Source organism: Melopsittacus undulatus, chromosome 1, assembly GCF_012275295.1.
Source record: "Melopsittacus undulatus isolate bMelUnd1 chromosome 1, bMelUnd1.mat.Z, whole genome shotgun sequence".
Classification (NCBI taxonomy): domain Eukaryota; kingdom Metazoa; phylum Chordata; class Aves; order Psittaciformes; family Psittaculidae; genus Melopsittacus; species Melopsittacus undulatus.
The window spans coordinates 33,764,628-33,908,806 of NC_047527.1; the positions used below are offsets into that span (position 1 = coordinate 33,764,628).

The 144,179-nt window shown below is 38.6% G+C and overlaps 1 protein-coding gene across 1 annotated transcript; it reads left to right on the forward strand.

Annotated features, from left to right (window-relative positions):
* Nucleotides 1-21,635: 21,635 nt before the first annotated feature.
* EYA1 (EYA transcriptional coactivator and phosphatase 1) lies at nt 21,636-103,988 on the forward strand. Its single transcript, XM_031050584.2, has 17 exons — nt 21,636-21,669; nt 23,055-23,182; nt 35,021-35,101; nt 37,018-37,087; nt 37,461-37,606; nt 41,798-41,935; nt 48,347-48,429; nt 48,839-49,025; nt 59,998-60,140; nt 61,203-61,286; nt 67,242-67,331; nt 91,915-91,973; nt 92,163-92,323; nt 92,528-92,642; nt 92,972-93,093; nt 95,070-95,170; nt 103,563-103,988. Exons 2-17 carry the CDS (start codon nt 23,059-23,061, stop codon nt 103,641-103,643), a joined length of 1,785 nt encoding a protein of 594 aa, XP_030906444.1. The 5' UTR covers nt 21,636-21,669; nt 23,055-23,058; the 3' UTR covers nt 103,644-103,988.
* The last annotated feature ends 40,191 nt before the right edge of the window (nt 103,989-144,179 follow it).

The window sequence follows — 144,179 nt, forward strand, 5'->3', positions numbered from 1 at the left end:
TGCTTACATGATAGCTATTCAATCAGGCCAGATGCACTGGTAGGTGTACAAAATTTTTACACCTACATTACATGAAGGTTTCAGGGCTTGCATATTGGCTGTGGTAGCAAGTCTCCATATACTTCTCTCTTATTTTTGCTTGTGATAATATCTTTTTTTCAAAGTGGTACAAGAAAGGTGAGCTTCAGATGCTGAAACATTAAACACTATCACCAGCTTATATTGTAGGGCAGGTTTTTGATACAGCTTTTCAATACTTTGGATAGAAATTTTGACAGTTTCACCTGGGCAAATACATGACCTATGAAGAAAATCAGAATGGCAGTGGTGAGTTCATCACTGGTGTCAAAACTCGTAGGCAGGCTTTTCATTTACAGCTTGCTGATAGCTTGTTAACTTTCATTAACATCCTTTTGCTTTCTAATTTAATAAAAACAACAATTAATAGGATACTGCATAGGTATGGGTATGTTAAAAAGCTACTAATTTCAGCTGTGTACCTTTTGAGCTTTATTTTTAATACAGATGGTGAAAACACGTGATGTGATCCAGTCTAACTTGTTATAATCTTTGGTCTCACATCTTTGTTAGTAAAGAACAGCATGAACTTTGTATGGTTCTGAATTAATAGGATTTAAGAATGTTTTCAAAGAAAAATATTGAGTTTAGTAATAATATTATAGAGAGGCATGGGGTTTCCACCTTTTTTGCATGTTTATTGCTTTCCCCTTCTAAAACTGCTTAACTAGAATCAGGTTTCTATAAAAGAACAAAAAATATCAGGGAAATCAAATTAGAAAGGAAAAACTTGTTAAAAAAGGAACTGAGGGAAGTGTGGGTTTTCAGAAAATTGTGGGATGCGGTAAAATTTTTAGGACACTTTAAATGCAAAGTTGTTTTTTTTCTTCTTACCGTTTTTAAAATATTTTCAGACAAGTGAGACTTCATTTAGTTTCAGTGAAAAGGCCTCTGATTTGAGATTGACTTGTTTCAGGAAAAGATTCCTTTTCAACAGAACATTGATAATTTTCTAAAAACAGATAACCAAAGCTGGAAATCATCAAGCTATCAGGTCATTAAGCCAGAGAGAAAGACTTGCTTCCCCTATCTCTAGTGCAAAGCTTTCTTCCCATCATGTGAGGCCCTCAGGTTGTAACACACTTCCCTTTTCCCTCAAAAGAAGCTGACATCCTAAGGTTTTCCAGCATGTTGTTGTAACAAAACCCTTTCAAGACCTACTTGATGTAAAATCAGGTTCACCATGAGCTCATACATGGTGTCCATTCTTGTGGCTATTACTTCTAGTGGTCTCATCCCTCACTACATTCCTATGCTGCCTTTGATTTTATTTTCTGTTATTCATCAAAGCAGACCAAACAAATGTGTGGAAAAGGAAAATCCTTTTCATTGATATCACTCTTACTCATGACCTGCTGCTGTGTGGTGAAGAAGATAAAGTCAAGCTGGCCTATGTATGAAGTGGGACAGTCCAGCTGTGTGCAGCACCAGGTCTGAGATGAAAAAAAGTTCAGGTGATCCATAATATGGAAGAAGTGACTTCTTGATCACAGCTGTAGCTGGGCTTTGATAGCAGGCAGTGCACAACCGAACTGGGGAAGGATTTTGTGTCTGTAGTATTGTTTTCTTTCCTTCAGCAGCTCTATAGGGTGAACTTGATTTCTTGAGGTACAGCTTTGCTTGTATAGGTAGGGACTGAAAGGATTTCCTGTGGCAACTGACAGATCTCACCCTCTGGGGAACTGTCTGTCTGTGTAAAATGAAGTTGCTTTGTCAGCAAAATAAAAAAGTTCATTAAAATAACTGCATGGAACTGTAAATGGAGTTTGGGCAGTTTCTTGTTATAACCTGGTTTCCTAAAGAAAAGAAGCTTTTCCAACCACACTCTTTGTACATATCTGTCTAGCTATATGTCTCCTAATAATAACTTTTCAATTTGTTGGGAAATCTCAATCCAGCCTGACAGAGCGCAGCCTCAAAAATACCACACTCCTTCAAGTTTTATCAAAACAGGCAATTGGATTGTGGGGAATGTGTGTAGATGTCCTTGGCTGCTGAAAGGCTACAGACAAATCTGTCTTTCAATAGGCAAATCTGTAAGGTAGGACTGCCAGGTACTGATGATGCCAAGGTTGGCGGGATGTGGGTCTTCAGTACAGGCTAGCTGCCTTTTGGCCCTAGGGGAGTTGCTGGTGGGCACAGATTGTTGTCCCTCTCCCCAGGCTGGGGTTTTGGTAAGAGGTGCAAGCTTGGTCTGTGCCACCCCTAAGCCTCACCCTCAGTGCTCCCAAGCCCAGAGACTGCATATTTAAGCAAATTGTAACCCAAAAGCCAGAACCTTTCCTCTTAGGAGCTACAACAATCTCATCAGCAAACCTCTTCTACCCTGTCTCCTGATTCCTTTCACTTAAGCCACACCATGATCTTCGTGTTTTCCAGCATGAAGCCTTTCAACCTATTATATCTGCTTCATCACTAGATTTTAGACTGTTTTAAGGTTCTGCTTTGAGGCAGTTGAGCTCCTACTGGCTACCCATGTTCACTGCCTCCACTTCCATGGCTGGCTGAATCTTTTGAGGTTATCTGTGTAGGGAAAAAAAGACTTCCCTTCCCCCACTCTTGGCTTCCAGGAGATGTAAAAAAAGCTGGTTAGCAGCAGCAACTGTGAAAAGTGAAGCCTATGAGCTATAAAACAGAGGGAATCTCTGGCAAGACAGTGTAAGTAATTCTAAGCCTGTAATTCTCTCTACTCACAGCCTTGCTCGAAAATACCCTGGCCGACCTTCTTGGCACACTGTGGGGAGAGTTCAAATCTAGTCAAATGACAAAAATCTTTCATTTATAACTTGCTGTCATTAGCTTCTGGGGGATGAATGTCAAAGCACAGTTTCTGGGGCTGTTTGATGGGTTACCAGGTTATGTCTTATTCTGGTTTTAGTGGTTCTTTTGATCCTATGTTTTTTGGTAATTGTGCTTTTAATTATGTCAGAGGTTCCCAGGATATTAATTTTCTGTGTATCTAAATAGGCATTTCAGCAAAGGAATTAATGGAAGCATCTTTAGCAATGAGGATTGGGAACAGCAAGAGGAGTTTAGTAACTCTGATTAGACTGGAGACTTTTTCCCTTGGGTATAAAATGCCACCGGAGCATCCTGAAGTATCTATGTGAAAAGACTGCATGTCCCTTGTGTATTTATAGATTGCAGAGTGGGAGATGCAGACAGTGCATACTTGGAATTAGTTATGTCAGATGGTGGAAAGCAGGAGGGAAATTTTCAAATTAGAGTGTGAGAACGTAACCATGTGACTCTTATTAAAATTAATAGCAACTGCATAGCGTGGTCTCTATGTACCACTTTGAAAATTTCCCTGGGTGTTTCTTTATGAATATTTATGCAATCAGAAATAATATGCAGACAATGAAGCAAAAGCCAGCATAAATACAAAGTGATCATGTAATTTACATGGTTTTAATTATTGACATAAACTCCACATTTGTCCGGTAATGAAAAATGCCTAGGAATGAAGAAAGTAGTTAAACACCAAAGAAAACAGTTTCAGCAATTATTTAGAAAGGAAATACTTCTCTGATATAGTTTCTAAAGAAGTCACTAAACCTGTTTTCACTTTTAACAAAGATATTTAACATCTATAGTCCAGAATATGTTTAGGTGCTTTTTAAAAAAAGACAGACAATTGCATCACTCAAGAGGAGAGGTTTAGTCAATCAGATCACCACCTATCAACCAACCTTCTAGTAGTGTACCAAGAGCCTTAATTTGATCTCACCATTGGGTTAAACTACTTCTTTTTATTCTGAAGACTGTACCTGCACTGAAGGATATGGGAAAGGTGTGGGAGGTAAAAGGAAAGGGGTATGCATTTGCTTAAGAACCCACCTATGTACAGTACCTTCTGATCAGTTACTACTGGCTTACTAAAAGACACATGGTGTTTATCTTTAATTTACTCAGGAATAGTGTAAATTTTACCATCCACTGATCTTTTAGTTAACAGCATAAATCCAACGCAAGGTTCATGGTTCCTGATCACCAGTTCAGGCAAAGAATGAAAGATGATGCAGTTAGGTCTGAGACAAATTATCATATGGTGCTTGCACCCCATCCAAAGCTCAAGACCCTCAGAACCAATTTCAGGTCTTAATGTTATTGTACTACTGTTGCTTTTCCAAGACAGTTGCAACAGATAAAAGAATAGCAATACCTGAAAGATAAGAATAATTCTGAATCAATAGAACCTTTAAAAAACCTGTCAGGAAAAGCAGATATTCTGCAGCTTTCTCTGTGCTTCACTGTCTGCCAAGGGATTTCTACATTTTGAAGTCTTGTCAAGCCAAGGAGCAATCTTCTGCCAAATAATTCCATCACCAATTAGTCTGTCATAGGCTTTGTCAGTTTCTCTTCACTTCTCTGCCCTATAGACTGAATACTGGATAGCAAACAAAGATCAAGGGAAAAGGCATGTTATACTTTGTGTCTGTATTAACACTGCCTTAATCCAAGCATCCTCCTCCCCTGAAGTTGTGAAGCAGTGAAATTCCAACCCAGGACCCCAGTCTGAAAAAGGAAACAGTCACATCTCTGGTAGGACTGAGCTGCTCCCAGTGAGACATAGTTCAGGAAGAGTTAAAGGGTAGAAATATATAATAAAATTATCTGTATCAAACAGAGTGATCCCTTATGTGTCACAAAAAAAAACCATAAGCACCCTCTCTATCCTATGGAACATCTAAGAGAAGATTCCCATGGGAAATACATGTGGTTCTTCCAGAAGAGGAGAGTTGAACTGGCTTGTGTAAAGAAAGACAAATTGTGTAAACCAAAGGGTAAATTAAGAGAAGGCTGGAAAATTCTAAGTGAATGTGGGCATCCTCAGTTGTTGACAGCAGCTCAAAAACAGCTGGATAGCAGAACCTGCTATGAAAAAATGCCAGCCAGCTTGTGTTGCCACAGGACTGTCTCTGCTGCCAATCTGATTCAGAATGTCTGCGATTTCTACATCAGCAGTTCAGATCAAGAGAGCTGATAGAGTGAACACAGAGATATAGTAAATACATGCACACCCTTCTCTCATCTTCAAAGTCAAGAAAAGGGAAATAAGTTTCTGACACACAGTAAGACAGTCATGCTTGTGTGGGAGAATGGACTCCTCAGAAAGTATTTATAATGTGGTTAGGGGTGAGACTGGCATGTTGGGCAATACAGTGGCTTCTCTGACAAACATTTTCTGAAAAGCAATTTCCAGAGCTAACAAGGAATTATGTAAATGGAGAAATAATCAGGTAAGGTGATAAAGACTGAAGAAATGAAGCATCTGTCAGGGTGCAGTCATGAAAAGATGATTGGGTTGCATTTAGGAGATTTCAGCTAATGAAGTCAAAGTTGTGATTGCAGGCAGGTGAGGAAGCTGAATGATTTGTAAATGGTAGATCAGTATTTATGTTTTCTAGACTTGCAGAAAGTTGGACTTTCATTTGTTTCAGCTCTAATGTTTGAAAAAAATTCAGAAATTTTGAAAATGCTCTTTTTAGGAATAGCTTTTTTTTTTTTTTTCCTGCGTGAAAGGGTTCCCTAGGAAAATAGTTTTATTTTCACCATCAAGCCAAGCTGTTCTGCTGTGCTGCAAGAGATGAGGTGTCTGGCCCTGGCAACTTGCATTTGCAGAGGGTGTGGGTGTTGTGATGTCTTCTGAATCTTGGCAGGCTTTAGGCAGCAGAAAATGGTAATCTTGGTGCAGTGCTCAGCTCTTCAAGGGCAGAAATGGCACTCAGTAGGACGATTTAAGCACCAGTTCTTATCTGACATCATTAATCACTTCATTTGTCTTAGATGATGTCCAGCACAGTATTTAGGTAGCACTGTAAGGTAGGTTGCAAGCTAAGGTCAGTTCATGGAGGTGGAAGGAGTCTGGAGATACTGGTGTTTTTTTTCTAGTAAACAGGTTAGTTTGGACATCATCCCAATGTGATGTTAGGCAGAGAAGGATGTTGTGGTTTATTAGTTCTAGGGTGCGATGAAAGAAACACATTTTGCATATGCTAAAGGAGATATTAAATGAGTTAGTCATTCTCTTGAACAAATGACCCCTATGTTCTTGTGGCATGTTGATATGTGGAAATCTTACAAAGTCTGGATGTCAATATTTTTATTATTTATTAGGTTATAACATCTCTAATAATGTCTGCACATGTACTTTCATGTCTGTTGACTGTTAAATGACAGCACTGCTTTCTGATTGCTAATAGTTCTCATCACCATTAGTTCTCAGATATTTGAAGGAAGATTTATTGGTATTATCCATGGTTCTTTCCAGCAAGAGAAAAGCTGTATCTTTGTTTAAACAGTGCTAACATTGGGAATTTGGCAAGTATCTTTAAGCTCTGCTGTGCAGTTTTACTAAAACAAAGATACTTATGTCTTGCAAAGTTACAAACTTAGGAGAGTGTGAAGATTTATCAAATCACTGTCTCAAACCAATCTCTTAAATCACTGTGATTTATTTTGTTTTATTTGTAGTCATGAATTTCTAAATCAAATGTAAACAGCACTCTTCAAATCTCTTATTCAGGGTCTCTAAAGTCCACTTTTCTCACTAGATTAATAGGAAGCATTTTTACTGCATATTAACTTCCAGCTGTTTTTCATTGCTATTCGCTTCAAGTCATTTTACGGTAAGCATTCAAATTTTGAGATTCTGGTTTCATGGCAGTCTTCAGTGCATCCAAACATGAAGTAATAACTGGATCTGGATTCTGCAACCTGGGCTGTGAGGGCTGGGCAGACTCCAGTATTGGTACCCAGCTCTTTTCAGGTCATAAGGACTATTGGTGTGTACCACAGTCCTCCTTTGGGCCAGACTGCAGGACGGTGGCCTGGGCTGAAGCAGACCTCAGCACTGCCTGACAGGAACATCATAACATAGGACCTGCTGAAATGTATTTCATCCTGCATGTTCATCATATGGCAAAAAGAATTTTATGCTGGCCTATATTAGTTTGATGTAAAAAATAGTTGACCTACCAGTTGTTACTTTATGATGCATACTGCATAATTGTTTACTATTATTTACTTACTGACCAGAAAAACAAGTGCCAAATTTGTGAACTAATAGAGAAAGATTTGTCTAAAGCTCCTGCTGTGCTTGGTATACCACATATGTCTGAGGCCAATTCCATAAAAAAAAAAAACTTAACATGAAGTTAATCTTATTTAGAGATGCATACACAATATTTTATAGTATTTTGGAGCTGAAAATACTAGTAGTATTTTCTTATCTAAAAAAAGGCTTAGAACTAAAAATAATGGAGATTTTATGAGAGGGTAGATGGAAAGGGAAGGGAAATGCACTATAGGGATATTATTGTGGCTTTCTGAGGTCTTACAAAGGCATAAAAGCTTTATAGTGCCCAAGCTGTACCCAACTGAGGGGCAGCCACTCTTCATGCCTTGGGTTTCCCCCTTCTCAACTGTAGGCACCATGCAGTTCCTAAGACTCTTTCTGAATCCAAACCCCTTTCTAGACATGAATTAAGGTTCAGGAGGGGAAGCCTTTATTCTGGATGCTTGTTTTCCTTTGCAGTGAGTGGAGAAGCAATTAATCAGTAACTGTAGGAGCTGGGGTTACTTTCCTGTATGGTCACAGCCTGTTGTGGCTTGGTGGAGCAGGCAGCAACACCACTGGTGTCCGCAGCCAGGGCAATGGAGCCCTTGTTTGTGTCTCAAACACCATGAGGCATCACCTGAAATATTCAGTCTCCAGCAGTACGATTTTGACTTTATTTCAATAAGTATTTGTCTGTGATGAAGTACATTGGTGGAGAATGTTTCAAGCTAAATCTACCAAGTTTTCCTAAGTGCCTCTAATTGTAGGTACTTCTAATTGCTGCTTTCTAGAAGACCTATTAAAAATCAACCTAGATACACAAAGGCACCAGATGCACCCAAGATAAATAAGCATTTCTTTACACATTCCTTATACTGATGGCTGCCAAATCACATTTTTAAAAAAATCAAATAATGAGCATTAAAAACTGTTGATGAATCTCTGCTCACCCACCTCTGTTTTGAGTTCTTCATATTGTTGTCTTCTCTTGTCTGAATTTTTCTGTCCTCTTCTCCTTATGTTACTGCATTCTCCCAGTATCACTGTGTGAAAAGCATTCTGCCTCTGCTCACTGTGCAGAACCTGTGATGTGTCTTTCAGCACATAATTTGGCAACCAGTGCAAGGTGTGTTTTCATTTGTCTGTGTCTAGTTTAACAGCGTTATTTAATGGAGGTTGTTTGGTATAGGGATTCCTGTATTATAAAAGGCAAGGCATCTTTAAAGACACATTTTCAGAACTTCATCGGGTGAATCACTCAGGTAGATATGAATGTTCCAGTCTTTCGTGCATGCAAATGTGGTACAAGACAGAAAGATAGAATTTAGGGTTTGGGTTTTTAGATACTGAAATAAAACTTTTCCTTGTTCCTAATTCTTGTGAGACCCTCTTGAAATCTTTATTTTAACCTGTTTCCCCCTAAATTAATGACAGGTTTGACTACCCTCTGGGATATTTTTTTTATCTTGAACCTAGGTTTTAAAGGAATCTGTCATCTTATGTTTGTGGGTTGAAAAGGTAGGTGTAATTATGAATAATTGGTTTAGGAATTAAATATTTCTTTGGGAAGGTAGATTGCTAAGCAGGAAATATATGTAGAAAATCTGTATAATGCACTTAATTAAAAAAAAAGTCTGTATTAGTAGCCTGGAAGTATCCAAGCAGTAAAAGGAGTTTAAGCTTTGTTTACATTTTGGCTGCAAGAGGTGCCTCTCTTTAAGTATTTAGATAAACAAACCAAAGCTGCTGCTTTCATTAGCATGTAACACAGAGCCCCGTTCCCTTACCTTGGAGAACATTAAACTAAAATTCAGTGGCAGAAAGCAATTTGATCTCTTGCAAATAAGAGTCCTGATAAAACCTTACAGTATATGAAAAAAAAAAGCCAAACAACCTTCAAATTTTGTACCTATTGACATTGCCTAATAAAAACATCTAGAGTGCTGGTGCTTCTGGGTGTGTTTCCAATAGCAATGTGATTGCAAGGCTCTGTGGATAAAGTTACCAATCCTTTGAATTCTGACCTTCAGTCTAAAACAGCTTTAGAGGTTACTCTTTTTCCGATTTGTGAGATTGCAGAGAAAAAGTTAATGCTGCTGGAAGGAAGCGGGGGAGGGAGCCGGGCTTGGAGATGAGAACTGGGACTTTGAAGCCATCTGAGAAGTCTTCCTCTGGCCTTGATTTGTAACAACAAATATCAGCAGTCTGACTCTGCGTAATTATGCGAAGTTTCCAAGGAGAGCATGTGGCAATTGACATTTCTGTGAATACAATTGCTATTGAGGCCTAATTGATTTTAAGGGAAATTATACTGTTGGGTTCAGCAAAGTCTGGATTTCTGGGGAAGCTATAGCCATCAAAAGCTGGGAGCTACCTTGAGCCCATTGTCTGTGTCTAGGTGGAGGGGAAACCTCAAAATCAAGACCCCTCTAGACACATTGACTGGAGGTCTCTCTCCCTCAACTGAAGATGAGGGTTGGGATGATCATCTTAAGCTAAATGCTTAATTTTGGATGGTTACAGTTAGGTAAGAATCTAACCTCTGCTGAACAAATGAGGACCATGGTATAATTACTGTAAGGTTCAAAAGAATTTATTGTAGTAAATTTTAAAAAAATGGTTTACAGGAAAAGTAAGTGATGCGAATATAAAATAAATTGCCCTTGTAATGATTATTTTAACTTAGACTTCCACTTTTTCCTTTTCATTACAAGGCCCAAAATGTGGAATGTTTATGAACTTCGCTTTTAGAAGATACTTCAACCTTCCTGATCGTCATAAGAAAAATAAGTATGACAATGTTTGAAGGTTAAGGACGTACATATTTACTGTATTCAACTAACGCAAGGTTTGTGATCTGAATGTGTGTTTATGAATCACATATATTAGTCATAAATGCAGGCTTGCGTTATTTGTCAAAATAATTCATAATTCTAAATGCTTTAACTAACAGTTACATATGTATTTTTCATTTGCCTGTGCAGTCCTACAAGTCAGCAGCTGAAAAATTGTGCTATAATTGACACAAATAACTAAAATACAGCAATGTTCCACTGCTCCATCTACTGTTGAACAGTAACATGAATAATGCTCCAGGAAAAAATGCAGAACACATTTAGGAAATAATAACAAAATGGAGTTTGCAATAAATAAACCTATTGTTTCTGTGGTTAGCAAACAAACATATTTTTCTTGCAGAATTAAGAATTCTGAGTACAATTTAATTCAGAACTGAAAAGCAAAGAGGAATTCCCTTTTCACCTTATTGGAAGTGCTGACAAAACTGGTTTTGTTCATGTTAATGGAAAATACTTAGAGAAAAGACAGTCTAGCATTACAGAGCTGACTCATGTTATACAGTGCGCTGTATTTATATCACTGGCAAAATGTAAGTTATTGCTGTGAAAAAAATTTGCAATGGTTTGTAAATTCTAAGTTTTTTCTAGTAGCACTAAATGAAAGATGAGGAAGGCTTAAGTAGTCATGGGAGGAGGAATTACAGAAAGATGGCATGTGTGTGAATTGCTGTGTTTTATAGTCTTTAAAGAACAACAGGACTTGATTATTTTGTCAGCTCCCTGGTAATTTCTCATTTGTACTGTGTTCTTTGTGCAACTTCATCTTCTAAGGAACTACCAAGTATAGCTTTTATCGCCTGTTAAGAGTGCTAGCAAGCTGCTCATCATCATCCATGGTGCCTTTGATTTGACTTTTTCATTTTTTGTAGGCAAATTATTATTCACACATCACAGTGAAGGATGATGATTTTCAGTTTTTAGGCAGTTATGTTTCCATGCTGAGCTGGAGTAAAAGCTTGAATGTAAATTAGAAAAATTAGCTCTTTCTCAAAGATGCTCACAGGTTGCAATTTACTCCTTTCATTTCACCCCCTATCTTGCAAACAGCTAATTCTCCAAATAACTTTGTTCAAAGATAATTACATTGCCTTCAGCAGGACTACTTTTATGAACAGTTACTAACATGTTTATGAATCTTCTGAGCTGAGGGTTTTATGGAAAAAAGAAGTGACATTCTTACTGGTTCTTAGGTACCATAGACAGTATTAAAAAAACCCTTGTAAAACTATTGAAAGTTATTAGAAAATGGAAAGTAATTTAAAGTAATTTTAATTTTAATAGTTAAGGCATTGCTTCAGTGAAAGCTACTGTAGTTAGAAAAGCTATAACACTACTCTTAAATCAAGACATCTCAGAGCTCTGTCCTCAGAGTGTCACAGACCTTGTGGCTCAGTCTTTAGGAAGTGGAATGCCATCACTTTTGGGTAGAGCATCTACTCCAGAAGGTCTGGACTCCAAAATATATCTGTGTTCTTATATGGTGATCATAAGCATAATTAACTTCATGAGATTTCTAGAAGAGAAAAGTGATGCAGGAAGTTTTCAGTTGGGTGTTACAAAGTACCAAAAGAGAGGTGACAGATTCATTTAAAACTCACCTTCATGTTGGAAATATTCCCTTCACCTTCACTTCACCCATTTTGGCCCCATAAGTGCCAAACTACGTATTTATTTTACAGTTTGAGTACTGAACATATTTATATTTCATACTGCGCCTATAAACATATATATATATGAAATATATTTTCCCCTGTTACATAATGCTTTTAAGATGCAATGAACATATTGAAAAAAACATGATTTGGTGAAAAACTGATAAACTCTAAGGTATTTGCTAACAAACTAGACTTTGATCGCTATATATATACATTCATTTACATCATAGTTGTCAAGGGCTGTTTCAGAACATATGAAGTTATGTGTTCTTTCAAAAAGCTAAAGCAGTATCTACTGAAGATTAATAAAGACTACTATTTTGAACTATACAAGATGATCTTGAGGTCCTTTCCAATCCTAACTATTATATGGTTCTATAATCATGTAGTTCATACTGAAGCTGCTGATTAAAATCAAGTGCAATTGCATGTAAACTGGCAAGGAAGTCATTGGGGCCAGCAGTTTATACACATTTTGACTAAGGATGATGGTTAACAGCATGCACCTTTTCTTATAAAATATTGGACATAGACCTTAATTCATTATTAATTTTACCCAGTGTATCTTGAAAGAGCAGGATGAAATTGGCCTTCTCAATCACACTAATAGTTTTTTAGCAAAGCAGTTAAAATGGTGGATTTCTGTCACTTTTTTTTTTGTTTGTATTCACCAAGGTTTTTCTACTTTTGCTCACGTGAGCGGCATGAGACAATAAGGGCTCCTGTCAAATGCTGCAAACTTCTGCTCCAGCCTGGGCCGTCTCTAGGCAACAGCTGCTATGTGTAAGATAAAACTTGTGTGGAGACATAGGAGGGATATTGCCAGCTTCAGAGGGTTCTGACGTTGCATTGCAGTTGTTACGGGAAGAGCCAGGGGGTGGCTTTCAGGAGCTATGGGGTGCATCTTCTGCTTTAGTGAAGTGTGGTCTAGGACCTATTTCTAATGTTGAATATTTCAATAGCATTTACTGCTTGGAGACAAATGTGCAAACAGCTCACTGTTCCATATTCATTTTATATCTATTTTTTCTTAATTATTAGCACAACTGATAATAGTTGCATCTAAGGAGCCAGCAAATACCGCGTTCAAGATAGACACACTTTTCTTGTGCTACAGCAAGTGTGTGACACTGCACATAGAGTTAAAAACATGTTGCATGAGTAATAGTTGTAAAAATATACCCAATAGCTTGCTGTGCATTTGATATTACATATTGGTCTTGTCCTTTTCTTCTTATGACTCTTGAGATGCCAGCAGCATCAGCAGGAATGCAGAATCAGGGCAGATTCAGGCATGATACTAACATATACAAATCCCACTGAAATCTCTTTTCCAAACCCAATGTTAGTGCAATTGTGGTTTAAAATTGATGTTGGGTGCCAGTGATCAGCAGTTCAGCCTTCACTGATTTGGTATGCAGTTTGTTGGAAGAATAAAACCAAAAAGCTAAGTAGACAAAGCTCTTTCAAACAGGTTTCAAATAGGTGCGGTGTTCAACTGGCATTATTAGATTAGCTATTGAAATAAAAAAACTGTACTCACTTAAACCAAATGAGGATCTGGTCCATGGTATCAGCTGTAGGGTAAGTTCATAGGTTAGACCATACCATGGGGTAATGATATACACTAATCTGAAGTCCAATCTTCAGACATCAGATAAAGACACTGTTTGATGGCTGTATAAACACAGAGGACCCCACTTTATCTTATATACCCTATCTGGATCATTTATATGGCTTCAGTTCCCATACTGCCTACATGCCATATTACAGAAGAGATTAAAAATTCAAAGCTGATTTTTTTCCTGCAATGCATCTTCAACACCCTTTTCCTGATCATCTTAGCCTCTGTGTAATTTATCCCATGTTTATCATCACATCATCAAGCTCTGTATGTGTGTGGGGGGATCTCTCTTAGTTTAATTAAATACAGACTTGGCACACTCCTGAAGTTATTACACGGACAAAACTGCCATTAGGGACTAAAACCTCTGACCAACAGTAAACCAGTTTCAGTAAGCTTTACATTTAAAACAAGAAAATTTATTCATCTATTTGTGCTGGTTTTGGGTTGCTTTTGTTTGGGTTGTTTTTTTTTTTTTCAAATATGGAATAAAATAGGTTCCTGAAGAAATGCACATGCATCACTGGAAGTTGCAGTCATATTATTTTAAAAGTCATTCTTTGATTTCCATAGCATCATTTAAGTGTCACTGTTTTTGAGAAAGTGTTTTGAGTTACATGTACAACAATATGATATTTTTCTATTTTTTTTCTGAAAAAAAAATAGAGCTTCTGCTTCCTGAAAGTATGTGCCTGATGATTTTCCTGTAATAGATGGGGCTCCTAAAGACAGTGAAGCAAGATATGTGTCTTTATCTAGGATTCAGTAGGGGCTTTAAAATGATCTTATTAACACTGGTAAAGACTTCAGTGGTAAGCATTTTCCAGAGGATCATGGCTGTTCCAAAAAGCAAGTCGCTCAGAATGATTGCATCACCTTTTATTTCAGGATTTCAGTGAATTTTACCTGACAAAACTGCATGTCTCTGTAATGAGTAATTTACATTTCGTTCACAGTTTAATGTAGAACATCATAAATAGTTCTCATGGCACGAGACGTGGTCTGTGACTACAGAGAAGCGAAGGGATTGTGTTTGTGCCGGCGATGAGGACGGGCCCAATGGAAAGCTGCTTATTTTGACCTGGTCTCCCATATATGGTGTGTGGCTGTCCCGAGCTCCCTTTTCTCCGCTAAACAAAATGAAATTCTAGGTGTCTTTTCAGCTCGAGGTTCATTTGTAGCTTTGCAAACCGATCTGCTTTCCTGAAGTATTCCCCATGTACCTGATACAAAATAATGTCTTGCTTACTGGGATGTAGTAGCCAGAAGACATTTCTCTTCTAGAAGTATTGCTTTCATTCACAGATTAGTTAATTGAAGGTAAGGATATACTAGTAGTGAATAACCATGGATTTTTTGTAAAGAAAAATGTACTGTTTCGATTTATTTATACAGTATAAAGTTATATTTTTTTCATTTAGTGCTGTAGACCTGGCATAGTATTAAGACTTCTTTTTTTTTTGGTACTGCAAACCATTATGCTGTTTTCCTCATCATATTTGGATTACGTGTGCTGAAAAAGTGTAGAAAAATCAGTGTTACATGAATTGAAAGATACTGCCTAGAGAGTGGAACTGCTCCAGAGAGCCCTGGTCAAATTTAGTTACTGTGTATGTTAGGATGTTTTGTAGCATAATGTATATATCTTTAAAAGAGTTCTTTTGAATTATGAGCAACTGAAAGTGCTGTAATAGAAATGTATCATAAACCCATTTCAGTTTAATGGTTTACTAATTAAATTACTTAATTACTTATTGATTCTTAAAAGCTAAGCTTTGAAGAGTTATTGTTACTTAATGCAACTGCTGCTCTCTTCTTTGGGAGTGTTTGTAAGGTCTGTGAAAAGGGCCTTTCCACAGTTAAAATTTTAAAACTTCAGTGGGTGAGTAGTAGTAATTTAAAATACAAATTTTACCATCTTTACAGTTGTTTTAGGGTCACAGACATTTAACGTATCTGCATGGTCTAAAAAGTTCCGGATACTTTATTTAATAAATACATTTAAATCGGAGAAGGCTGGCTTGAATAGTTTTAGCAGACCCTTTCTTTACGAAGTTGCAAGAATCTCAGATATTTGAGAACAAATCTGTTACATATCCAATCAAAACTGCATGTCAGGACGTGCATGCTGGTTGTATGTCTTAAGAATCTCTGTGAGTATCCTTATTTAGCTTCTCTCATTGATAGAATGTTGGTTTAATTCCAATTATTCTATTAGTACGGCTTTTGTTTAAACCCAGCTTACTAAAGGGGACGCATCTACGCACAATTAAGCTTTTTAAATGAGGGAGGACCCGAGGGATTCATTAATTGTTCTGGGATGAGGCTGAAGAAGGCGCAGAAAAACAGGGGGTTTGCCGTGCGGGCTGGGGGCAACCGGCGGCCAGGGGCGCTCAGATCCCGCGCTGGTTCGGAGCCGCCGGCGGAGCGCGGCAGCGTTTAGCCCAAGCAGGAAGGTTGACTTCAGACCGCGCAAGCCTCATTGCAGTTGTTGCTTTTAAGCCAATAAGGCTGGGACAAGAGAATAGCTGCGGTTTGCATTACAAAAACAAAAACAAAACCCAGAGAAGAAGGGGGGGAAGGAAAGGAGGAAAAAAACCCAGTTGAAGCAGGGGAGTGAGGAGCAGAGGCGCGGAGCGGCGGCGTGCCCCCAGGCGCTCCTGGGCAGACCCACGAGGCTGAGCAAACAGGCGGCGGGGTTGGGGGCAGCCTCCTCCGCCGCGGCTTTGTCTGCTCGCCCGCCCCGCTCCTCTCCGGCTCCGGCCCCGGCCCCAGTCCCGGCCCTCGCCCCGGGGCGCGCCTGCCCCGCCGCGCCATGGGAGGCGCCGCCGCCGCCGCCCTGTGAGCCCGCGAGCGCGGAGGCTGCGCGGCGCGGAGACGGCGCGCCCCGGCAACGTGAGTACAGGCAGGCGGCGCGGGGCAGAGGGAGAGGCGGACGGGAGGAAACGAGAAGGAAAAGCCCAGTGGCAGAACAGCGCCGAACGGGTTCCGCAGCGGCAGGGACTTTCTGCCGTCCCGGTATAAATCAGTGGGTGCAGGAGTTAATTTTGGCTGTGTTTCAGGCTGGGGTTTGCAGGCTTCCCATCAAGCAGATATTAGGCGTTTCTGCTTACTGTGATGAGCCAGGTTTGGGGATTCCTCTGGTTTGATTTCCTAGAGCGCTAATGGTTCGGCAGATAGGAACGACGTGACGGTGAGATGTTAAATGGGGAACTGGAGCGGGGGTGAATAGGCGCGTAGAGCCTGAAACCTTTCTGAAAGGGACAGGAGAGCGTGAGAAAAAGAAAAAATTGAGAGGAAGAATGCCCGACAGAGATTTTGACAGCGCTTTCTGAAGCAGGAAATCCTTTCGCTTAATATGTTTAAATTTCCCAAACACCAAGGAAAACACACAGATCCCCACAGGAGAACTCTTCAAGATGACAGAATAAACATCTATACAACTGAAATATTTGACGTTTATTGACATTTTAGGTGGCTTAGATAGAACGACGGTCTTAGAATGAGGAAGTTAAAGACCTTTTGAAGTCTCATTACATTTACCTCTTGCTTTTGAGCAACCGAACCCCACAGAACATCCCTACGTGTATATTTCTCTCGGTGTTTCTGAGAAACACCAGCAAGAGGGAGGACTGTACCTTGCACCGAAAGGTTTGTTCTGGAGAAGTAAAGGCGTTAGTGCATTTAAAAGCGTTTCTTAGAAGGTGGTTGGGATTGTTAGTTTGTTTTTAATAAACAATAACAAGGCAAGCAGAAGAAATAAGTTTTCGGGGGGGGGGGGGGGGGGGGGGAGGAAAGGATAGTATATTTCATGTAGTTTGTTTCAATTTAGAAATGACCACAGAAATTTGGGATAAGAAATGCTGTGCAGTGTACCACTGAAAGACTTTAATGTTGAATACCATGTATAAGCAATCTTTTCCATCCGATACTGAGATGGTTTGCAAAGCATCTGCTGGAACATAGACTGCTGGGTTGGGGTGTAGAAGAGATTCATGATGCATAGATATATCTGTAAATATGTATATGTGTGCTTATAGACATTATATGCTTTTGTGTATATAAACAGACATGCACACAGCATTTTACGTGTTGTTCATGCATCCAAAGCATGCAGTCTTTAGGCAAGCACCTCGCTGCCGTTTGAGTTTTCCCAAGGCCTGGTAGGATCTGGAAATGAGCAGCCATCCTCTCTCAGCAACTCCGTGCAGTGACAGGCAGCTGGAGTCATGCTTTGCCTTTGGAGAGCAGAGAGAAAAAAGAATGAGTAATCATTTTGTTTGAATTGCAATAAGTATTAAATATTTCTCGGGAGCCAAAAAAATCTTGGAAAAGCAGAAAGACATTCTTAAATGGCTGGTCATAATAGGAGCATTGTCACATTGTAGTACTTCTTTCTTAAAGGGAAGAAAGTGTTGGGGTTTCAGAATGTTTCATTCATAAGTGTATGAAATGAGCATGCAGGATAGCGCTTCTAAAAGGATTTAAACTAGTAATTAAAAATGAAATAACTGTAATTACCTGCTTCTGCTTTAATAAGTGCAATTTGTCTTTGATGTATTTAGTGAAAAAGCCCTACCTCTTCACTTAGAACCCAGCAGCAGGATTATTGGAAGAGTGAAAATACTACCAAGTTTTATGTGTTGCCAGCAAGGTGCCTTTTTGTAGCCAATTTGCATTTTAGTTTTGCAACATTTTGGATGTTGAAGCCATTATGTCTGCAGATACTGATGGTGTAGGGCTTTTAAGGAGGCGAAGAGTGCTGCTCTAGAAGAAAGTCCTCTTCTCTCCTTCCCTCCACCCCTTACTAAAATGACAGATATATATATATATGTATATGTATATTTATTTATCCTGAGGAGAAACACTCTGATTTGAAAACTGCCATTGTCTTTGAAATGTGTTCCTTTAAAGTAGAACCGTGCTTTAAGAAGAAGTGCGTGTGCTGGCTGTAGTTTTCTGGGTTATCTTCTTATTTCACTTAGAATTTTTTTTTTGAGCTGGAAAAATGTTTTAAATTATAGCCATTAAAAAATAAAATTGTTCATAGCAAGCAAAAATGCTGTGGAAAACCTGTAATTTAGACAAGTACCTACATTTTATTTGCTTTGTGCTGCTGAAATTTAGAATCCTTTCCCATTTACAGTTTACTTTTCACAGAACATTATTAACTTTTTGGCTTCATACATGATCTTCTGTCAGATGCTTTTGATTTGTAATTTAGCAAAGTATAATAAACAGTGCAAAAGTCATGAATTTTCTTCCGCATCCTGAGCTCTGTGGTAGGGAAAATGTGATAAAATGTGTACCTTCAGTCTTGTTTGATGATCTCTCAAAGCAAGTTTGCCTTCTGGAAATAATTTCTGGGGTTGAAGAGCATGGTATTAACAGATTTAATGTGGCTATTCAATGGATTGGTGGAGTACTATGTGAGGTTTAACAAAATGAGAGAGACAAATTGAACATCAACAAAACCTACATCTGTGAAGAATTATAAATTTAATTAGGAAAAAGGCAAACTTAAAAGACCTCATTAACTAATCAGAATTTGATGTTACTGATTTAAGATTCTTAACTGGATGAATTTTAAGTAGCTTTGCTATCATTGTCGTTTTTTTCTCGCCATGTACTATGTGGTGCCCGGATTTGCAATATGTAGTAAGGAGAATGATGGGAATGTTACTTACAGCAATCAAATTATCCACAGTAATGTTTTTGAGGTATCAAGGAGAATGTGTATGTCATTTGGCATATAAAGCATTTCTTAGTTTAAGCAGAGCGCAGAGTATGAAGGGTGAGTGACAGCTCCTTTTTTCTCCTCTTGATTTTATTTATTTATTTATTTAATGTGCCCCTTTGGCTGGCTGGGTAGGGCCATTTAATTTTATCTTTTTCTTTCACTTTTTGTTTGATATGTGAGTTATGTTGCAGTTATCCAGAAATCTGTTGGCAAAGTGGGAGAATATATGAGAGCAAGCACACACCACCCAGAAATGTTTTTATTCTATGAACTGGTTGTCATAAGTGTGGTTCCTTACTACGTTGTAATTTTGCACTACACATGAAAAACTGAAAGCATGTGAAGTGTAGCATTTTGTAAACTGTAACTAATTTCACTCACATCTGTGTCTAATTGTTGTCTGCATTCGCATTCTTGAGAGTAGATTTATTTTTCCTGGACCACTCTGTGGATTCAGCTGACCAGCCTAAGTGAGGATTAGTTGTTTTAAAGTTATTTTGATTAAAGAGTCATTTTTAAATATGGTAACGTGCAACACATGGTTTAAATAATCCTCGAGACACAAAGGAATATATCTGAAGTATGTCTAATGAAAATGAAGATTGTGGATATGAACTTTCACAAATCATGGAGTGTTAGAGGACATATAAGGTATATATTTAATTCACTTTGAATGAGCTGTATTATTTTTTTCCCTCTCCCATGAATCTGTAAATGAAATCTCTCTCATACATGCACATGCACGAGTGTGTAGTTATATATATTTGTAAGTGTACAGAAGTTATTATTGGTTTTAATTTGGGTAAATAAAATAGTGAGGATTAAATGTATTTTAGGAGTTAGTGAAGAATAAATAAAACTGTAGGGTAGTTTGGAAAATATCAATGAATTAAAGCATCTATTTGAAAAAGGAAGTTTTTTACTATCATAAAAGATATATTTTTAAGGATCCTGTGCAAAAGGGAGTGAAGATAGCTCTGTAAGCAAACTTAGTTCTCACCTATAATTTTTTCCAGGTGTTTAGAAGTAGCAGCAGAAACATATCCTAAGGCACTCTACTGCAGTTTCTGGGGTAAAGAACTGGGGAAAAAAAAATCTTTAAAACAAAATGCACAGTTTTGAATATATCTTCTCATCTAGTCTGATTTGGCATGCAATGATGTATTGAAAAGCGTGTTATGCAATACATTAAGTACCCAGTTATAAAAAGAGTGATGTTTTTCAGTGTTCACTATTGTAGGCTTCTTGACATCATTTGTAATGTTCTGCATTGCCTGGCTGCCCCTAGGAGTTGTTTACTCTTGCTAGTAGTAATTCTGTCTGTGATTAAAAATAACAAAAAAAAAAAAAAGCCCTACAGACACATAAGTAGGATTTGCTTGGATGATTTTTATGGCACTTAAAATGCCTCATCTCTCTTGTCTTTGCTCTGTGATCGTTTAAGAGATGTCAGTTCAGGTTGAATGGAAACGCACATGAAGGATTCTCAGTGCAGACATTAAGAGGTTATATACCTTGCTTGGAGAAGCTTTTGTGTACTTTTTAAGTTAACAGCGTTTAGCAGCGGACCTTTACCTGAATTTTATCATCTGCTGACAATTGTTACTGGGTACAGAGAAGAGTCTGTTAGCAAAGCAATGATGTTTTTCTAATAGGATATGAAAATCTATTACTCACCTGAGTTATAAAAGGAGTCACTTTATTAAACTGGAAAATTATTGCTGGGCTTCCCAGTGGAACCAGATTCCTTTCCTTGATGAGTGACCTCAGAGGTAAATGCTACAGCTTCCTTCTATTTATTTAGCCAGAAGTGTTCTTTCAAGTCATTTTATCAGAAATCTCATTAGCGACTGGAATTTTTACAAGTACGACTTTGTGCAATAATGTGTGGGGTTTTTATTTTAATTCACCCCAGCTGGAGATGGGCTCATTTTGATTATAATTGTGTAATACTGTTTGTCACAGATTGAAGATCCTTACCATAGGTAGATCTGCCCCTTGTTGTCCCCCCCAAAAAATTAATGTCAGCTGCTCTGGCTTTCTTCACCCCTCAGCTTTGGGGTGAGCTCACTTGTGGGTTCCCTGTTGCCCAGGTGCAGAGGAAGGATGGCAAAGAGCATAGGAAGAGGAAAGCCAATGTGATGATGGCAAGAAGCTGTCAAGAATTAAGGGGATGGGAGGGAAAGATAACTCAGCTAGCAGTAGCAAAAGGCAAGAGGGGTGGAGGATGGTGAGGGGCTCAGGTCTGGAGTGGTGTGGTGGGGTTACCTTTGTGGGGGTGCGTGGCAGAGCTGTTCCATGCCGTTCTGTGCCATGGGAGGAGTGAGCCCCTTTGCAGCTGTCACGGGCCCCTGATGAATCACTATCCCGTCACTTGGCCGCCGTCCCCCGGCACAGGGAGGAGGGAGAGAGACCTGCCGGGAAACAACAGTTGAGCCTTCAATTTAAAGACAATATGCCTTTCACGGGCACTGTGCCCTCCTCCTCTCCTTTTGGCTTTAAAGGACAGAGTTGTCATCCGCGGTAATATCCTTTCTTTAAATTAAGGCCTCATAGTAAAGTGGAGTAATAGAGGCTTCTGTTTTTTTCCCTGGTTTACAGGTGCAGAAGTCCCAAACCAGTTCAGATGTTGCTGTTTCATCAAGCTGCAGGTAAGCATTTGATTGAAATTTGCTATTTTTCTGCAAGCCTTTTATTATCTTTTTTAACTTTAGGTGATAAGTAAATATTTATCCATGTTTTCCACGTTAAGCAGATGAGTAAGTGGTCGAGCGTCGCTTTTAGGTGCATGCAACCAAGTCTGTAAACCAGGAGCGTGTCCACTTCTTTACTAAATTGTTTAACTTTATGTTAGATACTGGCTTTTCAAACTCATTGTGATATCATCCTTCTTATGTGTAGTTTGGTTTAGGCAATTAAATGTAAAATGAAGGATTTGTGTTTAGAGCTTGTGATAAATTCTCACTTAAAATGTGAAAGCTTCATAGCTGAAATGACACTTAGGCTTAAGGATATTTATACATTACGGTGGGAGGATTTTTTTTATACAATTTTATAGTCTTTAAAAGAGCCTAAGCATTTCTTTTAAAATGAAAAATTACTGATTCAAATGCCTTGGAGGCAGAGTAACCTGTGAAACTTCCGCAGGGAGCAATTACTTAGACTGAGTACATCAAATAACATTAGCAAAAGTTTTAGGTATAAAGAAATGAAAGGTTTGGGCACTTCAATCATAAGCTTTCCCAGCATATGTCATGGTGGCCATGGCTCTGGGCTTTTTTATATAAGGCTGTTAAAAACACAAATCGTAAATATTCAGCTGCTTGTGTGCTTTATAAATGTGTAATTTTTGCTTTGAATTGGAATTGCTCTCTTTGACTAAGCGACAGCTGTAGAGATACAGCAGAGTGCTAAGGGATACTAACGCCTATATGGATCCACTGTATGTTGGTCATATCCCTTTTCAATAGGGCACGCTTTATGTAATCCACAAAGCAAACAAGTGAGCAGACATAATAATGTTTTAATGCTGCATTTGTTTCAACGGAAACAGAGGAACAATTAAGTAGTTTGCCAGAGTAAACACATACATCAGGAATATCTCATTCCCTGTCAGTAGATGATAGGTTTCCACAATTGCTTCAAGTGTTTTATTTGGTTTGGAGGCCCATTATATTGCCACTGAGTGGTAAATCTTGAAAAAGCAGAGTGTTAATTTGTTTTTAAGAGAATGTACATCTTCATATATTGGTGGTTCTGTCTTTTTATGTATCTTAAAAATATAAGGTGACACAGCTGTTTAAAATACAGTACTTCATATCTAAGATTTATTCTGTTTGAAGCTGCAAAAATAATTATGGTAACTGGTCAGTCACATTTTGGAGGGCTACAAATGAGTTTTGCACTAGAAATGACCAAGTTAAGAGAAGCTGTTAATTTTTTTCTGTTTTCAGGATCTTGATTAATAGCAAGCTGCATCTCATATAGGTAATTCATATTGAATATGTCACTAAAACTAGCTGCATATTATTTTCAGGTCTATGGAAATGCAGGATCTAGCCAGCCCACATAGACGACTCAGTGGTAGTAGTGAATCCCCCAGTGGTCCAAAACTTGATAACTCCCATATAAATAATAATTCCATGACACCCAATGGCACAGAAGGTGAGCCACCATTATTTGTAGTCTTTCATAGTTTAGTTGTTCTTCTTGTTGCATTGATGTTCTTGCAGTAAGTAAGCTACAAAATGTTTTATTATTTTAGGTGTTCTGTGCTTATGTAATATTGTGTGGAAAGCTGATGATCAATGTTTATCAGTAGTTAACTCTTACAAAGTTTCAGCAATAGCTTTCATTCCAGGTTTATGCTCCTTTCATGGAGTTTGAACAGATGGAGCAGGTAGTATGTGCGGATCTTGAAAAAACCTCGAAAAAACCCTGAAAGGGTAGTTTAGTCATGAGAAAAAAGAACATTTACAGTTGTACTACAAAACTCAGTCTTTCAGTGTTTTTCTCTATATGGGTATTTCTTGATGTGCTCCCTTTTTTCAAGCTCCTAAGGCTATGAAAGTTTTCTCAAGTAGGCTAATAAAACTAAGTGTTAAAATTTCCTCGGGCTAGCTTGCTGCTCTGATGGAGTGGCCAAAATTCAAACAGGTGTAGTAATTCAATGGGGTAAACTGATACCTATTTTTCAAGAAGCAGTCAGGCAGTTTATAAGTTATGTTTGTTCTCAATAGAATACTAAGAGCAGAACAAACTAACAGCTTGGCCAGTAATACAATACATATATAATACATACAGTAATACATATAATGAGACACAGAAGGGTTTATATAATAAGCAGCAAAAAAATATTCTTTCCTGTAACATTTGTATGGTTATAATAGGAAAGATTGTACATGACATTTAGATAGCTATGTCAATAGAGATTTTAACGCATTACTAGAAAAGTCACACAGCTTCAATATTACTGTTCAGTATAAATGTACAGGTAAACAACTGTTGTAGCAAAGATGGGACTTTTTTTCCTAAGAACAGAGTCATATTAGTGCTGTCAGACTGTTTAGGATTATGGACATGCATTGCATTCTTCCAGGAAAGGCACATGTCAGTCAAACAGATGTCGTCCCCCCTCAATTCCCCAAACATCTCTGTTATTCATTCTAATTGGAGTCCTCTGTAGCAGGGAGGGTTTATGGGTTATCAGATTAACAGGCATTTGTGCCAGAGTTGTGTATAATTTACTTTTTGCTATTGCTGTAAAAGTATTTCTGCAAGCAAATTTTAAGTCATTTTGGAAAAAAAACCCCAAACAAAAACAACCCCCAAAGCTTGCTTTTTAAAGAATAAATAAAGTGCTTAATGTATTAAGTAGTTCAAGCAAAACAATATTTCATGTCCTTAGATGAGTCTTCTTCCTTTTAAATACCCAGGTATATTGTCACATTTTAATATTAAATTAACACATGTATACTAGTTGTGGTATAGGATAAAATTGCTTGACTCTTTTATTTAAAATTCCTCTAGATCACAAAAGCCTTTGCTGTAAACTTGACCAACTTTCATACCTTCTGTGTTACTTGAAGGTTCTTTATTAGCATAGAAATAAGGAGTGTTCCTTGAAACACTGAAAGACACTCATCATCTGTCTTGACTTTTTGTTCTAAGTAGTTGCTGTGTGCAAGCATACACCCTGAAAAATGGGGTGCTTAATATTACTTTGACAGGAAGCAATCTGTATGCTTTATCTAGTCATGCGCTGACCTCAGGTAGCAAGTAATTTTGGAAGTAATATCCCAACTTCTAGGTAGGTATCAGAGCCTATTGAAGAAAGTAAATTAAGCCACGGTAACTAATTTATCTGACACGAGAATCTTAAAGCTCATGTTTATTAATTTGGGGTGAATTCTATCCAGAAAGCTGTAACTTGCAATCTGTGTTTACCTTCTGAGTCGAAGCCAAACGGTTTTCTTTTGTTTGCAATTTTCCCTCAGGTGACATGACCCTCCTCAGCACTGCAGACTGGTTGCTAAGCCCTAGCACACAGAGCCCTGCAGGTTTGGGGGGCTGTGGTGGGCGCAGCAGGCGTGGGCATTCAGCATGCGGTTTCAGATGTTGTCCAGATAGCGTCCTGAGAAATAGCTTGTGCTTGGCGATTCTGGTCTAAACTTTCTAAATTGAAAATTCCTGTCTCTGATTGCTCTTAAGTGACAAATAAGGAAAAGTTTGCGAAAGAAACAGAATAATTTATTTCTGAATTAGATGTGTGCCAAGAGACAAAATTTGTGCGTGAAGCAGATGCCTAAGAATCTGAAGGTGGAATTTTTACTGTTAATCTGTTTTATCTTGAGAAAATGCTTGGTTTGGGTTCCTTGAGCTGCTAAACAGGCTTAATTAAAAATGGAGTGAATGAAGCAAGGGTTTCATATGTTTTTTTTAATGAAAGGTGAAGTAAAATAATTTTTTTCCGAGATTCTTGAAGCAGAATCCTGCTGAGGCACAAGTGACAGGTTGTAAGGATGCGGTTGTAAGGGCTTGCCAAACACCTTTCTTAAAATGCTGCAGTGTGGTTTGCTTGCTTTTTGCATGTGGAGTGGAGATGTGGGTTGCTGAACATTCACATGTTAAATATAGTATGTGAAACTGGCTTCTAGTCTAGTACGCACTCATGCTCGCTAACATGAAAGAGCTCTCTTTTTCTGGCATAAGGGACCTTCATGTGAACAAGAAACAGGGCCTCTAGGTATTTGCATGTTATAAATATCTTGTAAAGATATGTTAAATTTGATTTGACTATGAGTGTGATTTCGGCAGGTTTCCATACCCTGAAGTGCAGGATATGTTCACTAGATGAGGGGGAGAAAAAAAAACAAGGAATAAAAAAACCAAACCCCTGTCCCAAAGTGAAATGGCCCTGTTTCAAACAAATGTTCATTAATTCCTCTAAGGCACATTTTCAGACTTGTCTCTTATTGATGTTCTGCAAGAGGATGTGGTTGGAAGATAGCTCACTGTTATTAGCTAATATTTTTAGCTTCACACTTAGTGGTAAATTTTCAAAGCACTGAATAGGGATTTAGTTGTGTGATTGAGACTGAGTTTTTATCTCTGCATGCAGCTTTTATATAATAACTCTTTGTGTGCTTAACACTTTGGTAAGCAACATTCCTCTTCTCTGGGCCAAGCAGCATGGTCTTCAAACCAGTGATGGGGAAGTAACAAGGAAATTATAGACCTTGACCAGTCGGAAATTTCCCAGGATCAAATGCAGAGGAGTAACACTGAAATGTCTGGCTAAAGGCACTCAGAAAAATCAGTCCTGGCATGCCAAGGTGGTGCTGATGATACAAATACTGCAGTATTTGACTTTTCCATGTCCTTTTTAAATGTTTTTCCACAAAATCCCCTCCTTTGTAAGGAGCAGCAGACACTGGACACCTTTAAAATAATGGTCCTGTATGACTTGCTTGAGGAAATATGTTAAAGTGAAAAAAAAATACATATATATAGTTGAAAGAGACCAAAATGTTCTTAGTCATGCCTTATCTCTAATCTTCGTCATAGAATTTCTGTGATGGCTTGATACTGAAGGAGTTAAAGAAACAATAAAAACAAAAGCTAATAAAATTGTCATTCATTAAGTTTTATCAGACAGCTAGTGGCTATTCAAATAACAGTGCCCACTTTGGTAGATAACACTTCAGAGGTGAAAGGCTGAGAGTAATTAATAAATTTGAAAGGAGTAGCAAAGGTGTTTTCCATAGTGGACAACTGCATCCAGTTTCTGCCTACAGTGATCTTGCCTTTTATCTAAATAATGGAAATCAGTTCTGATGGATAACACAGAGTGAGAAACAGTTGCCTGTGACCCATCACGGTGATGTTTTATGCAGCTGGAATGGAAAAGAATAGATGAAGATGGGGAGAGAAGGAGCTGTGGTTTTCCAAGCAACTACTATTCATGTTAGGAGTATGGAGCTACTTCTGCCCTCATTTTTGAGTGTTCAGAAGGAAGAAGAGAAGGCATTTTCTTACCAAGCAGTAAGGGAAAATGGATAACAAATTGAAGATCAGATTTTCAAAGATACGTAGGAAGGGAAGCTTCAAAGGGAGTTGGACATCAAAATTCCTTTGTAAAAAAAAAAAGTTCTTGCTCTTTAAGTACCTGCTGCAACATGAGAGTGAGATCCCACACAAAGGCAGTCAGAACTCCCCACTACGTGACTATCTGATGGGTGGCCATTAGAAAGGCTGTTTAAAGTCTGGTGAACGTAAATCCATCTTCAGGGTTTCAAAAGGCAGTGCTGTGTAGTATGTTTGCTGTCAAGTTGCAATATTATAGAATGAAGAAAAAGTTGGTTTCACTATTTTCTGAAATAATGATGGGGTAAGATGTTGAAGCCCATAGAGAAGGGAAAAGCTGGTCATTGTTATAGCACATTATGCAGGTTTCTGTAAGTAAATTATATGTTAAGAATTCATTGTAATTCTAACAATACTTTGTAGCACTCCTTCAGTATTGCAATCAAGCCTGCACATGGGCAATGGATGAGTTTCAATTTTGTATAAGTTATTTGTATTTTTTAATAGTTATTCATAATTTTGTGTACTTTGAGGTACAAAGTTGCAGTAGGTGATGGCAATCAGAATGATTCTCCTTTGGGAGATGATTGGGTTCTGCTACTTTTAATTGTTCATTTCCGGAGTTCCTGCCTATTATGTATGCTGAAGTTTCTATACTTGTGTTTGTGATGAAGAGCTTGATGGTATGAATGTAACTGAGGCGGGGATGCCTCCATATGTAGACACCCTGAAATAATAGTGCAGTAAAGGTGAATCTAGTATTTGCATTTCAGAAGGGTGTATCAAGAACTATTGATGCTAACTTCTTTACTCAGGCCCAGAAGAGCACGAAAGGACAGTTGTGTGGCCAGGGGCAAAGACTGCACTTGTCCCAGGCCCCACACTGGTAAAAGCAACCTCGGGCTCCGTAGGGGCTAGTAATAATCTTCAACGTGCTGCCACTTCTGGAGGATAAAAATCATTTACACATCACTGCCCATTTACGTGAAGGCAGGGGGCTGACTTGGACTATTTTTTCTTCTCTGCTCCTTACCTTTTTCTTCTTGCTGTATTACATTGGCTTCCTTCCAAACTCTTTGTCTTATCTGTGCTTTTATTCTCCTGCTTCCCCAAGAGTCCTTCTGTCTGTTCTGAGCACATGTAGCATAATGCTCTATTTATTCCTCTTTCATAGGTTTCTGGCCACTGAAATAGCTACTTGTCTGCTCCTCTGTTGGCTCAGTCCAGCAACTCATGTTGCAAGGTCTTGAGGAGGAGACTGGCTAATAAACATTTCTGTATTTATGGTCTTTTCTCTGTGGTTGTGCATCTGTTTGTGAAAACTTCACCATTTTGTTTTCTCCCATAACATTTTCCTGAAAGGACAGACCTCATTAAAGGGAAAAGTTAATAGCAATACTAGTTCCCACAGACAGTCAAGGGAAACAAAATATTGTAAATGACAAATGACTTTAAAAAAAAGGAACAGCTTGGAAGCACCATTTATTTTAATATCAATTTAATATCAAAATTATTTTAATAACCCTTTTCACAGCACATGCTGTTCCAGACCCTGGATGGAGAGCATGGTGTTGTGAAAGCACTCTCCAAGTGTGTCTGAGGGTCCCAGAGCCCTGCTGGCACAGTGGCTTTGCACAGGCTGCAGGGTGTCAGGAACCTGTAAAGATATTCAGTACTTCACTGAAAACTGTAACTGCAACACTTCATGCTAGGTGCAGTGTCTCTCCAGTGTGACCAACCCATTATGCATGATCTGCATGTGTGCACTGCATAAGATAAAAATATCATGCACCTGGCCAGTAATATAAATGAAAAGGAAATCCAGCTCCTGCTGTCCATGTGCACCAGCAGAAACTCCAGGGAACAGGAGTAGAACATCTTGATCTAAGATCACACATAAATAGACAATAGGGTGGTATTTGAAGAGCCTTTGCATCTTCAGAGACTTGTGAGTTGATGTTTTAGCGGTTGCATTTGCATCTTGTAATCTTCAGAGCGGTTTTGCTTATCACAGGTAGATAAAAAAGTGTAAAACTTGGTTACACTTCAGGGTTAGCAGTGTCTCCCTGCTCATTGAAGGAAGTACCTGTGCCACCTGGTTTGGTGAGACAAGCTGAGGAGTTTGCTGCTGCTGGGTGGAGGGGAGTGCGAGCTGCTGCTGTCCCACTTTGTCCAGGTGAATTTGACTTTAAGTCTGACGGTCCTGGAGTTCAGACCCTGGCCAAAAGTAAAGGATATTATTTCCCACTTGTGGAAGGTCACACTCACTTTATCATTCTGCTTCTGTCTTCATGTCTTAGTCTTGTGTCTTGTACACCTTACTGACAGAGTGGGCTTAACTTCTCTATGATGCTCTCTGTTCACTTGAAGCCCTCCAGGTTCCCAGAAATTAGCTGAAGGCAACCTTTTTTGCTGTCAATGTCTGGGACTGTGACTCTGTGTGGACATTCTGTCTGGCTTTAGTTAAAGAGTACAGATATTTCACGCGGATGCCTTGCAAACTGTTGTATGTGTACTGGGGAGTTGCCATGGTCATATTCCCAATCAAGGGTTTAAGAAGACAAAAAAAAAAAAAAGAAAAAAAAATAAAAGAAATAGGCCATAACATCTTAAAAAGGAGTGTTTCTGTATTTATGCTGCCTCTTTTGTGACAGAAGAGATACAATCATCAGGTATAAATTGACCAGTGAGTTTGAAAGGGTAAGAATATTAGTTTGACTCAGATATTCTCACCTTCAACTGCAATGAATGAGACTATTTTAACCCATGACTGTACTTGTCAGATGAATATCCAGGTTAAATCTTGATTACCAGCTACAGATACAATCAAAGTTTGACTCCACCCAAGTGGTTTTGAATTTTCTTCCTGATTTTGCACTGTAGTGATGGTGCCATTTCTTTGTAAATTTAAGGTTTTTACTGCTGGATGCGCAAGTTCAAGAACGTTAAAAGCTTTTTCAGTTGTAATGCTTAACAGAGGAGGAGGATGAAGGTCGTGGGGTAATCATGCATTCAGTGAAAGCTAGGTGTTAGTCACAGCCCCCATACTCAGTTTTGAAGCCTCCTCACATCAGTGGAGGGGACAGCAGGAAACAGTCTGGGCTTGAACTAGAATGTGCTGCTTTAAGCAGGGACTTTCTTTCAAAACAAAACATATATTTAGGCTGGAAATTACCTTGTAGTAATTACCATTTGGTAATTTCCAGACACTGAGATTCAGAAAGTGTCCTCTGCTTTGAGAAGCAGGAGCAAGTAAGTTTGTCAGGCTTCATGCTCAGGAGCTAATGATTTAATAGTCTGATAAAAAAAAGAGAATGTCCTGAATAGAAATTAGTGTAATTGAGTAACCTGTTTTATAAGTAGCTTGTAACCTTTATTACGTGTTTATATTTGCAAGATTCTTCAGTACAGGGGAGATATGGAAAATATCATCAGCTTAGAGATTCAAGGTAGAATTTTTGCCCTGTTGCTAATGACAATTGTCTTTGAACTTTCAGGGTGAGCTCTGTGCTTCTAGTGGGCAGAGAAAGAGCAACAGTGTATGAATAGTAATGGGTACGTAATCAAGATATCTACCTGGTGTTTAGCTGCTAACATTATTTTAAGACATCACCTTGAGACAAACCAAAATAGGGCTAGAGATTTTATTTATGTATGTCTATAAACAAACTAACAGCCTTGCTTACTTTGTTCACTCTTTGTGCCCCATGGACACTGAGAGCTGTCAGCCACAAATTATTTCATTTTGCCCACTTAGTTATCTAATACAAAGAATATAATATTACAGTGTTATTCAGTCTTAAAACTGCAAAATTAAAAATTATGTTGTAAGTCAGACATGTTTACAATAATTTTATTCTGATTTAATGTCCATGGCATAGCTGTTAACAAAGACTGTTCAGGAGATCAAGTCTTACATCTATTTTAGATAATCAAAGTAATTTTAAAAATATACTTTAAATACTTTTCATGCTTGTAGTTGCAGTCTTTAAGAGCTTTTTGTGTGACTTTTGTGTTAACAATGGCCAAATGTTAGGTCTCTAAATCCGTATTTAAGATAACTAGATGATCTTAAGGTCCTTTCCAACCCTAACTGTTCTATGATTCTATGATTCTATAACCAGCATATCATTCCTCATAGCACTCTTTACTGCTATATACACCAATGACTGCATGACAAGCTGTGAACTCAGGAAGTTGTTATTTGGCCAATGAACCACATGAGCTTGTAGGTTCTGATCTGAAGTTGTTTCTCTCAGTGGAGTTCAGAAACTGCCATTTAAGTAATTTTTAACCATTTTTTGTTATATGGCTGACAAAACAGGGCACATTGCACTTGCAGTCTCTGGGTGTCTTAAGAAGAAATATCTTGACAATGTAACATTAGATCAGCAATGATGCTATCTTAGAACTTTGTGCCTTTTTTTCTCAGTGCTAGCATGTGTGTTATCTGATAATTAAGTTTTTTCTAATATTCTGTTGTGAGTTTTTTTCTTGCACAGTTTCTTTTTAAATCTTGTTTTTAGAATCTCATAAATGACTAGATACGAAAAAGAGGCAGGAAAAATGTCTTTCTGTAGACATAGCTTCTTAAGCTCCTAGGTATATAAACCAAATCTATATCAGTAATTCTAAATGTTGAATTTTTGCAGCACATTAGGAATATGTTAGATTTCTTCTTGAACTTCTTACTGGAAACCTGCTTTATTACATGAGTGATTTTGCTGGCACTAAAACTTAGCAGCATATTACTGAATCAGTCAGTCTCTATAATGTAAGCCTGATAATTCTGCACCTCATTAAAAGTCTGTTTTGATAAAGGTGCCACAGAAATGGGAACTCTCGTGTTTTACCTTCTGCAGTCTCTGCCACGACTGAGCATGCAGTTGGTAGTTACCGGCAAGCTTGCAACATGTTCTGTGTAGATGTGCCAATATTCCCAGTCATTGCCCAGTGTCATCCTGTGAAAGCTTAGGACATGTTGCGGAAATGTTAATTGTCATGGAAAATGTGGAGAGCTGAAATCCTGAGTATGCTGAAGGAGCACGTGGCAGGGTCAGATCCGTGACTGTCCAAAGCCTTGCTTCCTTGGACAGCTCCATATGCCTCTCATCATAGACATGGATTGCTGATGCGCTACTGTGATAGACTGGCAGACTTTTAACCTCAAGCAATCCCTTCACAGCTCTCTTTCCTGTGATTCTGGGGTGAAATATGCTCCACTGCGGGTCAGTTTTTGCCTTGGGAAAATTAAATACATTCCTTTGTGGTGAGAATACACGTGGTAAATATTTCCAGTGGGTAAAACCCTGGCTGTTCTCAGTTTATTTCTTTGTATAGCAAGCTTTCATCCTCTTGAAATATATTTAGGCTCAGATACAAGAAAATATACCGTCATTTTCTGCATTTTAACTCAAATGTGTGGGTAATGAATGGCTTTCAGTTCCTGTCCATCTTTAATACATTCCCAACTAACAGTGGTGCCAAGGTCCGTTAAAATCTTTAACTGTAGCAAATGATGCTGTAGGTCTTTATATTGTATGCGGTGGCTCAGCATTGTCCTTGAACTGCTGGTTTGCTATGATCCAAATAATGATATTTTCTTTCTTTTAAGGATTATAGATAAATTGTTTCTCTGGAGAAGTGGGGAAGTGTTTGGAGAAAGCATATACTGAAATCTTCCACCCTGTGCCCCAAGTTAGTTTGGTCTGTCTCATCTTCCTCTCTTTCCCTCCCCCACAGCTATCAGCTATAGAAAAAAGCATGTTTTCTTGGTCTTTCCAAAGGTATAATTGCATTAAGGAAATTAGGTTCAAAGACTTGCATATTTTTGGGAAAGCTGGAGTAATCTACGAGGGAAATATTAGTCTGACTGTAAAATACAGCTGTGATAAACATCTAAGAAAAAGGAGAAGATAACGTAGATGCTATAATTCTTTGTATCTAGATTAACAAACTAGAATTTGATGTAAAAATCTGGTCATTTCTGGAATTACTTGAGATAGATACTGCAACAACTATTTTGTATCTATGTGTTAGACATTCAGTATTTAGTTATAAAATAGATGTTGGATATGTTATATACTGTGATTCTAAGAAGTATATAGGTATTAGAGTTGAAGTTCAGATCATGAGTGCACTTTTGAAGTGAAATTCCTGGCCACCCTTTCTTGCCGCACATAAATTTGCCTTGAATATATTCACCTTGGAGTGGTTTCTCCACAATGGAGTCTCTTGGACTTCACTTCTTTCAGAAAAGGTGCTCTGCAGAAGTGCAGCTAATGTTCCCTGGCTGCTGATGGGTGCTCACTCCTTGGGAAAGTCTAAACCTAGCATGTGTAACTCCCCAGAAAATGCCTAAACTGTGGATAGTGGACCTTCTGCACCAACCATTTCTTTCCATGAAACTTCTTGCTGTGCTGCACTGCTGCTAATACAGATGTAGCAGAGTTTTGATTGGAGCTAGCATGGATCTGTGTGTGTCCAGACAGAACATCCTGCATGAGAATCAAAAGAAAATAGTGGGTGATTAGGAAAATCTTGAGAGATTGCACATAAATCCTGTGGATGACATTGTGTGAAGGAAATACTTAGGCATGCAGTAATAAGAATTTGGATTGACAAGGAACGGAAAGGTCCTTTGTCAAAAGGGAGAAGTGCCTCTCCCTTGCCCTTTCCAAACCAGAAGTGTTTCTGCTAGTGATGGTTGCAATTCTGAACACACAAGTATAGTCAAACATACATACATTTATGTACACCTATGTCAAGATGACACTAAGGCTTTACATGTCAAAGGAGGTACAGTTTATTTTAGTTATCTTCTCCTCATGTTCTGCAGTGTGGCTGAATTGCCTTGCTGAAAGGTCAGGTATGCACTAGTGCTGGTGCATGGGCAGTGGTGGCTGTGTGTGTCAACAGAAGCGAAAGCGGTGGGATGTTGCTAGTAAGATCAGCTCCATTGTTTTCTGAAACATCATCCTCCATTGCTTTTGGTGTGCTGTGACTCTGAAAGCTAGGGGTGTAAAAATGGATTTGAGAAATTGCTGTGCTGATCTGATAACTCCCTGGGAGTAGATATTGTGCCTGTTTGCATCAATGCCAGGTCAGCCCCATCCTTATGCCGTGGATTGGAATACTGATGTTATTGACATTGTGCTGGAGTAAGAAAGGGAAATCTGTTTATTTACTTCAGGCTTTATTAAAAGTCATTAATTAATAATAAACTATAAGCAGTATGAGCCAAGAGAGAATCTCTCATTCTTTTTTACTTTCTGATAGCCGTGTTGGGTTGCAGAGGAAATAAAATGTAAAAACATTATCTGATGGATCTGGTTTGGACTGTGTCCCCTTTGTTTATTCAGGGTTGCTGAGTATAAATTTGGTTTCCATTTTGAGAGGAGAAATTCACCACAGGGAAGGTGTTTTACTTAATCATAAATTCTCATTTTTCCTCTGAAAAATTATTTGGATGGAAAAAAATATTGAACAGTACTCAGAGAAACCCATTTGAAGATTATTTCCTTTTTTGTCTTACTCAAATTGCTGTCTTTCAAGCCTTTAAATGTCTGCATGACCTAATCTAAATGTGGACCCTTATTGTTGGGTCCGTAGGATTAAGAGGAATCAAGGACAGGTGCAGCAAGTTGCATGGGGACTTCTGGTTTGTTGCAGTGGCTCTTATTCCCCGGGGACAGAAATAACCCTCCTGATCATTTCATATGTATGTGTAAATCACAGCTGCCAGTACTTTGCATTGTTTGTATACAAAAATACATAAATGCAAAATGTTGATAGCCATGATTTAAAACATTTTTGGAAGACTTTTGTTTTATTGAATTTGTGGCTGTAGTGAGTGTGTGCATGTGTGTGCCAGAATATTAGGTGCATATAGAATATATTTTGTTTATATTTCTGTAGTTAAAACAGAACCAATGAACAGCAGTGAGATTGCTACTACTACCACCACAGACGGGTCTTTAGACAATTTCTCAGGATCAGGTAAGGAAAAAACAAACATTTAAAGCTCAACATTTTTTTCATTCGCTATTTTCTTATCCCATGTGGTGTAAACCTGTGCACAGCTGTTAAAAAGCCTTGTGCACTTTACAGTTTATGCCTCTTTCTCTTCATCTGATGCAGACAGTGTAAGTCAATAGGCGTTTTCCCCAAGTAGGGAGAATTACAGCATCAGGCTGATTAATGTCCATTGGTGTCTTCAGTGGGAGTTTCACTGGGGAGTATTCTGACCCAGAGTAATTACTGTTTTGTTTTCTTGAGTAAACATACCTGCCTCTGTGATTAGTGTTGCAATTGAGGGGTAGGTCTTCCTCATTTATTATAATTTATTATTATCAAGGTATGCGTTCTTTTGTCAGGCTTTTTTTTTTTTTCTTTCTGGAAGCCAAACACAGCTTTTAACATACAGGAGACAAACACTGTGAGAAAAATCCTAGTATGTCTGCATGGTTTTGCATACCTATGGGTTAACTGTGGTATTTCCAGCAGATCGTTTTTTATGGCACAAATCAAATAAAAAAGGATCTATGCCATGTCGTGGGATTATATTTTCAGAGTAGCAAAATTCCACGTCTTGCAACCAGTCAGGCTCCAAGTAGGTGACTTTTTTTCTGGTCTTGTCACATCCTCCATTTTCTGCACATGCTGTTGAGTATGAAAGTATCAAACTTGAATGCCAAAAAGTTTCTGGAATATTTTAGATCTCTGAAAGAAGAAAAGCTAGTGTGTTTAATAGTAGCTTCGTATGTCTGTGGTGGTCTGACTAAAGGTCAGACTGTAGTATTTGATATATCTGCAGCCTTATGGGCCACAGGAAAGAAAAATTTATCAGGTGTGGAAGGTATGGAAAGAGATTCCCGGCTTCCCTCCATGTTTCGCAAGTGCTCCTGGAGTGTAAAGATGATGGATTTTCCCTGTAGTTGGCCAGGAAAAGGGTAGCTGGCGAAGGGTAATTATCCGTGCCTTGTTTATTTCCAAGTACTTAGCAATAGGGCCTGTTGTTTCTCTGGCTGTCTGATTTTACAGTAGTCTCATAACCTGCCGCTGACCCCTTCCTGGCAGAGGCTTCAAAACCCACCTTGGGACGTAGAGAAGAAGTGGCACCCAAATGGTAACCAGAGAGGGAAGAGCTCCCGAACATAACCCCTAGAGCAGAGCATGCCAGCACATCTGCCACGCTCTCAGCAGCACCCAAAAATACCGAAAGAAATTGGTATGGATTGGCTTAAAGCTCTGTGTTAACAGTGGCTGGGCTGCAGGGGAGAAGCTCACTATTTAGCCTTCTAGGCTTCATTGTTTCACTAAGAACATTTGCACATTGGACGTCTTTATGCAATGCTGACTGTTTTGACAGTCTGAAAGCATTTTAGAAAGCAGATAAGATGGGGCAAAAGAGAAGGAAGTGTAATATGTTAATACATCATCTGTATTATGGATTATTAAAAAAAAAAGAAGCATGTGCTCTGAAGCTGGCCATATGTTTTCAATCGAGGCATGCATAAAGCTCCTTCATAAAATGTAGATCTTAAAAATTCTAAAAGTTAATAAAATGTTGCACTTGAGATATCAACAATCCTTTGAAAATATGAAGGGAAATGTTTCCATTCGGAAATAAGTTGTTTGCATTGAAAATGTTGTCTGTGTGTGAGCAAAGAATAGACTATTGCTCAGGAGTTGTACAAAGGGGTAATTTAGTATTTGAGATTTGTAATCAAGATTTTAATGTTAAGCATTCTTGCATAGTTCCTGATAAAATATTATTTTCTATCTAAGGTATCAGTGATACTTGAATTTAATTAAAATCTTGTTAATACTATGAAATTCTATTAGGAAAAATAATATTTATCTTTGGTGTGTGTATTTACACTTCTGTGTGCTTTCTTTTCTCCTTGGTGCAGCAATTGGAAGCAGTGGTTTCAGCCCAAGACAAACACACCAGTTCTCCCCACCACAGATTTACCCTTCCAAGTATGATATCTTTTAAAAATAATAATAGTCGTAATAATAATAATAACTGAAATTGGCAGATTTTAACCTCATTTAAAAAAATAATTGGGTCCATCTGTTAAGTCATAATTTAAACTGCAGCAGCTTCTGGGGAAAAAATATTATTTTTAAATGCTAAGAATGTATTTGAAAAATATTTGGAAAGTTCTTATTTTACTTATTCTTTTATTATTGATTTCTTATTGTTGTTTTGTCTTTGAGATGTTCTGTTGTTTAGCACAGGCTATAATTATGTGTTAATGAAGTAGCGGGATTATAATAAGGCTAAAAATAAGTACACAAATGCCTGTCTAATGCAGTGTCTGTCCTATTTTCTGTCATTTGTAATCAATAGCAGACCATACCCACATATTCTTCCTACCCCTTCTTCACAAACGATGGCTGCATATGGGCAGACACAGTTTACAACAGGGATGCAACAAGCTACAGCTTATGCCACTTACCCCCAGCCAGGCCAGCCCTATGGAATCCCTTCATATGGTAAGAAATCACATACGTGTTATTTTATTCTTGAGTTAAATGTTTTTTAGATCAAGATTATGTGATCCTTACATTACTGCTTAGTGGGACAGCTGTGCTCTCTAGTGTCTCTTGTGAAAGACTGGTAATTTCCCCATTGGAGAGAGTAATGCTTATTTTATATATTAAAGAGCTAAGAAGCTACTCAGGAAGATGACTCTGTTTTGGAATCAAGGGGAGAGATTCATTAGGATTTTAATGATGATGTGATGTTAAAAAAAAAGAAATGGGAAAAGAGGTTTAGGGACTTCCTTTACGCAGGCACAGTTCCTGGTGACTTGCTGAGGAGCTCTGCTGTCCAGCAATACAGTAGGGTACATTGGTACATAAAGCACTGAATATCAGCTGATCCAGGTTACTGAAACCCAGATGAACCAGTGAAGCTGTGCTGATTTTCATCAGGTGAAAAACTGATTTAAAAAGACCCCCTCAAAAGATAAAATAAATCTGACTTCCAGTTGTTTTGAAACTCCCTGGAGGTGAAAATTGAGGTAAATCACCACTAAAGCCCTGTCTGCTTGATGAAGGAGATAGCACTAAGTAGAAAGATTTCCAAAAAAATTTAATTTAAAAACAAGTGGCTGTGGGTGAGACCATTTTGCTGCCAGACTGTCTGCTGGCAGACCACAGAGCAGCTCAGCAGCAAGGATGCATTATTAGAAAATAGGTCTTATATTCCTCTGGTGGAACATATTAAAAATATACAATCCACATGCTTTTAGCAGTATATTTTGTAAAGCTACATTCAGGTAATGTAAGTTTTATACCAAAAGAACAGAACTTACAATACAAGCTGTACCCCTAAAAATCATTAAAACTTTCCAAGTGCAAAACTGGTGGATCATCATAAAATCTGCAGTGGAAACCAAGGGGTCTCAAGTATATCCTACAGCAGGCTATTGCGAACAGTAGGTACAAGAAATAGATTGTTATTCTCCCTTACTTTAAAAAAAGTGTTTCATTAGTATATCATGATAATTACAATCCAAGGAAACATTCTTTCTGTGGCTACAGCCTTGATTATTTACTGCCAAAAGTATGGTTAGAAACATGAATTGTGTGTTTCAGTTTCACTTCAAATCCACATATTTTAGATTCAGAAAATACTTTAAGGATATTCAAACTACATTTGCAAGGCTACAAAAAGTGGAGATTCTTGCCGACCCCCCCACCCACAAGTTCATGCTGCTGCTGAGAGCCTCTCTGCTCTTTCCCACTGGATCAGGGGGTGTGATAACAGGCAACTGCTTTCCCCACCACGGTTTTCTTGACCTCTTTCTCCTGTGGACACCTCATGCTCATACTTGTCTGGCTATGGTGGCTTGGGTAGCTCAAACAGTGAATTTTTGGTTTTTGCTTGGTTCCTCTGGATGAAATCCTGACCTCACTGAAGTCAACTACAAAATTCCCACTGACTTCAGCAAGGCCTTGATTTCAAGATTTCAGTACTTGAGTTCAGCTGTCTTGCTGTCATCTGAGCTATAATTGAGAGTTGCTTTACTTGGCAACTGCTCACCAGGGGTTAACATGCCTGCCTCCTCTTTGGTTTTGTTTTGCTTTCTTGCCCAGTCCATTCCTGTGCCTAGGACCTCAGGTAATTTTTGCCTAACTTTTTACATTGCAGAGCTGATTTTGCCCACTGAAACCCCTAGCTCCTAAGCTAAGTGGATTTTAACATGTTTTGTTGTTTTCAGACTGTGCTTCATGACTGGGTCTAGGGTGCTCCCTGCTGATGTACTTTATATGAGTAATATTTAAAAGTAAATAGCTATTAAAAAGTTTTGGGACCTAACACCATATATATTTTTGTATAGTTAAGGTACATCATACAATCCATGCTCCCAAAATAAATTACATGGGGAACACTGGAATGCTCATTTGCCACAGTCAAGCCTGTTTAGAGCCAAAATTCTTGTCTCTGGTCTGAATCTTAGACCCCATGTTCCATCTGCCTCTCCTTTCTCTCATCTAGGGAGAAAGCTTCCAGCAGGTATAAAGAGAGGAGGCTTATGACATATGTGAAAGGAAAAACTGAGTTGGAGCGGGGAACTTCTTTCTTTTTCTTTCTTTACTCTGGAACTCACTGGAAGAGAAAATATTCATGAATTCCCCTATCAACCTTCCTCAAGTTTTCTCTCTAGGGCAGAGTTTGGAAAGATGCTGTCTCGAATGCTCCTCTAGCCTTTTCATTTTTCCACTCCCCCAGCTCCACTGTGGTGCAGCCATGCAGGCAGGAAGGGGGGTGGAGGGGAATGCCACTGACAGCTGCCTCCCAGGGGCTCCTGGCTCTGGTTCATCTGCAAAGCCCCTGAGGAGGCTGGAGAATTTCCTGAAGCTCCTTCTTCCTGCCTGCTCCGGTACCAGCATCTAGCAAAAGCTTCACTTACCAACTTTTTTCTTCTCAGATTTTGGCAGTCCCCTTATGTTTTCTCACTGTCCCTTTCCACATCCTTGCATAAATTAGACTTGGGAGAAGAAGAAGGGGGCATCAGGGTATGATGAGTGAAGGCCTTCTGGATGAGAGCAGGTGGGAAGAGTAAGTCCCAGGAGATAAAAGGCTCTTCATAGCATGGAGGTTTGCAGAAGGGCATGTTGATGCCAAGTTTTCTTCACTCAGTGGCATTGCCTTTGATTGTCTCCTCCCGCTTTGTCTGAGATGGAGAGTTGAATCAGGCTGTTAAAACTGGACTAGAAGTTTAATGCTTGATTTAGTTAAACTTTCTCTAAGTAATATTTAATCAGCATTTCAGAAGTCCTTAAGCAGAGAACAAATAGAGTTCATTGATACCAAAACATCCATAGCAGGAGTTTCCCCTTGGAAACAAGGTGTCAGATTCGTCACTGGGATTGTTTAATTGTAACATGAAACAGAAGAAGCAAGCAAACAGGGTCAGTCTGGCAGTTAGCAGGTCTGGCAGAAGGAATTAAGGGTAATTAATGACAGCAGTTGAAAAATAATGATTTAAATGGCAGAAGAAAACATGCTGCCAATTGTACATAGGGAGATATTGAAGCTCTGCAAACACAGCGACTTCTCAGACCTCTACCTTCAAGCACTGAATATTGTTTAAAAAAAAAAAAAGAAAAAAAAATCCAACCAGGAAATGGACATAGGTTAACAGTAATTTTCAAAGGAATGTTACTAATTCACACTTAGTTAATTCAGTTCAAATAACGGTGGTTTCTGAACAATGAGGTATCACTGAATGCCACAGTGAAACCTAAGAGTATTGTATTACTTTTCCATTGCTTTGGCTATAATTATTTTTAAATGGTAGTTCATGTTGGGACAACCTTATAATTAAAACTAAGAGACAGAGGCTGAATTGTGTGTGTTTCCTCAGTGTTTCACTTGCTGATATTTACTTGCTTGTTGCCTTACAAATTAGGGGAAGAATCACTGAAGTTGGGAGGCAAGTGGTTCATTTAATCGGACTTTGGATTCTTTTATTGCAAAATTTGGAAATGAGAGGGTAGTGTGATGTGTAATGGATTTCCCTGTCAGTGCAGATTAATGACTCTCTGCTATGTTTTTCCCAGTTTGGGAGATTGCTTCAGGAATAGTTCCTCTCTATTAGGTGTTTATTTGTTAAAAGACTGAATGCCTCCTATAGTGTTTAATTAGCTTTGAAAATCATTGTTATACTTAATACTGCTAGTTCTCTTTATCCACTTCCAGTTCCTTAGAAGGCCTTTGCACTCACAGCCACGTAATTTTCATGAAGGAATATTACACAATGCAAATCTCAGTTATGTCAGTAATGGGTAGATGGCAGGAGGCCTTGGCTATGCTATGCTTCATTAAAATCTTATAAAGTTGCTGATCTACCTCTGTGAAATATCATGAATATATGGAAAAGTTAGCCTCTGGCAGGAAAGGAAAAAAGGAATAATGCAACTTCCTGTTCATGTATAAATTTCTTTTGCAGTTATTGGAAACACGGTTTTGAATTTAACCTCTCCCTGGTGAACTTCAGTTTTATGTGTGCTTTTAGACTGCCGTTACCCTGTTCATTTGTGTATGTTCTTGATATTTGTTCTCTCATGCATGCAATAATACTTATATGTTAATAATGCTATTAATCAAGTGATTTTATTTTCCATCCCTGTTTGAATATGAACAAATAGATTTGCTGTCACTAACTGATTTAGGTGCATTGTGGGCAGGCATCAAGACAGAAGGTGGATTGGCACAGTCACAGTCACCTGGACAGACAGGATTTCTAAGCTACGGTGCCAGTTTTAGCACACCTCAACCTGGACAGGCTCCCTATAGCTACCAAATGCAAGGTCTGTATAAAAAGATATTACCATTAAGTATATGTAGTTAATATGATGCTTGGGGTTTTTTTCCCTTGTTTCTTTACATTCCTAGGATAAAAGTGAATGTTTGCTTGAGCACTTCGGATGTTATTGCAGTTGGAGTTGCAATGATGGTTGCCTTTACTGAGAGCAGCGACAGGCCAGCTCTCAGTAATTTCAAAGATCACTCACTTCATTAATTTTGAAATAGTGAAGTGTTGTAGTGTTATTACAGTAAAAATGGATCTCCGAATAGTAATAGTTCAACAAATGAATGTGACAAAGCAAGTCCTGGAAAACGTGTCAGGATTATGAATTTAGGAAGTGCCAAATATAATTTGACACCTGAGTGTGTTTGGGGAGGGAGAGGAAGATAAAAATACTTACTGCAGCTGTGGAGGTAGCTAAGTAATGATTGAAGTCTGTCTCTTTGAAGTCTATTTAAAAGCTGTAAGCCTCTGTATGTGCAGGCTATTATTATCAATTATATTTTGTAGCCTTACTTGCCTGTTTAGTTTACTTAATATCTTTTCACCTTGTTCTCCCAATTCCTTTTTCCCCTTCTGTATCGGGAAGTTACTGGGTGTGCCTGTTTCTGGATTTCCACCATTTTAAGGGATATTTAAAAAAAATCTTTGTTTACTACAAATAGCTAATTTTGGGTGTCCTGCTGCAGGACTTTTCACCCCTGCATTTGGCAGTTGAAATCAGGTGTATTTCAGATTTTAGGACTGTTGAAATACATGATCGCTCACAGAATCAGACCGCATTTTTTTAAAAGTTTGGTGCTTCTCTTTATTATTATCATGTTCCATTTAGACTATGCACCATCACGTAAATGCTGCATGATATGTCTTGAGGCAGAAATGCTTTCAGAAACCAAATGAATGAGGTTTTGCTTTTGCTACATGGCTTTAGAGGTATATTGATTCAGTTCTGTGCTCATATAGAAGGGAGATATTTTTTGCTTGGGTTTATTTGGGGTTTTTTTAATCCCTTTTTGAACTACATGTTGAGTAGTTCTGTAGGGCAGAAGCTACCATCTGACATCTGAAGTATTGCCTACTTGTACTGTGTTCTGTCAAGTGAGAGGAAGATAGTATGAGTAGTATGCAAACTTTCATCTACATGCTGAGTAGTGGTGATCTACCTATCAGTGTACATATAACCATAATCAGGTTATTGGTTTTGCTTTCTGCAGATAGCCGCACTCAAAAAACTAAACACATATATCCCCCTGTAAAACACTACCTGTCTGTAGGACAGAGCTAAGAATGCTTGCCAGGAGCAGCAGCTATGAGGAGCTCCTGAATCAACATTCCAGCTTTTAAGGAACTGGTAATTCATGGTTGTGAGAAAATAGAGTTATTGAAAAAATCATGTCTATGTTGCCTATAATTTCTACTGCAGTAGTGCCTTCATGCCATAGTCATGTATCAGGATCTTGTGCCAATTTATACAGCCAAATTAAAATATAGTTCCCACAGAAGTTGGAGGCTAAAATAAAACACATGGGCTAAGAAAGTCTAATGTAACAATAAAGCTGACACTGGTTAGGCATAATACACAGTCGTCACCCCATACTGGTTATCTAGCAGCTCCAAAGGGGGGGGGGTGGGGGGTGGGGGGTGTAAGATACAGAGCAGAGGGATGTCAATAAGAAGTGATTTTAGGAAGGACAATGAAGTAGTTTTGCATATGTGTGTGGGAAACTCATTTGATGGAGGGAGGAAAGGGCAAGCAGCATGGGATAATGTGAAAGTGTGCTTGTTAGAAAATTTAAGTGAATTCTGGTATTAGTAGAGCAAAACTAGGGCTTGGTCAATGGACTACATAGAGGTCTGTCATAAAGGTTGTTGCTTTGTTTTCCACAATATGCAAAACGTGTATACGACTGGAATTGTCAAGGTCATGAAAGGGTGGCAGTTGTCAAGAAATGGAACAATAAGATCTTGGAAAGCATTTCAGCAAAGATCTAAAAATATTCTGCAAAAGAAATGTGTTAAAGATGACCCAGTTGTGAAGCTCTAATGAGAGAAGGGTCAGAGGCATTGATTTCACAACAGTCTTGTCTACAGGGTTGTGAGAGGAGGGGGTCTGAGCCTGAGTTCTGCTCCAGCTGTGCTGTGCTTAGGCTGAGAACTCCCCTCCCATGAAAGGCAGCAGAACTGTGCTTGGCTAGAAGAGACACAGTCTCAGAGTCTCTGTGGTGGCTGTGTCATTTTTGTTGTGCTCAGAAACAGCATGTCTTGTGCATGAGGGAAGGATTGGTCTCCTATGGAAATCTTAGAGGCCATAGGTGTGGAAATAAGGAGAATATTTCAAATTAAAAACTTGGCAGAGTTGTTAGAAGCTAAGTAGAAAGTAATCACATTGCTGAACTTCTTGCAGTTGAATGTTGACAGTATATATCTATACTGTACATGAGAATATATATCCTTTTAATGTTTTAATTGGGCTAAATTTTGAATTTGAAACAACTTTAAATTAACTTAATTCTTCCATTGGATTGAACAGATGTTAAAAGTAAACAGGAACATTTGTTTCCCTTTCCTCATTCAGTTTTGGAAGGAGAACCTCTTCATAGTTTCAACTATTATTTAAGGACAAAATTGATTCTCTTGACAGAAGACGGGGGTAGTGCTGCTGCTGTTCGCTGTTCAGTTGTTTGTGCAGAAACCTCCAGAGGGAAATGAGTTTATTCTCCCTTTCCCCTCTAGCACTAGATGGGCAGGCTGCAGCCTCAGCCTTGTCACAGCCTGCAATAGCTGTTCTTCATCTCCCGCATGCGGCTGCTGAGCTGCTAAATGGGGATAATGGATCCCACAACCTCCTTCACAACCAAGCCTTACATGACAGTGCGCCTGCGGCCCTGCTGGCGTTCCTGCCTGCAGTAAAGGGGATTTCCTAGCAGCCTTGCAGTTGCCATGGCTGTGCTTCCTGAGTGGGGTTACCTTGTGCTCCAAAGCCTAAGAGTTCTTCAGGTTCCTCTCCCTGGGGTGGATGTCTCCCTGCAATGTAAAGACGCTTCCTCGCAGTGCGTGTGCAGCCAATTAAACCCAGTGCTTTTTCTGACCCTGCTAAAATTACATTGTGATTAGTCACGAAACAATAGCGGAGGGAAAGACTGCCAACTTCTGAAAATGATGAGGAAAATTGCTGCCTGTGACTCCTTGCTAAGGTTATTCTGGTAATTGGATTTTTGTTTGTTACAAATTTGTAATTCCTATAAAAGGGGGTGTGGAGGGGAGAGGGTGGGAAGAGGACCTAGGTGGTTCTGCCACCCCATCTTCACACTCCCTCCCCCTTACTTTAGTATGTTCCTTAAGCTGTTTTTCATATAAGTTGCCTCATAGATGTTGAAAGACCACTTACATGACTAATGGCTGTGGGAATGGGCCGTTGTTCCTATATTGGCAGAGTTGTAAGGATTGCTCAGGGAGGATAAATGAAGTGGGGAAGGGCTTGGGAAAATGCCAATAGATGATCTTCAGTTGCAACTCTCTTCTTGGGTATCCTTTGATTGTGATAGAAGTGTGGCTTTTACCCTGCACCCACCACTGGAAAGGTACTAGACCTCTGATGAGCACCAGTGTTGTTTTAGTTACCACGACTGTGATGTTTGAGAATATACTAACCAATTGGTTTGGGAATTCTACCATAAAAAAGTAAACGTTAAGGTATTCAGTTATTATTATACAGTATAAAAATATTGTGCTGGATGGCTAAGCAGTTACTAGGACAACAAGGGGGAGTTTGCCAAGGATTTTTAAACACTGTAAGTAAATGGAAGAAACCTTGAGCTTAAATAGCCCATCTGGCCATCTTAGGCTTTCCCAGGAGAGCTGCACTAAACTTCTGCTGCATACATTGTACCCTGATGATAGACATACCCCATGGCAAGGAGTCTGAGCTAGAAAAGCAAATGGACTCTTGTGGCAAATACCCAAGGGAGAACCGCATCCCGCGCCTCGCAGAAGCAAGGGGGCAAGCCCTGCGCCCTGGTCCCAGCAGGGTCCAGCCATCTTCCGACACTGACTAGGATTCCCAGCTTTAATGTGAGTCTGCACTCTTTGCAAAATAGACCTTTGACCTGCAATTTACAGCTTTTATCACATTTTAAAGCTATGTAGCTGGCCAACATGGGGCAATAAATCTTGTGCGTTTTGTAGAGGTTCTTATTTTTGTGTTTGTTCAGCTAAGGCAGGACAGCAGCCCTATGCTGTGCTGTGGCTGAGTATTTAAAAAACAAATGGCAAAATTGGAGTATTTTAAAAACAGCTTTAGGCCAGTAGTTCTGGGTGGCCCACAGAGCTGTTTCTGAGAAACGTGCTTCTTGTTTGTTACGGTCTAGGAGACCCCTACCCCTCCTCCATAGGAGCCAGTGCTGACCATGAGATGAAAGAGAGATCTGCATGTTAGTATGTGTGTGTCTTTGTGTGAGAGGGAGAGATGCTGGCTGGCATGTAATTACTTTTCTCATTTGCTCTTGCAAATTATTTGCCAAACTTTCTGTGGAAAGATAACGTATTCCTCAAAAAAAGTTGGGATTTTTTGTTAGTTTTTTATTTCTTCTTACAAGAGGCCTTTTATATCTTTCTAGAATGGCTCAAACCGTGCACCTATAATACCTGTGTTTGAATGCATTAGTGCGTCACTCAGAAATAACTACAGAAATAGACACAGTGACTTACATTCTTCCAGCCAAAGCACTATTAGAAATAAAATAGTATTTCAAAGTTTTGCAATTTAAAATATTTTTCAGCTGTATTTTGGCTCTGGGGTTTGTTATAATAAAAAATAACATCTGTTTTCCAATTTTAAATTAAACTTAAAACATGTTTTTCTCATTAGTACTGTTTATCTGTACTATCTGCTAAACTTGGATGTCAACTCTTCTGCTGAAGTAATCTTATTTTAGTTCACAGGATTAGTGGCATCTATCAACAATCACAGAGCTTTTGCACTAAGAGCAAATACAAGGGAAATGTTTACAGTCATTATCACATGTTAAGTTTAAGCTTCATCTTTTGCTCCCACTGCTGTTGGACTTCACATCTCCTACTTTTAGGCTTAACTTCTATGTGGTTTTAGTATCTTTTGCAATCAAAGCATTTAAATATTTTTCCTTTTGACTTCTTATGTCTAGAATAACTATTGGTTTGGGGTTTTTTGTTTAAAAATGTAAATAGCTCACAAATACCCTTGAGGGGTTGTACAAAGCATGCAGCCCTGCCTGCATTCCTAACTGTTTGGAGCTGCAAGAAAAGTCACTTTTTTCCAGTGAGTAGCCACTGTATAGGATTTGGTTGTTAATTGGGTCATGTTGGGGATATCAGAGGATCAGTGCATCTGCACCTAGCTCCCTGTTGATTTCCATCCCTTCTTGCCTCCTCTGCTCACCTGCAAGCTTTTGCTCCCAAGGTCTGAGTATATCTTTGCACCGAGGCAGGTTTCAGTGGTGAGGGAGGCTGTACACAACCTGTGCGCTGGTGCTCTCCCGCTGGACGAGTTCAGTAGGTTGCCTCATTACAGACTTTCTGGTAGCTTATGTAGCTTCACCCTGTGCATCCATATGTCTCAGCTGGTGGTTGTGTCACTCCCAGGTTATAACCAGCAAGGGAAAAACAGCTGAAAGGGGGTTGCTGCCCTTTTAGTGGAACAGCTTCTCAGGTTAGGTATTAAACAAGAGCCCCATCTGTCTATTTTTGGTGGCTCATGAAGGGGCAGGGGAGGGGGAGGGAGGTGAAGGTGGTAATTCAGTCCCTGGGCTAAATTCAATCTATCTTGGGTCTCCCTTCTCAGAGAGGTACTTTTTTCCCTTGTGTCATGCCCAGTAGACTCTATCAAAAAAGGAAAAGGTTTGCAGCCAAAGGCTGTCTATGATCGATTAGTGAGTCCTAATGGCTTGGCAGTCTTGCTGAGCTCAGGAGCAGGGAGCTGTGGCTTTTGCTGTTCTTGTGAGGAGCAAAGGACACAATTCTCATAGGTGGTAGGAGAAGTCGACCCAGTGGGCTTCAGTGAGGGGAGATGGCATTCTCAAGACAAGGCTCACAGTTACTGTTCAACAGAAGCAGAAAGTAAAGAAACCCTCATTACTTCCAGTGATGGGTATTATTTTGAGGGTTGGGATAGCCTAATAATCAGATCTGAGATGGCTCCAAATTCCTGTCTAAATTTCAAGTTTCTCTTTATGTTGCAGTAATGAAGCACAGGGTATAGCAGCGATGAATTATCACTTTCCATATATTAACATGTTACAGAGATGTTGACAACCAAATCGGTCAACATATGGGAAAAATTACAAATATGCCATATCCTTATGATATAATCACATGATGGAAGTTATTTTCTGATACAGTGTTTTAGTAATTCACATAATTTTTCATTTCATTTCAGGCAGCAGTTTTACAACATCATCAGGAATATATGCAGGAAATAATTCACTCACAAATTCTACTGGATTTAATAGTTCACAGCAGGTAAATTTGTAAATATGAGTTGAGGAAACTTAAAATTCTCAAACACTGAAAAAATGAAGCCCTTAAAAAGCTTTTTGAAAGAAATTAACATCCTTCCAAGTTAAACCAATGTTTATAAATGTTTTTCTTCAATTTGTCATCTTCCAGTAGGAGAACTAATTGTCTGGGGTTGATGTTCTTACATATGTACCTTCCACAATGTATCTAATAAACTCTTTGCATGAGAAAATTGCATGTAATTTAGATTTCATTTTTATGCCTCACAGTTTTGTGACCTACAGCATCTAGTCCAGGAAGCATACGTGCTGAAAGTCTGACATGTGTTTGTAGTTATATTTTGGAATTTGTACTAAAAAGTAGCAAACCTTTGATGGACTATTCAGTTGCTTTTTTTTTCCCATTCTTGCAGGAATATCCCTCTTATCCCAGTTTTGGCCAGGGCCAATATGCACAGTATTATAATAGCTCACCATATCCTTCACATTACATGACAAACAGTAACACCAGCCCAACAACACCCTCCACAAATGCAACATACCAGCTTCAAGAACCACCATCTGGCATCACCAGTCAAGCGGTTACAGATCCTGCAGCAGGTAATTACATAGATTTTATGGTCCCTATGAGGCACGTTTTTGTAAGTTAAAAGGGGATTGAATTGGATTTTTTTTTTGGTCGTTGATTTTTTTTTTATTATTATTTCTTAATCCTGAGCCTGTGGCACATCTTGCACAAATTCTAACAGAAAATAGACTAAAGAAAAACCAGGATCAGTACCAGTTTTAAAGCTTGTGTGAAATACAAATTGGTTGTATGTTTTTGTATAATACTTGTGTTAAAAATTGCAAGATATGGGAAAGTCTTTACACTAAACTGAAACGCGGTGCTTTTAAGCTCTATTGTTATTAAGATAAACTCCTTTGATTTTTCCTAAGTAAGACTGAAATCAGGCAGCCTTCAGACCAGAGCTCAACTGTCCACTTGAAAGAGAACTTTTGTGCTTTTCACTTTCAGGGGATATAATAATGCTTGTAATAGGGAGTTGAAATGGCACAAGTGTTTCCATTTTGAGGAAAGATTTTCAGTGGTTTGTCCTTTTTCCCAGTCATTTTACCTTTCTTGCTGGAATTTGGCAGTCCTTTACAAGTTGAGATATTTTTTGAACATTTATGCCAAACTGCTCCAGCTGGTTTTGGAAATGAGGGATGAAAAATACTTTTCCCATTATTGAAAAAACCCATTTTTTAATGGTTCAAGCATGTCAGTAGTTAGTAGATGGCAGAAGTTTGAAATCTGTCAGAGAGAAAATCCAATGTTGCAGATATGTTTTTCAGTAATGCGGTAAAAAACAGCTATGATTTGGCAAGTTATCAGGAGGTTTTGAAGCTTTGTTGGGGAAGGTTGTTTTCAGTTTTCTTAATGTACTTGATGGGACCAGTCTTGCATGTGCAATGTGAGTTTAAATTGCGACTCTTGTTTTTTTGCATGTTTATGCCTAAAGAAAATGTATACAGTGTTCTCTTTTGACACATGTGCTGAAAGTAAGTAGGGAAAGAAAATACAGTTGGTGCATGTGTTTATATGCAGAAGATCACATGCGTGTGCAATGTATTTGAGAAATGAATATTTCTAAATATATAAATGAATATTGATGTGCAGCTTTTAGAATATGTGGATGCATATGGGTGTCTACATAATTACTCTGCTTTTCACTTTGTTGTTAACTTCTTCTTTTGTTTGTTTTCTTGTGGGTTTGTTTGCTTTTCAAGTTGGAAGCACTAAGTTCCTCTTACCCTCAAAACCAAATGGGATCAAGTTTTAGCTTTTATGAAGATACTGAAGTTGAATTGTTGTATCATCTGGGTCTTGATCTTTTGCAAAATCTCCATGTATATTTTTTAAAAGTAGTTGATACTTGCTAAAAGCAACAGTAAACACACATACAAATAAGAGAAGGTGCATTTTTCCCAAGCTCAAACTGAATGGCTTAAAGGCTGCTTTCCAGTTTAGTTTTCTGTGCTCTGTAAGCCTGGACAAAACTTTTCTATCAGTTCCTTTTAAATAAATTTATTTTTTCCTTCAAATCTTCCACACTCTTACTAACAAAGTTTTGTCTAAACATTTGAAAGAGCTAGGTAGGCACCTAAGAATTTGTCTTGCACTAAGCCCTCTTCTAGTTTATGCTTTCATGTATTGAAAGCTGTACATCCATGGTTCTCTTCCTTAGCCATTGCTTCGACATGTCCTCCTCTGGCACTGCTGGGACAGTTGGCTCTTTCCCTGAGATATTTATGTCAATGGTTTAACAGCTCTGAAAAAGTTAATTCAAATAGTTTGAAAATAAGAATTCAATGTGGCTATGGGGTTATCTTGAGCTGGCTGCTTGTACTGCAGGCAGGGACTCTTTTGGGAAAGTACCTGCTGTGGGCCACTCTTTATTAGAAGGAAGCCATCTCTCTGTTCCCCTTCACCAGCGAGGTTGCAGTTGGCAGAAGGTATAGGGCTACACCTAGATTTCTCCATTTATGTGTTTGTCTTTATGCATTGAAGTTAGGATCATGCCCATTTAGACTCTTCCTGTATTGAGTACAGAAGGATGAGTACCTCTATTTAGTGTTCAGTTTAACTACAGCCTTAATTCTGCCTGCTGTTTCCCCTTGGACAGTGTAAATTTTTTTACTTTCTTCTTGCTGAGGGGTATTGCAAAGCCTCAGTTGGGCTCATACACAGTATGCTTGGAAGACAAAGCAAGGTTGGGGTCAAAGCAAAGAGAGGAAGGGAATTATGGTGGAGTGGGGACAAATGAAAGGCATATTAGAGAGAAGGAAATTCATAGTTGTGTCAAAAACATGGGGCAAAGGTGCAAATTAACCAAATTTTAATTACAAGTAGTCAAATTTCTGTAGGGTGTTTTGCCACATCTGGGCAAATTACGCTGCTGATTCTCTGCCACAAGAGGAACTTTGCATGAGGGATGATCAGGAGCAGTGCAGAGCCATCGTATTAGGCTACTGTACCCATCAGGATTGGCTCCAGCTGCTGAATTGCAGCTGTTCTTACTTGGATGTTCATATCCCTGCATATCTTCTATATTTAAAAACCTCTTGTAATCCATGTTGTTCTGAACTATGCCAGGACAAGCACAGAAGAACCTTCAGAGTTTACAGAGGCACCAGAAAAATTTGACAGATATAGGTGGTTCCTATGAATTTGAGCCAGTAAGTGAAGCAGAAGAGTCTGGTAAGAAACATTTGAAAAGAAAAAATTAGGTGCTCTTGTAACATTTTTAGTAGTTTTGCAGACTTAAAAAGTTCAAATAATGCCACTTTAAAAATGTTTAATTCTTGTCTAAATATAAAATAATCCTCTTATGGTTTCCCACAGTTCCAGCTACATAGGCAAGTTTTTGTCATGCAATCCAGGACATCCAGGGATTCTTGCAGAAGAAGCTAAGATTTTCCATGCTCAGTGTTTCTTCTTTCTCTTCCCTTTGTGGATCTGAAAAATTTATTGTAACTTAGTCTGACAAAACTTTTTGATTGGGCAGAGGTTGATAGTCTCAGTTTCCATAAAACAGACATACAAATTAATGTTATTTTTCTCATTAATAGAAGGCTGCACTTTTCCTAGTGACATAATGAGAAAATTATTAAACAGAAAAAAAGTCAGTATGATATTTTAATTTTTTAATGTGCTTTGCTTCAGATTTCATCGGAAATTTTGTTTCAATTCAAAAATAAGAATTTTTGAAGTTTGGTTTTGGTTTGTTTTCCACTTGTAGGATTCTATCATTTACTTTAGAGAAGACAATGTTTTTCATCAGAATAATAGTGGAATCTTAGGTTCCTTCTTTGATGAGCTTTCAGTCCATACATGAATAGATATTCCAGGTATGAACAGTAAGTTGCCAATTTTTGTGAGCTATATTATGTAAAAGAAGAAATAATAATTAAAATTATAAAAAATAAGAAAGTAGACTAGTGAGCAAAAATTCATTCTCACTTCCAATATTTCAATTCACTGAAGCAGGTTCAGAGTGAACAAAAGGAAATATTTCTTTATGTTGCCTCTAGGTAAGCCGTGCAGCTCCTTGCTGCAGGATGTTGTGGATGCAAAAAGTTTATGCCAGTTCAAGCACTGCCTAGACAATCTCAAAGGCTGGATTTACATAGATACCAGTGCCAACTCAATAAATTCCTGACATTAAAAAATCACTGGAGACAGTGGATGATTTAGCACTCTGCATAGGTGTCCTTTTTATGCTCTCTCAACTAGTCACCTGCTGTTGGCCAGTACTGAAATTTATCCTGGACAGAAGGAGTTTTGCGCCCAGTCCATTCTGCCGACCCTGATGTTCTAAAAGAATCAGAGGAACGTTCATAATTTCTTAGCGTTAAAATAGAAAAGGACTACTTTTTCAAAAACTTTATTAATTTTCTCTTGAAGTATGTCAATTCCATCATGACAGCTGGAAAAAAAATCTTGATTTGTGCAGATTTTTGTTTAGAAATTCAGTCAGCAGACTTGAATTTATCCTTTTGTTTCATAAGATGCTGTATTTATAATTTATTAAGCAGTGTTTCTCACAAGAGAGACTTGCATTGTTCTTGAGATTTGATCTCTTTTAATTTTCTTGGTTTCTGCAATAAGTATGTTTAAAATATTACTGGAAGAGAATTTTTTATATTACTCATATACTTCACAATGCAGATTAAAAACCCCACAAGGACCATGCTAGCCAAAAAAAATTGTTCTCAGCCATGGGTCACCATTTTGCTCTTAAAGACTAAACTTCTTTTTCCTTGAACACTATATCACATGTAATATTGCAAAAGGCAAAGCCACTTTTACAGTTACTCCTTATCATATTTCATAACAATAAATTAGACCTAACATTGAAAGGTGGAGAAAAAAAAATCAACCACTGCAGGGCTTATTAATATAGTTTTTGCCATACATAACTAAGGTATACTGTTATATGTTAGATATACTGTTAGTATGATATTTTGTCATTATTTTGAGTATACAGTCCTGAATCAAAAAGTCACCTAAGCCTTGAAATAAATAGGTATTTTTGCCAATATTTTTAACAGACTGTTGGGAGTTTCTGCTTATAATAATATGCTTGTGGTCCTGTATAGACAGACACTGAATTCGTTTTTCCTGCGAAGATTTTGACATTTTGTCAAAACAGCACTAAAGACATCCATCTATGATCCTGTCAGCAGGCATTGTTGTGCTTCTTGAAATATTTACTTAGCACTTTTACTTACTACTAATGGTGTAGTCATACTATTTTTATGGGAATGTAAAGAAAAAATAAATCTTAAAATACCTAAGTTATTCTGCTGCATTGCTTAATCATGGGCCAGGTTTATGTAAGCACTAAAGGAATAAGTTTGCATAGTGCTCATGGAATTTTGTGTTTAGCTTTATTTATGTAAAAGTAAACTTTATGCAAAAGTAAGAAAATCACAGCATGACACTGACATATTCAAACTACTTGTATCTTATATTTTTATTTTGGCATACCGGAGTTGAAATAACACTGGCCTGAGTACCTAAGGTCTTTATTCAAACTTAAGTATAAGACTTGAGGGGAAACCATTGCTCTTGGCACAATCTAAATAGAAAATATTTCTACATATCTACTTGAACAGACATTTGACTATACTGGTCATGTTCAGCCCATCTCATCCATATGATTTACATTGTTACATGAGATATGATTAATTTGCTAATATGTGTTTACTCTGTTTTGCATACTCCTTCAGCATAATATGGAAAAAGTCTGTTGAAATTTGCAATGCCTTTGTCATCAGCAAGAGCTCTACCCGCCACTCACCAGTTGGATTTACCTAGAAACAGACTTGATCTGGGGATTTCTGGGGTAGCTAGTTTTCCCCAGATTTGTCATTTGATACTGCTGCTGTATAGTACATTGAAATCTATAGTAAGAAAATTCAGTAATTACTTAGGGGGGAATTCCATAACATATGAAAAGGAATTACAGAATATAGTGTTGCAAACGGTATATCTGTAGCTTTGTTGTCTATTCATAAGTAATCAAAGTATTTTTGAGATGATTAAAAATTGCCCACTGTGACAAAAGCGTTGAAACTGCCTGTGATAATGTAACAGGGAATCATATGCTTACAAAATATGTCAAGTTGCAATAATACAGTGCCTTGTAGCACAAGGGGAAGTCTGCTACAGTATAGTTTGTGTATTTTAGGTAAACCAGATTGTAAACATGTTTTAATCCTCGCAGTTATGTGTAGTTTTTGTCTGTCTTGGTGTTACCGTACACTACAGGGATACCACCAGGGGTCAGGAGCAAGAGGTACCAGTCACACCTGGCAAAGGAGGCATAAAATTATAGAATCTGGACTCAAAATGTTTTTCTGATGATTGGGTCTGTTATGTTTGGTCAAGGTTTGAGGAAGTTGCTCAGAGTGTGTGAAGCAGAAACAAGCGGTGCTATTTATTGTTTGCCTGGGGCAGAGTGCAGAAAGGTGTCATAGCAGAGAGATAAAAAATTCTGTGGTTTTTAATGAATATTGAAAAATAACTGTTGCTACATTAATTTTGTGAAGGCATAGGCAACACACAGAAATGGCTGTAGTGGTCCTGACTGATGGATCTACATGCCCTGTACGCTATCAGCAGACAGCTCAGGAGCAGGCTAAGTTTGGATAAGACTTGCCCTAAGCACTTTTCCAGTTTCCAGATATTTTCATCTCACGTGATTTCCAAAGCTGATGTTTATATGTTTGTATGTTGCATTAGCATTTTAATTTGGAGCAGGAGTCTTGATGCAAAGCTTTGGCTCAGCAGAGTGGTCCAGGAGCACCTGGCTGGAGTCCTTCCAATCAAAACTGGCCTCTAAGACAGCTCCTAATTGTTCCAGTCCCTATTAGGGATGATCAGGAGACTAGATAAGGCTGGACCTCCACTGAAATGGCTTCCCAGAAACAGGCAGTGAAGTCTGGGGTTGTTGCCACCATTTGTTCGGTCCTACAGAACCAACTTGCCAGTGTGGCAGGGCTGTAGCACTCCTGATGCTTCTCTTCTAGCGATGTCTTCAAGATCCTCTTGAACTTTTGTAATCCTTTGAAAGCCTGGCATTTTCTGGCAAAATGTACCACAATTCTTCTAGGTTTTATATGAGCTCTTCCTTGTTATGTTTAACCTGGATCCTGCCGGATTTCCTTTGGTGATCTTGCTGTAATAGTGGGACAAGCTGCAGAGAGCTCATTCTCACCCCCTTTTTCACTTACAGTTTTGTGGAGGGCTGGGTTTTGTCCTGTGCTTCCCGGGGTTTGTGATGCTCAAGAACAGGATTAAAAATAAATTCAGTGTTTTAGAAACAATAATTTCCCTTGTCTGAAACTACAATATATCTGGTACCATGAATCCAGATGAGGTTGAACAAATTGACCTCTTCCTATCAATGAATGTAGAATAATGGGTATAGCAATAACATGTTTTGTGGATATATAGCTTGACTTCAGCAAGGCTTTTGCTGCTCTGACAGTTAAACCTTTTCACTTAACAACTGATAACCAAACTAGGCTAAAGCAGAAACTACACCAGAATGATATAAACCTGTTTAGGAAACCATGTACAGAGAGAAGTTAGTGAGAGCTCACTGTTAAAATAGAAGGATGGCTACAGCAACATTCCTCAGTGTCTGCCTTGGGCCTAACACCAGACTGCTTTTTCATTAATCATTTAGATGACGGAACAGAATGCGTTTGCCTATTAAATATGTAGATGACACCATGCTGAGAGGGGCTGTGAGTTCTTTGGAGACAGGATGAGAACTCAAAAAATGGAGATGTGATCTGAATAGGAGCAGGTGTGAGGTATAGATTTAGGCAGGAATGATGAACTGCACAAATGTGGGATGGGGAATGTTGGCAGCTCCTTCCAGGCTTTACCTTTCCCTGTGAACTGCTCTGAGTACTACAGATATTAGTGGCACACTGAGTACCCTCAGCCGCTGTTGTTTATCTTGCTTCAGAATTTGTCAGGGCTTGGGGCTTGTGGAGGCTCAGGGCTCAGCTGGATACTGGATTCTTTAGTTAGGTTTCCTTATGAGGAAGCAGAGAACTGATAACCCAGCTGTGCACACAGAGCCTTAATCCAAAGAGTACATGCTATGGTTTCCCTTTACATACATGGAGAGAGTTTCTTGCACACGATGTCATGTTTTTCCCTATTGTTTTTTGTCATCTGTCACACTGTTCATAACTGACTGCTCTCCTGAGCAGGCTCAGAAGCTCCAGGTATTAGCAACACTGTGTATCCATGTGCAATATTTGGCCAGGTCTTTGAGAAATTACCACTTAGGTATTGTTTTCTCCTCAGAAGATGGCCTAGGGATCCTGAAACTAACATTTACTGAAAGTATTGTGAAAATAGAGATTGTCTTCTGCCAAGTGGTAGCCGGGGAGAGTAGACTGTGGGACCTGGGAAGTAAATCTTGCTCATGGGAAGTAAATCTTGCTGTGGGACATGGGAAGTAAATCTTTACATGGGAATTAAATACAACTTTGCTTTGTATTACAGTGTACAGTTTGGAGAGACTATAGAGAGCATTAATTACAACCTAGAAAGCAAGATCAACAGGGAGGGTTAACCTAGCAACAAAGAGTATCTAAGAACAGGCTTTGAATGCATGCAGGTACAATGAAGAGAATATTTTTGTCCTTCACTTTCACAGATTTAACTTATATTGCTTTAATGAATGCTGAAGTTATATGTTCTGTTTCTAGTGCCATGGCTGTTAAAACAGCAGAGTAAGTTTCCTGAAAAGCACTACAGTCAAATCTGAGAATGATGCAGGTGCAGTGGTCCAAAAAAGGGTGGGCTAAGGTGTTGCCCAGCCAACCTTGGGGTCCCAAAGTTGGGTTGGGAGTCGTTCTGTCAGGTGAGGGTCTAGCCTGTCCGGACAGATGGTTTGCACACTTGAGGGAGAGATAGAAATGAGCCTCCACTCAAACTTGTGGCCCTGTGTTTGAAATTTTGAATGCAGGATGCTTAAATTGAGGTGCTTCCAAAAATGGAAAGCTGGATGGCTCTTACAAACAGACTTTATTCCCTGCTCTCAACATGCTCTGCTTTGTGTGCTCACTCTTTTACATTTATCCGGTTTTATTCATCATGAAGTTTTCTTTATACGTTTTCCATGCTTTCTGTTCCCTGTTTCAGTCAGCATTATTATTGCTGTCTCAAATTTCATACTTAAACTTTTTAGGCATATCATTTCTGTGGGAAGAATTAAAAAAAATGGTATCTAAAACCCAATTGTAAAATCTTGTCAGGCATCAAGAGCAACCCTAATTTAAACTAGTCAATAGGAAATCCAATTTTTCATTACATCTGCATTTTAGAGCACATATTTGGAATATCATTGGGCAATATGCCAGTTGAAGAAATTCTGGTCTGTTTATTTACCTAGTTATAAATTATTTCAACGCTTTTGTGTGTTGTTTTCTTTCATGTTCCTTTTTTTTATGTTGGTTTTTGTTTGTTTTTGAGGGGTTTTTTTTTAAGGACTTTAATAATTAAATAATATATAGCAGATAAACTCATTTAAGTTTAAAAGATTAGGAAATTAGTACTAGTTGATTTATGATTTCTTATCTGTGTTTAAGTACAGTAGATGAAAGAGCAATCTGCATTCAAAATTTAAATAGTTTGGATACATATTCTGAAGAATACATTTTCATAGGAAAAATGCATATTATTGGAATGTATGTGATCTTCAACATTTAAACCTCTCTCTTTAGTTATGTAGATTGATGTGGCTGAGTGGTTTTTGTTGTTTGGCACATACACAGAATCACTCTTTTATGTATAGGTTGAGTCTCTTTTGAAGATTCTTTATTTTACCTTGAGTTATATCTTAACTTGTTATTCTGCTTTGCTTAATGTAGCCTGAGATACTTAGGTAAAAATCTAATGTGAAATATATAATATATACTGATTTCCTTGAAGCGTAGATTTAACTGCTGAACATGAGAATTTGAAGGCCTTTTCCTTTCATTCAGCACAAGCAACATTATTATTTTGAGTAATTGTGCATATATGGTGTTACACAGATGTCCAGAGTCTCCTTCTTAATCTAACCTTTGACCTCTACAGGATGTTATTTTTAGGAGAAAGAATCACTTGTGTGAGAAGTATACCTGTCTGTTTAAACTGGAATGCCACAGTCTAGGCTGATTAAAAAGAAAATTAATATTGATACAAATATCCACATCTACTGAACTCTAAACAGCAGTTAATTTTGGTGGAAGCAAGGACAGATGGCCTGGGAATAATACAGGGATGTTGTCTGTGAAGCTAGGGACCGGGTTAGGAAAGCTAAGGCCCAGTTAGAATTCTATGATTCTAATGTTAACTGAGAAGTGAAATTGATAAATACATTGTATCCTGAAAATTTCAGCTGCCTTTACAAAAATAAGGGTTGGTAAGTTTTTTTTTTAGGAAAAGAATCAACAGTAACCATCAAAATAAGTCTTTTCTCCGTGAACTTCAAATTGTGAAAGGAAGTCTTGAAAAGAGATTTTAAAATGTGTTGCATTTTTGAGGAGTATGGTACTTCTAGTTAAATGAATTAGGAAGGATAGTCTCTGCTCAGTGTCTTCTTTGTTAATGTTCAAGCACTTAACTGTTACTAGGTCTATAAACATTAAGAATAACAAAACATCTTCCAACTAGCATGTTTTTGGGAAAACTGTTGTTCCTGCATACATATATCATTGTTCTTTTTCACCTATTCAACTGTAAATATCTTTGTAAATAAATTTTGCTGAAGCCTGATAATTAGCCTGCAATATTGTTTATGAAGAATTGTATCTTGTCTGCAAGTTACACATTGGAAGAATTCAGTGTTGAGTAGGTCTTTGAAGAATACCATAAATTTATTCTTCATAGTTAATGCATATTTAAAACTTACTAATTGAACTTACCCTGGGAAAATAAGGACTCTATTTTATGCCATATTTAGAACTTCTATTAATCTGGCTCAAATATAGAGATGTAAGAAAACTACCTGAAACCAGGCAATTTGGAAAAGTTTAGTTTCTGTGTGTTTGGCGTTTTTTTTACACCTGGGTGCTTTTTTCTTACCAGCCACCACAGTGGTTATCTTAAATCATGTTCAGAAACTTAGAATTACACCAATGTTCTGTAAAAAAGAGCTGGTATACCTTAAAATTGTTTGTTTAGAGTTTAAGCTTCTCTATGAAGTGATACACTCTATGATTTGAAGGAATACACATAGAGTGATACACTCTATGACTTGAAGGAATGAAGCTTTTTTTTTACTTACTCCTTTTTATTTGTTTACTGAAATAGTTTATATCTCTGGTTTTACATATATCTTGATTGAATTAATTTCTGTATCAGTATTTCCAGTTATCATTGTAGATTTAACTATTTTAGTTAGGACTCTTTAGTGAACATCCTGGGTTTAGTGTCACATGTCACACAAAAACCAAGTTGAACATTTGTAAGTTTAAACTGGAAGTTAAAAATGTCGTTTCTTTACCACAGCAGAATATAGTACAATCCACAGTCCATCAACGCCCATTAAGGATTCAGATTCAGATAGATTGCGTCGTAGTTCAGATGGGAAATCACGTGGCCGTGGCAGAAGAAACAATAATCCTTCACCACCACCTGACTCTGATCTAGAGGTACATTATGTTAGATGTCTTTGACCTGTTACAGGCTGTATTTTTATTTTTTTTTTTTGCACAGTGAAGTAATATTTACACATAAAAAAAATAAGTAGCATTGGAACTTTCTTTTGTCTCAAAAATACTGGGAGTTTCTTTCCCTTTTTTGGGCAAAAAAGATATGAAAAGGCAAGCTTTTCCCATGTCAAAGGAAGGTTTGCACAATAGTGGGTTTTGTTCTCTCAAGCTATGTTCACATTCCTCCCAGTGGCTCATACTTTATGTCGAGAGCACATCTCCAATGATACACAACACCTATGAGTGTCCACACTGCATTACTTTTCCTTTCCAAAATCTTAGCCCATTTGTCATCACGGGAAATACAATCTCACCAGGAATTAAAATACTTCTATTTGAACACTTTATTTTTCAGTAAAATATCATTTTATCTGTGGTCAGAGGACAAATTTAAAACACATATTTTCCATTGGTTGTAATGAAAGAATTATTTACTGATGCCATAAATTCTTACACATGCAGCATCTAAGTTTGTAATTTTCATTCTTTAGGTGCCTAAAAATCCATTAAAAATGAACATGGATAGATTAAGGGGATTTAAGTACTTAGCAGCAATTTGATTTATTTTGGTTTTAGAGGTAATTTCCAAGAGCAGTTATATTAACTTTGTTTTATAAGACTTGCAGAAATACAGAATTCAGACTCCAAAGATTTAATTTTCAGAGGCCTCTCTTCTTTTATTTCTATTTCTATCTCACATCTGGCATTAAAGTAATGCATTGTACAATCTCATTTTCTGTGTGTATTTGAAATAGCTATAATTCTATTCTAAAAAGTATAATTTGATATAATAGCAGCTGTAGTACAAAGCTAACAGATTGTATTACCTTATTCTGGAAAAAACTTGTTAGTTTAAAAAAAAAGATGGGGAAACTAAGGTTTTAATACATAACCATTTCAATACAGTTTTCTCATTTGTGCACTTACTGATTCAAATTTTAACTTTCCATTTCAAGTATTGGCTTCACAGAAGAACACATTGATTTGATTCTCTTTTTACAGAGAGTATTCATTTGGGATTTGGATGAGACAATCATCATTTTCCATTCCTTGCTTACAGGGTCCTACGCTAACAGATATGGAAGGGTGAGTGTCAAGAAAATGATGGAATTTCTCAATGATATTTGCTGGTTTACAGTTGATGCACAAAGAAACAGAACATTAGTTGATTTTCTAGAAACAAACCGGTACTGGTGTTTCAAGGCGAAAAATCAAGGAGTAAAGCTGTTTCACGTGCTCTTATATTCAGTAAATAATTAAATTAAATACGTTGACCACTTGAGGTTTGGTTCGTAGGTACAGAGTATCTGAAACCTGTTGATATCATCAAAATCTGCAGAGAGTGAAGATCTTCCAGGAGTGATTGCTAAAATAATGTTATAGTTCTGAGCAATCAGCAGTGAACTGTGCTCTGTATTGAGAGGGCAAGAGGAAGCATACTTTTGGACACAGACAGATTAGTCTAAATTTTTTTATCTTAACTTTTTTTTAATCTACATATTGACTGATGTTAATGAAAGCCTGTGAGTCAAATCTTTCTATTATGCACAGTCTGTAAATCATAACTGAACTAATGAATGTATCTACAGGCTGTGGGTTTCCGCAGTAACTCTCAGAAGAAAAACACAGACTTAGGTGAATAAGAATAGTTTACGAATGGAATGCCGTTGTGAGATCAAACTTTGTTTTTCCAGGATTGTATTTGAAAGCTAATGTCTCGGCTTCTGCTAAAATCTGTCATGCTGTTTCATATTCACCTCATGTGAGGCATAACTAGAATGTGAGGTTTTGGTAACCTTAAAAAAGTCTACATATAAAGAATAACCAGGTAGTTTTGTCTGACTTTATGTAATCACTCTGTTTTCTTCTAAAGCTTATATTTATCGCTAAAAGTTTTCATCCCACACCCAGTTAAGTGAAGAGCAAAGCTGATACTGGTTCAGTCTGTGCCTGAGTCAGGTTCTGAATTCCTCATAACAGCTTTATGTATTGTGAAAGTCTAAAGCAGGGCTGCTTGCAACCTTTCATGCTTGTTTAGGTGCAGTGTGTTTTCAGAAGTGTTTGCTGTAATAGCCAGTTACCTGTTTGAAGACTATAATTAGCTTTTCTTCATTATGTGGCAGAAAAGCAAGTTAATTCAGCAACCTTAGTTTCCTTGATGGCATTAGTTTATATTTACCTTGTAAAAAGACATTAGAACTTTAAATGCCCCAACAATTATTGTAGGGATAATACAGATGACAGCTTTATAGAGTATTAAACATACACTGAAAGTTGCTTTTCCATTTTTTGGGCCAAAACCTGCTTTTGCATGGCACCCCAAAGTGATCAAACCTATGATGGTTCAGTTCAGAATGAGAACAAATCCCAGTGCTGACAAAAAGAACTCAGTGCCAACAGAATCTTGCTACTTGCTTTTGGGCAGCAGAACCCTGCTGGAAAAACCTAATTAGTCATTGCTGCAGAAGTACTTGTGCAAGGCATATTTTTTTCCATTTGTTACTAGTTCTCTAGAATGGTTTCATTAATTGAGGCCTGAACATAAACAGCTTTCTTGCTGGATGCTTGATGCTGAGGCAAGTGGCTAGTACTGAGCTGCAGGGAGATATAAATATGTATGCTGCCAGGAGGTGGGTGACTCCTGATGGCAGTCAATCACTGCAGACACTGTTTACTTGAGATGTAGCTTTCACCCAGCTGGCTTTCATTGCATGGCATGTGGCAGGATACTTCTTCATTGCTAAATAACAATCAGCCATTGCTCTTAAGAGGAATGACGGCATTACTGCTTATTCTCTGCATAAATATTAGATCATTCTGGTGAGGGGTAGTAGTGTGCATGTCTTTGGCTCTGAAAGTGATGGAAGTGTGCCATTTTTTGCTTTATTTTCTTAAATACTCGTTCATATCACAATTACTCTTGGTTTATTGGTAGCTTCAGACAACAGCAATTTCCAGAGACAGAGAAAGATAGTGTCAAATGTTCAAAGCAAACATGCTAAAGCCTGCATCTGTCATATGATAATTTATTTGCAGCAATGGGAGGTGCACATTTTTCAAGAGTGTTTTCTAATGATTTCTGGCCTTTAAAATCAGAAATCCAGACCATAAGCCAATCTGGGGGGGAAAAAAAATAGTTGAGGGGAATTTCTGTTCATTTCACCTGTATTCTGCTTTTTGAGCAATGTGACATCACCTCATGTGTTTCTGCACTGTGGTGAGGGCTAGAAATGCCCTTTTAAAAAAATAAATCTAAGCTCACATAATCATCAAAATACAAAAGCTGAATCTTCAAATGAGCAAAAATATCCTCATTAAGTAATAGAGGATTTGGCAGCTTGGTATTCACCTCTTTTAATAATGCCTGAGTGAGTTTCATGGTGAATGACTATGAATGATTAGTAGTCCTGCTGCTGAAGGGATTGTTTTTCTTTTCCTCATTCTCTTTTTCCTCATAACTTCTTGCTTGTGCCACCCTTTTTTGTATATTCTTACTTTCTCGTCTGTTTTTATCACCTGCTCTCCTTTTGCTATTATTGTACTCTGCTTTCTTCCTGCTTTTGTCCTTCAGCATTGTTGGAACAAAATCATGCCTCTTCTTTTCCATTTGCACAGTCATGGTATAAACTGCTACATTTTTATTTAAGGGTGATTTAATTTTTCTGAGCATGAAATGTATGCAACTAGGATAGGAATATGATAAGTTTTTCCAGAAGAGAAAAAAAAACCCAAAACTAACTATTTCCATTTGCATTTGTATTTTTTTTATTTATGTACAGTGAGAGATCTATTGATCAAATATAAAGTTATCTGTTACTTTAATTGGCATTAGGGCATCTAAGACCTCAAAAATATGTTTTGAGACAGATATCAAATAATTAAGTTTTGGAATTTGGAAAAAGTTGGAGCCCTTCTTTCGTCTCTTAGAGCAGGTGGAAATATGTCTCAATATTGGCACTAGAATACTGTGGTCCTTATGTACATTTCCATTCTTCACAAAAGCATTTATATTCAGAGGCTTTAAAGGAATTTTCCTTTAAATTATAAGCTATTTTAATGTGGTTTAATATATTTTAGAGATTGAGAAAAACAAAGCCTGGTTTCACTTAACCCTTCATTTGTGACCTGTAGGCTTAAGTGGAAAATAAGCCTTGTACCCAAAGTGAACTTTCCTGTTTTTCAGCTTCTTGTTTCTCCACAAAACAAAGAAATCAAGTGGGTAGAATTTAGAAATGACATACAGACAATGTTTTGGCTCCAGTACCAGTATTCAAAACAAAGGCCCGCTTAAGCAGTTTGACATTGGTATTTCTTTTCTTTAGCTAAACTGTACCTCCCTCAGAGATTTGTACCTAATTTTGACCATACCTGAAAAGACACTCCAACTGAACCTGCAAATCCCAATCAACAAGGAGAGATTGTTAGCTTTCCTCCTCATTGTGTGACACCTCACAATAATTAGTTAGCAATTAGTGGCTTAAGATTGCAAAAGAAGGTTCAATATGGGATTATTTTTTAAAAAAACCTTATTCTAGCCTTGTCTTTTTTTAAAGTTTTCAGCTCCCACTGTAATGTCTGACATCAGGGTTTAATCTGCTGCAGTGCCTTAAACCCAGGCTCTTGTGCCTTTTACTAGGGCAGTTGCAAGTTTGTGACTACGCAGGTATTTATAACACTAATGCAGATAAGACTTTTGCCTCTGTTAAACATGTAGATATCCAGAGCTGCAGTTTAACATGGTTTTTATGCTAAGTGGAACTTTCTATAGAAAAAGATTGGTTTAAGTCAAGTCAATTAAGTAAAGAAATTAAAAAGCTACCTGTTTTGTTTCTTCTCTTAGCTCCTGTGGTATTTTATCTGACATTTTCAGTAGGTGCCAATGATTTTCTTATTTGTTTTTCTTCCTGTTAAATTAACCTAATAAATGGCATTATTTTAGTATTACTTTAGAGAAATACCCATTCTGTTTTGTCTGCCAATTAAAAAATACCTTGGAGTAAGATGGTTCACAGAAAGCTTTACAAAAAAAACATTTTTTCAGACTCAGAAGTGTGATTAAAAAGTTTAATAAAAATATTTAAGTTGTGTGTACATTGAAATTTAAAATATATATTCACAGCCATCTCTTTAAAAATAACCATTTGGGTCATAACCAATATCATGCTCCATCTGCCCATTTATTCTGCTTTTGAAAATGATGTTCCTATTTATGGTTGGAAACTCAGAATGGGATTAGTCCTGCTCTGTTACATTAGCAGTTGATAATCAAGATGTAGCTAGTGATCTTCATTTCCATCTTAGACCCTTAGTCCATATAACTCCTTTTAATAACTAAAGCAGAGACTTTTTGTGGGGTGACTCCTGTTAGGGCTCAGGTGCAAGAGAAATCATTGTCTGGTTTAAAACAAAAAGACTGACGAGCTATGAAGGATGGTGGGGTGGAAACTGGGAGCAAAGATCAACAGGAATGTCAGAGGGAAAAGTAGCCTCAGGTCTAGCTGGAAAGAAAATCTCACCTGCTTTCCACCTCACATGCCTGCAAAAGTAAAAGAAAGGAAGACACAGGTCTACAAATAGGCCAGAGGGACAGAATACTTCAGTTCATATTTTAAAGTCTTTCCATTTGAATTAGGAAGCCAACTATTTTTTTTAAATAGAAAGCTTATTTTTGAGGGCAATGATTATCAAAATAGTATGATGCAATTTTTCTTTCCCATTTATTAAGGCTTTTTTTTTTCTCTTTTACATACTTGATTACTTATTTGCTTTTAATGTATGTGAGTTCAAGAAAAGATGTTTTGGCTGTTCTATGTCGTTTTGTTTCCAAATGCTTCTTTCCAAAATACTTTTTCTGGTTAGTTTTGCTTGGGTTTTGCATTTCCAGAAAGCAAACAGGCTGCCAAATCACCATTCTTTTCAAGCTCTTTGCTACTGACACATTTTGCTTTTTAACTAGTAGTTACAGAAAAAAATGTTTGAAAGTTCAAAGATCATGTTGAAACACCTATTAATTTGATTGAGAGGTGCAAAAAGAAACTAGGGACTAAATCTCTTGTTTTTTAACTTTGAGTTGTCATCAGGTTTAGAATATTAACTTATTTTAAGTAAAATATGAGTTGTCACTTCTGCAGTTCTATTTAGAATATAATTCCTAACATACTAAGATTGTTAATAGAGGGTGTCATGAGATGATATAACGTGTTCTTTCAAACTCATGCTTCTGTGCGCTTGGATATACTTGGCATTACAAAGGAGAAACTCTATATCAAGTGTACGTATCAGGCTTGCATTTCAATTTTTCAGATTGAAAATATATAAAACAAAAAAAAAATCACAACAAGGCAAACATCTGCAATGCATTTGGTAACCACAATGCTGAACATGCTTTTTGAGTTTATTAGCTCAGTAAGGAATAAGTTGTTATAGTAATTTCTGTAGAGAAGTTAAAGTGTGTTATGTATTATTAACAAACAATAGATTTGTTCACTCTGCATGGGTGGGCCAAGCTGAAAGTGTAATTAAAGCATCGTTTTGTGGAGAATCAAGGAGAGGTTTTTAATATAATTGCCATTTGCAAATGAAACATTAACGGTGATTTGCTTTAAAGTCAGGAGGTATTCCCAGGACTGAATCCTTTCACTTGTGACAAGGGAGAGTTTATTTTGAGTATCAATAGCATTATCATGCCCTTGGTTGATCATAAAATTTGTAAACAACTGTAAAATCTGCAAAAGTTTTAAGTTAAATCGATTTGACCTTTCTGCACAGAGGGCAGAGAGCCCATACCAGGGGTGTACAAGGGTGACCACAGAGGTCCCACTGCAGAATCATGGTGTCACTCGAGTTAAATTCGTGGTTTTGAGTGTTGCTGGTAAGTGTTATAGTACAGGATTAGAGAGCTACTGACATTAAACTGAAGAAGCAGATGTTGCATTTAATGCATCATATAATCTACCTTGAAAAATAGTTCCTTCAGTTTATATTCTGATATGTATGTTCGGCATGATATTGATGGTGTACTCACTTAATTTCTTCTTTAAGGATCCACCCACTTCTGTGTCTCTTGGACTCCGAATGGAAGAGATGATTTTCAATTTGGCGGACACTCATCTATTCTTTAATGATTTAGAAGTAAGTGTTCATTCTTTTGAAACACATAAAGGTGATTTAATATTTGTCTCTTTTTATATGTTGTTAGATGGCTTGGCAGTTGTTTTTGGTTTCACGGTTTTAATATGAAAACATTTAGAAAATATCTGTGTTGTTTTGTCATTAGGATATATAATAATATTTACAATAAATGGCATTCAAAGGTTACAGTAGTTTAAATGGTGGAGTTTTGTCCTCACAGGTCTTAGTTTTCATGACCACAGTAGACAAGTTTGAGAAGTGGATGCACCAAAAGCATCTATAAACTTAAGAATTTAATAGTCTGCACAGGTCATTAAATATTAATCCTCAGTTTCTATAAACAGTTAATGGCTGGGTACAGATTTCTCACTTACATCCCGCTGTGGGCAAGTATTACCTTAACCCTGAGGGAAATCATTAATGTTGTATATGCTGTCCATCTCCATGGGCTGTTTACTGGGGGTCCTCTGCCTTTCCTGGGGGCAGGTACTATTTGTTACGTGCTGGGGTTTCTCTGCTATGTGTGCCTTCAACCCTGCGGCATGTGGCAAGGAGCTGGTGTCGTCATGCCAAGGGTTTTTTTCAGCCTATGCAGGCTCTAGTTTGGTAATGCTTGTGAGATAGTTCTAAAACTATCCAAACTGCTGAAAGAGACTGTCACCATAATGCCTGGCTGTTTCATCTTAAAAGGGAAAAAAGCGTTTTCTGATCATATTTTAACAGCGCAAAAACATGAAAACAGTCAGATTTCTTTCCCATCATAGTGAAGACAGCTGTTTATTTAAAATCCAGCTGTTAAGCAAGCTTGTGGTGGGGCTGCCAACACACATTAATCATCAAGTTGTTGTTTTGCTGGATTTTAGAATAGTGTGTTATTCCAGACAGGCAAAAGAATCTTAAAGATTCAAATGCAACTTTTGCTGATCAAAGTTAATTGGCAGCAATTGGCCTTTAAATATTTCCTGATGTTTCCCTTTTCAAAATCAAGCAAAATACACCTTATTTAATAGATGAGCCAAAATCATTTGAAAAATGCCAGTGTGTGATAGACCTCAAATGTGGTTTGTCCAACATCTGTCCTATATTTTGATTTCTTTTCATCTAAAAAGAAACCACTCACAGATGATTTGGCATCTTAGAATGTAATGAAATTATTTAATGTGCTTTAATTTTTCTTCCATTCCTTAGTGGAGTATTCATTTTTTATACTTACAATAAAATAGAATATTTCTTTACATTTTAAAGCAGTAGTTTCTTTCATGAAGGTAGCTATATGTAGTTATCATTGTTTGGGATGTAAGAAGCACCATTAGTGAGTTTCATGTATAGGACTGATTTTTCAGATTTTAGAAAAGTACAACAATGCTAGTTATTTTCCAAATCTGTTTCTGATTTCTGGTTGTATTTCATTTTCTCCAAAGTAGAAAGAGAAAGTACTACTGTAGTTTACCAGCATATTCAACAGAGTTCTGTGTGTTTTCATTTGCTGTGTGTAGCCAGTAGACTTGTTTCTACTTCTTTGTATGTGTTTGTCAGTGTCACTGACTTTAATGGAAGTTAAACAATCGACCACATTTTAGGGGTAGTAGATTATCTTCTGCTAATTGGAATGTTACAGCCTTAACAATACAGCATAGCAGTTTATTCACTGAAGAACTTTGAAGCTGTGTATGAAAAGAATACTGATTCACATGGTTCATGAAAGCAGAGTAGCTCACTGGAAGAGCTTGGTTCTTTACATCCTCTCATAACAGACCAATTTGTCTTGTGTCTTCAAACTCAAAGTGTCATGATATGTATCTATACCCTAGTTGTAGTCTCCATACACAGAGGCATTTAGAAGTGAGCAGTTGTGTTCGTGTTGTTGCATGAGCTTTGAGTCCTTATTTCTGAGGAACCCAAGCTCAAATCTGAAAGATCTTGCCCTGTCCAACGGAGTGAAGAGCATGTTCAGTGTGCCAAGGACTAGGTTTATGCTTGTGGATTGCCAGTGAAATCTTCAGAGAAGTACACAGAGAAGGGGCATAAGAGAGCCTGTACTTTGTGGGAAGCAGCATGTAGGGACTAGACTTGGCCACAGACTGATCTTTCAGTTCACCAGAAATGTCAGGGGTTTTGACACTTGTCACGGACACATATTGTATTGAAGGAATATGCCATCCTGGACCTGCAGTTGTTCTTGTGAGCATCACCACTATTAGCAGGGGCCTGCCTGGTTCCCAAGGCTGCAACCTCAGGGCAGATTCCTTGCATCCATCTCAGAATCTAAAGTTCTTGCTTGGTGGTTTGGAAAATCAGGCTGCCCTGCAGCTTGACAGACTTCTGTGAAAACTGTGGGCAATTTGGCTTGGCTGTGACTCAGGCTTAAAGCATCTGGTCTTGCCAATGAAGGACTGAGTCTGGAAGATCTAGTGGTGACCCTGCTCACTCATAAGCTTTCCAGTTCATGCGCACAAGCATCTGAGCTGTTAGGAATCATAAAGTTTGTGTGCAGCATTTTCAGCAAGCCACAGAGTTTGGGCATCCTTGCCCAGAAATATCATGAAGGCAGGCAAAGCTGGACTTTGAGCTTGCCTAACCCACACTGTAGACATGTCTTTGGGTCTAGGCATAATTCAAAGTGGGAAACTGAAAGCTGATGCTCTCTGGCTCACCCAGGTGCAGGGGGAACCCTTCCTGGCATAGAGAGAGGCTGGGTTTATGGGCAAGCAGTAGTCTGGCTTAACTTTGACTTATGATGCACATTTTTTGAGATACCTCAAGTTAATGATTTTTAATAAAAATCTTCTTTTTGTTAGATGTGTTCCAGAAAGGTCTAATCAGAGCAGCTCTCTTGCTACCCAAGTTAGGGAGAAAATATTTTGTCCTCTTTTAAACTGCTGAAGACTGGTTTAACATTTTGAATGCAAAGGACAGAGTTGCAGCGGTGATCTCTGAAGCACTGCTTGAGCTCAACCTAGAGTTTTATTTAATGTTATTAGGTTAAATTCTAAATTTCAGCAGTCATTTTTTAGTCTGTGTAAAGTGAATCCATGCCAATGCATATCAGTTGCAAACTAGTTTACCCATGCTAATTTAGTAAGGGACACAGCCAGGTAAATGAATCATCTAATTTTCTATTTGTTGCTCTTTATGTTATACTTACTACTATTACTATTAATAATAGTAGTACTATGTGTAATTGGCATTGTTCAAATTCAATGAAAAAAATCAGTCAGGTCTTACTGTCTAGCTCTGAATGTGTGAACTCCACTTAGATTTACAATTAGTTACTGCACCCCCAGTTTGTACTAGTTTTTAGTTTATCGTTTTGAGAAAAACTAGAAGAGATGCCTTATTTTCTTCACTTTATGCAGATTTATTTGAAGTAATTCCCAACTGATATAATAGCAAATATCAGATCTTGAAGAAACATTTCTTAAACATCATGTTCAAGTGGCATGGCAGGTTTTTTAAAATCTTGAAAAGAAAATATTAATGTTTGCTAACATACAATTTGATCTAAGTGCCATCATAAAGAATATTTTCTTGTGTTAATAGTAATTTCATAATGAAATTATGGAAGTATACTAAGACAAACAATAGAAAAGAGTGCAGTGATCTCAAAATTTAGATTCCAAAATCTAACTTCAAATTGGGAAGTATAGGTTTTCAGTATTGAAAACCTTCTTTTAAATATCTCATACTGTGTTCTATGGTAGAAATTTAATTGCATGCAGGAGGAAATAACTACACTGATGTAACGCTCTCAAGAGAGACAGAGTTGTCTCATCAGAAAAGAATGCGTGATTTTACATGCTGATTATGTTGTGATAGGGATAATAAGGTATAATATTTTAATGGTATATATGGAGCAATTACACATATTAGGTATTTTAGGATGTATGCCCCAGTGTTTTAGAGAAATTAGCAACTTGATGATGTGACTGAAACATGACATTTACTTATCTCGTCACTTGCCAAGGCGATCAGCTCCAGTGCAGGTGCATTCCAGAGCACAGTGGGGGATTGCAGTGTACGTGGGTCATTCTTGAGCCAGGGAAACCCCAGGGGGACACTGAGACCCACCAGGAGCCAGCAGCTCTCACGAGAGGGTGGGCAAGGCCATGAGTAATGGTAGCCACCAAGGCAGCCCTAGGGACTAGCAACTAGGAGCACTGTGACCAGTATGGACAAACGTGGCATGGCACAGCAGTCTGCGCAAGAGGGCACCTCTTCAAAGGAGGGATAACCACCAGGCAAGTGGAGAAACTTGAAGTCCAGTAACCTAGCAACTGGGCACCATTCTGTAACCATCTCCATAGGTCAAGAGCACTTGTCCTGCCTGACCCCAAAGACTGAATGGTGGACACTCATCTGAGAGCAAAGGCTGCAGTTCCAGCTGGGGGGTCTGCACCATCTACCCCAGCAGTGGCTAATGCCCAGACAGAGGTGCTGAAGGGAGAGGCTGCAGTCCAGATCTCAGGTGGCCAAGGTGGTGAAGAGAGCTTTAAACTAAAGTTGCAGGGGGAGGGAACCTCAATCTATCCAGCTCCTACCAGTTTTATGCCAGTACCAGCAAGAGTTCCCCAGAGCCTGGAGAGGGACTGCAGGTCAGCAGAAGAGTATCTGAAGAGCAGCACAAATTAATTCCAGGCACTCCATCCAGTAAATCGGCTTCATCAGGGGCTCAACTTAAATGCCTCTATGGAAACGAACATAGCATGGGGATAAACAAGAGGAGTTAGAGGTGTGTACACGTCTGCAGGGCTACGATCCAACTGACGTCATGGAGACTGGTGGGATGCCTCCTATGATCAGAGTTTTGGGATGGAAAGATACAGGCTCTTTAGGAGAGGCAGGAGAGATGAGGAGGAGGTGTTGCCCTCTGTGTCAATGACCATCTGGAGTGCATGGAGCTCTGCCTGGGGGTGGATGGAGTGGTTAAGCCACCATCCATCATATTCAAGAAGTCATGACAGTCCATTAAAGTTCCCATTAACTGCAAAAAGGGGAACATAATACCTATTTTTAAAAAGGAAAAAAAGGAAGACCTGGGGAACTACAAGCCAGTCAGTCTCATCTCTCTGCCTGGCAAGATCATGGAGCAGATTCTCCTGGAAACTCTGCTAAGGCACATGAGGAAAAAGGAAGTGATTGGTGACAGCCAGTATGACTTCACTAAGGGCAAGTCATGCCTTACAAACTTGGTGTGCTTCTATGATGGAGTTACAGCGCTACGATGGAGTTACAGTGGAAGGGGAAGAGCAGCTGACATCATCTACCTGCCCTTGTCATGCAGGACAGCGTTAAATGCTTTGCACATCTTTGTCTCTAATTTGGAGGAACATAGATTTGACACAGACCACCTGGTGGATAAAGAGTTGACTGGGTGGTCACACTTCAATAATTGCAGTCAACAGCTCAATGTCCAAGAGGAGGCTAGTGACGAGTGGTGTTCCTCAGGGGTTGGTACTGGGATCAGGCCTCCCATGCTGAGAAGCAGCACAAGAGCAGCTGTCTGTGTTGCTCAAATTCTCCTGCCTCTTTACTCCATTAAGTTAGAATAGAAAACATTTTACAAATCCCACGCTTTACACATATGGGAACATACCTGGCTCTCATGAGGCATGAAGATACTGACTTACCTGTATGTATCTGTTCACAGTTTAAAGCAAAAAATAAACAGCATTTACATCCTTGCACTCTCACACTCTGTTTGTCCTGTAAACCTCCTTCTTTCACCCATATGGCAATAAATCCTTCCAGGACTCCTACAAGTCTGTAACTTCTGTAACTGCTTGCTTGGATTTACTCAGATCTAGAAGTTGATAAGGAGGAATTAACTGCCAGGTATTTTTTTATGAAAACTGGGTTTTGTGGGTTGTTTCCTGCATCATTTACTATGTGGATGTGCCTGCTCTCCTTGTTTGTATCTCCCAGTCACTGGACCATCAGTATTTATCAACACTATGTCTCCCTCATATTCCCTTACAAGCTCAGGGCTGTGTGGAGGGCAGCTTTTCTACTTGAAATGTGACTGGGATGTCTGACACCCAGCAGTGTGTAGGGCCTTTCTGCTCTCTGAGGAAATATAAAGGACCTCTAAGGTCCACAGTGCAGTGCAGCCTCATGGCACTTAAGCACTTACTTATACCTTCTGTATTAACACCAGGCACTAAAGGGATTGCTCCAATAAGAGGTGCTCCTTCTTAGTGAAAGCTCAGGCCTAAGAAAGGGAGCAACTGAAATCCAGCACAGCAACTGTGAAGGCTGATCACAGAGCAGAACTTCCTTAACATTAGTCCCTTTTTGGCCTTTGCCTTCAGTTCTTACAGGTGAAACTAGGCTGCCTCCCTGCTGCTGGAAGCAAATGCACCATATAAATCACTTCTGGGCCTCAAGGAGTGCTTTTCTTCATGACAGGGACATATATTCTTCTTTTCATCAGCCTGAAAATTTTCTTCTTTGTAAGTATCAGTAACACCACAGGAGACTAAGTGACTTTCCTCCCAAGTCCTTCAGTGACCATGCACACAGCTATGGCCCCAGCGAACCATGCAGTGCCCTTTAGGAATGCCTTTGAAGCAATACAGCCATATGTTCTGTTTCTTTAATCTGAAGGAGAAAAGGAAACTATTTCCCTTCAGACCTTAGTACTTTAATATGCCACAGACTCAGGCTGGTAACTTTCAGCACAGTAGCACTCTGAAGCATGATTTGGGATCATGGGCATTATGATAATACACATTATTGAATAATAACATTCAGCAGACTTATTGTGTGCAGGTTACTGCACATCTCAAAGAACCATGACCACTGTAGGGTAAAATGCTCCTCTTTCTGAAAGCACTACAGCACATCTGGTCCTAGAGTCAAGTAATCTAACAAATGAAGTGCTTGGATGCAAGCCAGCCCTTAAGTGCAGGCTTTGAGTAAGCTCCAGAGCAAGCTGGGAGAGCAGGTTGCCCACTTTTAGCAGTTTGGAAGTCCATCATTTATTCTCATACCTTGTGGAAATGTCATGGAGCCAGCTTTGGGCAGGTGTGACAGGTATGGTGTTTCCTAGATTTAAACTTAATTAAGTTGTATGAAGGTCCAGTCAGTGATGGATGCTGGGGGAGCTTCAGAGGCACAGCCAGACAGACCAAGGAGGTAGAGGAGGAAGATCGTGAAAATGAAATCACCAAAGAGAAAAGCTTGCTCAACTTCTCTGCATACTACAAATTGGATTATTTTGTGTCTGAACCCTGCTTCAAGCTTTGAACATTTACAGGGTAAGCCTTTGATGGCATTATGTACTAATCACTTTTCTAGTGCACGTATTTTGCATACATATTTGTGTTGACAAAATGACATAATGGCCCATTTTTGTGATTGCCACTACTTTGTAATTCCTGATCACTTGCCTTAGTCCCCTTATCTACAGATAAGGATGGTAATGGTGAGAAGGATGGTATGTACAGATACAAGTATGATAATTCTATCATAAAGTACTCAAGAGGGAAAAGAGACAGCCAAGTCCAGTGATTGTAGTAATTGTTACTGTGTACAGCTGTAGTTGGCTTTTTATCAATGCTTCAGCTTAGTCTCTTGAATGTCTTTGTCCTTAGGAACACCCTGGCATGAATGTTCTTTCTGCTGACACAATTAGAAAACGTGTGTATTCAAACAACTCTTTTTTTAAAAAGGACAAAAACCATTGCAAGTAGTCATCCAATAATACTTTCCAGTTTTCCATTGTTTGTTACTTTGTTTTCTATTGTTTTTTGTTTTGTATTATTTGTGTAAGTTGCAATTGTTCCAGTTTGAGTTACTCATACATTTCAAGTAAAGTCCATTTTTTAAAACCACAGGTTAAAAAACCAACCTAGCATTTAGAGCACAAGGGCATATCAGTCATCATGAATCATGACAGTGTTTCAGATGTCTATACTTGTGAACTAGTAACTAGTATGAACTCCACATGCTGTTTTGCTGCTTGGTACCAGGGCTTCTGTTTGGGATGACTGGACTCTGCTTTAGTACAAGTGGGCTAAAGAGTAGGCTGGAATGATTTGTGAAGAAATACATTGACACACAAACTGCCTAGTGTAGTAAAGAGCATTTCATAGAATCATAGAGTGGTTTGGGTTGGAAGGGACCTAAAAGATCATCCAGTTCCACCCCCCTGCCATGGGCAGGGAATCCTTCCACCAGACCAGGTTGCTCAAAGCCCCATCCAACCTGGCCTTGAACATTGCCAGGGATGGAGCATCCACAGGTTTCCTGGGCAACCTGTTTAGTGTTTCACTAATCTCACAGTAAAGAATTTCTTCCTCTTGTCTACTGAAAATTTTTTAGTTCAGAACCATTACCCGTTGTCCTACCTCTACAGGCCTTCGTAAAAAGTCTGCCCCCATCTTTCTTCTAGACCCTCTTTATATATTGAAAAGTCACAATAAATTCTTCCCAGAGTCTTCTTAAGGCTGAACAACCTCAACTCTCTCAGCCTTTCCTCATAGGAGAGGTTTTCCAACTCCCCGAGAATTTCTGTGACTCTCTGGAGCTGCTCTGACAGATCCAAACCTTTCTTGTGCTGTTGACCCCAATGCTAGATGCAGAGATCCAGGTTGGGTGTCAAGGAAGCAGAGAAGAGGGGTGGGATCACTTCCTTCAACCTGCTGGTCACGTTTCTTTTTATGCAGCCCAGGATACAGTTGGCTTTCTGGGCTGGAAGAGTGGCTGGCTCATGTACAGTTATTTATCCACCAGTATCCACAGGTCCTTCTTGGCAGGGCTGCTTACAATCAGTTCACTACCCAGCCTGTACTGATACAGGGGATTGTCCCAACCGAGGTGCAGAACCTTGCACTTGGCTTTATTGAACTTTATGAGGTTCACACTGGCCACTCCTCAAGCCTGTTAAGGTCCCTCTGGATGGTATCCCATTTGTCAGTGGCATGCATGCTAGCCAAAAAAGGTTTGTCATAGAAAGCAAGCTAACTGTTAGTGGTATTAAACCCATCTCAAAGATGGTACCCTAAAAATAATTTCTATCAGTTACAAACATGTTTTGTCTGCATACTCTCTCAAATTGCACATTCAAAGGTATTCCTTCCAGTGTCAGAATTAAAGTTCTTGTCCTCTTCCCAGGAAATAAAATGCCAAATGCTTACATACTTTTCACTATAACAATTGTACCTGCCCATTACCCCTAGGTTCTGCAGAGCCTGAAAAAACAGATTTAAGGAATGGTCAGTACAGGAGATAGTGTATTAAAGGGCAGCAGTAATGTACCTGGAAGTCATTGTAATATCTGCATTAAAGCAGTGTATAGATAGGGTCTGTTACTGGAATCACATATCTACCCCTGGTATGGCAGCTTTGCCATTGCAGCACAACACCAAGGTTTCTGTTGCAATTAGTCTCTGAAGGGTACCATAAAGATTGCTATATAATGAATGGCATGAGACAGCACTTCGAAAATTCTCTTATAAACAATAATGAAACAATACGATTCTAAAAAAAAAATGTATAAGGCTTGATGGAAATTAAGAGTGCAAAACTGTAAGAAATACAACAGGCTGAGAAGTTTGCAGTCTATTTTCATACTTTTCCTGTCAATTCATTAACAGATTTCAAAATCCTGACTTACATTATATTGCTGTTACATATAAAACACCTGCCCTTAATAAATTTTTACTTATGAGGGTTTGCAAAGTCCACATGTGTACTACCGAGCTCTTTCACCAATGCAGGTCATGTCCTAAGCACAGATGTGATACATCGCTTGATGGTTTAGCGTCTAAGGTCCAAACCTACATAATGATGTGATTCATCTTGAAGGCCTCTTAATGCCAGAATTGTCATTTCAGATATGAATATGCCTTTTTTATTATTTAAATCATCCAAGAATTCTCAAATAATAGAACAGTGATGCCAAATAATTGAATAAATGGTAAAAGCAGTTTATATTGCTATTAATTAATATACTGCTTTCCATTTATTCTTGCATATAGAGGCTTCTCTTTGGCTTTTGATATTTCACAGAACTGATGTGAAGGAAGTTTATTTTATATTTTCTTTAATTATTATGATTGCCACTGAACAAAAGCCTATTTACTGCTACAGATGTCAATACTGTAGTTATGACTTATTCATAACACATTCATCGGTTTCCTAAGCAGCCCATTACTAGTTTATAACCTAAAAATCTGAGAAGTTTCACAAATTCAAACAGCATTCCCAAGCTGTAGATTTTGAGTTTTAGTCTCTGATTAAGCTGAGAGATGTGTAAAATCTCATGCAACCAGTCAAGTCTGTGGTGCAGCTACATGTGAGGAAGAGTGTAAGTTATTCCAGCTAAGATCAACATTAATTTACACTTAAATATCTCTCCCAGCCCATCCTTTCTATATTGTGCTGATTCCACTGCTTTGAGGCAAACAATGTTTTTTCTCACTGGACTCTTACAATGCAAACTGAAGAGAACATAATAGTCACTTTTAAAAAATACTCTCCTTGTTGGTTTGGGTACCATCTTAAGCTCAGATTCACATTATTCAGGTTGGTGTTTTAAGTGGATTGGTCTCTGAAAATAATATACTTCTGTTTTAGAAAAGCAAGTGAAACTAAGTGTCATCCTTACATACCATTTGGTAGGATGGGAGCACATTAGCTAGCCCTTGGGCAAGCACAAAGATTTTAAACCACAGTATAAGTATCTTAGCAATATGCATGGTAGGTAATTTTTTTTTTCTATCAGCCTCTTCAACTTAGGTTTCATTTTAGCATGAATTTACAATGTTATTATTTACAAGTTGTCTGGTATCTTCAGAGCCACCCTGCAGTTTGTGCTCTTGTGGCTGAGTGCTATGATTGCAGTTTAAATTTTAAGAAAATATGCATATGCATGTATTTTAAACAAATATGTTTATGCTGGGCTGTTTAGTTGGTTTGTTTTGAGTTTGCTTGCTTTTTATTTTTGTAGGAAATATATTAAAATGTTGCTACAGGGAGAAAATTTAAGAAATGTCTTTCATTCATTTTCTTTTAAAAGCATGGAAGGAGTGCTTGAAGTTGGTTCCCAAAATGTTTGAGTTTCACGGTCTCGGGAGATTTCTACTGTTTCAGTCTGGTTACAATAAGGCCTCTATCTGAATTTCATCCAGTTCAATGGTCTAATGAAACTGTAAAGAAAGGGGGAGGGGATTATGCCCTTTATTCATTGCAGTATCACTTTTATTTTTGTGTGGTTTAAAGTAAAATTTGACTGCTGTTAGTTGCATTTTTTAAATTTTACTTTAGATATGGTCAAGAGTGTGGGTGTTTCTATAGCAGACTAAAGTGATCTTAATATGTGCTGTTAAAACATGAGGTTTTAATGAGGTTTTTTTTAAACAAAATTAAAAATTTAACAACAAAAAAAATAACAATGAGGTATTGAATGAATGGAGCATTTGTTTTAATTTATTTATTTTCCCCCACCCCAGTATTCTTGGTCTGTCAGAATACGGCAGTCCAGGCACTTCCTGAATGTTACCTGCAGTACTATATAGTCAAAAGATGATAGTTCCTACATGTTCAGTGACAGCAAAGTACAAACTGCTGACATGAGTGCTGAGCTCAGCTGAAACATTATTGCCACAGGAAAGATCAGCAATATCTAAGCAAGTGATCTCTTCTGAACTGTAGAAAATCATTTCAATCAGTTGAAAGAACTCCTCTTTTTTTTCTGCATATTTGTATAACTCGCATTGCAAATGTGAAGTATGGATACCCAGGGGAATAACGCCTTCCCTAAGATTAGTAGGAGAGCCAATTGTAGCAGCAGTTATAACTCAAGTAAGAGGCTTACTAAGAATTTTCTTTGACTGAAAAGTTTAAAAATGCAAGTCAAATATTTCAACTAATTTATTTTCTTAAAGATGTGTTTACAAGTCCAAAACTTCCATTATGGCCTTGGTCAAATGAATAAGGCATAAATCAAGCCATAATTACCCACACGTAAAGGTTGATGATAAGAACAAAAATGGCAGAGAAAACATATGCTAACTTTTTTGTTTCATCACTTTAATGAATTCAGACAGAAATTTGAATACAAGCAACCTCTGACTCTCCAACTGTCAAGAGGCCTGACTAACAAAACTAATGTCTCTTTCCTGAATCTGATTTCCACTAGTTTGGTCTTTAACAAAGCAAATATAATGACTAACAGCAGTATCTTCCACAAAACATCATAAAGCAAAAGGGATTTTTCTAATTGTTCTTTTACATTATAAATTTATACATCTTTATCTTAGGAAGGTAGGAAATATAGAGAGGAAAAATCTTTCATATGACTTTAAATTTCTGGTTTATAATCAAAGCCACACTCAACCATCTGTACTAATGTATTATTGTATATATTGGGAAAGAGTCTGTAATTTTAAATACAACATTCTAAATTATAAGGAAAAAAATTATAAGCAAAAAAACCAAACAACCAAATACTGCTTGATTGATTCCAGTTCAGTCTTTTTTTTTCTTTTTAGTTTAAAGTACTGTGAAGAAATTAATTAAAAAACTTACCAATAACAAAAATGCTTTTGCTAAAGCATTAAATCAGCTGTATGGTAATGCAAGTTTTATGTATAAACTTCATATGGTCATGTAAAGGGTTAAGCTATGTGATTTCAGGATAAAAGGTTTCCTGAGTTGACTATTATTCCTATAGTCTGCCAACAACTTTGCAATAAATGGAATGATTTTTATGGGAATGTGGTTATTCACAGCAAGACTACAGTTGGTGTCAGTATGAAAAATTCTTCTTTAGTAGATTCTCTCAGCAGGGATAACAGATCTGAAAGAAAGGGAAAAAGTAGTTACAGGGAATTCTGGCTGGTGTTGGTGACAAATTATGTTTACAAAATGATGGGGTAACCCATTGAAAAAGAAGAAATCAGACAACAGTAAATCAGAGTCTTGCTCATCCAAGTACTGCTGTTCCAAAACAAGTTACTTGTGACTGTGTGTATCATTCAATAGCTTCCATTTCTCTTGTCCATAAAGCAAGTGATACTTCTAGGCTTTCACTTGCAGGGGTGTGAAATAATGCTTCAGGAATCAGTATAATTACTGCAAAGGTATGCCATTGTCCTTGAAATAACATAAAATACTGAAAGGTATGAATTAAAATAATGCAGGAGAAAAAATTTTCCTTTTATTAGATTTAATTATTATTTAAATAACATCTATACTAGTTGTAATTGCAATCTTTACAAAATTTATTATTTCTTAGTATCACTTTTCTATTTTTTACTTTATGTTTTTTTTTAAATAATATTATTAGAAGGAAAATGTGGAGGAGAAAGCATTAAAATATCAATTAAATTAGTTGGTATTAACAGTTACTCCGTTTAGGTTTGTTTTGTGATAAGCTGTCAGAATGCTTTAAAGATTAAACTATTGATTAAGTCTGTAGCACTGCCATTAGAGATGGTATTATCTTCCATTCAAGATGAGGAGAAAAAATTAATCTAATATAATGATTATCCCCAAACCATACAGCAGCTTTATGGTGTTTAATTATTTGATCTTTCATAAAGCAAGTTGTTGGAGGATGAAGGGGTTTGTTATGATTTTGGTTGGGATTTCTTTTTTAAGCAATACATAATGGCTATTTAAGAGGTAAACACAGCAGGTTTGAGTGCTTCCTGCTCTTTGTTTTCCTCATGCACAATTAACCCAGCTCTATTTAAAACACTGCATTTACAAACTTGTCTCAGAGCACTGAAAGACCTCGGGTGTAGCCTTGTGGCATCAATTTCCTTTGTTGTGCTGGGATCACCACTGATGTACTAGCAAGGAAGAAAATCAACCTAGCTGTGTCAATGTCAGGAAAAAAGCACGGTTTGTCCAGATCAGAGCAACAGTGTTGTTGATAGGTGATTAAGCTCTCTTCAGGTAAAGTGGTAGCTTTACTGACCCAAAAATAAATATTGACTAAGATGATGCCAAAGAAAACAAAATTCTTCAGAACATTACATTTTGTATTCTCTCAAACCAGAAAAATACCACGTGCATTCTTTGATATTCTAAACAATATTTCTTCACTAGAAATATTTAAAAAACAATCTATGAAATAAATAATTTTTGTTTGAAAATAATTCTCACAAGAGCATGATACTTAAAGGTGCAGCTGAAAGCAGAATCCGCTCTTGGTGACTGTTGAATGTAATTCATTTTAGCCATGTGAATATTTATTGGTGGTAGTATAAAAAATGAGAATATATAAAATATAGGAGTATATAAAATATAGGAGTATAAGAATTGGCTGTGTTTGGAGGATGGATCCTGAAAAGTCTTAGTGAACCTTTGGCCCTCTGCATCCTAATTGGTTAGCTCGACATCAAATGAGAAACAACGGTAGTCACTTATTGCAAAAACAGGTAGAAAGGGCTGTAGAACATACTGAAAATAGATTTATGGGCAATCAAACTAAAAACAAAACAAAACACAAAAGGCAATGAAAGGCTGCTGAATAAGATCGTTGAATAAGAATCTCCCATCCACTTCCAAATATCCTAACGATGGCAGCTCAGCTAATCCCTGGTCACCCAGTGTAGAGTCATCCATGGCCCAACAGATGAATATCTATTCAAAAATGCCTTTTCTCATTTGGCTAAAACAAGAGTTCCTCTGCTCTTGATGTTTGTAATGTCTGTAATGAGAACCTCCTGACCAGACTGTGGCTAAGTGTGCTTTAGGAAGAGCCTGTGATTCAGCCCTTCAGCAACAGAGAGTTCTTGGAAAGCTGAACATGATTATTCCAAAAGCATCAGTAGAGACTTTTTTCTACAGCACTCATTTATTTGTAGATGTAAACCTAACTTTTAAGGTACTTTTAAGTCTTATGAAGAGTTCAGTTTATAATGACCCATCAACAAATGTGGACTCTCAGCAGGCACTGTAGCAGTCATCTTAGCACATTCAGACTGAGACACAAAGCCCATCTATTTGCATTTCGTTTTCCACAGTAGCAATCCAGGAACAGCTCAGTTCACTGCAGGAAGGAAGGAAAGAAAGGGAAGGAAATACAAATCATGGTAAGGAATTTTCCCTGATGGGTGTATGATGGAATAACTGGAAGTAGTTTCTCATCTACGTGATACTACAACCATGGGTGACTTGCAGAAAGCTCATGCAGTTCCACTTCATGAATGTGAGACTAAATTACGGTACATATAGTTGTAGGTATATGAACAGAAATGCAAAACAAAGTCTTCATTCATAGGCAGAACTGTGGCTTTGCTGGTGTGTGCAAAACCCACCTAAAAGCTTTGACCCATCCAAAATGCATGATGCCTGACTGTTGTGGAATGTGCTACTGTGGTTCCATGAGTCTTAGAGATAAAAAAAATAACAAATACCTCCTTAGTTTACTTGAGATCATTCCTATAGACTTATGCAACTTATTAATCACTTCTTTCACATTGCCAGTCATGAGTACCTTCAAAGTAGGTGCCTCTGAAAATAGATCCTGTATGATTTCGTTTCTCAAGAAAATCAGATGGAGTAGTCTTTGTACATGTGCAGCTCAGCTGAAAGAAACACTTGGGAGCCTACCAAGGTCATAGCATCACTTTAACACTTTATTTACCTTCCTGTTGCTCCTCTCTTTCTCTAAATGTCAGGCTGTAAGGCACAAAACCTCTTGCCTATCCAGCTGGCATTCTGTCCTGGTTTCACTTCCCAGAGCTCTGGCAAACCAGGCAGTCATCCTCTGCTCCATCTGCGCAGGGCAGTGGTGCCTCAGCTCACCCCCTTACTTCTGCTACTGTGAAGTGGCAAAGGGGTCAACAACCACCCCACAACACGGGGGGGGGGGGGGGGGGGGGGGAAAGGAAGGAGAAAAATGCAGAGTTGTGCAAAGGTCTTCAGGCTACCCATAGGAGCAAACATTTTAGATGTCTGCATTGTGGAGGTTAGCAGAGAGAATTTTAATCCTTGTCTTTGCCCCATTAGCAGATAATTACAAGATTGGAGACTTGCTAGCCCAAAGCATTGTAGTTTTAATTTAAACTACACATAGTTTTAAACACATACATTTTGGAGATCATCAACAGCACCAAGACAAAGCAGGTTTAAATTAATTGGTTGCACAGGACTGAAATGAAGTTCACATCTTCTTGTGAAAATTTCCATGTGAACCTCTCATTTCCTGAGATGTGAGATGTTGTTTTCAGGCTCTTATGGAAAAATCATTCTTTTTATAAGTTTAATTTTGAAATTGTTTAAAATTTAAATATATTTGAACAACCTTTGGTATATAGTTTTAATAAAATGTGTATGTTCTAAAAGTATACTTTCAAGTTAATACATTTGGGAATAAGTCATTACATGCTGACCAGGTTCATGGCTTTTGTTACTTCTTTAAACACATTCATATTTTATTTTCACTGGCTTTCATTAGTCATAGAATTTTTTTCTTTTTACAAAAGTGTATATCCACAGATAACATGAATCATGTTGTAAAGAAGGTATTTACAATGTGAAGTGCTGAACTTTTAAAATAAAGTGAATTTGACATTTTGAACTTAACACTGTCCTTTCCAGGAGTGACACAGACTCTTTAAAGAGCTAAACTTGAGTCTTATTTAGCCATTTCTGTCTATGGGCAAAATTCTTTCTCTGACACCCTCCTCTTCCGTCTCTTTTTCTGCAAACTATACAGAAATAGAACAACAAATTATTCTGTCAGAGTTATAGCAAGAATTGTTTGTTAGAGAGGCACTCTCTAACACTTCCCTGAGTAAGATTATACTTTACTGAAATAGAATAGTTTCGTTTTTTATCTTTTCTGAACAACTGGAATGTAATGAGCATATTCAGAACCACAGGGAGTATCTCTGAACTGGAACCTGAATAACTAATTTGCACCCTAAATCAAGCAAGAAGGCTCTGGGGTTTGGAGCATTGCACTTACTATGATTATCCTGAGCTTTTATGACCCTTTTCTAGCAGTACATTTTACATTTTCATCTTCCTTTTCAATAGAAAGATTTCAGTGTATTGAGTAAAATATACTGAGACACTATTGGCCCTTGAAATATCTGCTTCATGACACTTACAAAGAAAAGTAGCAAAAGAGTTTTCTTTTGCTGTGGGAGTGTAACTGGCATGTTACGCTTACTATACAGGTACTTTTTTAAGTCATGTTTTAAATTGGATTCTTACAGTTACAAGGTGCAGCTGAAATGAAAATGTAAATCTTGATTTTGGTGCAGCTACTTCAATAAACAGAAGTTGCAGAATAAGAGCTGTGTTTATTTTGGAACAAACACGGTTTACTTTAGTAGTATCATATTTAATCTAAATGCAGTTGTTCGTGTGACCAAGCAAAATAGGATTTTAATCACTTTTTCTATTAGAAAAAATGGCATCCAGTGAACATTCTAAAAGCGCTATGTGTTCAGTGCAAGAGAGCACTCCAAAGTAATTTCCTATAAAAATGAGTTTGTTAAATAAAATCAGTTCTTAGTCCTCAGTGTTTATAATACTAATAGTATATATAGCTAATAGCTTTAAATTGCTTTTTGGTTTTGACGTGCTATTTTAACAGTAGAAGGTGGGGTTTGATTTTGGGGTTGTTTTTTTCTTGTTTTTTGGGGGGGGGGGATTTTTTCTTTACACTATAAGCTTCACTTTATAATCCTAATTTAAAAAGGGAGTGTTTTGAAAGCCTTCACAGCCTGATTTAATTCCTCAACTGTTCATCCACAAATTGTCAGACAGAATGAAGTGGATTTCAAGAACTCTTTGTTCTTCATATCCTGTGCCTGACCCACAGGTAATCTGCACCTTTTTTCTTCAGTGCTGAATAATTGTGGTGGGAAAGAAGAGAAAATGTTAGGGTCACAAAGTGCAGGCTAGACAGAGATGACAGGTCCTGCCAATTGAGTTCCAGTGCTGAGAACCTGCGAACTGTAGTCTCTGCTCTTTCACATGGATTTGTGTTGTATGTTAACAGGCACTGTGCGATGATGGGCTAGGAAGTTCAACACTTCAGCCTTTGTTTTCTTGGCTTGAAAGGAAGTGCAGAGGGTTTTGTTTTTTTAGCAAGTACAGAAGTACAGTAGAAGAGCATTTAGCACAGGCCATACATGTATGCATATATACATACACAGGATATAGGTGGGCTGTTCTGTGTAGTTCAATTTTCTAACCTGTACACATACCATAGATGTTGATATCCTTCTAGTCAAGTGAAAAAGAGCGATTTATTTGTCAAGTTTAATGACTACTGGTGAATAATGTTGGGATCCTTGTATGTTATTTTTCTGCAATTAGAATAGTGAATAGTTGAAGCAGTCTGCTTTTTGTTTTGCAGGAAGATAATCCCAACTGTAAGTAAAAATATGTAGAAACCAACAGATTTATAATTAAAAATGGTCATTCTCAAATGGTCATTCCAGCTTTGGAATATACAATTTTTGCTTGGAAAACCAATCTCTGACAATCTGTAAGCACATGCCTTCTGAAAAAGCACACTGTGGTGGCTTATAGAAGAGTGAGTATTTGTGAAGTATATATCTTAAAGGGTGTATATCTTATTTCTGGAAAAGACATAAATAGTGGTACTGCTGTCATAAAACTGCATTAAAAGCACAGCAGTGTACACTTCAGGATATTTATTTTTTTTTTAGTTATGTTTTTTTCAGATACATCACATTTATAAAGGATTGCAGCTTTGACTTGTTATGCCAGATCTGTTCTCACATGTACATGACCAAATTTCTCTACTGTTCAGTAGGGAAAATGAAGCAGTGGATATAATTGCATAATGACAGATATGAGAGGAACAGAGAATCCCAGCAACCATTTCCTGTGAGTTGGCCAGCTTCCAGGCTGTCTCAATGGGCATGCTGATGTAAAGGCAAAATTAAATTAGCTTCTTCTAAAGGGTGGTTATTGGTTGGGGGTGGGTTTCACTCCCATTTGGCTTTGCAGACTAAGGTATTGAAACAATTAGTTGACAGCGTAGTGTTAGTTTTCTCACGGCAAATTAGGATGATTAACCAAATGTGGAAATGTATTTTAGCTATAATCAGCAGATTCGGGACTGTATTACTTTGGCATTCTCTGAGGTTATGATCATAATATTATTCACATTATTCCTTTTCATAATGTGCAAACTTGTCCAGAATTATCTTATAGTCAGTGATTATTCAAAGACGGCAGAATTATTAGATTTATTTTTGTTGGGTTTGTAACATGAAATGTAGAGGATCAGCACGCTAGGCATTGCGTCACCCCACTTGGCATGTAGTATTGGCACAGATAAGAGGAACTCTTGTAGCAGCCTTAATATCTTTTTTTATTATTATTAATTTTCCTACAATAAATTGACTAGTGAGGCATATTTTACATAATTATGGCAGAAGTGCACAACTTGATGGGTGGTTGTGAAGGAGCAAAGTAATGTAAATATTTGTAGAACTTTTCTGCCATAACTTAATGCTTTGCATATGAACCTTTATAGAGATCGTAAGTTAGTTTAAAAGAATTATTCCAGAAGACTACATAGGTCCAGGCATTTTAGAAGCTGTGAATGATGACTGTGGAGCATCTCTGGGAGTTTTTGGCTCGTTGCACAAAAGCAGAAATGAGAAGGAGGAAAAGTTAGCAGGAAGGAGTTAGCAAATGCTTTGGGAATGGAGAAGGGAGAAGACACAAGCTTTCCGTGTACAGGTCTTAAGCTAGACTCATCTAGTCATTCATTTTTGATTGTTGCTTTTCTTTGGCTTACTGCATTTCACTGGAGACATATTTTCACTTAGCAAAGGATTGCAGCAGTTTTAAGGAGCTCCTGCAAGCATGTATCTGCTGCTGCTTCAAGCCCCAGAGCAGAGCTGATGGGAGGGAACATAGCAACAAGTCTCAGTTAATCCATGCAATGTCTGTTGGTTTAATTGAGCTGCTGCAGGAAACTTGTTTCAAGCTAAGCTACCAGTTGTGGCACTGGAAGGTCTGAGGGACACAAACACATGGATCCATGCAAGCCAGATGTGATAGATCTGCAAAGAACAGCGTGGACAGTAACTTCTTAAACTATTGTGGGTAGGCTTGCTGAGTTGTACGTGCTGACACTCTCATTTTCCCTGAGGCTAATTGATAAGTCCACAGACCCCTCCAATATCACCATTAATAATGTTGCTCTAAGTATGCTTTGGGCATATTACTGATATATTATGTCACTTATATAGTGTCCTGCCTCATCCAAACTTGCAATTTAAAATCATATAGGAAATGTCACCTTTCTCTCCTTTGACAACAGTTTTTACTGGGGTCTCCCAGCTCTTAAATCCTCTTGCATTTCACAGCTTGCTCTCTTCCGTGCTGCTGTTCCAAGACTCACTCTCTCCCTTTGCAGAAGATGAATTTTCTCTCCGCCTCAAATTCATTCTTAAAACGTAAATCCCCATGAAACCTTTTGAACAAACCTCCCCAGCTTCCAGACACCACTTATTTGACATAGCTCTAGGGGTGCTGCCTTGGGCAGCTGCCAGGCTGCTGCCAGGAGAGCCAGTCCCACTCCCACTTCCCAGCCCCATTCTCCTGCTGTTTCCCACAACACCCATCAAGCTAGTGTGGTGATTGTAGGAAAACCCAATTGATTCAGGTTTCTGACCAGTGTGCCCTATGATATCTGGCCATGGCTGCAAGAGATCTGCATCAGAGATCTGAAACAGAGCAGTGCCAGTTCCCTGCACTAAATTACCCTTTGTGAATACTTGTCCTATCCTATGTCTGCCCCCATACACAGAAAATGCATGTGACACCTTAAGTAAGGCCTTTTAAAACTTCTGTATGTTTTAGTAGCCTAACTCTTGTTTTCAAATTAAAATTAAGCACTCTGGCAATGGCTTAATTAAAATCAGTGCAATTAGGTAGACCTGTATGAGAACAGAATTTAGACATCTAAGATGCTTTGCCCTTCTGTCCCTGAACTATACCAAGTACATTTTGCTTTCCAGGGATTGATGTCAGAGTGCAGAGCTGCATCTTAGCCTGTCTGACTGAAATCCAAACCTTCAGTGCAAACATGTCATCACTTGTAGTCCCTCATGAAGGTTTCAAACTGGATATACTAAAGCTGCAAGGTCAACACCTTTAGGAGCAAAACAGAGCTAGCTGCATAATCTTTATACATAAACCACGGGATACTTTGCTCCTTACTTGCCGATTCAGCCTATTTTAAAAGAGAATCCAACAATTCTAATGTTCTTCTTTGGAGCTGACTGCTAAATGATTCCATCGTAATAAAATACACATGCATAAATAATATTTATTTATAGTGCTTCTAAAGGGATTTTCAGTATTAATTTCAGGAATTGCTTTATCAAAGAAATTGGGGGGGAAGATACCAGTACTGTATTTCCTATGAAAATTTTACAAAAAGGTCAAATGTTTCTGGTAAACCTGCTGTTTAGCTCTAAATTGGCTCTTGTCACAGCTTTTTAGGGAAGTACTTGAAGACTTTATGAGTCTTTATATTTTATTAAAATACATCTTTTCAAAAATGAACTTGTTGGAAGTGCATACTTTATTTGTTGGTCAGATTTCATTTTAGCATATCCCTGATTATAGTGCATATTGAGTTAACTGCAGTTTTAAAATGCTGAAGACTTGGGTGCTTGCTTATAGCTAATCAGGGGACTGAACAGTATCTCAGCTAGTTTTTGCTCATGAACAAAATGCTACACAAAAGGCAAGCAGGTAAAAACAAATATAAGGTATTCTGAAGGAACATTGGACCAGATCTATTAGTGGTGGACAGGTAACTGGCTTATTTGAAGAGTTACTTCTTAATAACTTTACTGCTAAAAGGGCAATTGCTAAAAGAATGGTTTTCCTTCCCATGCTCAGGGTTGAATAATGCACCCATCACTCATTAGCCCAAAGTCTCAGTCAGCTAGACAGTGTGAAAAATACCTGGCACTCAAAGCTCATATTTAGCCTCAAAGCCATGTCCTGCCACTCAAGAAGAACAAAACAGTCGTGCACTGTTTGTGACCTTCCTTTAGTTGTAATACAGTGTCAATCACATTGGTCTTTAATCCTTTCTGAATTATAACATGTATCTCTTATGCTTTAATTTTGCTTCATTCCCCTCCTCATTTGATTTTTAGTTCTTTTATTCCTGACAAAAGAGGATGCTATCTCTTTCCATTATATTCAGTATTTCACCTGAGATTTGTGATTTGTGACCTTTTCTTCACTTTGCTTGCTTTCTTTACACTGTTTCTATACCTTTATCCACCAATATTTAGTCTCTGATTTATTTTCTGGGTTTTTGTCTCCAAAACCCATCTTTCTTTCACTACTGTGATTTCTATTTCTAGTGTATTATTTCAGTTCTGGCTTTCTACCCACCAAGCAGATGGTTAGACAGACAGGGAGGATGTCTGTGATGTCCCAGAGCTTGTGATGGTTCCAAGACCTTACACTGTAAATTAAAGTTCTAAGTCCTCAGGTTGTCTGGAATCGTGGGATCTAAAATGTAGTGGTCTCATCCTCCCTGCCTCTATCTTTTGCCTGAAAGAGTTAAATTTGAAAGTTTGTTCAGAAGGTGAGCTTCTGCCCTTTGGGAAGGTCAGCTTCTATTTCCTCCTTGAGTTTTGTGATTACTAAACGAATTGTTTCTTTTTCCCAGATTTCTATTTTGAATCCTCTTCTGTAACATTTTTTCCAGTTGTCATTCCTAGTTTCCAAGCTGGGGAGAAGTCTATTGACTTGATAATTTTCACTGCTCTATTGACAACTTGAGCTTAAGTTTTCTATCCATGAAGAATTTCAGAAGTCACTGAGCAGTGGAAAAAATAACTAAAGTGGGAAACTCACGGATTCAGGAGGGTGTACCTTCATTAGCTTACACTCAGTTCATATTTGAATTGTTAATTTTATAGGCATTTAGGTGGACAGTTGCTTTCAGTTTTAAACAAAAAGAAAACTTAATTTCTGTGAATTTGATAACTTGCTGAAGAAGCTTCCGTCTTTTTTTTTTCTTCTTTTTTTTTTTTAGGTAAGTTGATTTTCAAAGCCTGGCTACATGTGTTCACACTTGTAGTTTCAGCTGTGTCTGTACATCTAATACATTTTGTCTGCCTGAGGAGGAAAATCACTATATGGTAGTTAAATATGAGCAAATGTAGTATTGTCTTTCCTGTGCTGGTTGTCACTCTTACATCTCTTTCCAGCATAAGCTTCCTATGCATAAAACAGAAAAGAGTACACATTACAGTAAGAAGAACTATATGTGCAAAAGACCATACATAATTATTCAAAGTATTAGAAAAGTTTCTGAGGTGTTTTTTGTAGACCTATGCTTTTAAAAAGCTAGAATTCACAGCCATCATGTGAGGCCAAAGAGACTTCTTCAGCTTTTTTCTTATCTGAGGTTGTTGACCTCAGGAGAGGAGGAGAAGGTTACAAGGTCAAAGTCTTTTCCTCCTTGGAGCTTGCTGCTTGCTGGGAGAGGGTTGGCTGGAAAATAGATGTTTTAGAAAAAGGGTTGAGGGTCATGATTTTAATTCTGTTTGGGAACAGCTGGTTTGAGTTTCTTTCCACTTCTGTCTTCCCTCCCTTCCTCACAAATCCATGGAGAGAGAAAAATTTGTTCAGAGGAAAGCAGTAACACAAAAATAAAGGATTGCAGTATTTTCATGTTTAAAATACATCATGTTTGTTATAGGACTTCACATTAAAAGAGAGAAGAGGAAATTATTAAAATAATTTAAATCCATTATTGTTTCAAGCACTGAATTGAGATTGATCTGGAGTGCCAGAGGTTTATTTGTTTTCCTGCCAAAAGTTAAATTGTTAATAGTAATGTTCTAATGGGGTTTCTCTTTTTTTTTTTTTTGTGGATAAACTGTGCATTACAATTTTTAATTTAATGATGGACAAAGCTAATCATGAGTGTGCTGTGTTAGACTGCATATAGTCACTGAAGAAAGATAGTTTGATTTGGCTATTTCTGTTCAGATTTTCTTCATCTTGGCATGCTGCTTTCATGCACTAAGACCAAAGAGAGAGAAGGAAACTCACAACTCTCAAATGAATGGCAAACTAGGAACAGATTTTTCATCTGTGCTCCTCTGAAACACTGGCCTCAGGCTGTGTTGGTGTGTGGCTCAACAGCAATCAGAGGTCATAATTTCATTGGCGGTTAGCATCAGGTTTAATTTTTCTAATATGCTACATTTACCAAAATGTCTGGTTTCAGTTACACTTATGCACTGACTGAATCAGCTTTGAGCAGCATGATGTTTTAAGGTACCTGAAAGGCTACAAGAACGTTTATGGAACACATATGCTAATTGTTTTTAACCACTTTCCTTTCTAAACACAAAAATGTGTTTTTGGAAAGCCGTTTAACTGTAGTAGCTAATGATGGTGTGCATTTATTCCAAGAAATGAGTACAAGGAATAGGTAAAATAGTTGTTTTAACAAGACTGCCATCTACTGATTTCCACAATTAAAAATATTCCTGATGAGTAGATTGTTCATAGTGTTTTATAGCTTTACTTTTGTGATTTGCAAGATCAAGACAATTATAAAGTCTTTCTTTTGCCTTAGGAATGTGACCAGGTTCACATTGATGATGTGTCTTCAGACGACAACGGTCAAGATCTAAGGTACAAGAGAACTGAACAAGATAGAACATTGCTTTGCAAGTTCCTTCCTGGGAAAGTGATGAACTGCTGTAACACTTGCAGTAGCACTCTCTCCTCTTAGCTGTCCTAGCCTTTGCAACCCAGCAAAGTGGTGGTTGCATGTAGCCTGTTGCCTTTTGTTAATCCTGGGGTTTTCTTATCTCTGACTAGCACCTACAACTTTGGAACAGATGGCTTTCCTGCAGCTGCCACAAGTGCAAATTTGTGCCTTGCAACAGGGGTGCGCGGAGGAGTGGACTGGATGCGAAAATTGGCTTTCCGCTACAGACGAGTAAAAGAAATATATAATACCTACAAAAATAATGTCGGAGGCAAGTGACTCTGGTGTATCTAACAAATATAGAAGTAGTAAAAAGGAAGGACTTCTGATTTCTGTTCCTTTTTTAACATGGTAGTATTCAGCAAGCTGTTTAGTTTGCAGTGTATGGAAAATTGCATCTGAGCTAATGAAAGCAAAGGAAAATGACAGAATGTTACTTAATTTCAGTGCAGACATGCCCTTATCTACTCTACAGGTCTTCTTGGTCCAGCAAAAAGAGAAGCTTGGTTACAACTAAGAGCAGAAATTGAAGCTTTGACGGATTCTTGGTTAACACTTGCATTGAAAGCACTCACCCTTATTCATTCTAGGTGAGTACAAAGTGTATGGGGTAGTTAGGAAACTGTAGGATGTCTGCTGATGATCTAGGAAAAACTGCCTGGCCAGGTGGGCAAAATGCTGAACCTGAAGGACCTCCTAATTCCTTGTTCTAGTGTGATCATGCCACTACCTTGCTTTCCTGTAAAATGGAAAAAAATAATCATCTTCTTTGAAAGTGGAAGTAATAATAGTGAGGGTTTCTGATGGGAGGCATAAGGTTTTCCTTTTTCTGTTTTTGGTTGGTTTGATTTTGTTGGTTTTTTTTTTTTTTTCTGTGTTGCTTTGTTAAAAAAGGATGTTCGCATTTTCTCTTCCATAGGACAAACTGTGTGAACATTCTTGTGACAACTACTCAGCTAATTCCAGCTCTGGCAAAAGTCTTGTTATATGGACTAGGGGTTGTATTTCCCATAGAGAATATTTACAGTGCAACTAAAATAGGTGAGCTATTTTTATAATGTGATACATTTGAAGCTATAATTCTAAATAGAAATATATTGTAGTGTATGTTTATTTATTACACACATTCATTAAGAATTACTGGCATTAGTAATGCCTGATCTTAAGAAACACTTTTCATGCTAAAGCATCCTAAAAGTGCTTTTCAAATGTCTGTCATGATCCAGCACAGAAAGCTTCTATAACTCTGTTAACACTGTTGCAGCATCTGTTAGGAGGAAGTATAATTGCTTTTTGTCATCATTTCTCAAAACTGGGAGGCTGTGTAGCAGTTGAGAAGGTTTTTTAGTAGGCTGTAAGTACAGAATGCTAAAGTCTGCCTGTCTTAGCAGAAGAAATTCTATAAAGGTAAGCCCTGGCTCCATTTGTTGTCGTGGGCTCTGGCACAAATTCTGGTAAACAATTTACCAGAAGCAAGAATGTTTTGCTGAAGAATGTGATTATTTAAGTTCATTCATACTGGCTGTAACAAGCTTCAGCCAGGCAAATGTTTATTTCTGTTTTCTGCTTCAATATAAAAGTTGTTATTCTGAGTATGTAGAAGTACATAGGACCAGATGGCAATGGTGCTTGTAGTTTTTAACGTGATTATGACAAATCTGCTCTGTCTCAGATTCCCTCAAAATTGTGGGCTGCATGAAAACATTTTTCATGCGTTCTTAAGTATCTACATACAGGAAGCTTAAATGGCTGAGAAAAAATGGTTGGTTATTTTGTTTGGTTTTGTTTAAAAAAAAACCCAACAAAACTTGGTTGAGAGTTTTATGTAGAAATTTGAAAGCAATTCTATAAAAGATTTAAAGCTGTACCCTGGATAGAAATATTATGGTACTGTCTATCAAAATTTTAAATTAAAACTTTGAATTATAATACTCTAAATACACATTTTAATTAAAATGTATTTTAATAAATAATTCACTTGTGATAGGATGGCAGGTTTGTTTTTAAAAAAAACTGCATTCAACCACTAACCTTCACAGGAAATCATGAGAATTTTGTAACATGACATGATTCATAATTTTCAAGCACCTTTTCAACCTACTTAGCGTTTGAGGTTTTTTATGCCTGGCACTATTATTAAAGGTTGTCATTTAGTAGTTTGGCTTCTCTGCTGGCTAAAAAACTTTAATTTCCAGCCTATTTGCTCTTACACTAGTGTTGTTCTGTAGCTGAAATAACTATTTTGAAAAATGCAGTTTTTCCCATCAGTTGCTGTAGGCACACAGGTAAGCATGTACTGTGACTACACTGAAGTGATCTTTCAGAATGGGCACATTAGAGAAAACTCAACTGTAAGCATTTGCTTTCCTTCTGGCTTACCAGTACCTGAAGCTTACCAGTATCAATACCTGTGTTCAGAACTGGAGTACTGGGATTATTTTCCTAGGTCTGTGCAGTGAAGCAATGAACCCCATTAATGGATCCCAGTGCAGAATCAAGAACCTTGCCCATGTATAGGATTACAGGCATTTAAATCTATTTTTTTTGGGTGACATTCTAAGTCAGGATACTACTGTTTCAGGAGCTGTGATTAATCTTGTCACAGGTTGTGGAGAAAAAAACTAGAATTTCAACTCAGATTCAATCAAATTTCTCAGTTTGGGATACTGGCCTGTAAACAGCCAGTAGAGAGTTGTCCTGGTATGGAAATTTCAGAAACCTGTCTCAGATTAGGGAAGGAGACAAGAAAGGTGATACTGTAGACCTCTAGTATGCTATGTCTACCATGGCGTGTGTACTAAAGGACCTCACAGAGCAGATTTTAAGGATGCTTATCAGTTGCTGTGGCAGCAGGAAAGCTTCAATCAGCCTTGATACACCATCCCATGGGAGAGGCTCTTCTCTCCCAGTAGCTCTGCTTGTATATTCAAAGTGTTGGGGGGATCATGCTAAAAAGTGATTTATTTGATGTCATCCCATCACTACCTATCCTGAATAGCCTGGTCTTTCTCTTTCAGGAAAGGAAAGTTGTTTTGAGCGAATAATCCAAAGATTTGGAAGAAAAGTAGTGTATGTTGTTATAGGGGATGGTGTCGAAGAAGAACAAGGTGCAAAAAAGGTAACGGCCCTTTTTCAGTGTGGGTTAATATCAAGAGCGAAAGCAAAATTGTCTTTTCTTTGATATAGGACAGTATGCATCGATTTTGGTTTTATATCTTTGCTTTATGAAATATGTTTTGACTGTACCTGGTAGAAAGTGACATAAAACTGTAGATGATGATGTGCCCTGCTGTTCTCCGAAAGACACATTAAGCTAGCTATGTATGTTTGATGTATTTCAAAAAGGAGTCAGAAAATGGACCCCAGCTTTCATGCCAAGAATAGTTCTGTTTTCATTGACATCCCAAAATACCATATAGGATGTTATGAGTATAAGCAAAAAATGGCAGTTTTTACTGGTCAAAAGCAGTGTGCAAATTGACTATTATGAAATACCTATATGTCACACATTGAAAAGATATGTAGACCTGGAGTACATATACATAAATTTCAGTTTTCTTAGAATCATAGAATAGTTAGGGTTGGAAAGGACCTTAAGAACATCTAGTTCCGACCCCTAAGTTGGTCAAGAATTTGGATTCTGCACTGAGGTAACTACTTGTGGCTTGTCCTGTTCAGATACTCTTTGACTGTGTCTTCTTTATTTTTTGCTTTCCTCCTGTAAGAAGGAAGAAATTAACTTTTTTTTGTCCCAGTATGGTGTAAGCTTCATAAAAAGCTGCAGTAAACTCCACTACTTTCCACCTACAAATAGGCAGTATTCCTGGTATTACTTTTCTACCCAAGTACAGCAGATACAGATTCTGCTTGGAAGCATAAAGCATAATACTGGCTGTTTGAACAGTAAGAGAAAGAAAATGGGCATTTCTGTTCTTGCTTCCTTTTACAGGTATTGCTTTCACACTGCTGCTTTTTTTACAATGAAACTCTCTGCGGTACTTCTATATCTGTTTCCACTATAACTTCCTAAATTGGAGAAGTGAAACTAATTAGTCTGCATGGTGTTTTAACAACCATTGACTGGTTTTGCTTCATGAAATCTGGGTTTTGTGCCCCCGAAGCATTGTGGTTAGGTTCCCGGCTCATCCCAGCACTTCGTAGAGTCTCAGTTTCATATATCCCTTTGGCGGACTGAGGGGAACAGTTTGCTTCTTTCTCCTTCAGAAATGCCTTTCATCTTTGCGGAGAAATGTTTTCCCACTGTAAATGATTACATTTTAAAAGCTGCATTTAAGATCAGGGAGGGGGGAAATTCTTCTCTTTGTTCCTTTTCTGGTGGTCAGTGAAATAGTGTAGTATATGATAACGGCAGGAGTAGTCCTTTCAGTAACATTATCTAATTCAGTGCTTTTTTTCAACAGGAAACGTGATTCAGAAAAGCATAAGAAAAAGCCTCTCCAGTTGCTAAGACAAGTAGCAGTATAGAAAGTTCCTTTGTGCCATTAGTTCTGTGTATTCTTACTCAGTGGAAGGAATTTTCAGATTCAAAGCGTGTTAGATGTTCTGGATTAAATTATCTGCTGCAGCACTGCCAGAGAACTTAATAAGTAGACCGGCAGCCCTACCTTCCTGCAGAAACTATTAATTCGATTAAGGAAAATGCTTATTTGATTCTTGTCCTGCTCATTACACCACTGAAAAAGTAGCCACCATATCACACTGTGAAAGCAGTATTTGCCTCTTAAATTTGGGCCTTGCATCTTGCAAGAGCAAGAACCACATGGTGCCCTGCAGTGCTAGGAACTACTCCCAACTCAGATGATGCCTTTTTGGTTATCACCCCCTCAGGTCGGTTTTAGAGTTCTTAGGAGGAGTCAGCATATGAATGCTCCTTAGTGTAGGCTGTGCTTCAGTTTAAAGATGTATGCCCTGGTTTAGGAATAAATGGTATGGCCGTATTAGAAAACAGTAAAAACCTAGACCTTCTGTAGAGAGTGTGCAAAGGAAACAGGAAATTTCCCTCCCCAAAAACACCCAAACCCCAGCAATCCAAAGCGGCATGATGTACATATCCATTGCATTGTTTATCTCCTGCTAAGCGCTTTGCTGAAAGGATGTGGCCTGAGGTGAAGCTCTTGGTATATGTACGTTTCTTTACACTATTTAGTAAATAATACAGCCTTCTTTAAACAGCATTTCATTGATAACATGTAAACTATAATGACTATTTTTAAGTGAGCATGTAAATTCAAGTGTATTTAATATGAGATATTTTTTAAGTCTGTGTTTGTGTAGTAAAATGAGTTGAACTTCCAGCTTAGGAAGTAAGAAAGTTAAGGTTTGGTATTTACCAATTATTTATCAATTGCTTCATCATAAAACAAGATTTTCATTTATGTCCTTCATTCAGAGAAAGTCTTGATCAATACAACAGTAGGAAAAATAAAGAACATGTTTAAAATCTCCTTTTTTTATTGGCATTATTGTAAAAATCAATAGTAGAAACTTTTTAATAGCATATAATATCTCATTGATCTTTTGAGAAACATTTTCATAGTAGACTGGGGTTCTGTCACAGAATGCCTCTTTTGATTGACGAAAACAAATACAATCCACTGAGGAAACCGCACGCTCTTACATTTCACATAGCACAGGACAAGCCATGGTATCAACACCTTTGTTTAGCTGTTCACCTCCAGCAAAATATTTTATAAGACAATTAAAATTCTCAGGATGTTTGTGCTGCAGACTGAGGAATAATCATACCGTTCTGGATCAGTTCAACAACCAGCCAGCTTGGCTGTACTGCCAGGGTTCACACGGGGGTTGCTACCTTCGGATGAGCATCCCTGGGAAAAAAGGGAGAGGAAGGGAGAGAGAAACCGGTGTGGGAGCCAAGGGGTGCTAGGGACAGCTGCTGACATCCCCGTGGGTGCTGCATGTGTCAGAGCCACTGCATCTCAGCGCCACTGTGTTGACACAGCTATTAGCAGAAGAAGTTTCTGGGGTTTTGTGCCGGAGACTCCCTTATCTTGGCATTTTGTTTTGCCTTTCTTTGTTTTGTGTTTTGTGTTTTTTGTTTTGTTTAGTTGTGTTTTGTTTTGTTTTATTTTGTTTTGTTTTGCTTTGTTTGAGCTCACCTTTTGCCTTTGCCCTTGGAGACACAGTAGGGAAATACTCATAAGGCAGAAAAAAACCCCTCAACTCCTGAGTTTTTCTACTTAAGAGAATACTCCAAAGGATTTCTAATTTGCGAAAGGAGACAAAGAAGGAGGCTCTTTGCACTGAGAAGCTGGATTTTACATCAGAAGATTTGGGAGAGCCTGGGCAAATCGGCTTCTCCCTTTGTCTCCAAAATGGTCCTGCAGCCTCGGAGGGAAATTGGGAGGAAAAATCATAAATCTTTGTGGAGCAATAAATAGAATATAAATGGGTATCCAATATGCCACTGCTTTTAAGCTCACAGTCATACTGTGCTGGTCAGGTTTAAGGTAGGAAGTAAAGACGACCGCTCAGCAAATCTGGCAGGAACACAACAAAAATACTGTGAAAGATGACAGAAACTGATGAGTTTTCTATTCAAATCCATCACAAATCTCTGGAGTACACTTTTTATACAAATATGTATTCATTTAAGGGAAGGAGTATAGTCTGCACTTTTTGAAGTTGCTGTCAAAAAAGTGGCTTTATTTTGTATGTGTAATGATAGAAACACTTTGTTGAAGAAAATAGTTGAAGTTTGGTTCTTTTAGTAAATACTGAAAAATAATATGCTTCTATGTCAGAAATAAAATACCTTATTTTCTGAGTAATTTAATAATATTGCAATTATTAGATTTATGAAATTAATAATTTCACTCTTCATGTTTTTTACACCAAACCCAAATTCAGTCTTTTGCCACTGTATTTCATTTCAAAAAGCCATCACAATTAAATCATTAAAAATTTCATAAATGTATTTATTACCAAGTATCATCTACAAAGCAATTAATGTTTTTTAAAAGACAAAAGCTTAATATTTACTTGGAAGATATTAAAACCTACACAAAATCATTGGTTTAGTACCAATCTAGATACATATTCCAACAGGCAATAAGAAAAGATTTCTTATAGTTTCATTAGGTAGCATAGCATCCAGTTACACTGCCTGTTTATTAGTGGTTAGCATTTGTTATCCATTCTCCCATAGCAGCAAATGAGATATTATCATTTTTCAGTGTGCTCAGAAGACACACATTGTACATGACATGTATGCGAAGTGCTGGCAGGCATGGCTTTCTAAAGGCAATATTTAGTAAATATATATACAAAGGAACTCTTGCTCAGTCACTCTGTAAGAAAAAATGTACTTCTGTCCTTCTGTCTCATGGGCGTGATACTGGTGGCATTGCCACTTTTGTCAGGGCTGAATACTTGTGGATAAATGGAGCGTGTTAATACAAGAATAATGTGTAAGGTTTAGTATGATAATTTTGTTACTTTAAATGTTTTAGTTTTGTGCAATCATTTGTTACCTTAGATAAGGTGAAAATTACCTTATATGCCTCATGAATGTATATGCATATATGTGGACATATATGTGTGTGAGACTGCACATATGTACACAAACATATACATAAAGATATATATATATATATATAGATCATAGAATCATAGAATAGTTAGGGGTGGAAAGGACCTCAAGATCATCTAGTTCCAACCCCCCTGCCGTGGGCAGGGACGCCTCACACTAAACCATGTCACCCAAGGCTTTGTCCAACCTGGCCTTGAGCACTGCCAGGGATGGAGCATTCACAACCTCCCTGGGTAACCCATTCCAGTGCCTCACCACCCTAACAGTAAAGAATTTCTTCCTTATATCCAATCTAAACCTCTGCTGTTTAAGTTTTAACCCGTTACAACTTGTCCTGTCACTGCAGGATCTGTATAAGGTTTATAGCTGTGAAGCTCCTTTTAGATATGAAGGTCAGACTGATCGAGATCTGAATCAGCTGTGTTCAGCCATGCACAGAGCACCAGTGCAGATTCCAGCCCTGTTCAGCCATCGTGTTCCTGCCGTGCTTTATTTCTTGGGAGTGTGCTGCTTGTCTTTTGACCTATATGCAGGAGAACTGAAAATAATTATGATCCTGAGTTTTACACAAGCTCTTTGTTTTCATGGAACTCTCCAGAATCATTCCATACCTCACCCCTGTAACTGTATGGAGTAAATGGAGGTATGCTCCTTTCACAGATGGGCATAAATAAAGCAGAGTAAATTTGGAATAGAAAGATACAGCCAAAATAACAATCACTTAAAGTTTTGGTTTAAAATCTGACCATAAACAGCTGAAGGTAATCCAAAACTCACTATTGCATATGGGCATCTAGCAAGAGTCGCTGTAATTTGATTTAGCAGAAGCTAAACCTTCTGTTAAATCAATCAGGATCTTTAACTGCCCTAGCTGCCTGGAGTGTGTATGCTCTGTGATGCTGAGGTTGTTACTAGGGAAGCAGTATAATGCTGGAGCTGCATGAAGTGGGAACTAGAAGCCAAGAATTTATTACTACAATTCTCCCTATTCATTAGTTTGCTGTATGACCTTGGAGGGCACCCATGTCATTGGCTCCTGGCTTCTGCAGACACACTATGCAATGGCAGGGGTCCACCAAACTCTTGATCATACCATGTCTTAGGCTGAATACACCTCTCTGACCCAGTGATTGTGGCAGAGCTGGTGCCAAGCTGACTAGGAGAAGCAGGGAGCTATGGTTGGCTGGCAAGGGAGAGTAGGTACGTCCTACCTGGCTGGGGGCCTGTGAGAGAAGAAGGAAACTGCAGTGTGCAAGGAAGGGAGGCAGCACTGCCGAGCACTGCCAGCCAAGTGCAGTTGGCTGACAAACACTGCACGGACCTGCTGCAAGCACAAACCTGTGCCTGTTTGTCCTTGATGTAATGCCCCTATCAGAAGCTATAAATTATGCCAGGGAGATCTCACAGCCTGAATAAGAGATAGGTGCATAAAAGCTTTTGGAAAGTCTGGAGAATGTGAGATATTTTTATTTTGTTTTGCTCTTGCTGTTTCATTTCCTGATCATGGTGAGAGAAATTAATCGTTGGGAAAGATTTGAGTTGGAAAGCAGCAGTGTCTGACCTGACAGAGCACAGAGGATAGGCTATCTATAATGCAGCAGGGAAGAGACACTGGGACATGGAGTTGTGAATGAGCTAATTGCATCTAGTTTCTTTTGGTGGTGAAGTATAGAGACAGTACAATGGAAGTCTGTGGAAATTGTCGGTGTCATAGTCAGTGTTTATCACTTCCTTCTTGAGGAAAGAATTAATCTGTAAAAGTGTTTTGGAAACATAAACATTTTTTTCCAACAACATCTGAATTGCCTCTGAATTTGTTTTGTTCTCGCCATAAGCAGTTATTGCTCATGCATTTATCTTCAAGCTGAGATTTACTCAGATGTTTCTTAAGGCTTTGTAACAATCCAGAGTAAAGTGAAGCCAAATGGAAACTCTTCCAGAAATGCTTTCTTCTGGGTCATTTTATTTTAAAGAAATTTCGTTGGTCTGAAAGCTTGGCATACTCTGAATGTGGGCATCTGTTGATGCATCAATGTTGCATTGTAATTTAGGTCAGGAGTGTCATATCAAAGCAGACCTTCCAGTCATTTCCCCTCATTATCCTTTGATTAACATCCTGGACTGGTTTTAGGGGAAAAACAAACACACAGATTTCTTTTGGATACAACTAAAGAATGGTATACTGTCCAGGTGCTCATCAAATGCTCTCCAGCTGCTAATGGGAACTTTTTTCTATGTTGGCAGATTAGAGCTATACTGAAGTGAAAACCGCTTCCTTCACTCTGCCATCCTTCTAATTGTGCAACTCTGCTTGCTAACACTTGTCCTTCACTGGGTGCACATTTTCCGGATTCCTTCCAGCATTCATTTGCTGATCATGTGTGACTCATCTTGATTATTAATAATTCATTCAGTAATATCTGCTCTGACTCTCACAAGAGCAACAGTTGATTATTGCACAGTTGCCACTTGACTTCAGAGAGATTTGCCATTACTAAATGGTTGCATTTCTTTTTAAAATCTCTTCTTTATTCTGTAAATTCAATCCAATTCATCATCACACCATTATTGGATGGAAGTAGCATTCTTTTAAAATAATAGTTCTTTATAAACTGGCAGACAGTTGTTTACCTGAGCTTCTAAAGACAAATTTATGATAGGCTCTGTGCTAAGGTGTCTGCCTTCTGTGATAAGGTCATATTACAGGGCTTACAGTAAATATGCGGCTGGAAAGAGGAAGTTTCACATTGTTTTCATATTTATTCTCTAACTTAAAATTTGAGAAGACACGAATGAAAAAAGGAGGTCAATGTCAAAGTGATAATCGGAAGAGGTGGAGTTTTGCCACCAATTGTAATAGAATTAGGAATTTACCCAGGAGGTACTGAAGCAGGATGAAGAAAGACTCTCTGAGAAGTTGAAGATAAAATGTTTGAGGAACTCAGAAGCTACTGTGGTAATACTGCTTGTGGTTTGCCTGCTGAAGATGCCAGGACACAAACTGACCCAATGAAAAGATTAACACAATCATGTTAGCCTTCAGATCATTGCTGAACTGAAACTGTTTTCCCATGGGACTTATAGACTATTTTCCTGACGGAAGTTGATGGCTATCTTTATTATTATTATTATTATTTATGCAAAAGTTCTTGCTGACACTATATTCCCTGGTTTAAAATATAAAATTGGTTCTTAATCAGATTTTTACCCTTCATGGATGAGGTGATTTGTGCTCTTTCTCAGTATTTGTGTTTTTGGTTTATTCAGGTTCTTTACGAACGTCTTTGTACTCCAGACATATTTTATTACAGCTATTAGGGGAAAAAAATGCATTTATTTTAAAATTGTCCCGTATGGAAAATATATTTTAAGATCAGTGCTAACAATGAGCGATGTTATATAAACCACTCGGGTAAAATTCCTTTCAAAGTGATGTGAGCAACACATGAGCTATTCTGAATCACTATGGCTATGTTCTTAACTCACCTGCCAGGGATAGTTCCACAAGGAGCAAACACATTTTGATAGTAAATGATACTTTCACTTCCTCTATTTTTTTATCAGGTTTTGTTCCCTTCCTCAAACTACCAACATGCTTCATGTATAGGTTATTTTTATTCTTTTTTTCTAGAAACAGTATTTTCTTCTGCAATATGCTAAAATCTGTTTTTCCCATAAAGAGATGAGAACCCCCTCCTTTCCTTATGATTTCTTCACGTTTGCCATTGTTCCTGTTGGTAAATAGATTTGCAGTTACTGAGAATTTATGCTGAGGGGGTGGGTCAGAGTAACCAGAGATAAATGTGAAGGGCTTGAGGGTTTTAAGAGCTCTTTTTCTCTCCCTGCAGCATTCCCTTATACTTGCGAAAGACAATGGGTGGGTCTAAATACCAGAATGCTTGGGGTTATTTTTACATGTTGTCTGTGCTGTTCACAGCATGCTATGCCATTTTGGAGGATCTCGAGCCACTCTGACCTTATGGCCCTTCACCATGCCTTGGAACTGGAGTACTTGTAGCAGCTCAGCAGCACTTTCAAACCTCAGAGCCTCCTGCCCATGGATGGGATGCCTGTGTCTTGTGTCAGCATTGGACTGCAGAACTTTGTGATTTCAACATGTTGACATACAGCTGCAATTGGTCTTAACCCTTGCCCTTTCAGTAAATGGAGGAGCATGTCTTTTTCTTCAGAACAGCTGTTGACTCTGGTACTGCGAGTCCAAAGAAAATAAGCCATGTGAGTGTCTGAACAACTCATCTTTACCGTATTTGCTACCAAAAAGAAATAGAGAAGGAAAGAAAAAAAAGAAAATAAAAAAAGAAAGGAAATAAAAGGTTCATACCTGTGAAGAAAAAAAAAAAAAGACCTGCAAATGCCTTCTAGCTTTTAAACTCTTCAATGTGACACACACCGATTCTTCAACACAGCAAACTTGATTGCACAATGAAGACTGAGATTTTTCAGAAATACCAGTGGAGTAATTTTCTTGTAAAGAAGGTTTACTTTATGGTTTCTCATACCCAGGGTACTCTGTACATCTTTACTTATTTATGAACAGACTATATTTTGACATCATATAACTGAGGATATGTATAATAGGATTGAAGGCTATTATAAGCCTTTGCCTTATGGTACAGCAACTACTTTTGATTTTAGCACATTACAGAGTAGTTTAAAATATGTCTAATTTAAACTAATAGGTACATCACTGAGACAATCGTGTACAGGAAGAATTTTTTGTGTAAATTTGTAATAATGAATGATTCTTTTACATATTGTTAAGGTAAATGCTATTGAAAGATAGTAATGCCTTGTTGGTGAAGAATGAGGCCACGTGTGCGCAAACTGTTGCGCAGTGCCTTATCAATGCGTTGGATATAAATATGTAGATAATGGATTTTTTTAGATAAATTTGTCAAGACCAAAAGCATGGATGTCAAGTGTCAATAGGAATTGGGTTTTGTTCTTTCAGCTGTTTCTCTACCTTCTTCTTCTCACTTACTTTGATTATTAAAAGATTGATTTCTTCCTCCCTAACCTTAACCCCCCCCAGCACAAAGGAAATACAGATAAAACACAACTGAAGAGGAGTCCTTTGCTGTCTTCTGTTTCCTTTTTTAGAGTTAACATATTAACCCTTTTTTAGAGTATTGAAAAGTGAATTAGAATATTCATTCCATAAAGAAAAAGAGAAAGAACACAAATATATTTTAAAATGTGACTTAAACTGGAATCTTGGTACTGATTAATTTTTGTCTCCTCAAAAATGAAGGGAAGTATGATCATCATTATTTTTAGAAATTAAAAATGAAAATGTTTTGAAGAAATTGAACAAAAATACTTCTATAAACTTAAGGTTTTTAATCCTCTTCCACCAGGAGTCAGATTTTCCTAAGATATAACATCCATTGCCGGCAATGGAAATACTGAAATACATATCTCCAAGGAGTTAAAATTTGCTTTTTTCTATACCTATTTACAGGACAAACCTAGATTCTGTCTGTCTGTGACTTACGACTTTTCTAGTCTTCAAGGCCATGAGCTACTTGGTCAGATAAACTGTTAGTCTGACTTTTTGGCTTGAATTGTACCAATTCCCTTTGCCTGATTTAAATCTCTTCCTTATAAAGAAGCCTCAGCTTTGTTGGATCATTCTCCAGCTTTTCTTCTTGTTTTCTTTTGCTAAGAACACCAGCTTTGAAACAGCTACCTGCAAAGCTACAAAGCACCAATGTAGCTACAAAACAACACCCCTCTCTATTGGAGGAATCATATTGCTGCTAGAATTCAATGTTTGTGGATTGCTTTATTATCAACAAGAAGGTTTCTGCCCTACCAAGACTTGCACATGTGCTTTACTCTGTACGAGTACTGGAGTTCATGCAGTGCTCAGATACGTGCATAAAGCACATCGTGGGTAGTTTTTAGAACTGAGAGTAAGATTAGCCTTTGTTTCCTCAAGCAAAGTAGATGGGGGGGGGGTTGGTTGTCTTTTTTTTTTGGCTCTTTTCAATTTTTAGTCACTTGCGGACTGAAAAATAAAACTGTTTATCTGGGCCTTATTGTACAAAAGTGTGTTGTGTCCACAGTTGTGTACAGAATTCTTCTTCAGTAATTTTGTTTTAAATTAATAAAATTGATTTGTGAACGTATTAAATATTGTCTTGTATGCAAGTCTGTGATATTTCTGCTCTCTAGGTCAGGAACAAGGCAGTTGTTCACCTGCTTGTGCTCAGCTGAGACATTCAATAGGATAAAAAGTATACCTAGTTTGTTTCTAGTTTACAGAAGGGCCAATTCAATGTGCAGCAGTTATTTTGCTTATCAGCAAGGAGCTGGGTGAGATCAGTGCAGAATAGGGATTTGGTGCATAGTGTTCTACAAATGTGTGCCTAAGTGACTCAGAAGTAAATGCCTGAAAGTTAGGTGTCTCTGAATGTCACCCAAAGCAATCCATGTGCTGAATGGATGAGTCCATCATTCTCCAGGCTACATGAATTCTCTCATCCTCTGAGGACCAGCAGGCTTGAACATCTCTGGGAACTGATGCACTGACTGCAGTGCTGAGGTGTGTTCCTGCGCTGCTCATAAAGAAACACTGATTCTTCTATTGAAATAATTTTGGCGGTTTTGGTGTTTTAGGCTGGTGGATGGTGACCATGATTTAGAGACATCCTCTGTCATCATTGCTTCTGATCTCAGAGCAGTCTCAAACCAAGAACAATAAACTGCAAGTTTTTCTTAGCTCCAAGCATTTGCTTCCAGAACACTGGCAGGCCTGTAGCTAAACATTATCTTATGCTTATATTAGGCATGTAGCCTAAATATGCTGCACTGTGAATCAGCTACTTTGATATGTGAATCACATACCTGTTTTTAAAAAACTTGCCTCCAGTCCCTTCTTTATTTTAAGCTTTTGCATCTTAAAATGATTATATGTACAGTACTCTGGATGTTTTTGAGGTAAAAGAAGCCAGATGCAATGTATTATTCTGCTGTAATCCATTAGAGCATTGAGTTTACAGTGGCAAATCACAATTACAGCTTTACAAACTTTTGCTTACACTGTGAAGATGAAACTGAGCTTTTTGTTTGTATTTCCATCCCTTTCTTTTAAAGCTGACCACCTAACAAATGGATGCAAAAAAACAACCAAGAAACTGCTTCTATGTATGTGACACCACCATTGAAGCTGGATGCTCAGAGTTAAAATTATGTCTATATGTTTTTAATACAGCACCAATGATGTTGGGAATTAGTCCAGTTAAGTAGTCACTTAAATCCCTTCTGAAGCCTCTCAAGGCTCAGAAAACTAGTTATTTTTTAAGGAACTTCGTATGAAGACCCTACTTCAATTCAAATCTTGTTAGAAAGCAGGGATACCTGCAGACTGAAGGGCATCGTGTTATGATGTATGTACCTCATAAGCTTGGGGTCTGCTTTTTGGAATGTATCAGTATTCCTTGAAGTCTCCATTTCTTAGGTGCTCACTTATAACAATGTTCAGCTGTAATAGCTTCAGTTCTAAGAATATAATGCATCAAAATTGTTAGACCTATGTAACTTTGAGGTAGTGTCAAGAAAGTGAAATTAATAATTATTATTCAGGGTCACTGAGCAGATTATCCAGCACTCTCAGATGACCTCCCAGCAGCTGCCCAGTGCTCTGCCCAGGCATGTGAGGGGGCAAGGGACTGGTGAGAGACCCCACAGTCTCTTGGCTACTCCATCTACCATCTTTTTAGTGTGGATGGCCAACATAGCCACATCAAGGAGGGAAACAGTGTGCTGTAACTGTGTGGGCCTCAGATGAGGATGGTATAAATCAAGAAGGGGCTTGTCACAATCCCTTTTCTGACTCCCCCGGAAAATCTTGCGCTGTTCCCATTACCTCTGCACAGTTGGGGTGCATCCTCTCTTTGTGCCAGGAACACCACAGTAAAAAATGGAAATCTGGGGGTACGTGTTCTGGAGTACCTCCATAACCTGTTAACTGTGTGAACCTCCCTGTAATACATATCTATACATACACACATATATATTGCCAAGCTTGGTTATGACACCAGATTTTAAATGGTGTGTTACTGAGCCTGTTGCCTGGCTAACTTTAAAGAAAATGTTCTGCAACAGAAAATGCCCCTTACTCTCATTCTCCAGGAGAGCAGGGATAAATAAAACTCTTATATTTGCCTACTCAAATCATCCATCTCTATAACTGTTTGTCAGCATTTCTTTTTGTGCCAGTGCAAATAAACTTTTGCATTCTGATACATTAGGGAAAACTATATTTTTCATATTTTACTAATATTTTACATTGCCATTTCTGGATTTTGGGTAGCAATTAGTTCCTACTAATGGTGTTAGAATAACAGCAGAAGGAAAACAAAAGATTTGGATTTATCCAAAGGAAAATACAGCTCTGCCAGCTCCCATGGAAGCCACATGATACCGCCAGCTAACACCTTGTGGAAGTCAGCCCAAGGCACAAGTATGTATGTTATTAGCAATCTGCCCTTTCCATTGCTTCACCGCCACTGGCAGTTTTTTGCTGGGAAGAGGCATTTGTGGCTTTGTTTCTCACCCACTCCTTGAAATATTTTGCATGGACTGCTGTCTACTGCTCCCTGAAGGGCTGGCCTTTGACACTGTGCTATTTCCAGTCTCATATATAGATGCAGCATTATTTTCCAGAGTGGGAATTGAACCATTTGCAAAGGAAGCCCCAGTCTGCTTCATTTTCTTCATTGCCAACACATCAGAATTGACATGGAAGTGAGGTGAGATTTAAAGATTGCATTAAACTGAGTAGCTGGGAGTGGAGAAACAGGAAAGATAATGCAGAGGAGGTAGAGAGGGGTTAGAAAGAGGAAAAAAAATATATTTGGTTTAAAAAATATGGGATAAAAAATCTGGGGTAAAATAATCCAAAGCCAGGAGTAAGGAAGAATGATGAGTTGTCCAGCATAGAGGGAATTGGCTTTATGTTTAGGAAAGCAAATTTCACTTCTTGGCTCTGCCACAGAATGACCCAGGTATGTTGCAAGGGCCCCATGCAGCAAAAGGCTTGGGCTCAGCAAAGCTGTGTCCCAGTGGCTGGCCACCATCCAGAGATTCAGCTGCTCATGTGTGCTCTCCATGAAGAGAGCTGGGAGCCTAAGAGAGTAGCTGCTGAAGGCAGCTGCCAGCACCAGAGCTTTCCATGATGTCCTGCCCTCATCAAGAGCCTAGGTACCACCTCTCACCCTTTGGCTGACAGCTGTGAGCCCTTTCCCATGCAGGAGCAGAGGCTGCCTGTGCTAAGACACATGGCGGGAGATGCTCCATGTCCTGCATGGCTCCTGCTGCTCACTCCCTCTGCAGAAACATAGTTATTGGTGGCCACTTGAACAGGATACTGGTGACTTTCAGCCAAGTTGGTTTTCAGCCTTATCCAGATGTAATGTTCTAATCTTGGGAGTCTGCCTGTTAATACCCTCAGAGGGTCAGAGAAATTTTGTGGTAGCAGAAGACGACTGTAGAGAGGGAGCAAGCGAACATGCAGGCAGTCAGAGAAGCACACAAGGATGGTGTTTGCAGAGCAAGAATACTTTGCCTCTGTATAGCTGCTAAATGCAAAATAGAGAAGGTCCTGGGAATTAGCACTAGAATCTGGGCTCCTAACCCTAAGGCTTCACTCACACTGCTGAATTACAGTGGTGCACTTTGCTTAGGTCAGCAAAATCCACTGAGTGGACTGAACCAGATTCAGCGAGAGAGAGAAACAATACCTATTTTCCCTCCTGTTGTGGTTTAACCCCAGCTGGCAACCATGCATCACACAGCCACTTCCTCACTTCTCCTGTGTTAGGATGAGGGAGAGAACTGGAAAGGTAAAAGTGAGAAAACTCTGGGGTTGAGATAAAGACAGTTGAACAGGTAAAGCAAAAGCCCCACATGGAAGCAAAGAAAATGAATTCATTCACCACTTCCCACAACAGCAGGTATAGAATACATATCCCTGTGGTCAGTTGGAGTCAGCTGTCCCAGCTGTGTTGCCTCCCAACTCCTTGTGCACTCCCAGCCTACTTGCCAGTGGGGTGGTGTGAGGGGCAGAAAAGGCTTTGACTCTGTGTAAGCACTGCTCAGCAGTACCGAACACCTCCTTGTGTTATCAACACTGTTTTCAGCACACATCCAAACCCTAGCCCCACACCAGCTACTATGAAGAAAGTGAACTCTACTCCAGCCAAAACCGCACACCACCTCTCCAGAGTAAACAAATGCAGATGAGCAACTGAATAAAAACAAAATCATGACATTCACTTTTACCTCAGTAAATGCTGTCATTCCAGAAGGGATTATTAATTTTGTATTAAATTTATGTTCCAGCTCCTAAATCTATCTATGCAGTCATTATTTATATGTGACTCACCAAACATTCAGTAGAGCATCTGTCACAGATATCAGAGGTCTACTTACATGTCACTTGGTGCTTGTCATTAATTTGGGGTCATGGGAGGTTAGTCCAATAATATCTCTGCTACACAGCACTCCACTACACTGAGACACACTCTAGGGCTGCTCCTGATGTTTTCTTATAAAATGAGAGTTTGAAGTTCAATTAAACAGGCACAGATTTAACCTCTGTAACAGCCTTCCTGAAGCATTTTTGTTTTAAGACAGAAAGTATTTGACCAGGAATTGAAAAGAAAACCTAAACTGTACAGTTAGTTCTCCAAAAGACAAGGAAAATAAAATGAAAACAGAAGTAACCAAGAGTATAATATCCCTTTTAACTGGCAAATGCATGGAAAAAAAAAATATGTGATTGTTAGCAATTCTTTTTTTGTGTTCCTACAGTCCAGCTGAAATCCACCTTTCTGTAAACTTATGGTCCCTCATTCTCAAACACTTGCTCTTGTGCCATCTGATTTCTCTCCCTATTGCTCCAGTTGCTGTGTGATACAGAGGATTTTGCCAAGTGTCTTTGGGCATTTCCCTGCAGAAGACTAAAACCAGGAGATGCATGAGCAGAGCAGGTAAGAGAGCCAATGTTAATATCTTCTTTGGAGGGAAGGTGTTCTTATTACCATTGGCTGTTCTTGCTTACCATAGGCAACAAGGTAATATATTTACACATTAGGTAATATCTGAGCAATTCAGCTTTTGAACTGTTTTTTGTGATTTTGTTTCTTACAGATAAGCAGTATTGGAATTCATTCATAATGCCTATAAATTTACTTCCATTGAAATCAAAGACTAAATTTCCATCAAAACCTGAACATAAACTGACTATTACAAATCCCAGACATTGGGTCACTCATTGGTTTCTATAAAATATATGGGCATCTGTGCAGATCTGTAACTGTAGCAGATCCTGGAAGCTTATTGGTATTTTTGCTTAATATTTGCTTTTTTTCCACTAGGAATAGAAACGAGACAAACCTGATGATTTCTATGGCAACCCCGAGCCAGAGATTTTTCTGAAGACTTTTATTTGGTTCTTGAACCTTGTTTTCCTTGGGAATGTGGTTTGATGTTATTTCCTCCTTCCTGCTGAGCAGTCCAAATCCTGAGCTGGGCTGCTGGGTGATGAGGAAAGACGCTGACCTCATGCTCCTTTTTATTATTATTTTTTTATTAACCATCTTTTCTCCTGCATTTGTCTGTAAAGAACTGATCTTCTATGATCCTGTTCTTGCCACTTTATCTTCTTCCTACTGGGTGCAATATCCTCCTCCATATACTATGATACCCCAACGTTTTAAACATTGACATCTGAGACAGAAGCTATTTAATGCTTCCATAATCGTATATAATACATTTCCTTCTGTTCTGAGATGGAGGATACCATACCTGAAATGTGCAGAAAAGTTATAGTTCAGATACTAATATTTTCCACAGGCTTCTAATTACTCTTTCATCTGTACCAAATATAGGCTGATGTTCAAACCTTGTGTAGAACTCTGGCAGGACTTTGAAGGCTTATGTTGTCTCTGGTCAGGTTTCTAAAACTATTCTAGTATTTTTGAAAACACTCTGGCAAAAGGAGTCTGTTCCACAAGACACTGGTTTAATTCTTAGACAGTGGCTTTCTGCTGAATATTTGTGGCATCATTCTAAAGTGTGGAAGTACATGGGATTTCTAAACCCTCGGTTTCCTGGTGGGAATAATTCTGGACAGATGGTTTTACTATCCAGATGACAAACTAATTGACAGTAATTTTGTAGAAATAAAAATCTTATTTCAAATGATGACCTAATTGTTATTGAAAAGAATAGACCATTGTAAATGCTTCGTTGTGTAACATAAATCTAAAGATGAGTTATGAATGCTGCTTTCAAATCAATCTTTTAATAGCACTTTATTAAACTTGTAGGTGTGATTCAGGGGGTTCTGTTTATTCAAAGGCATAAAATATAGCGAGATTTTGGCTCTCATATATGGAAAAAATAATTTAATCCACTCCTGTCTAACTGGAAATGGAAAGTAGACCCCTTTCAATCATACTTTGAATCAAAAATGAGGGACAGATGCAGTCTGAAGTTAAATCAAATTATTCCCACAATTTAGTAGAGATTGAGATTTGGATTTCATCCCTTTGATTTACAAATCCACCTCAACAGCCAAATGGCATTGCTTTTAATCTACAATAAGTGAGAAAAGCTAACTAAGATGCAGTATGACTGTGGCTGAACTGGTACATGAACATGCTTAAATGCATGCAACGAGTATGCCCTAGATCTCTAATCCATGTGTTTCCATTCTCAGTCAGATTTCACTTCCAGCATCAATTGCAGAGTTAGTGTGGGTATGAAGAGTTCCCAAGTGGATCCAGGGCCATCATGTGTCCTTCCCACCCATCTTCAGAAAGACTGCTGTGAATGTGCATTTATGTAGAAACCAGTATTTTAGCCACCAACCACCTTGTTCTTCTATCATTTGTGTGACATCGCGAATCAGGAAGCAGAGGCAGCAGTTTATGGGTCCATGCCCATCTTACACATTAACAGCCTCACTACCCTATATGCAGGGACTGGTCTGCCATGGCTAGGTTCAAGCTATTTTGTATACAACCCTATTTCATCTCTCTACAGTATACATTCTTTAGCTGCTTTGCTCTTGGTCTTTTAGTATTATGTAGTAGTAATTTCCTGTGCTCCCAGTTAGTATAGTAATGCTGCAAGAGTGTTAGTTGTGAAATGGGAGAGCTGTGACTTCTTGTCATGGAATACTGGCTCTTCTGTACAGGTTGGATTCCTGTTTATTATATTCAAGTCAAGTCACTGAGTCACATGTCAGGTTCTCATGTCTCACTCATACCTTCACTTGAAAGAGAATTTTCTGTTTCATCTTTAAGTCCAGGGTTTTCCAAAGGAGGCCTGTTTAAAATAAACAAAATACCAGGTATTTATGTCTATAACTGGAAGAAAGGCTTTGTTTCAAACTCATCACAATACTCCTTAACAACAGTAGGCAAAATGTAAGCCCATCTAAAAAATGCCAGAAGGAAACAATGGCATTAAGTGCATAAATAAAATTGATCACTGGTTTTCCAAAACATAGATTAAGCATGCTGTGATGTAGCCCATGAAAAAATAAACTATGGAGCCGTAGTGGTCAGACTATAACCAAGTCTGCCATCCTTATATATTCTTGTAAACCTACAGTGGTTTATAGTTTTCTTTGCTGCAAAGAGGAAGGCAAATAAATATAAACCAAAAGGCACTGCTATGATTTGAAATTACTCAGCCAAAAGTTGAGCCCATGCAACGTTTTATTTATCCATCAGCACTGATGTTCTGTTGTGCCAGAACTCCCAAAATCCTCACTCTGTAGCAGACAGTAAATCCTAAAGAGTCATGTTTTAGTAGCACTAATTGGCACAGCTGCTGAAAAGACCAAAGACCCAAAAAACCCAAATAGGATAATGGTAAAAGCCTCTGCCCACAAACCTAGCTTGTGGTCTCTGCAACTTTTCCACAGCATTTCAGCTTACCAGACGCTGACTGCATCAGTCTGCAAATACTCTGCTATTCCTGCAAATACCGTACTATTCTTTCATTTAAGAGTTGTTGAGGAGGCTGGATAGGTAACAATTATTCTGGATCTTTAAAAATAAAAGTTTAGAATAGAATAGGATTAAAAACTGAAAAATAAATGAATTGTTTTCGTTGATTAACACAACCTATGGAAAGTAATTATTTATCTCCCAGAAACTAAAAGACAGGCAGCACTTTGGGAGAAATGATAAGCCAGGCTGGGAGAAATTATTTGGCTTACAGAGCATGTTGCATGCCATACCAGCACCTGTGGTTAATTTTAGAGTTCATGTTAGCTGAAATATCTTTTAATAGTTTGGCTGGGGCTTAACCCCCCTCTTTCCAGAGTGGGAAGGAGAGCAGCAGGAAGTGCTCCACAGTGGGAGCAGCTGGGCCACATATGACCCTTTCCTGATCAGGGATCTTCACTTGTGCCTTTGTTGCACTTGTAGGGACAGCTGAGCCCCTTCAGAGCTACAGCTATGATACTGAGTATTGTGAAGAGTTCTACAGCATGTGCATCCTCCAGACACTTCCTTAGGTCCATAGGAAAGTAAAGCATGAACACGGCCAGCAGCAAAAAGCCCCTATCCTTGTCAGCTGCTGTCTTCCAACCAATGCACATAATGGAACTACATTTTCCAGGCTGACACCTTTCATGAGCCAACAGTAGTTTATTGGAAGGAGAAAGAGGACTGATGCAGCTCCAGTATCCAGGATGGCTGGGTTATATCCTCTGATTCCCCATATCATACTAAGTAAGTGACTTACTAACTCTTATCTAACATCTCTTACCTCTTAGTAAAGAAAATACCATACACAAAATAGTTGCTGGAACACTGGCACAATTGTGAAGCATTGTGTCCTTCTCTGACATACAAAAAGATCAAATGTTTTCAATGATGTCAGTATTTTATTGTATGTACATTTCCATTTTAATGGTAGTGTTTTTTCTATTTCAATTGTTTTATTTTCTTTACTACCCACAGATCCCAGTGGATTAACCAGATGTCTTAATATTTATGAGACAGTCCACCTCCTTCTCTTCCTCCTCCTGCTGAATTTTTGAGTTCCTTGAGTGTGTGCCACTGTGGCCTGGCTCTGTCTTGTCATGTGTTTAGGGTGCAGTAATAGGTAGAGAAAATGGTCATCCTTGGTGACCACACAGGAAAAATACAACATGGACATGAGGTTTCCGGCTCGCCCACCCGTCTAAATTCAAGGCTAGTGGCTCTGCAGGGAGGAACTTCCTCTCTTGTTGAATTTGGTAAGATATTCACAGGAAAAATCCTCCTACAAGCAAAGCTCATAATTCCACCTCTGCCCCTGGCTGTGGCTCCCACCTTGGCTAGTCAGGGTGTGTGTGCCAGCTAATTACAGCCCAATGGCTTTTCACAGTTCATTGAATTGAATCCTAGAGTTACTGTGCCAGCTAAATGTAAGGGTGTTGTGAAAGGTTTGCTTTTGTCTGAAGAAAATGACCTGAGTGTGAGGGACAAATTAAAAAATGGTTATACAGAAATAGCTGCTTCATTTCCAGTATCATTAGACCAGTCCTGATTCCACTTTTCTCTCTCCCTTACTAAATATAATCCTTAACTCTTCATAAATGTCTTTTTCTTCCTCATATTTTTCATGCCTGATTGGCTATCCAGTAATAAGGATTGCTGGGCAAGGAGTGGCGGAGCTGATTTCCATCCCCCCCCCCCCCTGCACCCCCCCAGTATTTGCTATTTTACAAACCATGAGGTTAAGTGGGAAGGAAGCCTTGACAATATGAGCATTTGGTTAAACAATTGTTAGAAATAATATGTAAACAGTTTTCTGCAATATTTGTTCTACAGTATAGTATCTAGCAAATCAGCTACTTCCGAAGCTGTGAGTCTTAGCGATGTGTTTTGAAGAGCTAGTGTTTTGAAGGTTCTTCTGAATGATGCAAAATTGCTTAATAGGGATTTATCCATTAAATAAATGTAAACCTTTAAAGACCGGTCAGGTGCCAGCAGAGATTACAAACTTCATGAGCAAAAGGGAAGACGTTACCCCTTCCACCAGCTGACCTCCATGTGTTGAAGGATATGCTGCCAGAGCAGCAGTGTCTAAGGGAAAGATTTAGTTTAGAAATCCTTCTCTCTCTTGGTTTTATCGTCAGCATATTTGTGTGCAAACCACAGCCTGGGTCTTTCAAGGAGGCTGGGATGACAATACCTGTCTTACTCAGGATGATGTCATTTCTGCCCTGATTCATGACCATACAAAAAAGCTCACCTGTTATAAATTGCCAAGAAGAATATGCTCAGGCTGTGAGCCAAAAAAAAAAAAAAAAAGAGTTTTATTGGGGATTTCTTTCCCTGCTGATGGATAAATGGGAAGCAGAACTGGAACATGGAAGAACTACTCTAATTTTTCTGGAATATCTATGTTTATCCAATTGTCTAATGCCTATTCTGCCTATGTAATTTCTAACAATTAGGGTTAAATCACACATTTAATTTGATTTTGTTAAATGTAATATTCCTATACTATTCTGCTTCCTACACTTCAGGAGTCCAAATTCTTCTGCTTGCTGTAGAACTTAATCCTACTGGTATATACACTTGTCAGCTGGGGAAAACAAAATGCCTCCTATACCAGGTGAAGTTTTGCATTCCCATCTACTCACCTGCTCTAGGTGCCTCAGTCACTGCCCATCATACCTGTACCAGTCCCACTTGTCTCTAGGCAAGCTCTTGCCCACCTCAGGTGCTGCTTCGGTGCATCCCTCCTTCTTTCAGAGCATTCCCAAGCAGCAGCAAGGGGAGAAGCTCTTGATATGCTGCTTGCACCTGTGGTAGGGTACTAGGAATGCATTTTTGGTTTTGGAAAGCATCTAGCCAAGCTAAATCATGTCAGCTATTTTAATTTATGCTCAGAAATTGATGATTTTTAAAAGGAAAGCGCATAAATCGGGTGGAAGTTGCTAGAAATGTTTTATTCTTATCAGCATGGAGTAAGAAAATTTGTGGCCTGATATTGACAGAACATGGCTTTCCTGGGTTAAAATACACATTTACCTCTGCTACTGGTTTAGAAATGCTTTAGGAATACACAAAGGATTTTTAAAAATAAAAGCATAGTACCTCAGGGAGTACCGCTAGTTTAAATAACACATCAAAAGTATTTATGAGCCTTTTTTTATGAGGTGGTCAAAGCAAAGACCATCCAGCATGTAACGTAAGACTGGCTAAAGAAGAAAGGTTTTTCAAAACCACATTGGAGAGTTGAGCATGAATGGAATTTTATTTCAGTCTCTATTGCTTATTTAAATTAATGATGTTTTCAGGTGGAGTCTAAATGATAATACAGATCAAAGTGAGTTTTGCCAGGGAGCTGGACACTAGTCTATTATTCAAAGAATGTTACTGACTAATGTTGAAATAATCCTTAGCAGATAATAGGTTTGGTGAAAGGAAACTTTTAAATAGTTTCAAACATTTTCAAATGTACTGGAATCATGTCAACTTACTCTTTAGCGATGGAGATTAATACTCTGGAATACATACCTTAGCAGCAGGTCTCCCACTATTTATCCAGCTTGTCCAACCACAGCAAAATACAAAATAAAGGTCATTCTGTCTTCTTTGGTCAAGCAGTATGACCTCAGTAGCTCCTGCTGTGTTGTTATAAAGTTAATAAGGTCTTCCCTACTACAGGAAGAAGCTCCAGTCCATCCCCATGTCAAAGGATCACTTCCAGGTTTGATTTCTGAGATGTACCAAACCCTGGCCCGTTTCATGGAGCTCAGAAAAGGTTTTAAAGTGCTGCCACTCCAGTGTGGTCTCTCACACTTTGTACGCACTCACACTCTGGTTCCAACTTTTGTCTTCCAGTCCCTAACTTTCTTACCTCCATACAGATCTCTGAGCTAGAATACTGGTTACAGAGACTTGCCATCCCAGGTGTTTTCTGAGGTGTTAAAAGTCTAAGGTACCTACTGACAAAACACACAAATCTCAGTAAGATGAGCTTTATACTTCTTGAACTATACCTCACTAACCAGGCAGGCTGTGCCACCTTCACATTATTCCTTGATTCTACATTAAGCTTCACTGCAACTGTGCAAGTACTTAAAAGGATTTTGAGAATGGGTTGATGAGGAAAACTGGTGAATGGACATCTTTTGTTTCTGCCTTAACTATGCTTGTATATATTATCTCATTAGGACATTTATTTGCAATTATTTTTGCAACAGCTATGCTGGTAAGTAGGGCAGAATTCAAGAAGATTGATTATAATGGAACTAGCCTTAACTGCTTAAAGTAAAACATGGACATAAAGCCTCAACGTATCCAGAATAAACTTTATCTGAAAAAAAATGAGACTTTCTAGCATGTTACTTGTGTGATTTCATTGTGAATAAGATTGGTTTACCCATCTGGGTGCAAAATAAGATACAAAAAAATACTTTTTACTCTGTTTTGTATTCTTCCTCTTAGCTGGTGAAACTTCTATAAAGTTGATATCACTGTTGACCATTTTGTGACTTCAAACCACAGCCTCCTACAGGAAATGTAAATAAATCCTGCCACGGGTGGCATGGAACTTCAATAACCTTAAACCATTTTACACCTAAATGAGAGCATCTGTGGAAGGGATTAGCATGCTGTAATTTATGTGCAGTGACTTCCCAGCTTGCTTTAACTTTCCCCTGTGCTCCTAGTCAGATAAGCAGACATGGAAAGAGCCTGGGCTGTGCTGGTTCAGTCACTTCATGAAATGATTGCATGGACCTGCGTGTTTGAAAACAATCCTGCACTGAGACTCCTTGATTTTGGTGGAGGAGCTTCACTGGACAGACTCGCAAGGCTCATGGCAACATTGCAGCTGAATAGGTTTTTCAGCAATTTATCGTTAGTGATGAGGACAGTATGTCTGTCTTGGTAACTATTGTTGCTCAAGAGCATGCTGTTGGCTATGGTAATGGAGATTAAAAGCATCTTAAAATGAAACAGCTGCAGTCTCTCAGTTGTTATTCATTAACATTTCATTGTTCAATCTGTTTTATTGATTTTCATAGTGCATAAAATACACAAAATGTGCAGAAAATCCAATACGAAATGAAAGAGCTATGCATAAAGGGAATCATGCAGTCTTAAGGAATGGGTACAGCAAAACAGGCAGTCTTAGGCTGAGCATGAATTCACTGAAGGAACAGGACTAAGCTGCCACCCTTCATTTAAAAAGGCTGAAAAATACTATTAAGTGCATCTGTGGAAGTATGTAGCTGAAATGATAGCAGCCTCCTAAACCACAACACAACCCTGTGCCTTCAGTCAAAGAGATGTAAAGTCCTGCTCAAAAATTTAAACAGTTTGGACAGATAACCTTTAGCCCAGCATTAACTGGACACACACATGAACTTGTGTGTGTGTGTTCCTTGTAGAAAGGGCTGTGCATAGGCAGGAAGCTCAAAAACAGCAAGGAAGCTAAAGAATGGTCTGATCCAGTAGAGTCATCAAGAGGAGAAAGAGGTTTTGTGGAGAAGCTGCCCTAAAAATTTTGCTGCTTAAACCAAATTTGTCTCCCATTGCTTAATATTACCTGAGTTCAAGAACACAGAGCTTGTAGCCAGAGAGAACTGTACACAAGACTTCCTCATAAATTTCTCTTCTTAAAGAGAATAACCTTCAAGTATCCATTTTTTTGGCATATCTAATCAAGTTGAAAAGGGTAACAATATAATCTGCATGAACAGTACAAACTGTGCCTGGTGGTCAGGGAGCCAAACTGGCATCATCCAAACCCTAGGGAGGCCAATGGGATGACTCTGATTTCACCTAAAATGCGCTTTGAGTCAAGTCCATCAGTAGCATATGTATTGCCTAAGTGTATATTGCTTCCCTTGCAGGGTTACCATTGTTTTAAGTTTAAGTGGTTATGAAACAGCAGCACTCTGATAGCAAAAATGTTACCCTGTCACTATGCTGCTAGTTAGAGAAGATGTTTTAAATCAGTGAAGCACTTTATCCTGTCAAGGACCACCCCTGCTTTGCAAAGCAGGGGCTGTATCCAGGTCAGGGCCATGAACGTACACAGACAGCATGTGCCCCAAGAGGGATGGGAGCATCTAAGGCCTCCGGGCAAACCTCATGAAGTTCCATAATGTGATTCCCAGACCATTTTGGACACTCTTTTCCCTTGGACTTCATGCACAACAAAGCCATAATGGTATTCTCAGTGTGCCTGGGCTCAGTGCCATATGAACAGCAGTTGTATCCTGGCAAAGGAGTAGTCTAGCCCTGGGCATTGCTTTTCTGTACTTTGGGAGTATTTCAGGTCTGGCACCTTCATGAAATTGGTCAGAGAATAAGATTTGGCTAGGTCACCCTTGCTGAACACATTAATTAACATTCTTGTTAAAGAGCCTGACTTTTTCTGTAGCCATGCAGTGTTAGTTGCAATAAAGACTATCAGCTTTTCTGTATGGGAGCTAAACACTGACCTTCTTCTATTTCATTCTCCTAAAACCCTTTTTGCTGTGATTTTCATTTATGTTGCTAAATAGTCCAAGCATACATAGACAACTATCTGTCTCTCTCTAGAATACAACAGGCACTTATCTGGCACTATAAATGTAACAATAATATTAACAGAGCTTTCTCTAACTGTTTATTTGAACACACCTGGTAAACCCAAAGGAAAGGCTGAATGCAGCAACTTATTTCATTAAAAGACAACTGATGTTTTATTTAACTCAATAATTAAAAGTTGTACAAAGATCACCTCAGGGTGTTTTTTAATAGCTAGGTTTCAACTGAATACCAAAATCAACAGGTATATAATTGTCCAACAGAATAATTTTAATATAAGCAATAAAGTTTCTTAGAGATTCGGATGCTTCCCTTAAGACATGAGAAGTGTTTCTATAGAGATTATGATTACAGTATAAATTAGTCCATCATTCTTCTGAGCACAAACTAAGGCTCCCAAATAATTTGAATAGTTTACTGCAGCAGGTCAGTAATGACATGGAACTGTAAAACAATGGTACTCGTCCAGTTTAGCTCCCATTCAGAGAGGATTTTTGCCTCTTGGAAGGGCAATGTGTTGCTTAAAGTAGAACACGGAAAGAAAAGAGATGCCAACTGCACAGCTGTCAGATTGCTTTTCTTGTTTTTTTTTTTTTTTAAATAGGCTTAAAAGAAAAGAAAAGAAGTTAGCTTAGGGCAATGCCTTGGGAGCAGTTAGTTAGTGAGAACATAACATGAAAGGGGGATTAAATTCTCTCTCTTTCTTGATGGAATAGATGCTAGCCCCTGCATGGTCTATTTGCAGCCTTGTGCAGAAACTTGATGGCCCTTCTCATGCTGCCCCTCCAATTTCTGGCATTAACTTTACCCTCTTAATGTCCTCCCAGTCTTACCTTTTTTTCCCCTCTATGCTGCCATTTTCTAGATTAAATAGTTCCTATGCCTTTTGTGACAAATCACTTCTTCTTTCTGTATCCTTAAGGGAAGAACTAGTTGTTATGGTGGGGCACATTTCTCTTATGCATGATGCATTTACCTTACAAACCTTGTGGTGCCAGAAGATGTTACTCACCATGACAGATGTTTTCCATGCCAACACAGCCTTAGCAGCAAACATGGCACATGTTTCCTGATTCATTTCAACACAAAGTTAGTGGATTAGCTCAAACCATACTGATGAGTTTTGAAGTTTATCTGGCCACATTTACCCTGAGCAACCTGGATAACATCGAGCTGAAGGCTAGGAGAAAGCCCAGTGATCTGGCAATGGAGAAATATGAGGATGGTTTGGTCTTTGGGTGCTCTGGTTTGACCTGGCAGAAGACACTTTTCCATGCCCCAAACTTAACTTTACAAGCAAACCTTGATCCCTTAGTATTTTATGCCTCATCTTGTATATATTTAAGTATGGCTTAAAATAACTGCAAGGCAGGGATCTCATGTACGTACATGAGCTCCACCTGGCATCAGTTACACCAGTATTGACCAAGTAAGAGCTTGGCCTTTTGTAATTTAGACATGTGTGTGATACTATACATATGTCAGTGACTGCATATGAGCACTGCAGTGTAAAGGAGAACAATCATAATCTTAGTAAAATATGAACATAGATTGTTATAGAATTACCATAATAGTGTTTATAGTAGTAGCTATAAATGGTACCAGGAGGCTGATTAAAGCTAAAGAGCTACTTTTCCTGCTTGCTGATTACAATTAGCTCTTTGTTGAATTGCTTGCCAAAGGACTCCATTAAACTACAGTCTATTGACCTTACAGGCTGTATTTTTAGTATGTTTTGAATGTACAGCTGAAGTTTTTCACATGGAGAACTACACATACTCTGAGCACAAGTATAGTGACATGAGTGTAATAATCTACCTACAACAGCAGAAATAGGTGAGGCTTTGTACATACTGTTATAGTACACATTTATAAGCATGTATGTGCTTTTAAAAGTCCAAATCTATCAACTATTTAGCTTGTGGATAAGTTCCCATCACTCTGCTCTCTCATTTAGGTATGTCATAGGATTACATTTCAGGAGTATGAGGGGAGGGAATAATTTCTGTATCCCTAAGGGACGCCAATTGAAAATGTGCTCTGGGTGTTCAGGTTCCGAAAGCTCATACACTACTCATGGTAATTTTTTAAGACGCTGTACTTGTACTTGATCAGTCCTTATTTTCAGTATAAGAGCAGAGCCTTTCACCTCACAAATCTCACTTTCTCAATTTCTCTCCTCCAAACAAAACCTCCTCCCCTCATTCCGGTAACAAACCCCAATACTGTAGTTGATATATAACCAGCCCTGCACTTTGCTGGTATCTGCTTTTGCTTTTGTAGCTCAGCAGGGTCTACTGCTTCCTCCTAGCTCCACCTAAATTTAACATAAATTTTCACACCTCTTCTTTGTTTTAGTATTGGATACCCCCTAAAATGGTTTTCCTTGCTGATTTCCTTAAAGAACCATGAAGGCTGATTTTGATCTTGCTGTGAATCTGACCAAATAAGATTAACATTTAATAAAAAACTTTTAGAAACAAAACCCTCAAGATTAAATGCAATCATGCTCATTCTGAGAGCTGCAGTCATTTGTCCTTGGCTTGTTTTTCCCAGAAATGACTGGCACAGTCATATTTTTTTCATAAGGGTAGTTGGCTCTGCTCTCACTTGGCTGGTCTTGGGAGATGATTTCGGTTACAGTTTCATCTGCCAAGTCCCATATTCCCTTGTGACCCAGTTTGGATTTTAGTTTTCCAGCTAGGCCACCTGCCTAGTGTTAATTAGTTATGGTTTCCTTTTTACATGCAAAATTGTTTTAACTTCATGAGCTGGCACAGATTTGCATGGGTTTCCCTCCTCGTCCTACTGTACAAGCAGCACTGCCTGCCTAGTCCTGTCATCTGCGCTATAAAATCAGCCAGGCTCAATCAGATATGACAAATTGTTCAAGGGGAAGGGGTAGGAGAAGCAGCAATTAACTTTTGTGTTTCCCACTTTGAGGCTGTTGTGCTCTCTGGTCTTAGAAAATCCTCATCTGACTGAGTTGATGGTCTTTCTTCTAAAAAGTTGCCAGTTCTAATCCAAAGCTGAAGGAGAGGTAAAATATCTTTAATATGCACTAGAAGTCCATGTGCCCAGCTATTTATAATCAAGCTATACAGCACTGGCAGGGCTGTTCTTTCACACTCAGACTCTTTGCTGTCTACTTGTTACTATATCAGGCTGGACTGATTATCCTGTTTCTCTGATAGGTAGTCCCAGCTATCTGTGCATCCTACCCAATCTATCCCTGTTGTAACTGGTGTTATGGGAACTGTTACAGGCACACACCCTGGAAGAACCCTCCCAGAAAAGCTGCATGTTATTGAGGCTAGCCACCAGCCTGGTCCTCACAAGGATGCCACACAGGATTCTGGGTTTACTCTGACGTGAATAAATAGCCAAACTTATTTTCTCAGTGTCTTTTTCTTGGCATTGGTTTTCTCTCCTCCCTTCATAGCAGCCTTTTGCCTCTGGATCTGACCAACAGATTTCCCTACAGGTTATATAGAACTTATTTCCCTGGATTTTGTTTCTCCACTTTGGGAACTCAAGATTTACAGCTCACTTGCTGGAGATTTGTCATTGTTGATAAATGGTGGTAAAGGTGGTAAAAAAGTGTTTATCTTTTTTAATGTCCTGTCAGCTTTCTCAAATGCCTTCTAATCCGTCCTAGCAGAAAACGCCTATTTCTTGGTCAGAGGCCTATTACTTAGTTATTTCAGTTAGTGCTTGGTTACCCCTAGTCTGCTAGAATTGTCACCACATTCAGAGTTTCATGTGAATAACTAATCATCAAAGCTCTGTTATATACCTGGGAATCCCTTTGTGTCACAGCAAAGTTTCTGCTAACACTTCTTGTAAGCAGCAACAAAGGCAAGAAGACCCACACTGAAAACAGCACTGTTGTTAAAGCTGTTTGGCACAAATACTGTTTAATACCAAATGACACCATGTCATATACTGATGCTGAATATGTACCTTTGGATTCTGGTAGAAACAAATATGCATATATTTGTTTATAGTATACCTGCTTATGTGTCTTTCTTGTTTCATTCAGTGCATGTCATCTCTGCAAAATTTCATTGACCTGTAGCTTGGAAACCCACAGGTACTGTTAAGCTCCGCTACTGTGAACCACACAGTTTCACTGAATAACTCCAGACTCATTATATCTAACTGAAACGGCAACTGTTTTCAGAAAGATATTCAAATCCTCACATAAGGATGTAAAGTAGAATTCACTCCTAGCTATGTAAGAGTCAAATTAGTACTGTACAACAACCTCAAGGTATACTCAGAATCTTTTCATTTTAAGACCACTTTTTGAGTTACTTAAACTTCCCTTAAGTGTACTTTGTTTCTCAAATGAAACCTAAGCTAGGTTAGATTAGAGATCTAGTTTTCAGATGGTTAAAATGAAGTGAAACAAATTTTCTCTCTTTTCAAATGTGCTAACTTTTCTGGTTTATCATTTAAGATTGAAATGACAACTGTCAGTTTCGAGTCAGCCATGTTAGTCTTTATCTATATGGGCCTTGTCCTTAAACTGTGCAGTTTTGAAGATGTTAATTTGGATGACATCATGGGTGCTGTCATCAGTCTGCTGGGACAGGTGACAGCAAGGCACCACCTGATGCCTTTTTTTGCTTCTATACTGTGCAAGCTAGATCTAGAGTAACAGTACAGATGGCCAGAAACCAAGTGTTTCACTATAGAGAGAGCAGTTGTACTACAAAAGGCCTCATTTCTGAATTTGGCTTAAATTTGTCTTGGTTTTCCTTGGATACTTTTCATGATGTAACAAGAGACCATCCTGTGAAGAACCAAAGCCAGTAAGGCCAGACAGTTCAAAGCTTACACACTTTAGGCTCCAACCCAGAGATGTGATGAGAATGAAGCTGACCTCAAGCGTATGAGTTACACTGCTGACTGTCACAGAACTACTTACTTGGTTAAGTGTCCTGATGCATCAAAGTGTCTGTGGGTCCATTAAGAGTTCCCTTGAAATGAGAGAGGTATTTTATAGGTCCTTCAAATATCAAAGAGGTAGAGGTCCCCCAATACCACTCAAATTTTGTCTGAACTAATAAACTAAACATGCTTGGAACCACTCTCTGGCAGTGAACACAACTGGCATATGGGTTCACATTGTCACACTTTTGCCCTCCAAAGCAGGGTCCATGGATTCAGATTGACCACTGGGAAGACTTTCTGTCCCTTGCTCACCCTCAGACCATGCCTGGCTATTGTCCAGGTGACTGTTATCTGACATGATCCAAAATCAGCCCTGGGATCCTCTTAAAAAATTTAGGAGTACAGGCAATTGAAGCCCGGTGCCTGGGAACATTCCTTGCCACTTTTTAATTTACTAGAATAGTTGTAGCCTCAGAGGCTGAACACTCTTCTCAGGTTACTTACACAAGCATGCACAGAGGCAGGAGAAAATTGAGAGGCAGACAGTTAGCAAAACAATTGTGCTTTCTACAAAAGCACATATACTTAACTGTGATAATCTGGACAAAAGAAAATAGACTTTTGCCAGGCTGTTGAAATGATGAAAGATTTCAAACCATGGAACTATCTGTGTGCCAAATTAAATCTTTGCCCCCAGAGTACTTAGAAGCTACAGATATTGGGGGGGGAATGGAGGGGAAGGCGTTAATATCTCTTATAAAATAAAAAATTGTGCAATTAAAAATTAATAAAGCACGTTTTTAAAATAACAGAAAAAGGATAAACTAATGGCTAAAAAAAAAAAAACAAAAAAAAAAAACCTAAATAAACCAAAACAAAACAGCTCTTCAGGAGTCTAATCCAGCTTGGAAGGTGAAAAGAAAAAGGAGAAAATTCCTAAGCAGCTGTAAGGTCCTGTTAAATCAGTAGCATTACTGTTCTTATCATATGGCATTGACAAGACACCCACTTCCATGGGGTTACAACTGTACAATCATGCAGGAAGACCATCTGCACTGAAGACCCTCCGTTCTAAACAGATCAAGTGAATCGTCTTTCTTCAGAGGTAGCAAATCCCTGCAAACATCTTACTGTAGGATACACAACAAGCCAAGCTGCACGCTGTGAAACCTGTACAACTCACTCTTTGCAGAACACCTCAGAGACCAGTTTCAGCATAGAGCCTCATTTTTGAATTTTCACAGAAACGGTGTCCTTGTTCTAAAATTATGGCTTCCCTTCTCCATCAATTCTCTCATTGCATTTTCAGGCAGTATAAATAATTTGCTGATGTGAAAGCTACAAATGCAGCCCTGCTACCTGCTGGCCCTGATGCCATTTGCCTGAATCTTAGTTCTTTTCAATCAATTTATGTATACTTTTGTGAAACTCAATACATTCATCTGTGCATGCTCTAAGAGTACAAGTTCTTTTGAAAACTGCTCAGAAAAGACACTGGAGCTGATGTACCTTACAGTATATGGCTCTATTGAGAATAAATGAAGGGGGAGTAAAGAAGGGAAGGAGGATCGCTGGGAGTCCCAGCAACAGCAGAAAGCTGCAGGAAGTGGGTAATGAAATCTAATCCGACAGCAGCTGTGCTGTGTTGCATATGGTGTCTAGCAAAGATTTCACTGGACTGTCCAGAGCATAATAGGAGGATGTACAGACTGGCATGCACATTACAGTTTGTAATTAAAAAACAGTTACAAAACTTTTCTTAAAGGGACTACTCAGCTGAAAACAAAAATAGAAGGAAAAAAACCCCAACCAACAAGTAAACAAAAACCAAGGTGACAAGGTTTGCTCGAAAAAAGTAAGCATCTACTCGCAATTAGTGCAAGTTCTGGTAGGGCATTTTCAGTAAAGATCTTTTCAGAAGGGTTTTCGCTTCGCAGTATTCATGCTGACACTGAAGATGTTCAGCTGGTATGGTTGAATTATGAGAAATGTAGTTACATTATTTTACCAGCTAAGATCAAATAAGTTATCTTTGAAACTCCAGAAGTGGTGAAAACAATCTGAGGCATACTTCAGGAGCTGAAAGTGGGAAACAGTGTGACTTTCAAAACTGACTAGGTCTTGAAAGCTACCAAACTATCACGTGAACAAGATGGGCTTTGAAATGCTTTCCAGGTCTGTGGGTTGAAAAGGAGGAATTTTTCACAAAGAAAAGTAAAATGAAACCTGTAGTGTAAAGAGGAACCATTCCACTTTCTAATTCATCATACATAAAAGCCAAGTGCTGGCCACAAATTGAGCTGGGATTACTGTGGGTCTTTTAATAAACAACAGCCTTTCTAGGGCAAAGTCTTTGTCAAAGGCTATCTGAAGTGTCATTTGGGGCTGGCAGGGAGAAAGATCATGCACATTTCATTACTACATAGGTAACTTGTGTGTTACAGCCTTAGGTTTTGAGTAGCTACTGGATACTGCTGTGGGTGCAGCCCTATTTTAATGTAGTGCTGGCTTGAGAATTTGTTTTTTGTTCATTAAGACAGGTTTTTCAGCTTCAGCTGAGCTCCCTTCTGCTGTAGCTACTTGCTAATGTTCTAGATAATTAGTTTAAAGACAGTGAGGCCATGTTTATGCCACATTTTCTTTTTAAAAGCCAGTGTAGCCATGTTTGTACCATATTTTCCTTTAAAAATCCAATTACATTCCTTACATTTTAACCATTCGATGTTAGATCATTTCATCTAGCCATATGGGATAGGGCAGCTTGACTCTAAACAGAGACTTAATGGCTATAATGGGAATGACAAATAAGGCAGGGATCATGGTGGGCAGAAAGTCTCCTGTCCCGCTGCAAGTTTGAAATTAATAAAGGGGTCTAAGATTCATACCAAGGAGGAATACATATCCCAGGTGAATCCCTTGCGGGGTATTCACTAGTGTTACCAGATTCTGGACAAGATAAAAGTTTTCTCAGACCCCTAGATGTTCCAGACCAACCCCTATAGCCTGGTTGCCCTAATCTGTGCTTTCACCAACATCCAGAGAGACAGATTCAGATGAGCTGCTCTGAAAGCACCTAAGACAGAGAAACTGCTTTCTAGAGGTGCTTGTTGCTTTTCTATACACCAAAGGGACCTTAGCTCATGAGCTAGGACAACCTCATAACATTTAGCTGGGTAGATGTATGTCAACTCATTCCAGTGTAATTAAACACCTCCATTTCATTGTTGCAACAAGCTAAAGCCAGTAGGGAAATTAAGTCAGCTACTACTGATGCCCAGCTGCTTGTTCTTACCCTCCTCCCTGAGGCTATTGCCTCCCCAGTTCCACTGATGTTACTAGCTGTCAGTGAACCTAGGGTTCGTAAAAGAACCAGGGGTAGAAATGGCTGGACAGAGTGACCTGGAGTGCAAACCACACAATGCAAATCATCAGCAGCTGGGCTACATCATCTGTCCATTACTGAAGCCTTAATTCTGTGGGCTTGAGCCTCAGCCCTGCATGGCCAAGTAGTATTTTGTATATTGTGGGTATCTTCTAAGGAAAGAGGGAGAACATTTCTCTCCTGCATGTTAGTGCACAAGAGAAGCAGAGAAAGCTGGTGGTAGCTTCTCAGGCAGGCAGCGGGAAACAATGACCCTGCAAGGGTTCTTCAATGGCAAATCTGAGAAATCAGTTGTGTGGCCACGCTGATGACTCTGCACAACATGATAACAAAAGGGTGGGCTAAACAATTTTAAATTCCAGCTACTTGTGTGGTGACAGATTTCCAGAAATATCTTCCTGTCATCTGTAGAGAAAATGGTCAGTAGCAGGTCATGAAAGAAAAGCAATATGTGTGCATATTCAGCTTCAGCTGAACAGATCTTATTTTCTTTACTGAGTTCTACCCTACACAAGATGCTACAAGTTATATTCACATGATGTCGCTCCTGGTTCCCTGTATCCCTAGTGGGTTAAAAGCTGTAAGCTCTGTGCAATCACATCCCCTGGAAGAACTACAGTAATATGCAAATGGCACATGTCATCATTAATTCCTGGGAACGATAAAGAAAATATACAAAAAGTTTAATGAACGGAAGAAGAAAGAGAAGTGGTAACTGACATTTCTAGCTAGGGAATATGACAGTCAACAGCAGGGCTACCAGCCAAATCCTCTTATAGGCCCAAACACGCTAAAAGCTTTAGCTGAGTGTAAACAAATGCCATGTTCAGCAAAAAGCAGTCTTGAGGGACAGATCTGTTAACTATCAGTGGACATGTTTCATCTCACCGCTCCTTTCGAGGCAGTTAAAAGGAGCTTTGTGTACCTGCCTACAGACAGGAGCTGTGGCTCTGTAATGCAGGAAACCATTGCCTTCCCCTTAGGCCTAGAAGTGGAGACTGTAGCTGCTGCCTACATATATAAAATATAATATAGACCATTTATAAACACAGAATTCTTCAAACGCTTTCCCTTAGGCTACCATTTTGCAATTTATACACAAAGAGAACAAGGGAAATGTCAAATTCAGATGAAAACTGAGGACAGATTTATTTTTTATTTTGTGTATAAAGTGAACCTGTCTTGTTACATTAGCCTGCAATAGCATGAAGTATTGCTTAGTATTTAAAAAGTTGAACCATATCTCTACCTTAAAAATCTGCCTTAAAATCATGCCTTAAAAATCTGTGCAAGGTAAAGCACAAATCCAGGAAAGCATTTAGCTGCTGGTTTCACCCTCAGCTTGGGAGCAGTACCTCTGAAGTCAATGGCTTTCCTCAGGTAGTTGATATCCTGCCCATGCTTTGATGTACCTTTGCCTCAGGCCTCAATGACCTTCCTTCATGAGAGAAGCCAGTCTTCCCCCTATTGAATAAGTATATTCTTCATACCTGCACAAGCCAAAAGTTAAGTGATTCAGATCATCCCGAGTTCCCAAAATGTTTATTCAATTGTCACTTGTTTATAGTCAGTGAGCTGTTCAGCTGGTGAATCAAAGCATCTCAAAGCAGATATTTACAGAAGGGGACAGTTTAAGTGTGACTTGTAGGGGAGGTTGGACTTTTGCTCCCTACAGCTACCTGAAAGGAGGTTGTAGTGAGGTGGATGTCAGTCTCCTCTCCTAAGTAACAAGCAATAGGGCAAGAGGAAATGGTCTCAAGTTACAGCAGGGGAGATTCAGATTGGAAATTAGGAAAAATTTCTTCACCAAAAGGGTTGTCAAGCATTGGAATAGGGAAGTGGTTCAGCCACCATCTCTGGAGGCATGTAGATGTGTAGATGTGTTGCTTAAGCCCATGGTTTAATGGTGGACTTGGCAGTGCTAGGTTAACAGTTGAACTAAACGATTTACAAAGTCTTTTCCAACCTAAATGATCCTGTGATTCTATAACCTGGCAATCTCCAGAGAGGTCCCTTCCAATCTCAGCTATTCTGTGAACCTCTAAAAAAACATGAAAGAATCTGTAGCAATGCCAAGAATCTCTCCCAGGGAATTGCTCAGACTGTGCTTGCTCTCCTAGGAAGTCTCCTTCCTGAAGCAGAAACTCACTGGGATTGACCCACTGCCATGGAGCCCTACTACATCAGTAGGGACCGACATAGGCACAGAGATCAAGCAACAGGAGGTGGTTTGTTGTGGCATTACTCCACTGTAGTGAAGGGAGCATCCTGGCTGCAAACCAGTTCCAGGGATAGCAGAATCCACTGGAAGATGATGCTCTTGATTCACTTGCTTATCACAGTAATAAATCTGTCATTAACCTAGTGGTGTTAAATGTTAAAAAATTTGCAATTTGATGAATAAACTCTTGAAAAAGATGTTTTCAGCAAGAAAAGATGAATCTGAAGAATGATAGAGTCAGATCAAACTGATTTAATTTTCTGAGGCTGTCTGGCAACGCTAAAGAGGTACAGGAGTCACATAGACTCATTCTTTAATTTTTACACTGTAATTTGAGTGGAGCTCTCCATAGCTGTGCTTTTATTCAACCAAAAGGTGAGTTTGGGGATATCTCACCTGCAGACGAGGAGTGTTTACAGCTATTTGCCGATATATTTTTCTACTGATAATTTCCCAACATTAAAAACCTAACCTTGCTAATTCTTCTCTACAGTGGGAAATATTCGTGCAATACCTAAAGGTAGCACATTAATGATTACTGACATAACCTGTGCCCTGAAACACAGTCTCTACATATATTCACTGCCTGAAGAAATCATTTTATACTTTTTTAATCTCAGCCAGTTGTGTCATAAGGATATATCTGTGGGTTATGCACAAGGCACAGCTACTTGCTTAAGAAGTTTCCCAGAGGGCTGAATTTAAATCAAACCTTCAGTGGTGGTCTGTGTCTACAGGATCTTTGACCTTGCTGCCAGCAAGAGCTGCATAGTCAGCAGTCCCTGGGGGGGATTCCCAGGTTGTTGCATCCTGGTCCTAAGCACATGATGCTTCCCACCTTCCCACAGCACAACTTTACCTTTTTACTGCCTTCTGGGGCAGGAGATGTGTGAGCCATCATGGCTTCTTGCCAGAAAAACAAAAATGCAGTGCTTTCCAGGCTCAGCCTAGCTGGAGTAGACGCACTTTTTCCTGCTGAGCACCCTTCAAGAGAATTACGCTGGACCTTTGTTACAAAAAAAAAAGGAAAACCCAACCCCACCTGCCTCACCTCCACCCAAACCCTGAATAGCACTACTACAGGCATTTTCTTACATGAAAGCCATGAGTTTGTCTTCCCTTTCTGTCTGACAGGACTTTGGAATCAGGCCAAATGAGTTTATTTTCAGACTTATATCCACACACAGAAGAAGTGATTCAGGTTTAAGGTGTTATCACCTATAAACATATATTTGCTTTGTTAAGTTTTAGACCTACCGCAGGGATTAAAGTACAGTTTGGATCGGTTATCACCTTGGTTACATCCACTAATCTGTCTTTTCTAAAACTCCTTTTAACAACTGAAACCACTCTGAGAAATTTCAAACAAACTTTTTCATGTACAAGAATGATTAAGTGGCCAAAAGAGACATCTCTCCTTTTCCCTTCAGAGCTGAACTTTCCAATGTAGTGACATAGGCATAAGCCCTCTAGTCTCACTGAACACCTGGCATAATACTGTGCATGGGATGTCATGCAATTATATGGACATTTTCTGGAGTGGCAGGGGTGGTAACAAACTATTATACATGCACAGTCTGGTGACTGTAGACATTCCAGTGACATTCAAGAAAAGTTCTGAGGTATATCAGTAGTGTGAATAACGTTGCAATTGTTCTTTCATATATAAAAGCTCAGGAACTCTAGATCCTAAATATAAATTGTATTGCATTACAGTAATAGCTAGGGGATATAAGGCAGTATTGACACAAATATTCAGTGAATCGAAGAGTGGAAAGGCAGGGTATGAGACCTAAGGAGTTTGGGAGACTGTCATGAGCTCTGATACTTGACTGGACTCAAGTTCTGATTGTAGGTGCAGAATTTGAATATGACATAACCAATACCTGTAGTCCAAGGGATTACATTCCAAATTATGAAGAGATCCTAAAAAGAAACATTTATTTCAGGAGAGCTCTGTTTTAAGCTATGAAAGCAAGGAATGGGTCAAGGAAAATACAATACATGTTGGCAAATTGTCATGAAATGCGTACAAGTATGCACTGGCTTTGCTCTGCATACTTTCCAAGTACCTGATGCTTTCAGCAATCATTCTTGGAATGTATTCTTAAATTATAACTATGTATTTAACAAACAGAATAAGTTTTTGAAGATGTCTGTTAAATGTAAGGAAATATCTAAGAGTCCATAGCCAAAAGGAAAGCACTTGCCTATTGTTCAGTAATAGCTGTGCATAGGATTCAAAATATATCATTAGGGTAACAGAATAACATACAGCATATGACTTGCAAAACCATAGACTTAAACTGCTACTGGTCTAGTAAGAATCATAGAATCATAGAATAGTTAGGGTTGGAAAGGACCTTAAGATCATCTAGTTACAACACCTCTGCCATGGGCAGAGACACCTCACACTAAACCATGTCACCCAAGGCTTTGTCCAACCTGGCCTTGAACACTGCCAGGGATGGAGCATTCACAGCGTCCCTGGACAACCCATTCCAGTGCCTCACCACCCAAACGATAAAGAACTTCTTCCTTATATCCATTCAAAACTTCCCCTGTTTAAGTTTTAACCCATTACCCCTTGTCCTGTTACTACAGTTCGTAGCAAAGAGTATGTCTCCAGCATCCCTGTAGGCCCCCTTCAGATACTGGAAGGCTGCTATGAGGTCTCCACGTAGCCTTCTCTTTTCCAGGCTGAAAAGCCCCAACTTTCTCAGCCTGTCTTCATACGGGAGGTGCTCCAGTCCCCTGATCATCCTCGAGGCTCTCCTCTATAGACTTGTTCCAACAATTTCATGTCCCTTTTATGTTGAGGGCACCAGAACTGAACACGATACTCCAAGTGAGGTCTCATGAGAGCAGAGTAGAGGGGCAGGATCATCTCCTTTGACCTGCTGGTCACGCTGCTTTTGATGCAGCCCAGGATACAGTTGGCTTTCTGGGCTGTGAGCACACACTGCTGGCTCATGCTCATTTTCTCATCAACCAACACCCCCAAGTCCTTCTCCACAGGATTGCTCTGAATCTCTTCTCTGCCCAACCTGTAGCTGTGCCTGGGATTGCTCCCACCCAGGTGTAGGACCTTGCACTCAGAATGGTTAAACTTCATCAACCCACCTCACAAGCATGTCAAGATCCTTCTGAATGGCATTCCTTCCCTCCAACGTATCAACCGAACCACACAGCTTGGTGTCATCAGCAAACTTGGCGAGGGTGCACTCAATCCCACTGTTCATGTTGCTGACAAAGATGTTGAACAAGACTGGTCCCAACACCAATCCCTGAGGCCAGACATTGAGCCATTGACCCCAACAATTTGTTTGCTGCCATCCAGCCAATTCTTTCTTTATCCACTGAGTGGTCCGCCTATCAAATTGATGTCTCTCCAATTCAGAGACAAGGATGTCATGTGGGACAGTGTCAAATGCTTTGCACAAGTCCAGGTAGATGACATCAACTGCTCTACCCCTGTCCATCAGTTCCATAGCCCCATCATAGAAGGCTACAAAATTGGTCATGCAGGATTTGCCCTTAGTGAAGCCATGCTGGCTGTCACCAAGCACCTTGTTGTTTTTCATGTACCTTAGCATGCCTTCCAGGAGAATCTTCCCCAAGATTTTGCCAGGCACAGAGGTGAGACTGACTGGTCTGTAATTCCCTGGATCATCCATTTTCCCCTTCTTGAAAATGGGGGTTATATTTCCCTTTTTCCAGTCACTGGGAACTTCACCTGACTGCCAAGATTTTTCAGATATGACAGACAGTGTCTTTGCAACTTCATTCACCAGCTCCTTCAGGACCCATGGATGGATTTCATCAGGTCCCATGGACCTGTGTGTACATTCAGGTTCTTAAGATGGTCACAAACCAGATCCTCTCCTACAGTAGGCCTAAGGTCTTCATTCTCACAGTCCCTCTATCTGGCTTCCAAAACTTATCTCTTGTTTCCTGGCCACCTGGAAACAACAGTTGTGCTGTACTTTCTTTTCTTTCCCATCCCAGTGAGATGAGGGAAGAGGAACTGCAAAGTTAAAATTATTGTAGAATTTAGGATTTCTGAAGGCAATGCTGAAGACTTCAGTTTTATTAGCAATTGACACATGTGCAAATTATTCTCATTGTGTTATAGTAATTAAGTACCTTGCCAGATCGAGCAATAGTGGATACCAAACCTCAGTACTTTTCTGTGGTGATCCATTGAACTGATGACTCCTGAGGCACTGTCAAGTAGGAGAATTCAATCAGATTACTTTAAAGGATGCCTGAAGGCATGATAAATGAAGGTAATTAGTCACAGTCCTTGCAGATCTGCCTGGTTTGTGAAGTGTGGGACAGTCTGCTGCTCCTGCGAATGGGAAATTACAGGGAATACCAGCCTCCTGCAAATGGAATTTTTAATGCATCACCCACAAAATTAAACATCATCAGCACAACACTGAGAACAGATGAGGGAGAAATAAGGAGAAACTTTTTAATGCCTTGATATTTTTCCTCATTCAGAAAATCACATTTTCTTTCAACACAGGAAATTTAGTTTATTTTTTTTCTAAATAACACCTACCTGTGCCTTTGATTTTTCCATGCACGTGCACAGAGGCAGACAAAGATGGAAATAGGCTTGATCTATTGGCTTACACTCATGACTGATCTAGCCTCTTTCAGAGTTTGGGGGTGTTCAAACTGTTTGCATTGCTAATAGCTATGTTATTACAAAGGTGCTTACAAAGCCACTGCTGTTATAAGACATGTATACCCATAGTTATAAGCTTATACATAAAGGAACATTTCCCATAGATCAGGTTACAATTGCGAATTGTACATGCTTTTCTATATATTTAAATTCCTGCTAACTAGGAGGTGAGAGTAAGCAGTAACCACTCTGTTGGGCCAGCTGTCCCTTTATGGTTATCAAGCCATAAAGTTCTCACATGAGAAAAGGTGTCAGTATACCTAAAGACAGCAAATCATGTGGAAGTGTTGAAGAAGGTGAAGATTTACTGCAGGCATATGCAGCTGGGCACTAACTTGGCTGGAAGTCATTGATGTCGTTGAAGAGAAAGGATTTCCTTGTCCCAGAGGCTGTGGTATTTTACACATTTTCCAGCATACATTTTCATAGCAGAAAACCATATGTAAATCTCCTTAAAAACACGGTAAACATAACTGTGGCTATTCATTCTAGCCTAAAAAGGGGTAGTTGGAGGCTATCTCCTCACCCGTAATTTTATTTCGGATCAAGATGTTAGAGCAAATAGCGAGCCATGGTGCTTTCCTTTCCCTTCTGCCCCTGGGAGAGAAGCTACTCTGAAAAAGAGGACACGTTTTTGCCTAGGGAGGACAAAAGTTTCTGAATGAGCTGGCAGTTCTCTATCTCTGTGAAGTCATGCCAAAGTTTCAGTGACACCACCAGTTCCTTTAGGAGGTCACCGAAACTGCTCTGTGCAAGGGAGGTACTGGGAGGAAAAGTGGTCCCTTGTCTGCAGTTAATAATTTAACACTGAAAATGTCTGGAAAATGAAGAAATCAGGACAACAAAGTGTTTTGTGATCCCTACTAAAACGCCTTCCCTTTGCCCTGCACATGTCTTAGAGGTACAGGAAAACTCTAAGGAGCAGGATGCCAGCTTCTTGCACAATCACCCCAATGGGATGGTGTGGTGTTGGAGAGGAGGCGGGTGAAAATTTTGTCCAGGGACAGAGATAGTTACACAAAGAGACTGTAGAGCAGAGCAGATGTCGGTTTTCAGGCCCTTTGCAGATGAACTGTGGCTGCAAAACAGCAGCAATGCTCTTCCCAGTCTCTGAAGGGTTCAGGTGTAAACAAAACCCAAAGGGGTTCTGAACCTCCAGCAGCAGAGATCTCCCTGTGTCATAAGTGAGGCCGTTTAGACATGTTACATGATCTGATAAAAAAATTAATACATGGAGAGGCTGGAAGAGTTCAGATTTGAGATTTATAACTTATGTATGTGGATATAGCAAAGAAGCTCAGGCAAATGTTTCTCTTTCTCAGTAATAGTGTAAATCCTTATGAACTCCCTGGCAGTCAGTGAATCTTGTTCCAGACTTGTGCAGACTTGTCCCACTATGCTTGTTAATGTATTTAATCAAATATTGTTCTAGTTTGAGTAGCATACCGTGCTGGAAAATTGTAATGAAAGCTAGCCACACAGTTATAGAAATGCAGTTACTAGGCACAGAATTAGCCCAGTTTGGCATCTCATTTTGTGGGAAATGTGCTAAATGCAAAGTTTTTAGCAATACATTTGCTCCACAGAATACAGTGCGTTGCTGAAATGAAAAATACTAGGAAAATTAAACTTACTAAGAAATATTGAACCTCATAATGTTTAAATGGTGTTTTTACTGAGCAAATTCAAGACAATATGTTCTGTTTGCAACTAAAGGTTTGAATTACAATATTTTAAGCTGATGTTAACCAAAATGTGGTCTTAATATAAATTTGAGATGTGATATTTGTATATCACAGAATCATGGACTGGCTTGTGTCGGAAGGGACCTTAAAGACCATCTAGTTCAGCCCCTCTGCCATGGGCAGGGACACCTTCTACTAGACCAAGCTTCTCAGAGCCTCGTCCAACTTGGCCTTGAACATTTCCAGGGATGGGGCATCCACAACTTCTCTGAGCAACCTGTGCCAGTGCCTCACCTCCATCATAGTGAAGAACTTCCTAATATCTAATATAAATCTCCCCTCTGTCAGTTTAAAACCATTTCCCCTTGTCTTTTTCCTACATGCCCTTGGAAAAAGTCCCTCTCCAGATTTCTTGTAGGTAGACAAAACAGTCAGGAGACCATATTGTCCAGCACTTTTCATACCATTAAATACTTCAGGTACTTATTGTTCAGCAACAAATAATGAGATATCACTAATGAACCTGTTGTAACAAACAGGTAAAAATTACATCTCTGCACTCTGGTTGCGGCATGCTCAGAATCCAAGTGAGCTGCATGTGTACTATAGGAAAAGTAGAGCATTAGAGCACAGTTTGTGTTACTTATTTCTACAAGTAACTGAGCATTTATCACTGTAGTTTTAGATTTCCTCTCATAAAAGATGGTACCGAGTATATTTAATTCCAAAAAAATCCATGGTGCCTACTGCTTTTCCTCTCAACATTTTTAGGTGAAAATAACATTCCTGACATATCTTTTTGCATTTCACTAATGCCACCTATTTTAATAAATCCTTTATGTAAAAACATATCAGTGGTACTGAGGGAAAGTAATAACCCCACCAATTTAGATATAGTCAAATCAAAACCATTTTAACAAATGACTAGCAGAATTTTGCATTTGGTTTACATGATTGGATATATTTGTTTTTGTTACTCAGTTGTTTATAATGAGTAAATTTGTTTAGACTATGGGGAGCTTACAATAATTGTAAATATTTTCTGTCTGGATATTGAAAGAAGAACTTGAACACTTTTCTGCATTGATATATAAAAATAATAGCAGTCTTTATTTTTTATTTTCTATAGGCTCCAATATATATGAATATCATATGCTTTTCCTAAACCAAACCTCTAGGGCTTTTCTGCAGAAGTCCCAGTTGAAGACAAAGGATATAGCTGGAAAATCTGTGAGCAACTCTGATCCACCGTTCCAGCTTCCAGCTCAGTCTGGATACAGGCATTCAGGGGTTATTACAACATATTCCTGAGACAGTAAGTTTCATAAGGAATTTCCAGCAGTTGTGAAGATGAAGTTGTCTTGGCCTTGTCCTGTTTTCCCATCTTGTAATGAATGTAGCTTCATAGGACTGAATCTAATTTATTTGCCACAACAAAATTATCACACACGCAAAATCTGTCAGACTGGTTTTCAAACCTTTACTCAGATGTAATTAGACAAAATCCTTGCTCTAATTAGAAAAAATATCACATGCTCCCAATTCACCTACAATACTTCACAAAGAACACAATTATGTTCTTCAGTGGAAACAAATTTTAGTCTTCTACTGCAAATAAGAAAACCCACCATGTGAAAGGTGATCTGTTGAAATGAAGAACTCTTCAAACTATGTGAGCTCTAAACCAACACAAATATTCTCAGTATTAGATTTTATGTAAGAAGTAAAATTTCTAAACTGTTTAACTAAGAGCATATGCCTGAGAATTCTTGTGGTTATACACCATATTTCTGATGCTTGTCCTATACACCAGGTTTCCTATTAATTTCATTGGAACCAGGATTTCCCTGGTAGTACCCTTTGTGGTACTTAGCCAGTTTCACTAAGTTCACTTCCCAGTTTTGCAGCATGTCACATTCATTCATAACAAATCTACGAAAACTCAAGTCTCAAGTTTTGCTAATATTTGTCCACTTTGCTTATAAAAATTATTCCACTGAAATTAATTGAACTGCTTATATGACTAAAAATTTGGCCTCCAGGTTTGTATCAGATGTGCGGAAGATGACCTCAACTTTTCTTCACTCTTGTCATTTAATAAAATTTTCTGTATGCTGAAAAGAAAAAGCTGAATACAAGGGTTTCCTCTGCCAGACTGCTGAAAGCTTAGAGCAAGTGTATGGATTTAGACTAAAGAAACACACAGGCACTTGTGCCATGCTTCAGTTCATCTGGTATGTGCAAGGAACCATAATTACAAACACAGGAATGTCTGCCATGTACTTGTGCACATAGCACACTTGTATCTCTGCCAGAAGAGGCAGTAAATATATCATTGTAGAGTTACAGCAGAGATAATATGAAAACAATTATCATGGGTAATTTCAGGCACTTCTGCTGGGCAGTCGTTTGCTGGCCTGTATCGACCTATTTTCTCCTAATTCAAGACAATTCAAACATGATGGGTTTGAAAATTTAGCTTAAACACAAATATCCTATTTTTCTATTGCTGAGGAATTATTAAAAGAAGAGAGGGATGAAGAAAAGAGGGGATAATACAGATTGTTAATCAGATATTTTCTATAAGTCTGTAAGTCAGCTTCAGTTGATTGAAAACTTTTTCAATGGAGCTGAGCTATAGCACAAGAAAAACGAGCTGGAGAGCCATTGCATTATTAAACAGCCACTACAGAAATAAAGTTCACCAATTTGTGTGAGCTCACCCCTGTTTTTCTGAAAACTGGAGGAATGTTATTATATCACAAAACCATGACATAGGCTTCCTCTGAGTTAGAAATCCATCTTCTTCACTGGAAGTGAATTATCATGAGTAATGAACAGCACAAGATGTTGTCAAATCTGGGATATGGTGGGAGGATGGAAGGTTTGTAAAACTTTCTAGCTTATTGAAGTTATGAAGAAACACATAAAAGTTCTCAAATATAAAGCTCCAAGGCCCTTGATTTATCTTAATACTCACCCTTCACATACACATGAAAGTTAATATTCAGAATATTCACCAGTGCAAATCTAAATGAGAAAGCTGCTGAATAATTGCTGCTGTCTCTCCAAATATACGAGCATATACATAGACAGAATTTTATGTTACCACCACCGCAGCAGTAATTAAAATACCCCCCCCAAAATGAGAGAGGGAGAGAAGTTTTCCTCTTTTCACAAGATTAAGAAGTACTAACATACGATTTACAGTGAGTATCAGTACTCAGTACTCAATCCTCAATGCTGGCTACTCCAGATTCAGAGAACGATTGAAAAATACGCATATCTATAATTCATACATGTGTTCTGGGTAGTAAACTGCCTCCTATAAGAAACTGTGTTGGAATATTTATGGCTGCAGTCAAATTATGCTGTCAGTAGCCTGGCCCACTTTTCAGCACGTGATTGCAAAACCTGAGTTATTTGATGTAGAAGTGTGAACCTTTATGTGCCTTGTACTGAAAAGTAAAGCTGTGAGTGCAGTTCTGAAATCACCCTGTAGTCAATTCTTTTCCAACTTTATTGAACAGAAATTTAAGGTTTGTGGCACTAGTCAGTTTGGTGGGTGTTTCTCGCATCCTCTACATAGTTACTGAACAGAGTGAGTAATATATAGATATATAATTTAAATACGTCAGTTTTGAGGCATTATAGATAAACTGCCAGAGATAAGCAGACCTGAAAAGATGAGTAGAGTGCTACTGTGGTATGAAGCCACTGGTGCCATACAACAGTCACTTGCAGCAGCAGGGTGGGGTGCAGCGGAGGATCTCCAGTTATGCAGCATCACTTGTCCTGGGACAGCAAGTGGCATGCAATCCCCATGGGGCTCTTCTGGCTCCCAGCAGCTGCAGCAGAGTGTGGTGGGGTAAGGGGAGTCACCTCTCTTAAGAGGGAACTCTGGCCATGCTATCCGCCTGCTCGGCTGGCTCTACTGAAGAGCTGAAATGTGACCTGAAATTAGTCTTCTTTCCAATACTGTTGTTTAATTTTCTGTTCAAAGCATATTGCTGAGCAGATGAAAGAGCACACACTGTGATCCATATTTTCAGCTATTTCAGGATCTGCTACTGGATGCAGAAGCTCGTGTTCAGACACACAGGTTTTTACAGAAGCTCAAAAAAGCCTATAGCTCTGCCATACCATGTTTGCAGTTGGGCTGTCACATGAACTCAGCATACAACACACCCTCTTCCTTGGGGGTCCATAATGGAAACTGCTTTATTGAAAATTGTCCCTCTGTGGATAGCAGGACAGGAGAAGGAAGAAGTCATACTGCAGCCAAGAACTGACCATGAGGAAATACATGTACATAGTCTGTGAAGTACTGTGTGAAGGAGCATACTGTTTAAAATAAGCATCATACACATAATATGTGCACATGTGCAATAGGTCTAATGTGACACAGAAGTATTAGATTTACCGTTCACATGCTGTAAAGCTCATCTATGTGCATGGAGTGGAAATGTTTGGCATTTCGGCAGCAGAACTTGGAGAAAGAAGAACTGAGACTGGGAAAGCAAGAAGTTTGGAAGAAAAGCAAGGGCAAAACCAGGAACACACAGCCCTCGTGTCAAACCTTTCCATGACCCAAGGGGCAAAAAATACCCCCTGAAAATCTAAATACTCTGTTTGCTCCTAACTACCAGATGGATCCCACCAGGGCAGTCATTCTATAAAAGGAGGTTGTTAGAAGCTTTTAGAAGGAAATACAACACCTTAATAGCACCTCCCATACTGAAGGATATATCACTACCGCAGTGATTAAACACTCCCAGGGTTGACAGTGACAGTTGACAACTCTGTTGAAACTAACCCAAATTGTCTTTCTGGCATAGACATGTCTGTTCACACTGGAAATGGCTTTTCCGTTTCCTTCTCCTCTATTTGGCAAAAAACATTTTTTTTTTTAGCATACTTTTCAAGTTTGGGATAATTAGAGCATTGATCCTGAAATCTGAGACATTATGGGGTGGATACAGGGCTGTAGCTTGTGCAGAACCTTGCTGAGTTTCAGGCTTCATACCCCCATATGTTATTGGAGATTTGGGACTTTTTATTGCAAGTTCATACAAGAATAATCTTTTGGGGAAAATCATAACAAGTGCTAGCAAATACTTTCACATTTTATAAGGAAGGGAAGATTCCTATTTTTATCAGCTGCAGTCCAGATTATAAAACTCTGCCTGATGTACACACCAGAAAAAAAATGGAAATCCAGCTTCCAGGGAAATTGTTGTACCCCTCTGTAGCTGCCTTTTGAACTGGGAATCACTTGCAGTCCCCTACAAGATATTGTAATTCAAGAAAGGAAAAGAATCCAGGAAAGCCCACACAGAAAACATATTACAGGTAATGTTTGCTTCCCAAATATATTTTCCTTCAGAAATTCATATAACTGTGCAAAACTGGTACATGACCTATCATATGTGAAAAGCAATGCACCACATCTTCACTGATGGTTTCTTTTTTTTCAGAGGATGGTCTTTCTACAAGTTGCTGTTTTACCCGTAATCAGATGATTTCTACAAAAGGAACTGTTTCAATTCATCAGTCATAAATACCATGTATGATTTTTGGTCCACTGCATTTAAAAACCTGACACCTTTGTCAAAATAGTTTAATACATTCCTGTACATGAAGGGCGAGTGGATTCCTACAGCTCACATGGATAATCTAGATTAAGCAAGAGGAAGAAAACTGATGCAAAATGTACTGTGGAGGGCGCAGGGTGTGAGCTGAAAAGTCCAAGCAAGTCTGAGTGCCTTTATTTTGGGGTTTGGTTCTGCAGATTGGTAAAATGACTTTGGAGGTGAAGGTCAAGGTCATGAGACATCCTGACCAGTTTATGCTTTTGGGTGGTGAGTTTACAGCAGAGATACAGTTCTGTTCATGTAAGTCAGACCATACTTAGGAATTCAGAACAAAATGTGACTGTAAACTCACAAAACATTTACCCCTAAATATATGTGATTTGGCTTTCAATTGGTAAACCTCAGAGGGGAAAAACAATGCGCAAACTGAAACATAAGAGTAAATTTTGCCTTCATGACAGAGTTGTTTGCTTTTCAGCTGAAAAATTAACAAAAGGGCTATGTAAAACAAAAGCTTCTACAAGTCATCTTGCTCAGAGCTATTAATTTTTTGCCTGGGGCATCCCCATCAAAGGCAGATTTAACAGCTGTTGGAGACAACTCTTTATAAGATTTCATTTATACAATCTATATTCATCTGATGTCCTACCTGTGACTTATTCACAGGAAATGTCTTAAGTACTATGGAAGTACCTAGGAGAATGGAACTGGGAAATCTAGGATGGATTTTGAGGCTGGTTTGAACATGCAAAATCACTGCTGGAAGTTGCACTGCAGTCATATGGTGTGAGTCTCTGTGGGTGCTTATTTAGTGGATCAGGCTCTTCATTGATAAAGTAACTTTGAATACCATAAGATTTATAGAAAAGGTACTTTTCTTTTTTAGTTGAAAACTATTTTCTGTAGCTCAGGCATGTTTTTCAAAACAGTGATCATTTTTGCATGGGAAAATGTCGGTAAAAGCTTCAGTCTATTAGCAAGGTCATAACAAAAGTGATTCTGGGCTTGCAAAATCTCGTCAGCTGAATTGCTTCAAAACCAGAAGCTGAGCCAGCTTGTCACAAGACACCACATCTCTGCATCCTACTGCTCAGATTGCAAACAGGCTGTAAAACATTTGGGGTTTGGTGATGCTCCAGCTATCATTTCCAATACAAAGCTTGCCAACCATGCAATTTTGATGCACCTGGAGTCCCCTAATTTATTTCACTAGGTAGCAGCTATGCTGAGATGCAGCAGCAAGTCCTGAGAGGCCTGGAACATGGAGCACTCCCCAAATTCAGCTCTGTCGGTTTACCCAGGCTGTGGTGAGCAGAGAAACATCAGGCTGTGATAGATCAGATTTGCTGGCGGTGCTGGTGCCCTTCTGAGAAAAGCTGGAGTTATTTTGTCTGCCCAGCACTGGCTGCCACTGCAAAGGCTTCAAATCATTCCTGAGCTCTTCCTTAAAAACCAGAGCTGCCCCAAAGACACCAGTTTGCCATAC

Bases quoted from the DNA above. Each gene is read 5' to 3' on its own strand.
- EYA1 (XM_031050584.2), top strand. From the start codon at position 23,059: ATGGAAATGCAGGATCTAGCCAGCCCACATAGACGACTCAGTGGTAGT. The intron at 37,607-41,797 runs GTAAGAAATCAC...TAACTGATTTAG, and splicing joins CTATGGAATCCCTTCATATG to GTGCATTGTGGGCAGGCATC. The intron at 92,643-92,971 runs GTGAGTACAAAG...TCTCTTCCATAG, and splicing joins CTCACCCTTATTCATTCTAG to GACAAACTGTGTGAACATTC.